This window comes from Mercenaria mercenaria, chromosome 5 (assembly GCF_021730395.1).
Source record: "Mercenaria mercenaria strain notata chromosome 5, MADL_Memer_1, whole genome shotgun sequence".
NCBI lineage: Eukaryota > Metazoa > Mollusca > Bivalvia > Venerida > Veneridae > Mercenaria > Mercenaria mercenaria.
Window position 1 is genome coordinate 51,930,693 of NC_069365.1, and position 121,896 is coordinate 52,052,588.

Consider the following 121,896-nt stretch of genomic DNA (forward strand, 5'->3'; position numbering starts at 1 on the left):
AGTATGTAAATCATCAAAGAAGTACACATCAAAACTTTATTATGCGAAGTAGTAAATACTTTTCGCGGATAGGTACAATTATAAACTTTATAACGGAATATAACTATAAAACATGCATCTTTATGAACGGAAAGTTACAAGCGTGTTCCGTTATTCAGCTGGATTGCGAAAAATCTGATATATCTGCTCCCTAACGTAGCTTTTATAAAGGCGCGAACAAACATAGCTACTTCATCGGTAGCAATAGAGGCAAAGACTGAGTTAATCTATGCTCTTCAGCTGTATGAATAATAAATATAATATATCATAATATATTTCGCCCATAGATTTATGAAAAATAGCAGGGAACGACAGATTTTGGCATGATTTTGGTTTCTGCTCCCCATCATGTCACCATTTTTCACCCGATCGAAATGAGCGGTTACATTTTCTGGTGAAATAAAAAGAGACGACCCTCGTCTGTGTTCCATGTTGTTCCATCACGTAATAAGAAAATAATCTGTAAAAATGTTACCTGAGCTAAAGGGTTCTTGATACAAATTCTGTCCGCTAATAGCATTTGGTCACGTGGTATGGCCATAGTGCTTAAACATGGACTTATTGTACATTTTTGACTGTAGAAATAAACTCTTTCAAGTCTGAAATTCCTTACCATAGTACATGATTATATTGAAAACCTATTTTGTTCATGCAAACATTATGGGCACTTCCTACTGAAAGTACAGACTGCGATAAAACGCTAGCTATATTAGATATTTTCATGAAATTATTTATTTCTCTTTCGTATTACATATACAATAAATATGAATCAAGTCGAAATGAACTATTATCATCATTATACTATGCAGTAAGCATAACAAGTAATGGTCACATATTTCTATACTCTCGAGTAACCAGTTTCCGTTATGATAAGGAAACAGCGTGCAATTTCGTGAATAATAATTGTATAAGCTCAAACTATTTTACTTAGATATAAAGTGAAAATCTTTCCTCGTTTTATCCCTACAGTTTTAAAACGTATTCTATGTTGCTAACTGATGGGCGCTGCCATTTTTAAACATCAACCGGAACTCATTTAGACTGGTAGAACAGTTTTCGTTACCTTTGCGAAATGTTTGAATTAAACGGAATGAAAGGTACTACAATAGCAGAGACCTTATAACATTCGAAATTTATTCGTTTTCTATCACTTTTTATACAAATATACTGTTATAATTGAATTTGCATACACAAATTAACACTCCCTTTGGCCTTGCCAAAGATAGTTGGAGAATACTGCCTGTATTATCGTTTTGCTAGAGGTGGGCTTCAATAAACCTACAGCAATTTTACAAAAAATGTTTACAATGAACAATCTATCATGAATATGACCGTTACCTGTGTATTGACAAAATGCTTTGATTGAAACAAATGAGCATGACCTTCTTATTAACCAACAACAATACTTCAGGATTGTTTACACTGTACAAAAGTCTTTTCGAGTCTCTAGCCATATAAGGTGGTACCTTTTTCTCTCCATTTCGTTAAATTAATTAAAGCTTTTGAACCAGTCTTCCGAGGCCGTGACCTTCTTGTACAAAATGTAAACAATAGGCTGCAACATGCTATTTTAGGGAAACATCGATGTATTATATATAATTTAATGGAAGCAGTAAGGTGCATTATTGCATTAATATGTTTATACTATTTCACGTAAGTACGGGAAGTAAAACTGTTTTCTCCACCTCCAAGTATTACACGGAACATTTTTTGAGTGCAGAAGATGACTTGACGTTTCTGAAGTTGGCTTCCAGGTTATGACGTCAGAAAACAAAACAGTGCGCGAGCTACATGTAAATTTTCCGGTATCACGAAATGAAGGGTATCACAATTTGAGGTTACTCGAGGGTACGAGTTGTCTCTATTCCTCGATACCAGTTCTGGTGATCAAATTAGGATCGAGTTATAATTTCATTGTTTCCACATGAGAAATTTTTATTCAGTAATAGTTTAATCGTATTTTATTGCATATAATTTTCATTTCTACATATACATAACATACAAAATAAATAATCATATATTGAAAAACAAAGAACAGCAAATGGGTTGGACTTAAAGTTATGCCAACATTATAAACAGTCCTCCCCATTTCGTCAGCATTACGTAGATTAAACCCATGACGGAATATATCTTCAAGTGACAGATGGATAAAAAGAAACATAAAGGAAAAACAATTGATTGAGTAATGGATGAAAGGGAAAAAATTGTTATGTGCTGCTCTGTTCTAAACAAAGTTCTACCGACTGACCTCAACCACTCGGCCTCAAATGCGTTTTCTCTTTAATAGGAGGACTTTACAGGGAATAAATGAAATAAATAAATATTAGGTTGGTTTTAATCGACCTGTATTCTTTATGTATGTTTGTACTTCATTAAATATGGTTTGATTTTCTGCGTCGTTCAAGTTAGCTACACCAAAAAGAAGTTTTTCAGAACTTAGTGGATGGAAAGTGTGAGTGTTACGAAACAGCTGAAGCCTATCATTTCTGAATCTGCTGCATTTGAAAAAGAAATTCTATTCCGTTGCCACACTGGCAGTTGGGATCTTCTCTTAAATGATTCGAAAAAAGGTCATTATTCAAATTGCTACACATATTTCTAATTCTGGCATGATGAATTGTGAAAAATCTATCGCCGTGTAAGAAAAATGATGGTACCTCGGGTGGTTTAAACAGTTTTTTTTTTAGATTTGATTTAAATGACGACAGAGTTGGTGAATCGCGAATATTATTCTCAAGTTCATTCCATAGCGCAAGAGATGATGGAATAATAGATCTGGAGTACATTTCTGTGCGTCTAGACAGAGTTACAAAATTGGTGTCGTTTCTTAAGTTATACGGGGTAGTCTCTCCAACTGAACTTGGGAATATATCGTTTAAAAATTCCGGCAATAAGCCGTGCTTATACTTATAAATTAATGTCAATTTTTGTATTTTTCTGCGGTCTGAAAGTGACACCCAGCCGATTTCGTTTAATAACCTTTCAACTGATACGGAACGCGTGAGACCTGTAACTAGTCTAGCTGCTTCATATTGAATTTTATCTAGCGAGTCTTTATCGTATTGTGTACAGCTGTGATAAGAAAATATGGTATCACTGGAATAAATATTACATAAATCTGTATTAATTCGAGTTAGTTGACTTACAGTTTATTTAGTCTGCACTAAATATCATTCTTTCATCCAACAATTGAGCAAGCAGTTTCCCAAAATTATCTCTCATGAATGAAAATGTTGTTAAATGAAATGAAAACGATTAATTAATTTTATATTAATGTAAGAATAGTGACAATACTCGCTACTTCATGCGTAGATATCTGCATAGTCACAGGACCGAGTTAAATCCTCTTCTGGCCCTTAGAGCTCAAGCTTCAGTATACTCCTTGGGCCTCTGCAGATGTCAACGCACGAAACTAGTACACAAACCCTATATTATCACAATTTTATTTATTACCACGTTACCACTAAAACTATCATGACTATTTTCTTTATGAAACTATATATGCAATGCACTAAAGTGAAAGAACTGTCGGTAAAATTAATTTTAATGTACAAACTCTAACAGCCTAATACATGTCTGCCTTTATTATAATATTACTGAAACTACGTGTGTCTCTTTCTTAGTTTAAAAGCATGGTTCGCATAACTTGCTAAATTCCTAAACTTGTATTATCCGAGATAACTTCTGCAAAGGCATTGAGTACATGCGGATTGCTTTTAATATAAATTTACAAGATCATCTTTGTGTTTTACATAACATGCCTTCTGTTGCCATTGCGTGTGTTAAGGATTCATCTCGCGGGGATAACTTTTATTCACAGTGTCCCGTGACTTTGGAACATGGCGGGGGTAAGGGTGAGGTCAGGTGTACCGTAAACTGGTTTTAGCTCCGAAGTGGTGGTTTTGCCGCTGACCATTCCAAGGCGGTGTCCCGCTGTGTTACTTTATGTGTTCGTTTTGTCCTAGTGTGTTTGCCTTGTGTGAGCGTGTTTGTTGGTAGTTGGTCGTGTGCACGTCCGTGTGCCGGGTTAAGGTTTGAGGAGGCAGCTTGTTTGGAACGTGACTTTCTCTGTTGGATACTTATCCTTGTTTTTTTTTTCATTTTAAACATATTTGGTATGGTTCTGTGAAACATGGTCAATATGTGAAAACAAACCCTATTGCGACCCTCTAATTGTGCGCAACCAATTCACACATCGAATGACCGGATGTCACACTCATGAGATTTAGGACAGATACTAATAAAATTACAGCCATGGAATACTTGATAAATGACCACTAAGTTTGTTGTGCGCGAGGACGTAGACTGTTAGTGCATCAAATCACTACTTTAGAATGTTAAACAGAAAAAAATAAAGCGAATATATGTCAATAAGGTAGTGGCAAGGGTTCCAGTAACCTGATATCTAGACAACCGCCTCAATAACTCAGTGTATCCGTTTTGAGTGCGAAATTAGACAGTTAAGTGCCGGTCCATTGCACAACTAGGTCACAGGAGCTAAAAATAGATGTTTTAATTGAACTTTAAAATCTTCTTGTCTGAAACCACAAGGCCTAGGCCTTTGATATTTGGTGTGTAGCATTGCCTAGATGTCCTCTACCAAGTTTTTTTTGGGGTGAAAAGAGGCCCTGCCCGGGGGCCTCAAGTTTTACATAGACTTATATAGGAACAAACTTTAAAAATACTTGGCAATGCTTGGGCCCAGGACTCTCCAACTAATAGGGAGGTTGTACCTGAAGAGTAGATGACCTTAAGTCAAAGGTCAAAGTCACTGTAACCTTTAGTACCATAAAAGCTTATAACTCTGCAATGCTTATGGCTACGAACCTCAAACTTAGTAGAGATGTTGGTCCTGACCAGTAGATGACCACGAGGGCAAAGGTCATGGTCAAGGTCACCATGACCTTTAGTACCAAAATGCTTGATAAATCGGCAATGCTTGGGACTAGGACCTTTAAACTTAATAAAGAGGTTGGTCCTTACCCGTACATGACCCTGCGGGCAAAGGTCAAGGTCACATTAACCTTTAGTACCAAAAACCTTATAACTCCGCATAGCTTGAGTCTAGGACTCTCTAACTTAGTAGGAAGGTTCTTCAAGTGAGTCAGACATTCAATGAACTTTACCATAACCTATTGAACTACTTTCTGTATTTGAAGCTAAGCAATGGAATTTTGACCACTTGTTCTCTTTTTGCATGATAAGAAATTTGCAAAAATCTTCTTGGCCCGACCTGGATTTGAACTCTGGACCTTGAGTTCTCTAAGCGGACACTCTATCACGTCGTAAGGGAGTAGGAGTGCCGTATTATACCTCTACTACACATGGCCCTCTTGCTATCTACAGTATCTTGAAATCACAGCAAAACTTATTTTGCCTTACAGACATATCTTTTGCAGTCATACTTTGTGTCCTGCATATCCTGGGTTTCACTTTTTGTGCCCAAACCACTCGGTATTAAATTTGGTCTTGTCCTTGCGTTCAATCCTGGGGTTCCACACACTGATGACCAATATTTAAAACAGACATTGCAACCACACTTTTACAAGATGATCATTATATATTTATATAGATGTGCCCTAGAAGGAACTTTTGCTATGCTTTAACTTGTTCAGTCTATAAATTGATTAACTGAGCCATCTAACTGCCGAAACTTGTGAGATGCCTCGATGCAGTTCTTATGTATAAGATACGTGTGTTATTAGATTACCTCCTAGACTATGATATATCTTATTACATTTTTATGATTGAATGTAGTGAACTGAGCCAGTCTATTTCCTATGTCCAATATCATAGATAATTTTAACATCATTCCTCTGTGAAAATCTCTAAAATAGACTGGCTTTTATCTCTATGAAATGGGATTAGACAAAAAAGGGGAACAATGTAGAAATATTATTACTATCAGTCTAGTGGCTAGTCTAATCTGTTATTAACTGCATCTCATTTTTTTAAAGAATGCTTTGGGAAAATAGAGGCAATATTCTACTTAAACTTTACTGTATAGCCATAAGTTATACAGATCAATATAATCACACATTTACTAATCCTATACATATCGCACTTTGTTACAAGCTGAAATGTTTTATCTTCTCAAAAAATACTGAGTGATACTTCATTCTTTTTATCAGATTGTTAAAAGTTTTTATTCAATGAATAGACTCGACAGAAACTGAAGCAGCAGGAATAAATCATACGGATACAAATATATCTAAATTGTCTTGCGGTCAAAGCATTGTGCCATTGTTTCTTAAAATCATTTTCGTTTTCCAATCAATGTGAAGTGCAGGAGAACTTGTATGTACTTGCCTCAGGCAAGAGTTGTCCTTCTTTGTGATCACGGATTAGAACTCCAGTTATTGATATAATCGAAACTTTCATAAAATACAAATTTGTTATGTAAATTTGGTTATTTGAAGGATTTTAAAATCAATATCTCGACTTCATTAAATGTGCCGCGCCATGAGAAAACCAACATCGCGCAGTCTGGTCAGGATCCATGCTGTTCGCTTTCAAAGCCTATTGCAATTAGAGAAACCAGTAGCGAACAGCATGGATCCTGACCAGACTGCGCGGATGCGCAGGCTGGTCTGGATCCATGCTGGTCGCAAACCCGCTATGTTGGTTTTCTCATGGCACGGCTCAAATGTGTTTCTGTCTTTGAAAATTTAAATTCTCTCTCTAAACTGAATGTTTTGAAAAGTAAATGTCCTATGACAGTTTTTATCTTTACCTCTTTAAATCTATAAATGACCTTGTCATTGTATACATATCAAACACAAATTTCTGTCGTCTTCGATTACATATTCTGTATTGAATAGAGTATTTGAATTACATTCGCACACATGTACAACGGTTACGACAAAAATCAATTGACTACTACAATCCCATTTCAATACAGTAGTTCTCCTCGTATAAGACAACTTGTCATCCATTCGGCTAGATTCAGTTTTTAGAAATTTTTAAACTTTCGGTTTTGTATATTGGTAATTTATATCATCTGATATTTAACGAATCACAAATAATGGGACTTTAGCATGTAATATTGAAAAAGAGTCCATTTTTTTTAGTTTATCATTGTCATAGCAGAGTAGGCACAGTTCAAATAATTTTAAAACATTATGGAATCGATGATTTATTTAATAAATTCATTTTTAAATCATTTCAAATAAAATGTATACGTAAAAGTCAGTAAGATTACACTTAAGTTCCAATAGCTCTTAGTGTCTTTTAATGCGTCTGTCACATTTTATTTGTTACGCACATAAAACATGTCTCCCTCTTCTTAAATCCTACGACAATTGTTTTCTCATATATTTGCCCAAAAAAAAAAAAAATTGTATTTTGACCGACGTAGTAGAAAATGTATTTGAATCCAGTTTCATAGTTACCTTCCTTTGTAACCCTAACGGTATTAGTTTATTTTTAATATAGAAAGAAGTTATTAAGTAAATATGTGACTATGCATCTTTTTGGATAGGTGTTTTATCACTTTATCTGTTTTAACATAAAATTAAAAGCCTTATGAAATTTTAAATCAGTTTATCGGACTACCTAACAAACTGTTTAGCCTTTAGTCTGCTGGCAATTGATTTTGCCTTTGCGACCAGTGCCGTGCAGGCTGATCATGGTCTGCACTGGTCGTTGTTCAGTCTGTAAATTTTCAGTGAACACCCCTTCAAATGATAAATGGGACTGCCCAATTTGAAAAATAGACAAGCCCATTTTAGAAATTAAGCAGGGTAAAGGTTAATATAATAATATCTACAAGAACAAATGCTATAGAAGCGGACACGAACAACCGTTTACGAACTTTTTCTTGAATTTTCGCAAAATGAGTTAATATGTAGAAACATTAGGGAGTTCTACTGCGTCGAAAGTATTTGTTTTCGGTTTCTTCCGAAGTTTACTGAATATCTAAGAAAAATAATAATTACTAAACTAATAAAAATCTTTCTTTTTTTCGAAACACTTAAGTATCAATCCGACAGTTGCACATCTATATTATCGGTGCCATTATAAATCAGACGATAAAATGACAACATGACAGACTTGCTATTACTACATTCATTTTACTATTCTTGAATTTCAAACCGTTCGTAGATGATAGAATAAACAAATTATTAATTCTTCACTTCTTCACTTATTTGAAAGATTGTGTTACCACCTACTGTGTTCTAAAAAAAATGCGTTATGTCACCACAAGTGTCTGGTATGAAACAAGCAGAAACCAGCGGCTCAATGTTTAATTGAAATAATATCTAACGGATACGTATAAATATTTTCGATATATTAAACACGATCAGATATTGTCCCTGTTTTATAAATATGAAGGTCGCAACAATTTAGATCAGTGTTAAGTCCTTTACAAACGAAACGCTATTTTAAAATGCGTATATAAACATTGAATTTGAAAGCTTTTTACTTGTACACTCTCTACTATTGTTAATCTGTTCAATTATCTGTGTGCGCGTTAAAATTTAAGCTTGTATAATATAAATCATTTTAGAGTGAAAAAAATAAAGTTTAATTTTAACTGAATGGTTTTATGCCACTGATTTCTTTTTTGGCACATTTGGTAAAATATTTCAACGATGGAGCTAGAGGAAAAGGTATGTTTTTAATTTGCTTTTTTACTGCTACTATAACAAGGTACAACGCAGCGGACTCCCCTTGCAGTAACGGGATTTTGATTCATAGTTTTTCATGATCATTTATTATTAGGTTTTGAGATATTGAAATGGTTTTGAGTATTTCTGCGGGATTTGAGATTAACAACTGCTGATGCTGCAGCTGGACTGTAGTATTAAAATATGGTGTATAAATCAAATTCAATTTTGGTGGCAATTGCCTAAACGCGTTTACATGCGTCGATGCTGGGACCACATAATCTGGAACAGTACAGCGTAGGTCGATATGATCGTTATAGAATCGAATACCTGTACTTATATCTGGTAATGGACTGGTACTGGACAAGCAACTGCATGTAATACGCATTAGCAGGCCTTTGAATAACTATTGAACAATATAAATCTTGGTAGTAAAATAAAATCATTATGTATATCTGTTAGAATGCTTGTTAGTTCCTAGATTTATCTGTCTACTACAGTGCCATGTCCGGTCAGCTATGTAATATACATTTATAAATAATTATACAATAAAGTGTTTCTTGTAGACTTCACAGCCGCAAAGAAGTATATTCAGAATAGTACGAAGACGAAAGACTAGGTTGGTTTACTTGGGTTTACTTCTTCTTGTGTTGGCAATGGTTGTTCTGCTGTGTTATCTTACATACATGGTTCAGAAACTGAGGTAAGTATGTTGAAGATCACTTATCTGATAAATGAACGTGCTATATGTATGCCTGTTTTATCTTAGCTACAATCATGGCTAGTATATCGAAGGATATGAACGTGCTATATATGCCTGTTTTATCTTACCTACATGGTTGGTATATCGAAGGTCACTTGTGTGATATATGAACGTGCTCTATATGCTTGTTTTCTTTTACAAACATGGTTCAAACTGACTAAGTATATCAAAGGTCGCTTGTCTGATATATGAATGTGCTATATATGCTCGTCTTATATTACATACATGGTTCAAAACTAAGTATAGCAAAGGTCGCTTGTCTGAACGTGCTATATATATTTGCTCGTTTTATATTAAATATATGGTTCGAAAACTTAGGTTAGTATATCGAAGGTCGCTTGTCTGATATATGAACGTGCTATATATGCTCGTTTTATATTAAATATATGGTTCGAAAACTTAGGTTAGTATATCGAAGGTCGCTTGTCTGATATATAAACGTGCTATATATGCTCGTTTTATATTAAATATATGGTTCGAAAACTTAGGTTAGTATATCAAAGGTCGCTTGTCTGATATATGAACGTGCTATATATGCTCGTTTTATATTAAATATATGGTTCGAAAACTTAGGTTAGTATATCAAAGGTCGCTTGTCTGATATATGAACGTGCTATATATGCTCGTTTTATATTAAATATATATGGTTCGAAAACTTAGGTTAGTATATCGAAGGTCGCTTGTCTGATATATGAACGTGCTATATATGCTCGTTTTCTTTTCCATACATGGTTCAAAACTGACTAAGTATATCAAAGGTCGCTTGTCTTATATACAATGTATGAACGTGCTATATATGCTCGTTTTATATTACATATATGGTTCGAAAACTTAGGTTAGTATATCGAAGGTCGCTTGTCTGATATATGAACGTGCTATATATGCTTGATTTATATTACATATATGGTTCGAAAACTTAGGTTAGTATATCGAAGGTCGCTTGTCTGATATATAAACGTGCTATATATGCTCGTTTTCTTTATATCAAACGTCGCTTGTCTTATATATGAACGTGCTATATTTGCTCGTTTTATATTACATACATGGTTCAAAACTGACTAAGTATATCACAGGTCGCTTGTCTGATATATGAACGTGCTATATATATGCTCGTTTTATATTACATACATGGTTCGAAAACTGAGGTTAGTATATCGAAGGTCGCTTGTCTGATATATGAACGTGCTATATATGCTCGTTTTATATTACATATATGGTTCGAAAACTTAGGTTAGTATATCGAAGGTCGCTTGTCTGATATATGAACGTGCTATATATGCACGTTTTATATTACATATATGGTTCGAAAACTTAGGTTAGTATATCGAAGCTCGCTTGTCTGATATATGAACGTGCTATATATGCTTGTTTTATATTACATATATGGTTCAAAACTGACTAAGTATATCAAAGGTCGCTTGTCTGATATATGAACGTGCTATATATGCTCGTTTTATATTACATATATGGTTCGAAAACTTAGGTCAGTATATCGAATGTCGCTTGTCTGATATATGAACGTGCTATATATGCTTGATTTATATTACATATATGGTTCGAAAACTTAGGTCAGTATATCGAATGTCGCTTGTCTGATATATGAACGTATGTCGCTTGTCTGATATATGAACGTGCTATATATGCTCGTTTTATATTACATATATGGTTCGAAAACTTAGGTCAGTATATCGAATGTCGCTTGTCTGATATATGAACGTGCTATATATGCTCGTTTTATATTGCATATATGGTTCGAAAACTTAGGTCAGTATATCGAATGTCGCTTGTCTGATATATGAACGTGCTATATATGCTCGTTTTATATTACATATATGGTTCGAAAACTTAGGTCAGTATATCGAATGTCGCTTGTCTGATATAGGAACGTGCTATATATGCGCGTTTTATATTACATATATGGTTCGAAAACTTAGGTTAGTATATCGAAGGTCGCTTGTCTAATATATACGTGCTATATATTCTTGTTTTATGTTACATACATGGTTCAGAAACTGAGGTTACTACATCGAAGGTCGCTTGTCTGGTGTAGGAACGTGCTACATATGTTTGTTATAATTTCACTTTGAATTTTAGTGTAATACATGTATAAACTTCGCATTTCTAACTGTGTTAAATATATTGTGGCTCAGACTTTTTTTTTCAATGGCCATATTTTGGATAAAAATGCGTAAATCCATTTCTGGCACACACATACGCACACACGCACGCCCACGGCTTGATGCATGACATGTGTAATACATTGCACCGATAAATCAAAAGGCAGCCGGCCCATTCAATTTATATGTCACCTTAGTAAAATAATAAAATGTTTTATGAAATACAGTATCAATAATCGAAATCAGCAAACAACCCGCCACAGAGAGGACAGGTACGCTTCACGGGCTACAATGCATTTGCTTGCGAAATGTTGAGCAATTTATAGTGGTATTTTATATTTCTGTCAACTCAGCCACGAAGTTTCTATAACTTGTGATTGAAATATAGTAAAATGATATCGTAAAAAAGATGCTCTGTTTTAAATATCTGCTGAGTCCGTTTCATGGGGATGTTTGGTATCTGTGATTTATGAAAAGATCATACCGCGACACATCTCGACAACTAAACACTGATATTTGATGATACCTTTTACAACGAGTGGCATTTTGCAAATATATGAACTCGTGTTTTCATTATATTTCAAGCAAATTTCGAGGTTTTTATGGAATAAATCAGCCTTGGTGTCCATTTGAACCTTTAAACTAGAATCAAATTCTTATTTATGAATTCTTTACCAATAATCAATTTTAGTTAAAGGACACCGTTTAGTCTACTTGCCAGTTTTAATAACTATGTGAAATTAAATTCATTTTTACCACAAATAACTAAACTTTCCGTAGCATAAGACAGAGCATAATTAAATGTTGAAATTTTACATTTAATGCACGAAATACTTTTACAGCTATAGGCCACCTACTGTATATTAATGGTTTCTCCTATTGAAACAGACAACCAAAAACACTATGCATTTTAGTGCTTCTAGTTCGTCATCGACCAGAGATGAGGTTTCCCCATCCGCTGAACAGCTAGTAAGCGACAGTGGCGATCCTGATGAACTTCCGGAACAAATGTCAGAATCACAAAAGTTTTTCCTAAGTATTGGTACGAACCGGTCAATTTCTAATACATACTTGTAATCTGTTGGTAGTAACATAGTCTCCATATTTATAGTTTTTGAAGAATTGCTTTAAAGCTACTGGAGTAATTTTCTTGATAAAAGTATTCAAATAGTATTTTATTTTTAACAGATACTGCCTAACAATATTTGATCACTTCAGTTAAATAAATAAATAAATAAATAAAACATTTTTCCCTTCTAACAGTATTTTAACAATTTAGTGTAATACACTAAGTGTTTTCCTTCTAACAATATCATATTTGAACAATTTAGTGAGATACACTCAACTATTTTTCCTGTTAATAGTGCTTGAATAAAAAGTATCAAAAGATGCTTGCACATCATTTTTGTGCTTTACATATCGATCCTTTTCTACCATGACCTATGTAAAGACTTCACCTACTGACAATAATGTTTATCTTTACTGGTCGGCAACCCGCCCGCTTCACTCAGTGGGTAGAGCGTCGGTCTACGGATCGCGGGGTCGCGAGTTCGATCCTCGGGTGGGGCGTATGTTCTGCGTGACTATTTGATAAACGACATTTTGTCTGAAATCATTAGTACTCCACCTCTGATTCATGTGGGGAAGTTGGTAGTTACTTGCGGAGAACAGGTTTGTACTGGTACAGAATCCAAGAACACTGGAACTGCCCGCTACATGACTGAAATATTGTTGAAAAACGGCGTTAAACCCCAAAAAACAAAAACAAACTGGTCGGCAACTTTGGACATAGATTATAGATTAACAGTGAGGGCTTGTTTATAATGGTAGGTTAAAATACTAAAGTGAGCCGTTCTAAGGCGGTGCCTCGCTGTGTTTCTTCATATGTTTATGCTGTACTTGTTGTCTATACGTTTATCTCAGTCAATGTAATTTGGCCTAGATGCCAGTCATATTAACACTGCTGTAAGCTATCGGTTTGGAGGAGCTGCGTCTTTTGAACATCACTATTGCAATAAGATCCTTTTCCTTGTTCTATTTATTTCAGTTACACATTTTTACATTGCATTATTTTTATTTACAGGAATAAGACAGGAACGTCCAGTACAAGGTTGCTCTGAAACCCAACTTAAACTTTCTTTCCCGAACATCGATTATGCTTTCCTTGGTTATGATATGTACAGAGGTTATCCTCTTGCAGACTCCCATGACCCTGGATTCACCAACCCCATTTTCAGGGCCGATTACTCTGAAAAGCATCAGTCGGCAGACTGTAGATACAGCATTCCCAACGGTTTCGTTGCAATTTCTGATGTATCATGCGTGGCGTCTTTTTCATCAACGGTGATAGAAACAAAAGAAGAACTTGTAAAAACTTTGTCAACGATGGCTGAATTCAGTCTTGGTTCTGCAAAGGCGGAATTTTCAACAAGTTTTGGATATAAGAAAACGACAAGTTCATTAGCACAAGGAAACTCCGTGTTTATAGTATCATCCGCTCATTGTGACTATTACTTTGTGAAGATTCGTAAAGAAACACCACCAACTTTTGATGATGGTTTTCTGATATGGCTAAGCAAATTGGACATTACCGACACAAATACAACTTATCTTGAATTTTTGGATAGGTACGGTACCCACTTCATAACTGAGGCAACATTTGGTGCTAGATTTTCAAATGAATATAAAATGAAATCCGACTACTATCAATCAGTAAAAGACACAAAGTACAGTGCAAGTGTGCGAGCCAGTTACTCTGGCAAGAAAAGTATCGGTGCTGGGTTTAACTTGGAGACGGGACAGCGGGAAGCTGCCAGCGAATTCACTGAAAATGTAGAAACTCGTACGATCACAGTGGGAGCGGCTCCGCCGTCAAACGGAGATGCGCTGACTTGGGCATCTGAAGTGCAGCAAAACCCTGTTCCCTCAAGGTACACTCTCGAGCCGATTGAAAACCTGTTTGTCAAAGAGTTTGTTGGTCCACTTGGAATTGATTATGAAATGATACGCTTTAACTTGATGAAGTACAAGGATGACTACAAGCGGTATCGGGAACAACAAAGTCCCGACTTTACTCTTGGAAACAATCAAAACAACGAAATAGGTAAATACTTATATAACGAAACAGGTAAAGATAAATTAAACAAACTCTTTAAGATTAGCTAGCATTTATCGTAAAATGACGGTGAGCTGAATAAACAAAAAATAATCAATGTAAACTGTACATAAAATTAAAAAATACCTACCAAGATCGATTACAATATACAAATACGAGTAATAAAGATAAATAAATTTTAGTCTCTCACCTTGTGTTCCATATACATGTATGGTACTTTTTCATATCTTATGTCGGCATATTCTCACATCGGTGTCATGGCTCATAAATTAGCTCTAGCTGTGTTATGAACCGATCGGTTCTAGAGAAATGTTAAGTATGTTCGTTGCCGAAGGAATTAACAACAAAACGTGCGTTATCTCCTTATTGTTCTCCATCTACACACCACATTTCATGAAGAAATATCGGGTATTTTTGTTGTCAGTTTTCGGATGGACGAACTGACGAGATGCAAACTACACCAGGCTAAAAATACCCAGTTAGAAATATAAAAATAAATCATACGTTCATAAGTTAATACAAAATTTCATAACTACTATTCATTAACAATTGTTTTACTGCAATTTCCAATGTACATTTTGTTTAAAAACGCAAACGCTTCTTTCAATAAAGTAAGTTATCAATTAATTATCATGACAATATAAATCAAGAAAATGATTGATTGGGCGCTCAAATAGCAGGACATGCACACACATATATAAAAAAGATTTGATTTACCACTATACTGAACAAAAGCGTGTAGGATTACACGAGGGCGGATTTTGGCCTTTAACTCTTTGCCTTTGGCCCTTACCCTCTAAATGCCTATAATGAACTTGCCCATCTTTCAATTTGGACAGTACCATTGACTGCTAAAAGGAGTGCTTACCATAAACATACTGACTGAATGGCGAACAAGTGCAGATCTTGATCAGACCGCACGGACGTGCAGACGATCAAGATCTACACTGGTCGCAAATGCAGAATTAATCGTGTCCAGCATGATAAGGGCTAATAAGCATTTATTTTTTGGTTCTGAAAAAACGTACGCAAGACTACATTATAAAATATGATCACTACATTTGTATAACATAACTTTTGCATAAATAATTCATTTCTAAGATCTCCGAAAATGATTTAGGTGTATAGTTACTTTCGAAATATGTATATTAACTAATTAAAACATCTGATTATTCAGTTACCTTCTATTTTCATATTGTCAATATCTACATGTATATGATTTACAGTTCTGTGGGAGGTGAAACAGACGCTGCATATCAAGGGTGGCGGCATTCAAGGAACATGGGGTGTAGCAGAATTCTGTCCGCAAGGATCCTTTGCAATCGGATATAATCTTAAGGTAAGGTATAGATCTGCCAAGCAGGACACACGAGTTCGCAAATCTCCTTGACTGTAAATGAACCTTAGTGTCTCCACTTACCTAGTTTTACGCATCTACTGTTGTATACACTGGGAAAACGTTATTCAGCTGATATATAACCCAATACTTACTCAGCAGGTAAATTTGACGGCTTCCACCTTTGATCTAATGTTTTATTAGAGAATGATGTATTTATTCTGTCCCTCAAATATTTATGAAATTTTCATTTATTCATTATTGGTGATGTTTTATATATTTTTGACATTATCAGTATCAATCTATAACACTGTTTTTTATTAGAAGGAACTCTTAGAATCGGTAAGACACACTTGGCTGAGCAATTGACCTCGAAAGCTGTTGTCATTACAGGCTGGCCAATCAAACTCCGTGACCTTAGAAATAACCTCTGACGGTAAAATTATTCTTTCCTAATTGAGGAGACTTTCTGGCTGAACGCGCTCTGTGGATTATATACATGACATATTACTAAACTCGAGGATGGAAAAGTGGCTTTGTTGAAACATGCCAATAACCTTATTTGTCACAAATGTTAACATACGTCGTTATCTTCGAATGCATGGTCAATATGTGAAAACAAACCCCACTGCGACCCTCTAATTGTCCGCAATTAATTCATGCATCAAATGGTACACTACATGGACTGACCGGGTCAATGTGTATAGCCAGTTTTGTTTTCTTAATTGCCGTATACAGTGCAACCTCTGTAGAGCAACACCCTTTGGGAGATACAAATATTGACTGTTATGTAGAGGTTGTTGTTCTGGAGAGGTAAATTTGATAGTATATTTCAGCTTAGGGAAATTTTGATGATGTTGTTATAGAGAGGTTTTTGCTGAGGAGAGGGCCGCTCTGGAGAGGTTGTACTGTATACTCAACTGAAAGTGATAACGGATTTTCTTTGTTGTTGGATTTAACAACTTATGTTAGCGTAAATACTTTGGAAAATGCGGACTTGACATTTTAGGCAGTAGAAAACAACATTGGGTTTTTTTTTCAATTTTTTTTTTATTATTTTTGTACAGAAATAAACGCATCATTGGTGCAAATTGTAACGCCGCCGGGGGCGCTTAAACGGAAGGATACGGAATGTCAATAAGGTAGAATGGTATTGTCCTTGTGTCCGATCCTGGAGTTCCACACACTAATGACCAATATTTAAAACAGACATTGCAACCAAAATTTTACAAGATGATCGTTATATATTTATATAGATGTGCCCTAGAAGGAACTTTTGCTATCCTTTAACTTGTCATTATTATTTTGATTCAGTTCTGCTCGTCGGTTCTTAAGACGTGTTCAATGCGCATTCTTTTAAACAGTAAAAATAAACCATGCGATCAAAATATGATGACAAAATTATACATTTGCTTGAATGTTATAGAAATAGTGAGACAGCATCAGCTTTTGTCTTTGTAACGTCAGCGGTATTTATACGGTCATTAGCAACATGAAATACATACTCGAGTTTTGTATTTCGTATCAACGTATAATCTTTTAGTTTTTGAAAGCTAATATATGTCAAATTGCCAACGATGGCCGCCGACTTTGGTTTTAGATGGATAACAGCGAATTAACTGTACATTTTCTTATCTGATTTGATTTTTTTTTCAAATATTTTGATATCAGAAAGCAGTGTACGTAATATTTTGCAATACTGAATATGTAGTAATGTATTATTATAAAATGTTATTAACTGAAAACAAAATGTATTTTTTTTGTGTTCTATTGTTTATATTTTTGCCAGATTGAACCCGACCAAGGAAAAGGTGATGATACGGGCTTGAATGCTATTAAACTTATCTGTGCAGATCAATATGGCTTCATTCGTGGCAATGAAATTACATCGACACAGGCAATTTGGGGAAGTTACAGAAAAGAAAATAAACTTTGTCCAAAAAGTGGAAAAACCGTCTACTTCCTTACACGATATTCTCTGCAAATGGTAATCCGATAATCGTACTTATATAAAACACATTTTACCAAATCCACACGTGTCCTGTCTATTTCCTTAAAAGAGGGAAAGCTTGTTTTAACAATTGTAAAGACATGAATTGCTGATCTCAAAAAGAGACTATAATCATTTCATTTTGCTATATTACTGGACAAAGTTTAGCAAGTGATGGTTCCCTTTTAATCATACATATATACAACGAACGTTTATAAATTCCAAACCAGTCTGGACTATTTAAATCAAAGGAGCATGAAGATAAGTCAGTTATATCTCCGAATAGTTCTGCATGGTGATAATAGAATTATGGGGAGATTTGAAGAAAAAAAACCATTTACAAATCCCTCACAGGTCTATAAACACCATGCAGACCTATTCCTCGAACAATAACTGTTACTTACATGGGAAAAAATAACGTTGATACCACTTGCATTTATAAAGATATTACTTTATTTTAAATTTCTACAGCATGACTGGGATCACATAGCAGCATCTTTTGTAACATTCAAGTGCCAAGATTTAAATAAAACTAAAGAAGAGCTACAGCTGGAGATATTTCCAGGACATGGTGAACCTTGGGGCAGATACTGGGGCACGAGCGATTCGTGCCCTATTGGGACAGCTATATGCGGTATGTAGCATTGTTTTAATACATTCGTTTTACGTATTGCATACTCTGCAAAGACAACATTCTGCTCTTTAGACAGCTTGTAAAAGAACCGTGTCTCCTCCTTATATCTTGGGTACCTATGCTAACTGGACGCAAGGATTACTAAGTTTACCAGTTTTATGACTATATTCAACGGATTTTTTTTCATGTCATTAGAATGTCTGAAGAAGCTCTGAATGATGTAAAAATGGTCTATTAAAGTTTCTAGTGTTAACTTTAGCAATATGTATTGCAAAATATTTTGCCTTTACTGAAGAATTATCTTCGAAATGTGCATGGGTTTGAAGTTGATGCAGGAATTTCTTATGTACATATTTTCACCATTTATTGAAAATGACCTAAATGTCGTGCAGTTTCAGAAAGTCTGTCATAACTTTATCGAAGATGTTTAGAGATGTGTAAGCTAATAATTCCTTTAAAATTTTTTGCAGAATTATAAACATTTCAATGTAAACTAATGGGAGAAAAAACTGTTGAATCATACATAAAAAACATTGAATTATGTTACAGATAAATTTATATGAAGTGAAGATATATTTCAGGTCTCAAAACAAAGGTTGAGAAGCAGCAAGATAAAGGCCACGACTCTGCATTGAATGATGTGAAGTTCTTTTGCTGCGGTCGTGACGTCATCAATTAAGAAAAAGGACCTTAACTCAAAAAATTATATTGTTCTTGAAATAGGGAGGTTTTTGCGTGATGACGAACATTTTTCTAGAAATAGCAATCTTTTTTGCCGAAAAATAATTGAATTTTGAGAAATTCAAAGAATAAAACTATTGAAAGGATCCTATACGTATTACCAGACTTGATGAATAATTCAAATACAAACTGTAACATCTCACATACTATAACATTTACAGAAACAAGGAGGAGTATCCAACAGGAAAAGCCACGTTTTAAAAACGCAGCGTCCCCAAACGCACACACGACCAACACACGCACACCACACACACACACAAAGCAAACATAAACATATAAAGAAACACAGTGGGGCACCGCCTTGGAACGGTCAGTGGCAAAACCACCACTGGGGAGCTTCAACCGGTTTATGGTGCACCTAACCTCACTCTTAAAGAAGAAGTCAAGGAACAGAAATAGAAGTCAAGGAACAATTTCATTCTTTTTTTGTCTTGGTTTTTAGATTATTCCATATTCAGAATAGAGAATTGACATTATACATGTATTGAAAGCATATGTAAAGACATTTATATATTTTTTAAATATAAGTGATTTTTTAGTCAATTTGGAAATACAGCCAAGCCATTTCTTCTAAAATCACCAATCCGAAACAATACACAACTCGCGTGAAATGACAATTTCTTTATAGATTTTTTGTTAATAAATACCGTCTAGTGTAATCGGACGAAAGAAAATGAGGTCTACCATTTAAATTTTGAATGAAATAAGCCGTCAATGGAAATGCATTCCTGTGCTTTATTTGACATGATCTGGGTTATTATTTGTCTTCTATTATCTTCATAGATTTTTTTCTACTTCAATGGATAAAACATAAGAGAAAATGCTAGTTTAACGACTTATCCACTACCACACAAAAGCTAATGACATAAAGGTGTCTGTTAATATTTATATACTTCTAATTGCAATTAAGCACGTGTTTTTTCATTAATGACGGTTTTCTTTTTGTATATTTTTTATATATTTGACGACATCTTTACAGTGCCATATGACTCATTATTGTCGAAGTGACAAGATCGGCTATCTATCTTGTTTTTTTTTTTCAATCATGGTAAGCTTTTAAGGACAATTTGCAAAAATTCTCTCCCTTAATTATTGGCTGTGTTAAAGCAATTCCCTTCAAATTGGATTGTCTCCCTTACATTAGCTAAAGTTGTGTCAATCATAACCCAAGTCAATAATTCTTTGTCATGGATCTAAAATTTTGCTTTAGGTAACACACGGCAATTAAGCTCGCATGTCACTCCATAGAAAGCAACGAAACATGTTGCCAGTTTTTAATATAAATCATGTTTTATAGATTCATATAGAAATATTATTCTTGTAAAGATATAAAACATTTCTGTAAAAAAAATTATGTTAGCTTACGATATAGCGAAATTCGTGTTGTCATGTAACAGAAAATAAAAAACATTTAGATAAATTTCTTTTCTTTTCTTTTGAAACTTTGAATCCCGCTAAACATTGAAATCCGAGAATTATTTCATAAACGAGCTTTCCCACAAAAGCATGTATAGTAGTTTTCCTCGAGAAAAACGAAACTTGTGTATAGATACATGTATTCCCATTTTGTTTGATTGTTCTTGTCCATATAACGGTACTTTTGTTTAACTTTCATGCCTAGAAGTTTACTAATTAAAACATGATAACATAATGTAATAATCTATGCAATCACTGTATTTGACAGGTAATGGCAAAAAAAAAAAAAAAACCCAAGCAATTTAACAAACTTAAAAAACATACATGTTACTCAAACACGCACACACGTTTGATTAACTGGCCTTGATCATACTAGGTTTTCCATAGAAATCAAGGAAAGAAAGAATCTATTTCATTATGAATCAAGTTTCTGAATTTTCTTATCAGCATTGGTGTATATGTATCATTGAGATCCGAACTCACTTTTTTTTTTTAAAAGCTCTCAGTCACCCTGTCTACTTATTTATAGTGTCTAAGTTACTTGTAAAATCAATGGTATACATAAATCAAATATGCCATTCAGATAATGTGTTTGTACATACTATACAATTCAATCATGAAATCAAATTTATCGTGTAAACTAAAGTCTTTACTATCCGACCAGGGATACCTGACAGTGACGTCATATTGTGTTTACTTTCCAATGTTTACCTTATATTGTACTGGATTGTCATTATGTTTCTTTACCAATAGCCTGTATGGATACGTAGCCCAGAGGATAACGGCGCTGTCGTAATAACCGAAAGGTACCGAGTTCGAATCCGTCGGCGGATTTTTTTCCCGCGCAGTATTTTCTTATTCATCTATATAGTTATCTTGATTTTTTGTGTTTCACGAATTATGCATACAGAATAAATTGTGTAGAAAACGTTAGTCATTTCACTCCACATAAAATGGCTAAAATGCCTATGAACACGTTTTTAACTGTAACGAGCCTTTGGAGAATAATGAGAAAGCAACGTGTATTCTAAAACACAATGGACTGACTGACATATGTTGCATTAGCATTTAGTATACTTCATAATGAAATAAATGGTTGATAATTAAAAAAAAACTTACACGAAAAACATATCAAAACAAAATTTCAACAACAAATCAAGGAAAGCAAATGTAACTGGTCTTTCAAACAGTATATTTTTTTGCTACAAAATAAATATTAAGTATACCTCGCCTACCACTGGTTTCGAACTTACATCGCCCGCATGACAAGTAGCCAACACATCCACTGGGCCATACTTTACTTATAGATTCTGATATGATAAGGACATAGTTCTATTTAATATAAGTATACATCCGTTTGGGGATATTCCATGGTTATTTATAATTTGTTGACAAAATGACGTCACTGTCAAAAATTGTCGGTGGATTAGTAGCTGTAAGGGTGGCTATTTTTGCATGCTTTCTACGAACAAAACCGTGACAAAAATGTAGGTCTTATTAAAGAGATAATCCTACCGTGCAAACTCATGGAAAACATGCTATCATAAATGTTGTTTTGTTTTTTTTTGTTTTTTTTGTGTTTTTGTTTTTTGTTTTTTTGTTTCTGTGTTTTGTTTTGTTTTAAAGCTTTGATTTCATTTCTAAAATAGACACGATATTGCGCGTCTGTTAATTTCACCCTTTCTTTGCACAGCGTGGAAACCATGCTATGTCTTGTTTAGATAAATGTACACATTCTCTCCCCATCTCACCAGCTTTCAATGAGCGCCTAACTTTCAAAATTATTGTTTGACTTAGTTCTTTTCCTGTCGTCGAATGTTTCAATATTCAAAAGATATTTAGCTTTCAGTCGGAAATAATGTAATTTATGTTGATTCGTATTGTTCTCATACCACACAGTTGCAATCACTTAAACAGTTGGGTGAAAAATCAAATCTCTGTTCTATTCTGTTCTGTTAATTTTTTTCTCTACATTTGTCTAATGAGACAAATATGAACGTTATTATTTCCAAAATTTATATTGAATCGTAGGTCATTTGCTGGTATATGACTTCCGTAAATTATCACCGTTTAAGTAACATCAGAACTTAAGAAATCCAACAGTTTTTAATTTCTTGAGACACTTTGACGTTAAATGGAAGCAAGAAGCTTTTACCCTATTACAATTATAAATATACCATTGTATTGTTTATAAAGTCAAGAACACCTGCATATGTGTTAATAAGTTGTCATATTTTGGAAAATATAGTTTATTTGCCTCTAATGTAAAAGAAATTGAAAAGTTTAGTGATTTTCACTTTATGTTCAATATAAGCGATGGTGATACTTTTAAAACAAAATTGGAAGCAAGAAGATGTTCAGTTAGAATAAATATTTTCACATGAAATTAAAGAGGAGAAATTGATGTTTACTGCCATATGTGTTAAAATAGTCACAAACTTAAATTTATATTTGAAATTAATCATTGAAAATAAATTTCCTATATAATATATTGCTTAAAGTGACATCACTAAGTAAACCAATATTGATTATCGGATAATTTTCAAGAGGGACAACCTACTAGGATATGCCAGTCAAATATAATAAAAACTGGGGATGGGAAACAGGGGATGGAGAGAAGTTTTCTGCTGGTATTGACAACAATCTGAGATATATCGCACAAGGACTTGCGTTTCAATGGTATCACTACATCTCTAATAATTGAAATCAAGTTAAATATATATATTATTATTCTATCATCCACCGCAATCTTTTAAATATATATCTGTACGTATACTAGAACAAGTCCATGTATGCATGACTTCATTTGAATGGGTTAAAAAATATTCTACATAAAAAAAATGAAAAAGGTGATAGAGAGTTTCATTTGTAAATAAATTTTGATAAAAACATTTTGCCTTTTTCTGATATTCCAAACTTGATATCACTGAATGAATCAAATTTTTTGCTCAACTCACTGAACGACTGTCAAGACGAGAGTTGTCCGTTTTACTTAAACTTTACCCTGCTAAATTTCTAAAATGGGCTGAGCTATCATTGAGTTTGGGCAGTACCACTTGTTATTCAAAGGGATTGTCACTGAACATTTACTAACTGAATAGCGAACAGTGTAGACCATGACCAGAATGTGCAGGCTGATCTTGGTCTACACTGGTCGCAAAGGCAAAACCACTTGCCGCCAGCAGGCTAAAGATTAAGGTAATATAAATATCGAACATTGATGAAGAAAACATATACATATACTTAACTGATTTTTGCTTTTATATAGATAGATATAGCCTTACAGATATTTTATCTACTGAACTAAAACTCAAGGAGTAGACGGTATCAATTTGGTTCAGTTTTGTAACATTCCAAAACAACAGACTCGCTATATGTATATTATCCTCCTAAGATAACCTTCCCAAACAAATTAAAAAATACGCAGTCTATTCTTGTGCAAATTGTTTTTTCAATGAAATGAGTCATCTCCTCCAGAAACACACGAGAACAAAGGAACGAATAAAGGGACACCTAGGTCACCGTCTTGGAACGGTTAGTGTCAAAACCACCACTAGGATGTTTAAACCGGTATATGGTGCGCATATAGCTTCACTCTTACCTTCGCCATGTTCAAAGTCACAGAACAGTGTACAAAAAAGTAGTCCCCGCCAGGTAAATCCATAACATGATATGGCAACAGAATGCATGACATGTAAAACACACAAAACCGTTCTAAATTTATACAAAAAAGTAAATCTAAAGAACCAAAATCGCATGTACTCAATGCTTTTGCAGAAGACAAAGCACCAAGACAAATACACTTAAGGGCAACACAGGCCAGAAGGCAGATATCCAAACAACTCAGTTAAGATTGGATCAAAAACACCTGCCTGTCATCTGAGTTATAAGTACACTCATATACTCAAATGTACTAAATAACTTGTCTCAATCAGTGCAACAAGAGCATTACTTATAAGGACACGACAAGGCAAGTTACAATACCAAAATCCACTTTGATGGAGTGACAGCTACTGACAAACGTTCTTCTCTGTGATCCTTCTCCTTAAAATCCTATAAACAGGGGCGACTAACTATAGATGGGTTAATTGTGCATTAGATATATTTGCTTTGAAATAGAAAAAGTGGAAACAGGTCGCTCAACACGACAAAAACGAAAATGTTGCAGGCTCGGTTTTATTGAGCCTGTTCATGGACGATGTTGAAATGCATGCTACCGTCCACGCCCTCTAGCCCCGGGTTGAGCAGAACTCAACATTTACACATGCTACATTTACACATACTACAAAAACTGCCTCGGTAGCCTAGTGGTAGAGCGTCCGCTCCGAGATCATGGAACCTTCCATGATACACTTGCATGTAATTCAATGAAAGTGGCGTATGGTCCCCAGATAAAGTAATGGGTTTGGCCTAAACGAGAAAAACAATGAGCAGAACTAAACAAACTGGAATTTAGAAAGGGGATCTGAGGCTATGGAGCCTGCATATCACAAGAACTGCCAAAAGACAAAATCAAAAAGCAGGCACCATATCCAAGGGGTGATTATACAATACCCAAAGCTATGAAAGCGGAAGTATTGGAACCACCCAGGCCGAAATGTTCAAGCTGAGAAACTAAACAGTACCAATGGGCCAATTCGTTTCACTTTTGCGGCGTACGCCGTTTCGCCGCGTGCAACCGGCTAGGCGTTCGTTTGGCTTCCCGGCACTGCCCGCGTCTATCCGGCGTACGCCGATGTGTGCCGGTCTTGTGAGATAGGCAAAGCGGCAAATCATATATTTTCGCGATATAAAATCGGGTAAACATTTGGAAATTTGGGTAAGTACCAGTAGATGTAGAAACATACTGCAAGAACTATTTGCTAACTTATTTGGAACATGCCACAAGAGAAAATCATAATAATTTGGAAATTTATTTTTTGTATTTGCAGCTCACGTGGCCGGCGTCCGCCGAAACGTTCGTTTATCAATAAACCGGAGAGATTTTTTTTCTTGCCGCCCACGTGACCGGCGTGCCCCTGGTTGAGTGAAACGAATTGGCTCAATAACACGACATTGAACGATCTGAGAAGATCGAAATATAACAGCCCTGATTTAATGTACGGGGAGACTCTTTACGGCCGGCACACGGCACAAACAACGCTGCTGTGATAATAAAATAGAAAAAGTGGAAACTCCACAGGTCACTCAACACGACAAAAACGAAAATGTTGCAGGCTCGGTTTGAGCCGAATCATGGACGGTAGTGGAAATGTATGCTACCGTCCACGCCCTCTAGCCCCGGGTTGAGCAGAATTCAACATTTACACATGCTACAAGTACAATTTAGAAACATCCGCAGATGTGTTCATACGGCGGGGCACATGGAACCTTCAATGATACACTTGCATGTAATTCCATGAGACACGGCGTATGGTCCCCAGTTAAGATATAGGTCCATGTTTCGGAAAAAAGTCCGAACGTCATCAAATCATAGAAAGAAAGCATTGTTTTACATGAAAATTTAACAGCATATAAAACGTTTATATTCTTCTACAAAACCATTGTCAATTTACTCATATATTTATTGAATTCTGGAAAGGGACTGCACGAAGGGGCCACATTTCTGGACAGTTCAGCGCCTTTAAAAACTCACCATTTTTAAAAACCTGTTACATGTCTTCGTTTCGATGCAGTTGCAACATCGTACGAGTGTTTAAACTTTACATAAGTAGGTAAAACATCGTTTTTGACCATTTTTTACATTTATTCTCTTTACAAAAGGCATTCTTATTTCAAGGGGGACAACTCCTTTAGAATATTTTGAGTATCCAACTCTGTGGGACAAAACAGTAAAACATGTATTGGACAGATAAGTTGTTGGTCAAGATGCTGTTCATTTACTAAAAAAATATGTTGTTTTGTGATATACTGCTAAAATAGAAAAAGTGGAAACTTCACAGGTCACTCAACACGACAAAAACTTAAATGTTGCAGGCTCGGTTTGATTGAGCCTGTTCATGGACGGTAGTGGAAATGCATGCTACCGTCCACGCCCTATATCCCCTTAAACCTTAAAATAATGGGTTTGTCCTAAACGAGAAAGCAATGAGCAGAACTAAATAAACTGGAATTTAGGAAGGGGATCTGAGGCTATGGAGCCTGCATATCACAGGAACTGCCAAAAGACAAAGTTAAAAAGCAGGCACCATATCCAAGGGGTGATTATACTGAAGTCTCGTTTGGTATATTTACCAAAATTTGATTTAAAAAGTATAAGATTTATTTAGTTTTTAAACTACACTCCGATGATATACGGGGTGTGTAAGACTAATATTAAGAAGGTTTTAAGGTTTTTGTTTTATTTCTGTAAAAGTTCAGAAGTTCAAGCACTTAAATATATAGTGCAAAGGTAGATAATATGGACGAAGCACGAGACAGTAGTTTCATGTTTGCCTTGTTTTAAGATTTTGGCGCTTTTACAAATCTTTTATCGAGACACTTTTTAGGTTTACAGACACTAAATAGGAAAATGACATGAAAAAAATGGTAGTCGCATATTGGCAGATTCAAATAGTTCTCAGTTGTTTTGCTCTGTAGATATATTTTCCTTATTGTCTTTGCATTTATTTTGCTGAAATCACATGAAAGATCTACGCTTGACATTTAGGAAGCATTTTCCTAATGAAATGATAGTAAGACAGAATTTGTCATGGAAACTTAGGTCATACACCACCACTACAATTTTGGGTCTCAGTTTTAGCTGATTTGCAGTTTGTATGTTTGACTGAAAATCTTTTTCTTGCATCAAAATGACTCCCAATTTTCTTTTGATTTTTATTCAGTACTGACAATATTCTTCAAGAAAATTTAAGTAACAGACATTTAAAATGGGTCCTGATGTGTGCTGCAGCCATTGGAAATTTGTCAATTTTATATAGAATAAAGAAGGCCAGCTATTTAGTGTGTTCATGCCTTTAAGCTAAGTGCAGACATTTTCTTACTGACCAGGGAAAGAAATAGCATGATAAAGATAGCACAGATTCTTCCCATTCTCGTTTCGAATAATTTTAATCTACACGTCGTTGTGCAAATGGTATTACATGCCAAGGTTAATTTTACTATTATTTTGTATGAGTGTAAGGTTTATACTAGTCCAAATTATCGGACGTTTCGGGACAGCGTGATAACCTTTGTGTGACTGTCGCTGTCTCGCCACGTCGTAACTTCTGTGAAGAAATCCCCATGACCTTTTTGAATGTATATTTTGTGTTTTGTTTCTGCAGTTAAGTGTCGTAGACGGTCTGCTGTTTATTGAAACCAGTGTCGTGGCAGAGTCGGGGTAGATATCCCCTCTCAACTGTTTACAACATCGACGATTTAAAGTCTTATTTAGAATCATGCGTTATATTCAACTCACTTGAACTTTCTGTTTAATTTATTTGAGCAAGTTAGTCTAAAAAGTATTTTATATATTTTTTTATTTATTTATTTTTGAATGTCTCGATTTTCTAACAGTAAAATGCAGATAAGGGTAAGGCTTAGAGGGATGGCAACTATAAAATATCAAATCATAAAATAAGCCATCCCGATACGCCGAACGAGTAAGGGTATGTGTATACTTCTTACGGAGGCAATGAGTTTGTGTGGCTGCTGCCAAAAGCGGATACTCATGTGGGTAGAGCCATCCATTCAGCGAGAAATTGCCAGCTCGCTTTGCTAAAATTATATCAGTAATAATTATAAATTATGAATCGTGGAACCGTACGCCAGTCAAAATTAAATGTTAAATTTCTCAAAAAAATCCTTTTCCTACTGAAAATCTAAAAAGAGATGGCATTGTATCAAATATCGATTGCACCATTTGAGATGTACATGCCAACAATTTTCCGACAATGTTTACCCCTGGGCCGCCTTCGCAATTATGTCCTCATTGAACAAAAGTCCAAATAAACTCTTTTAAGTGTCTTACGTTTTTAAAATAACAAAACGCCTAACCGATATCGTACGATCAGTCAGGGGTTTTGTTGAAACCTATTGGTCTATTACACGAAAATTGGAAATGTGCCTTGTATGCGTCATTTTTCTGAAAACAAAGCAGAATAATTAAATGCAAAATTAAGGTCGGTGGCAATTTTTCGAAAAACATACATAAATTGTCATAAACAAAACAATCAATGCTATTCATAGTTTTATGTTTCATGTATAAAGGAGTAAGCATATGAAACATATTTTCAATCGGTAAAAAGAAAACCATACGTTCGTACAGTATTTTTGTGGAATTTATACAACATTTGCTTTTGTAATATTTCGGGGGAAAAACACGCACCGACTATGAGATTACGACCATCAGAAATATTCTATTCTCAAGATTCTATAAGCAGCGAGTTTGATGATGGTACAACAATAGGTGAAACCGTCGACGATATTAACAATGGCATGTATGTCAACTTGCTTTTTCATGTTTTAAAGACATTTTTCAATTTTGAAATTAAACTCAGATATATTTCATCTATGTATATTAATAAAATCTGCTGCTCAGAGAATGTATTCCGAAATCATTTGAATTGAGTTAGAAATTCTTTTTCCTGGTTTCTTTTTGTATAATGATAAGAACCTAACGCTCGTCTTCATTTTTAAGAACCGACATTTCTGAGATACCAAATATTTCGGTGGCCAATATTGGTGGGAAATGGTTTACAGCCGACAACAGGCGACTTTGGGTGTTTCGTAAACTTGAAGACATCGGAATGTGTGACAGGATACATGTTCGTGTAGTGAACAATATACCGTCGCACAAAATGACTACAGAAAATGGAGGCGTTGATATCGAGGTCCGTGGCTCACCGGGAGGAACATGGAACTGAAATCTCAATATTTGACTATAGAAAATATGTTATTACTATTTACCAATTAATGTGTCTGTGATAAAAAAAAACTATTATGCAATATATCACCTGTATATATATATAATAATATAATATAGTGTTAACTATCAAAGAACCGAAAGTACATAATTCATACTTCACATTGTTTGCCTGTTTATTTTTCAAAAATGTTGATCTATTTGTGTCAACGTTTATCAAATGATATATCGGGAACATTTAAAATGCAATGCCCATGTTTAAAGGTATTCAACACTGTTTATCATGTACAGGAATTTTTACATAGATTTTATCTAAACTTTGTTAATAGTTTTAGTCGTTATATGTGTCAATCATTTCAAGTGTTCTTTTTTTCTGAAATTATTGTTATTATGAGACACATTTAGCCATCAGTATTTTGAGATAAATGGCTATTATGTTGCATTTCAGAAAAAGAAATGCACAAAATAAAGTTGCAAAAATTATATGTTTATTGAACGCGTAAAACTGTGGAGAATCCCTTAATTTCTAATATTAGATTTCTTTTTCTTGATATGCAAATTTGTCACATGATGTTAACTCATAAAAGTATAAGTCAACAGTTTATTACTAAATAAAAACAATATAAGACAAAAATTATGAGTGCATGCTATAATGTATGTACATATGGGGACTGTTAAGAAAAGTTGTTTCATCATTACTACCCTTGAAAATGACATTTTTATCAAGATGTTTTCACCTGCCTGAAACGGTTACAATTTCTGACTTTATAAATTCCTGTTTAAGATTTAATAGCAGATTCCTGTTCATGGTACCTGTAAGTGCAAAAAGATATACATTATGTATGTTAATGCAGGATAAAAATAGATAATATATTATATTTTCCGAAAATACGCAACATGTATAAACTGTTTATAAATAGACATTCTTTGCATACGTTATGACTTATTAGTGAATTAAGTGTAGACAGTAAGAGTTCCCTAAAACTAAAAAAAATCGCGTATGCATTGTAAACGACAAGGGACAGAATCATGAGGAAACAAAAGCAAGAAAAAAATATCATTGAAGGAAGGAATAATTAAGATACGAAAAGTAAAGCGCATAATGTGTGTTATTTTTATCAAGCGGGAAAGCACGCTAACAAAATATACATTTGGGGTATTCCAGCGATAAGGAAACTTAAGTTTCTCGGTCAGTTTTGCTGAAAAGCAGAACATAAATAACTCATCTTAATAACTTGACAAAACAACAATCAAAATGAAGTTACGGCCGTCGAAAATACGTTATTCTCAGGATTCTATTAGTAACACTTTCGATATACGAAGTGATCATCCGTGTATTAGGATCGGAGAAACACTAGACGAACTTTGTGATGGCATGTATGTTATTTCTATATTAACCATCTGGCGTTCCTTCAGTTTGATACATTCATTTAGTGTTGTGATTATAATTCTTAACAACCTTTTTATATTGACTGATAATTTTAAATGATATATTTTAGTCACATTAAAATTTGCTGAGTAAGCTATAAATGTCATTTAAAACTTTCATCAGATGATATGTAATTTTTTTTATTTTTTAGAACGGATATTGATGAGATACCAACAATTTCGGTAGCGGAAATTGGCGGGAAATGGTTCACAGCAGACAACAGGCGACTTTGGGTTTTTCGCAAGCTTGAAGAACTTGGAAAATGTCGAAAAATTCCAGTTGATGAAGTAGATGACATTCCGTCTTCGAAAATGACAACAGAAAATCGAGGTGTTGATATAGAGGTCCGAGGATCGCCGGGAGGACGTTGGATTAGAAAACTTGAAGATTCAGATACAAGTTCCGAAGAGGAAAGCAGCGATGATGACGACTTATACGGTCAGTTCGGATCATGGAAAATATGACAAGTGATGCAATGTGTATTTCTACAAAAATTATGTATTTATTATATCAGTGTGTGTATGTGATAACTAGCTGTGATAAGTTTTTGATTTTGTATTAAGTTTAATTGCTTGGATTTTTAATATTGTAGAAACAGTATATACATTTTCATTGTAATAGTTTTAACCAATTTACTAAATAAAAAGAAGTGTTAAATGTTATAGGTCATTAGTGATATATAAGGAACAATGGAATTTTAGAATTTCCAGTTTTATTACTAGCGTATGTTAATGAGCTTTTATGTATACATTTTAGTTGCTTTAACTTGTTATTTACTTATAGTGAATTATCAAATGTCTTTTTTACAAAATATACTTACTTTCAATAACAATACAGTGATCAACAATGTAAACAATTTAGATGATGATACATTCTCATTTGTTTTACAAACTTTTGAAAACCTTCTGGCAAGCAAAAAGTATCACCCACATCTATGTTATGAACGGTCCACCTAAAGACAAAGTTAACGTGCTTATTTTAAAGCTGATGTTTTCGCCCGATTTGTACTCATTTCAGTCGGGCTAGTCGCGCGTGCTTCAATTCGGTACACATGCGAAACATGCCGAAAAGCCCGATTGATATATCACGGCGCATTTCGGTGTACCGATCACGTGAACAGGATAGCCCGGTTCTGTATGAATCGAACCACCTGCTAATAGTTTCATGATGGCTTCAGACTATTCGCTATAACTAAACAACTCACTTTTTCGAAAATAATAGAATTCAGAGATCAGCTTATACATATGACTTTTTATATTTTTTGCCTAAGTAGAGTTTTATCAGTGGTCCATTTTTTTCTGGAAATTATTGTTTGGATGGGTTCGAGTGCTATGCACTCACTATTCCAAATAATGAAATTTCAAACTTCATGAAGATCGGATAGAACATCTGACATCGGAAGTGTTAACAAATTTTTTATATGATTTCACCTAGTGTGAATCAGGTTTAAGCACATATGACCATGTTTCAAACTTGACTTAGCTTTGATAGAGATAAAAATTAAAAGTTTCATGAAGATCAAAGAAGTAACAAGAGTGCCAGAATGTCACAATATACGCCCGTCACAGCAAATTTCTTTACACTAGCACCTGTATTTGCAAATGGAATTTTAATTTTCTAGTTGTTTACAATGTTTGTTTTTTTAGAAATTATTGAAATTCTTTTATTTTTCTAAGTCCACAAAAAATCCTTACCAGGTAGAGATACCTTAAAATGCACCCAAAATTTGAAAGTAACATCAATGTTGTACCACAGAAAAGTGGTCTTGGTTTTTCCCTACGGTCAATTATAAAAAAGTTACAATGTAAGTTATTTATAGTAACAACTAAGGGAAGTTAATCTTTAAAGAGAAAAAAAAAATCAAAAAAAATAAAAATTACAAGTCCACACAAAAATCCTTACCAGGTAGAGATAGCTCAAAATACACCTCAGAATTGGATGTAACATGCAAGTTGTACTACAGAAAAGTGGTCCCGATTTTTCCCTACGACTTGTAATGAAAAAGTTACAATATAAGCTATTTATAGTAACAGCAAAGGGAAGTAATTCAAAAGAAGGGACCAGTGCATGACACTCAGTCACATGATGGTGTACAATTGTGCCAAGTTACATCAAAATCCCTCCATGCATGAAGTAGAAATGCTCCGGACAAAGTCATTCTTGTATCTGACCTTTGGCCTCTAAGTGTGACCTTGACCTTAGACCTAGGGACCTGGTTCTTGCGCATGACACTCCGTCTCATGCTTGTGAACATTTGTACCAAGTTGTATCAAAATCCCTCAATGCATGAAGAAGAAATGCTCCGGACAAAGTTTTCATTCTTGTATCCTTGACCTCTAAGTGTGACCTTGACCTTACCCCTAGGGACCTGGTTCTTGCGCAAGACACTCCGTCTCATGATGGTGAACAATTGTGTCAAGCTACATCAAAGTCCTTTCATGCATGAAGAAGATTTGCTCCGGACAAAGTTTTCATTCTTGTATCCTTTGACCTCTAAGTGTGACCTTGACCTTAGACCTAGGGACCTGGTTCTTGCGCATGACACTCCCTCTCATTATGGTGAACAACTGTGCCAAGCTACATCAAAATCCTTCCATGCATGAAGAAGATATGCTCCGGACAAAGTCATTCTTGAATTTTTCATTCTTGTATCCTTTGGCCTCTAAGTGTGACCTTGACCTTAGACCTAGGGACCTGGTTTTTTGCGCATGACACTCCGTCTCATAATGATAAACAATTGTGCAAACTTTCATCAAAATCCCTCCATGCATGAAGAAGATATGCTCCGGACAAAGTCATTCTTGAATTTGACCTTTGACCTCTAAGTGTGACCTTGACCTTAGACCTAGGGACCTGGTTCTTGCGCATGACACTCCGTCTCATGCTTGTGAACATTTGTACCAAGTTGTATCAAAATCCCTCAATGCATGAAGAAGAAATGCTCCGGACAAAGTTTTCATTCTTGTATCCTTGACCTCTAAGTGTGACCTTGACCTTACCCCTAGGGACCTGGTTCTTGCGCAAGACACTCCGTCTCATGATGGTGAACAATTGTGTCAAGCTACATCAAAGTCCTTTCATGCATGAAGAAGATTTGCTCCGGACAAAGTTTTCATTCTTGTATCCTTTGACCTCTAAGTGTGACCTTGACCTTAGACCTAGGGACCTGGTTCTTGCGCATGACACTCCCTCTCATTATGGTGAACAACTGTGCCAAGCTACATCAAAATCCTTCCATGCATGAAGAAGATATGCTCCGGACAAAGTCATTCTTGAATTTTTCATTCTTGTATCCTTTGGCCTCTAAGTGTGACCTTGACCTTAGACCTAGGGACCTGGTTTTTGCGCATGACACTCCGTCTCATAATGATAAACAATTGTGCAAACTTTCATCAAAATCCCTCCATGCATGAAGAAGATATGCTCCGGACAAAGTCATTCTTGAATTTGACCTTTGACCTCTAAGTGTGACCTTGACCTTAGACCTAGGGACCTGGTTCTTGCGCATGACACTCCGTCTCATGATGGTGAACAACTGTGCCAAGTTTCATCAAAATCCCTCCATGCATGTAGAAGATATGCTCCGGACAAAGTCTGTGGACGCCGCCCGCCCGCCCATCCGCCCGCCAGGGGCGTTCCCATAATACGTCCCGTTTTTCAAACGGGCGTATAAAAAAGTAGTGTCTAGATAGATAACAAGGTTTATGTTTATCAATTTTAGCTAGTGACCTGATTTTGATCCCAGACGGCTCAGTATCAACTTTCCCAAGATTTTATTGAGGGAAACATTCTGACCAAATTTAATGAAGACTGTACCAAACTTGTGACCTCTAGATTGTTAAAAGTAGATTTGTTGATGATCCAGGTGTATTTCGATAGCTAACTTTAAGCCCTTTAGTGAGTTAAAACAGTTTTATAGATATTTTAGTACAAAATGTATTCCAAACCAATCTATGCAAATATACAGTTGCTTTAACTTATTATTATATAGTAAATGTATTCCAAACCAATCTATGCAAATATACAGTTGCTTTAACTTATTATTATATAGTAAATGTATTCCAGACCAATCTATGCAAATATACAGTTGCTTTAACCTATTATTATATCGTCATAGCATGCCAAAATAAATTACACATCTCGGCAATGTTTGAAGTGACAGTACTCTATACCGAAAAATAATAAATATTAAAACTTAGTGCGTTTGTTTTGTTAGGTTTAACGTCACATCAACAAATTTTAGGTAATATTCGATATTGAATTTACTAGAAACGAGAAATTTCAGTAAAGGCTGCTTCTAAATGTTAAAAGCGGGCCAAGCTTTTCAATATTTTGATTGTTTTTACCTTGAGGAACTATTATTATAGGCTATAACTGAAAAAATCCCAAACTGTTGAATAACTGTCAATAAAAAAGTTGTCCGTTTTGCTGTAGAAATTTTTAAAAGTTCATAAAGACTTTATATTTTTTAATACAAAAGCTTCATTTTATATCTTTGATATAAAAGCCTCATGAGTTTGGTCGATTCGCGCATTTTCTTTGGTAATGTTCTCATGATACTCGATGTCCAGATGTTCGGTCTGTATCTATATTAATAACTGCATACTCTGCTTTTAATGCTTGGGAAAGACTCGTATCAAATTCATTCCCTTATATGCATGTGTCCAAAGGTGATCAATTTACATTGACATTATTTTACGATCATTTTATATCAACGTACATATTGAGATTACGGCTTTGTGTGGCCACTGCCAAACGCGGTTTTATTAGATGGCTTTGACCTGGGGCCCCGTCCCCTAAAAACATATTTTGGATAATCTAAAGTTGCGAAGACCTCAGTTATTATAGAACAAATTTCTGCCGCGCTTTGCTCGCAAAACATTACACCAATAGTATTTAAAGTGCTGAACTGGAGGGATCTTTCAACAGTCAAAATAATCAAAAACCCTATCATATGGTTAAAATTGTTGTTCATATGAAAATTGAACTTATATTGGAATAGCAACGTTTGACTTAATTACAGCAAGAGCACAAAATTAGATACCGTTGAATGAGAAGATACATTAGCCACCTTAAAGATAAGCAGTGAAGATTACATTTTACAGACTAAGATCAAACTTCGCCAACTTCGTGAATTTAATTTTCATGAAAATTCTGTATAACCCATGAGAAACTATTTGTCAACGTCGGATGTGCAGCAGACGGTAATAGTTCCAAACATAAGTGGGTGTAATTCCGTGAAATTCATCACTATTCACCGCTTTCGAAAGTTGTTACTATCTACATTTGTAGGAGATTCATTCAGCTGCAGTCCTTTTGGGATTCATTCAGCACTACTAAAGGTAACGGATGTTCAATTATTGCAACTAGTGAGTAATGCCGCCTAGAAGATTGAGAATTCGTAAAAGTGTTGAATTATTGCCGCATCTAAGAACACTTAAACTTACAGGATGGCTTTGCTATCGCTGTTTTTTCCCCGCGCAATTTGTTCAAAACGCTCTACTTCACGGTTCGATCAATTCTCCCAATTTACGGCCATGTCCCTATAGTATAGGGTATGGCAAGTACAATATGTCAGTTTTAACTATATTTTCTTCCTGGTCTTGTGCCAGTGCGTGATTGGCGGCTGGAAAGGAGGCAACAAGTTCGTAAACCTTCCTTATTGATTCTCCAATAACCTAGTTTTGAACACCTGATGTTGTTTACACAGGAAAAATGAAATCGGGCAAAGTTAAGCTAAAATGTGATTTAATTTTGTACTAAGCAGGTAAATGGTAATTTTTTGTCATGTGAAGGGGCATCCGTGGCTAAGCGATTAAGGTAGCTGACTTCGAATCACGTGACTTCCTCATCGCCATGGGTTCAAACCATCGCTTTGGTTGTAGAGTTCTTCCATGTGAGGAAGGCATCCAGCAGCTAGCTAGGCTCAAAGTCTCTTCCATGTGAGGAAGACATCCAGCAGCTAGCTAGGCTCAAAGTCTCTTCCATGTGAGGAAGACATCCAGCATTATAATTCTTTATAAACTCTACCAATATTCTTATTCAAGCATTGGCCACTCGGTTAACTTCGTTAGAGGAGAAGGTTAGATTAATCGATAATATTCACTTCATAGCATCTTAATATTTACATGTCATGCTGTACAGAATATTTATCGTGTCGATAAACAAAGCGTTCTCTATCAGCTTGTTTTCCAATCCATGTATTTGACATGTAAAAATTTGTTGTACATGTTATGTGTATGTTGCTTAAAAAATAATAAAATATTGTTTAAACTAAAGCGTTCTCTAAATTTTCAAGATTCTGGCAGAAATTTTGTAAATGCACTTTGGTCTTGTCGGCGTTAGTTCGAACACTGTTTTCAAATTTTGCTGCTTTGAATTCCTATTTTCTGTAATTTTGAAAGTTTCACGCGTGTTTATCACAGATCGAAAAAAAAAATACATGGCACATATTCTATCAATAAGTTCCTCCTTTATATCCATCGTGTTTCGATATTTGGCGGGGAGATTTGTGTCACATTCCTTTTGTTACATCGGAACAACCAGAACTAATGTTTGCATTTACGCGAAAGTCTACTTTGTCACGTTCTAAACAGGCCCTCAATACTTTGTATAAATGTTCTCGTCCATTTCATCACATGTTATTTGGGAATATAAAAACACGCAATTGCACTACATGCATTGTGCAGCAAGGAAAATTACATTCTCATCAATCTTATGTATAAGCAAATTTGATAGACTTCAGCGATGCTCAGGTGCTGAATGTTTATCCTTAACTGTCCGACAGTATAAATAATATTTCACAATTCTAACTCAAACACAATACATACATTCAGCTCATATTTATATAATAATACAACATCCATTATCTCTCTCCCTATGAGAATGCGATGTTGTATTCCCAATCAGTCTTTCGTTGCTACTGTAGGATCTATCATATGTTTCATGTCGCTGCTCCGGAGCATACCTAAAAGTATATTTATCATTTTCGTTATACTGGAGGAGATCATCAGTTCTGGTTTTAGAGTTGTTTGCGATTTCGCTTCCGCTTGATGAAGAGGATGACTGGGACATAAATGATCTACTTCTATCAAGAGCTAGTCCTGAATGTGGCCCTGATAACCTGCCTGTATTCGACGTTGGTCTTGACTGCGATCCAGATTTTCTAACTGTGTAAGACGATGGTTCTCCTATCGTGTTTTGTTCGTTCCTCCTTATACCAGTGATTCCTCCGTAGCTATCAAATCCCCCTTGGCTAAAATTTGGTGACTTTCGAATAGTTGATGCAGTTGGAAATATGACATCATGTTTTGTAGACACGCTAGTATTCCTTAATGCAGTTGTGTTATTCGGGTTCAAACCAGTTTTATAAGAACTGGTTCCAGCATTTGTACCGTGATGAAAACCATATCTTCCATACTGTGAGCCAGAAGTTTGGCTGAATTGCTCGCCAAAGTTCGGCGACTCTCGATAACTGGAAGAAACAGTAGGGGAGCTGGCGTCGAGTTTCTTGAAGACGTCTGTTTCTCTATAATTTATATTTCTTGAAATGTTGGCATTGTTTACATTCTTTGGACGTTTTGTCACGCTCGGTTTAAGATGCCAGTAACCACCAGGAGACCCGCGAACGCTCACTGACTCTCCCCCATTAAATGATGTAAGTTTTCCTGATGGAATATAATATCCTTTCTGCACATGAATCTTCTCACATTTTCCTAATCTCTCAAGCTGTCTGAAGACCCACAGACGTCTGTTATCTGCGGTTGTCCATTTTCCATCTCTTTCTACAACAGTAATTGTTGGAATATCATTCACTGAGCATCTAAAATAAATATATATTAAAGTTCACATGAATGAATGGAAATACATTTTTGTACATGACGCATTTCTTTTATTTTTGAGGTATTTATGAATAATGCAATATAGCTATAAATACAGATGAATCTTTGCAATATATGAATTAGGTGCAATGGGGGGGGGCGAGAGAGAGAGAGAGTTGTGTTCTTCATGCGGCGCAGATCAAAAATTTCATAGTAATTTAACTGTCTGCTAAAAAGGCAAATTAAACTGTTGAAAAAATCAGTTCTCGTTTTATTAATGAACAGTGAGTTGTTGTTGTTTCCAATGTCAAATATTGGATCAAACAGGATACATTTATAAATAGAAAAAGTGGAAACTCCACAGGTCGCTCAACACAACAAAAACGAAAATATTGCAGGCTCGGTTTGATTGAGCCTGTTCATGGACGGTAGTGGAAATGCATGCTACCGTCCACGCCCTCTAGCCCCGGGTTGAGCAGAACTCAACATTTACACATGTTAAAAGTACAAAAAACAATTTAGAGACATCCGCAGATGTGTTCATACGGCGGTGCACATGGAACCTTCAATGCTCCACTAGTGTGTAATTCCATGAAAAGCGGCGTATGATCCCCAGTTTAAAAAAAATGGGTTTGCCCTAAACGAGAAAACAATGAGCAGAACTAAACAAACTGGAATTTAGAAAGGGGATCTGAGGTTATGGAGCCTGCATATCACAGGAACTCCCAAAAGACAAAATTAAAAAGCAGGCGCCATATCCAAGGGGTGATTATACAATACCCAAAGCTTTAAAAGCGGGAGTATTGGAACCACCCAGGCCGAAATGCTCATGTTCAGAAACTAAACAGTACCAATAACACGACATAAAAGTCGTGCTGAACGATCTGAGAAGATCGAAATGTAACAGCCCTGACTGAATGTACGGGGAGACTTTTTACGGCCGCCACACGGCACAAACAACGCTTCTGTGATAATAAATAGAAAAAGTGGAAACTCCACAGGTCGCTCAACACAACAAAAACGAAAATGTTGCAGGCTCGGTTTGATTGAGCCTGTTCATGGACGGTAGTGGAAATGCATGCTACCGTCCACGCCCTTTAGCCCCGGGTTGAGCAGAACTCAACATTTACACATGTTAAAAGTACAAAAAACAATTTAGAGACATCCGCAGATGTGTTCATACGGCGGTGCACATGGAACCTTCAATGCTACACTAGTGTGTAATTCCATGAAAAGCGGCGTACGGTCCCCAGTTAAAAAAATCGGTTATAAATCGTCATGGAAAATGAATATAAAGTAAATAAAATCTATAAAACATTCTTATGAAGCATAGAACATAACCAAGCACACTAATAGCAGACTCGGTTTGATTGAGGTCTGGTTAGAGTGTCCGCCTACGGATCACGAGGTCTGGGGTTCAGGCCCCAGTAGGGACCTTGGTATTTTCTCTCCCAGGGTTTACTTTAATTGTGTCAGAAGTGTTTGACGGACTTATGCGGTGGGCATGCAGTGTCATTCTGGAGAGCTAGTAAGCTCTGAAAAGTAAAGGGGGAGAAGTGTAGTGATAGTAGCTTTATATGCCACTTCCAATAGCCTAGCTGTTGGGTTAACCCTTCAGTGACGTGGTTAGAGTGTCCGCCTACGGACCACGAGGTCTGGGGTTCGAGCCCCAGTAGGGACCTTGGTATTTTCTCTCCCAGGGTTTACTTTATCTATTATTATAGGGAAATTGAATGGGCTCCATGATCCCAAAAGGCCTGAAAATATATCGTCATAGAATCAAAGTATTGGAAGACTTTTTACAGTTGCAACACAACATTTTAAGACTGTGTTAGATGAGCTATAGCAGCAATTCTTTACAAAACACCTGTGTAGTGGAAAATGTAACACCCTTGATTAACAATAATATCTTTTTCAGTTCGAACTGATTACTGTATCGTCCAAAATATGCATGTACAGTTATTTAAAAACAGTCTAGATGGGTATTAAAGTCTTACTGATATCAACAGTCCTTATACTAAATTATTAACTCAATGCACTTTTATACATGATATGCTTAAAAGATAATTGGATATATACGATTACCTTCCTTCACATATTACATCCAATGTTTCACCAATCGGTTTGTATCGATGATTACACTGTTTGTCAAAAACATTGTTAATCGAATCTTGCGAATAAAATATCTCCGAAGGTCTCAAATACATATTGTCGTTTAACTCTAATTCATTGCACATTCATATCTGTTCTTTCGAATTAACAGTCCTACCAAAATGTCTGAGAAGGTTACTAAAATCTAGCAGGGGCTGTTCAGCTAGGCAAATAATCTGTAACTGTTAATATCCCATAAATCTCCATGGCCTGCTGTGCTGACCGACATCCTCACATTAATTACCTGCTATTTGACCTTATCTTACATGTATTACCGACCACAAGTTTCATGCCTTTTTACTAATCGGCAGAAATTTATGGAAGTCTTATATTGTCTACAAAGCAAGGAATGTTTTTTTTTCATTTCCAAAGAGCTATAAAATAAATTTAATCATATTTGTTATTTTTTACAGGTGAGTAATTATATATTATTTTGTCTTTATCAGTTATGTTCTTGAAACAAAATTTATCTGGCAAAACAATTGACAGTACAGTACAGTTATTTTCGAGAAAGTTTTTTATTATTATTATTATTATACACAATAAAACTAAGAAAATTAGTATTCGTCCCTACCTGTTTCACCTAGAGGGTTTATAGTTTTACTACTTCCATCATTTTGTCTGTCCATGTTTTAATACGAATCGGTACTTATGCTGCTACAGGAGACAATACATAATATTGAATTCAATTTATTCGCTAATTCTTATTTAGTGATTAAAACTTCTTTTAGGTGGCTTAATTCCGTCTACCAGAATGTCCTTCTAATTGTTTCAATAAGTGTACAAAAGAAAGGATAATGCAATTTTGATGAAACTTTCTATATGTTATAAAAAACATCAGGTGAAAATTCATTTTGTTTTTACCTAGTTATGCAAATGTAAGAAACAACATGTATCCTGAAATGACTTAAAAGTATATGGTAGGTTATTGTAAATTGCTATACTGATAGGAAGCACATCATTTAATTTCTGCAATTTTTGTACCTTGTCATGAGAAAACTTAATAAAACAGCTCTTGCAATAAATTGAAAAGCATTAGAGGTAGATCAATTAAGGGACTTTTGTTTACAGAATGAGTACACACATAAGGCATTTGACCATTCCTGTGGGAAAATTATGAAATGCGATAATTTTAAAAGTATTTTGGTTGTATAAAAATAGGGGATATTGAAAAGATAGTGACATTTATGCTCCCATGTATTTTAGCAGAAGTATTTTGTACTTAAAGAAAACAAATTCAGTTTATTTTTTGCATGCAAGTTAAAATCTCTGTAACTACTAAAGATATTCAATTTAAACTTCACGCATGTCTTCAATGTCATTATGTTAGGTCACTGGCTATGTCCCATAACTCTGAACTACATTTTAGCAGAATTAGGCCCTTTTTGTACTTAGAAAATTCTAGTTAAAATTCTGCATCAAAGTACATATCTCTGTAACTTCTAAAGTACTTATAGTACCGCGATATTTACATACAACATAGTCTAATGCTGTTATTTGTCTATAAATGTTTCTTCTCCACTTACAACATGCTTTTTTGTTGATCACTTCTACAAAATAATTACTGTACTGTAACAAGCGATGTACAGAATGAGGTACATACTATCAAATTAAAAAATGTGTACTTCTGGCACGTGCAAAGAGCGTACCATGGATTTTTTGGAAGAATACGCTTTTTCCTTGTGCCTAGTAAGTGTCAACATTACTTGTATGAACCACATCTTCTTGCACAATAGTACAAATATGGGCAGTTCTGTCTTTATTCCAAAATGTACCTTTAAATTGATAGGGAACAGATCTTGAGCGAAGCGATAAAAATCGGGATCGATCCATTGTCGTTAACATGCGATATACCGAATGATATATTTACTGTCGACTTGAAAATTGTGTCCTACGGTCCGTTCCATAATCAGACAGTTCTTTTTAAATGTTATGTTTGATCGATTCCCAGTTGAGGCAGTGCTTTTTTCATATAATCATGAAATGATTGTTTTCTTTTCTAAAGGTCAAGTAACACTTAGGATTAACTTATAGCATGTTATTGTCCGTAAGGAGTGTATATCAAAATCCCCTTGATCAAAATCCCCTCCACTGAAAAATGACTGGGCGTTACAAAATCCCCTTCATACTTTTGCAGGGGGTATCATAATCCCCTCTGTGATTAACATTATAGATATATAGATATCAGTGCTCCAAATTATATTATGTTTGCTAAAGGCATTGATTTTACGTGCTTTATGCAATAGACGTTTAAATTGTATATAGTTGTATTTGAACTTGATAAAATAAGTAAAAATCACAGAGGGGATTATGATACCCCCTGCAAAAGTATGAAGGGGATTTTGTAACACCCTGTCATTTTTCAGTGTAGGGGATTTTGATCAAGGGGATTTTGATTGTCTCCCGTCCGTAAGTATTGACCTGGCACTCATGAATATTCCGTTTATTTCTGTAAATTAATTCTCGGTGTCCGAACATGAATAACTATAAGATATATATAATTCCTTGATAATGTAATGTCACATGTGCAGGTAGCTGTGCGGACAAAGCGTTTAGCTGCCATGCTCAGGGTTGTTGGTTCGAGTCCTACATCAGACCGAATCTTTTTTTATATGTTTTATCTGCAAACTAACCACTTATTGGATCAAACGTATCGTGATTTTTATGGTCCATTTACTGAAGGTTATCATATTTAACCGTTGTAGAAAAAGTGGAATAAAATGGTTTTAGAAGGATCTTATACAAACATACAAAGTACTTGTCACCAGCGTTTCCCGAAAATAAATACTACAAGAGAAACAATTAAAATTCATTAAAATATGATGCATAAAATAGTGTAACAATAAAACAGGCATCGATAAAATTTTATCAAAAATGATTTATTGTGATTTTCGAATCCGTGGTAACATACTTGGAAGTCAGACACTGCGCCACCGTGTCATCCGATAACTGCATCTGTTACTTTAGTAATATAGATATTTTCAAAATACAAATATTGCGTAAATTAACGAAAACGTCCGAAAATATTGACGAAGATTAATGAGTGCCAGGTCAATACTTACGGACAATACCATATATTTTTCTGTGACATTTTAGTTGTCTCTTCATAGAAAACAGTTAAAGACCTGCTCCGCTGCTATTCAAATTCTTTTGTGTGTATGCAACCCATGATTACAATAGGTAACAGCTGTAACGGCCACGTGCCACACTTTAGCAGGCAAAACCACAGGTATTTAATATAGAATTTTATATAAAATAGACTCTATTTTGACAGGAGTCACTGTTCATAGTCAGGATTTTCATGCTTTTTCAGGTTAAAAGGTAGGACTGTTAAAAGGCTTTAACTGTTACCTATTGTAATCATGGGTTGCATACACACAAAAGACATTTCTCTCTGTTTTGCAATATCATTGAAATAAAAATACTACATGCTATATTTCTGATTTATAATTTAAACTTTTAAAAAGCAACGCTAAATTATGTTCTGAGCAAATAAAGGCCAATTTCGTCAGAAAGTTTATAACTTTCTAGGTAAAATAAATGCTGCTTGTAATTAATACATTCAAAGTATTACTGGGCCTTTAAACTATTACTCCAATATGAACTGCTAATTGTAAAGATTAATTTGTTTAACTTTCATAGGTTCATATGCATTACTTGAATTTCAAGTGTGTTAAATTTCCTTCAACATTTCATTCAAAATACAACAATTGTATCTTTTTCTTGATTCGTCATGCAATAAAACCACCTGACCTAATGTTCATCTCAATGTCATAAGCTGACCATGGAGAAGGGTGCCGGTAATTTGATAGGGCTATTAAAAGCCAATCTAAAGATGCTATCTGTAACTCTCTGGCATTCCATGTTATTATAATTTCACGCCAATCATTAACCCTCCGACCAGAAATTCTGGGAGAAATTGAAATCTTGGACATTTTAGTAGGACTGTTAACGGGATTTACCCAGTTTCATTTTCAGAAAACGTTAATTTATGCATAGAAGTCACATGAGTTTCTATAAACAGAACTAAACATATTTATAACAAACATATTGATTACGCATAACGCATGTATGTTGAAACTAAATCTTCCTATTTAAAGTGTGTATGATCGTTTTATATGCAGTTACAAATTATCAACTGTACAATCCCGAGAGTATGCGTGCGTTTGTATGTGTGAGCTTGGAAGTACAATTGATTAGGTGAATGGACACAATTACTAGTTTAACTTAATATAAAAGGTATGAATCAATTTTATGTTTTTATATACATGTGGTTCTGCATAAACATTTCATTCAGATAATTAAATCTATTATAAGATCCTTTGGGAGCACAGAATTCAACAAAGCAAAAGTCTATCACCGTTCTTATGAAAAGATAAGGTTAATAACATTTAGTTGTTATTCATCTATTGTTTTATTGATATACTTGACCTTATCTAGAGAATTTTAAAAGAAAACAAAACGACAGCGCCGAAAAAAAGGAAAATATACAATATAGTAAACTGCTACAAGAACGCATCAAATTTACATGAAAGTATCTTCATTTATGTTCTTTTAAGTATTTCTACAGCATCTTCCTACATATACCGCATGCTTAAGTCTGTTTATCTAAGAATCAGTCTTCTAGTTTCAACTCCCCAGTGGTGTTTTGCCACTGACCGTTCCAAGGCGGTGCCTCCTGTGTTCCTTCTTCATGTATGCTTTTTTGTGTATGTTTGTTACTTCTTTGTTATTAATGCGCTCGTTTGTGTTACTGTGTACATGTGCTCAGTTACTGTGTGCGTGTATGCAGTTGCACATACACATATTTCCTTATGGAGTGTTGTATGGGCGGCTGCGTTCGAATGTGGTTGCTCCTGTTGGACTTTTGTCCTTGTTTTTTCTAACTTTATATTTCATAAAGAAAGTTCATTTTTATTTAGAGACAGAATATTTGTTGTAAACATTCACCACACAAATTGTAAATGCATCAAACTTTCCCTTGACCACCTATTTTCAAGGTTCTTGTAGGTGGTGTAATGTTTGTTGCAATGAAACTGTCAGCTATAATCAGGTACACGTACGTTTTGCTTTATTCAAGGCTCACTCTTCAGCTACCATTGCTTCCTTCCATACAGCGATTTTTGGTTTGCCTTCCAGCTTGTTTCGATGGCACCTTGTGTTTCTTTCGAGACCTTTTTTAATGTCGCGCCCGTAGCCACCACTGTATGTTAAGAGTTCTTCTCTTATTTTCATTGTCTTGTAACTTCCGAACATGATTGTGACTAAGAGTGAAGTTTGATGCGCACAATTACCCGATTTACATTCCAAGATGGCACCCATTGTGCTCCTTCAGATTTCTGTTACGTTTTACTTTGTCTCTGTATTTTGGTGTATATTTCATTATTCTCATCCATACAGACACTGTTGCAGTGTTCTTTTTGAGGAGGCTGTGATTTGCAACGTGGCTTTTCATACTGGACCTTTGTCATCGTAGTCCTGCAAACGATTATAGTTTAGAAATGCCCTATCGCTGTCCCTTGCGGTGTGATTGATTGTAGAGTTACGTGAAGCAGTCGGGAATCTTTAGGGTCAATAGTTTATGTACCAATGAATACCGAACGAAATCTTCAAAAGATAAAAGGTAAGGGTTGATTTCCCGGAAGCACAGATCACCCCCAAACACAGCCATAGAGTCATGCATCGCAAAGTAGCCCAACAACAAAAAGAAGCTATAGTTATGGTAAGTATTGTTTTGTAGAAAACACACGTATTTAAGAGCATTCAAACAAAACCTTTGTGTCAGTGTGATATGAAGAAGTCCTATAATTTTCGATGAAAGTTTATTGAAAAGTGATGATGATTTGTTCGTTCGTTTTGGGTTTAACGCCGTTTTTCAACTGTAATTCAGTTATGTAACCTCAGTGGTCCTGAATTCTGCAAGTAACTGTTAGCTTCCCCACATGAATCAGAGGTGGAGGACAAAATTTAATGATTTCAGACACAAAGTCTTTTATCAAATCGTCACGGAGAACATACGCCCCGCCCGGGGATCAAACTCATGGCCAAGCGATCTGTATATCTGCGCTCTCCCTACTGAGCTAAGCGGGCGAGCAGTGATGATGATCAAGTAGGTTTTTTTGGTGTACATTTCATTATTCTCATCCATACAGACACTGTTGCTGTGTTCTTTTTGAGGAGGCTGTGATTTGCAACGTGACTTTTCATACTGGACCTTTGTCATCGGAGTCTTGCACACGATTGTAGTTTAGAAATGCCCTGTCGCCTTCCCTTGCAGCGTGATTGATTGTAGAGTTACGTGCAGCAGTCGGGAATCTTTAGGGTCAATAGTTTAATGTATGTTTCCTTTATTTCAGATTATTTTGGTGAGCGCAGTCTCCTCAGTTCCTCAGTTACCAGAAGCAAAATTTTTCTGATGTAAAAATAAGTATTCACTTGCCAGAAATTGACAGCATAGTTTGACATTAATGAAGTCTTGATATACTGACAAATGGACTACCTCTTTTTGGTGTTAGACCTTCCAATAGATCAAAGTTATTTTATTAGTCATGGAATCAAGAAATCACAAAGGCGGGTTTGGTTGACATGACGCTTCAACGACCATTACTTCGTCCGGAAGCTGCTTGACAAGTTGGATTTTGTGAGCAGTTGCATTTCTTTTCAAAGATTGTTTTCAAGAAATAAAAAAAAAGCCAGTTGTTTAAACGACCGGTTTGCACTCGGTGCGCAACTTTTATTAATTACCTCCGCATTTTTATTTTTGTTTTGTTTTTAGCAATGAATACCGAACGAAATCTTCAAAAGATAAAAGGTAAGGGTTGATTTCCCGGAAACACAGAGCACCCCAAACACAGCCATAGTCATGCATCGCAAAGTAGGCCAACAACAACAAAAAAGCTGTAGTTATGGTAAGCAAGTTATGGTAAGCATTGTTTTGTAGAAAACACACGTATTTAAGAGAATGGTATGAAGAAGTCCTATAATTTTCAGTTAATGTGTATTGAAAAGTGATGATGATTTGTTCGTTCGTTTTGGGTTTAACGCCGCTTTTCAGCTGTATTTCAGTTATGTAACCTCAGTGGTCCTGGATTCTGCAAGTAACTGTCAGCTTCCCCACATGAATGAGAGGTGGAGGACGAATGATTTCAGACACAAAGTCTTTTATCAAATCGTCACGGAGAACAAACGCCCCGCCAGGGGATCGAACTCTAGGCGCCCAGCGATATATATATTATGTATATATGCGCTCTCCCTACTGAGCTAAGCGGGCGAGCAGCGATGATGATGATGTAGGTTTATTTACCCTCGCAAACGGCGAAATATATTGGCGAGCAGCTTTTTTATTGAGTAGTTTAAGATACAAGTGGATAAAGTAGATAACTAAGGTAGTTATAAGGTAGTTGACCCGTAATGGCAATCGGCAATTTCCGAGCGTTTACGCAGAATATGTAGGCGATTTTGGTATTATAACAATTGGAGAATACCGAAATCGCCTTTTCATTAAGACTGGATTAATTGTGATCACTACAGTGTTAACGACTCGATAAGTGGCGCAAGACGACGGGCGATAGACCATCCAGATTTAATAAGCTCAGCCTGCCCCTTTGATTCAGATGAGCTAAAAACCATGGGGATGGCCTTACGCTCTTGTAAAGTTGTTCTTAATTGTTGATTGATCACTATATGCTTTGGAACAGTGGAAAATATTCTCTCAATTTTCAACAGATTGACAAATATCACGATTGGAAAATCTGCAGCAAAAATCTATATCTAGCAGAAAAAAACTTTAATTTGATGTCTTTACCAGATGTGTACGTGAGCTCTACACTACACTTACAGTCCGCATAATAATTTCAAACGGTGTCTATTCAATCGCAGAATTTGTCTATGCTTCTTTAAAGCTATTCTACGGCTGTCCTCCTGGATAGCGGAGTGTATTTCGTGGAAACGATGCTATGTGTTTATTTCAAATTCTGATTTCGTAAAGCGAAGCCCGCTAAAATACATGCTGATATACCATACATTGTTCTAATATCAATTTTGTTGATTTTTTGGTGTTGATTACTCCAAAACAAGATGATTTCAATCTTCGAGATAATGAGTATAATATAAACAGACACAAATGCAGCGTACAAACCACAAATATGCGAGCTGCACTTCATATGAAAATACTAGCCTTTATAACATGTCCAGTGTTTCTACCTTTCTGATAGTTATTGTAAGGATGCTTTACCAAGACTAGGTAATCATATTGCTGGACGACATTCAAAGTAAATGTTTGGTGGGTTTCGCACCTGACGCTTCTTCTGAACAGCGTCGTTAATAGAATGGCATCAGTCGTCAGAGTCATTAAATGTAAAGCACCTAGCCATAAAATCAATCCTCTCTGATACCACTTTCTGAAAAATTTACGATATCTCTTGCCTCTGTCTCTAACGTGTGGAGATGAGCCTAGAGAGAAAAATGTTTTTCTGAGAAAACATCAGTGTCAGTATGAAGAAATTAATATTATTACAGATTATTTGATCTCAGCAGACTTTGTAAGTCTACGTCGTTAACTGTGTCATGTATATAAAAAATCTTTGAAATTGTTGATGATGAGTTTCAAATCATAAATGACACGAGGAAGCTTCTAGTGAGTTTTTAAGTTTAGATATATGTATAGTCAAAACTATGGCAACACTCTTAATGATGCATTAAAAGATTTGTTAAGTCATATTCCAAAACCATGAGTACAACTTTTAATTTATTTGTTGAACTACAAATCTGAAATGAGACATTACACAACTGCCATCGAATACAATGTAGAATATGAATTCAAAGAATTACGATAGGTCAAAATACGAGTGAGTCAGTGGCAATGGAGGACTTTTGTACTCATTTTAAGAACATTGCGGCTGATAATAATGGTGTAAATCATGATGTAGAGAATTTCTGATGCATTTTGATGACCAAACGATAGTGTCAGGAGATATTTTGGATAATAACAAAAGACGAAATACAGAAAGCTTGCTCGAAATTAAAAAGGAACAAAAGTTGTGCTGTAAATTCAGTATTAAATGATTATTTGATATTCTGAGTGATTCATTAGAACATTTATTCAATAATATTCTTGATACGGTTAATTTTCCAATGTCGTGGACACAGGGTGTAATTGTTCCTTGACTAAAAAGCCATCGGCAGCAGATACAAATAATTATAGGTGTATAACATTAACAAGCTGTTTTGGAAAGTTATTTACAAAACATACTGAATGAGAGAATTAAACAGTGGTCATTACCTAGTGAACGGCTTATTGATGCCCAGTTTGGATTCAGACCAGGCCATAGTACCACGGACGCTATATTCACATGCCATGAATATACTACCACTTTAGATTCCCTACAGTTTGTTAACACAGCGCCGGGTTATAGTAATGAGTACAGCCAGTCTACCTACCCCTCTGATCCGTGACATTCCGTGCAAAGCATAGTTGTAAATACATGTACACTACTGACTAGTGCACAAATTAAACCCACTAGAGCTAATGCGGCTTTATATATTATGTTATTATTAAGTTATTAAGCATATATCTATTTCGTGAATTTTAACAAAAACATTAGATAATTTTAGGTTTTTATTTATTTATTAATAACTCCCTTACATTTTTAAACGATGTTTCAGCAAATAACTTTTTATTTACACTACAGTAAGTTCTTTGATTTTTATGCCCCCGAAGGTGGGCATATTAAAATCGCACTGTCCGTCCGTCCGACCGTAACTTTGTAAATTCTTGTCCGGGCTGTAACTCTGCCATCCATGAAGGGATTTTAAAATAGCTTGGCATAAATATTTACCTTAATGAGACGACGTTTCATGCGTAAGACCCAGACCCCTAGCTCCAAGGTTAAGGTCACACTTAGAAGTCAAACGTTAATAGGGTCTGTTTCGTGTCCGGTTCGTAACTTTGCCATTCATCAAAGGATTTTGAAATTACTGAGCGTAAATGTTTATCATAATAAGACGACGTGTTGTGTGCACAACCCAGACCCCTAGCTCCAAGGTTAAGGTCACACTTAGAGGTCAAATGTTAACAGGGTCTGTTTTTGTGTCCGGTCCATAACTCTGCCATCCATGAAGGGATTTTGAAATATCTTGGCATGAATGTTAATCATAATCAGAAAATGTGTCATGCGCAAGACCCAGATCCTTACCTCCAAGGTCAAGGTCATACTTAGAAGTCAAAGGTTAATAGGATCTTTTTCGTGTCCGGTATATAACTCTGTCATCAATGAAGGGATTCGAAACAACTTTGCATAAATGTTTACCATAATGGGACAATGTGTCACGCGCAAAACCCAGACCCCTAGCTCCAAGATCAAAGTCACACTTAGAAGTCAAGTCAAAGGTTAATAGGGTCTGTTTTATGTCCGGTTCGCAACTCTGCCATTTATCAAGGGATTTCGAAATTACTTGGCATAAATATTCCCCATAACGAGAAAACGTGTCATGCACAACAACCAGACCCCTAACTCTAAGGTCAAGGTCACAATTAGAGGTTAAAGGTAAATATGTCCGTTCCATAACTCTTCCATCGATGGAGAGATTTTAAAATTACTTGGCATAAACGTTCCCTATATTGAGATGACGTGTCAGACACAAGCCCAAGACCCCTAGCTTCAAGGTCAAGGTCACACTTAGAAGTCAAAGATTAACATTGTATGTTTCTTGTCCGGTCAATAACTCTGCCATCCATCAAGGGATGTTAAAATTACTTGTCACAATTGTTCCCCATAATGAGTTGGTGTGTCATGCTCCAGAACTAGACCCATAGCTCCAAGGTCAAGGTTACCTTTGGAGAACTTTTTATTATCTGGTCACAAAATAATTCATACCTAATCTATTCCGGCATATTTTGCGCAGACAACTGTAGCATTCTTTGACACACTTCGGGGGCGTTTGTCACTAACAGTGACAGCTCTTGTTTGAGGTTAAATTTTAAATACTTAGTATATTTTGAGAGTTATATATACTTGTATTTTTCCCTATAAAATGTCAAGGTCAGTAGTGGCTGTTTGTCAAGTTACCTTAAAGACGCACCACAAAATAACTGTATTCTTTTGTATTTCCATGATGGTAATCATACATTTTTTGCATAAGTAACAAGTATCTAGTTACAAATTGACAGTGACATATGTAAGGCTAAGACAATGTGTTTAATGTCTAAATATATTATTAAATTAATGTAGTAGTATGCACGGTACTTCATGGCACTTTCTACAGTGTAAAATAGTTATTATTCTATGTTTATAAAACTATGCTGAGTAGAGAATGACTGAATAAGTTTGCAGATGAAGTTGTGAAAACAGGGCCTAAATTGTCCACCTGTCATCTTGAAGAAAAGCTGTATTATACCAGAATTATTTGCACCAAGTTCATGTGGGAGGAAAAAGTAGGTCACTAGGTCGTGGTGGGTCTTTAACACTTCAAGTAATTTCTTGAATACCGATGGTTAAAAATAAATACTATAGCCTATTTATTAACGGTTAATGCGAATGCGATAATGTTACACACTGATAGCCACACGAGAACTACATGCAGATATAGACTTGTCATAGTACGCTACTGCGGGAAATATAAAGTGGTAGTATTGGACTGGGAATTCATGGCATGATTTTGCAGTCTTTGGTGAATATGTATAAAAGCAAGAATAAGTCCTTATTTGCGGCTTTTATTGACTACCAGAAAGCATACGACAAAATATACAGAAATGGTCTATGGTATAATCTTATAAAAGAAGGAGTTGACGGAAAAATGTTAAGATTACGGTGACTATGGTTTTACTAAAGCGTGGTCAAATTCTCAGTGGTCTAACCAGAATGACGTCATTTGTCTACCACAGTTCAACCCACGTGAAACGGCTAGTAGCTCTAGTTCCAATATGGTGGAAAAGTGAATTGTAGCGATAGTGTGTTTTATTCAACATAGATAAATTCATTGACCATTATTTATGTTACATATCACATGAATATATAAATCGATAACAACGCACGTTATAATAAATGAAAGTGGCTATAAATATGGTTTTCATATCATTGAATCATTAAAATGTACTGAAAATGATGTCTGAAGATTGAAATGTTTATATAAATTCAAGAAGGAGCCCGCCCGCTTAGCTCAGTAGGTAAGAGCGTTGGTCTACGGATCTCGGGGTCGCGAGTTCGATCCTCGGGCGGGGCGTATGTTCTCCGTGACTATTTGATAAACGACATTGTGTCTGAAATCATTAGTCCTCCACCCCTGATTCATGTGGGGAAGTTGGTAGTTACTTGCGGAGAACAGGTTTGTACGGGTACAGAATCCAGGAATACTGGTTAGGTTAACTGCCCGCCGTTACATGACTGAAATACTGTTGAAAAACGGCGTTAAACCCAAAAACAAACAAACAAAATTCAAGAAGGAAATAGATAAGTAGGATTTTACGTATAAAGTACAACATACAACAATTTCGTTTTCGACATCAACTTCATTTGTAATCGACATATTCGACGTAGTGTCGACACGAATTCGGTATACAACTGAAACAGGAATTGAAAATGTCCTCGAGACAGCTGGAATTTTGAGATAATCGAGTTTCCTTCAACTGTACTTCTTCATGCTAAGGTTCTGGGTGTTTAACCTTACCGTTCTGATAGCATGACTAATATTTCACTAATATTCCACGATTTTATCCAATTTGAAACATTGATAAGCATGTGTTTGCTTTAAGTACATTTTTGTATGATGATATAATAATGATAATAATAATAATAATAATGATACAGCATCTATTACATACAGTATATATAATTATAGATACGAATCCGATTAAGATACTGTCTTCATTGTCAATGCAAGATATAGCATACGTTGAAAGTCAATACCTGGAACTTGTCTTTAATACTACTCATCAGTTTCGTTCTACTGACGAGTTCGGCACTGCAGACGTTGGTTTCGGCTGCGAAACAGACGATATGTCAGTATTAGATGTTACTCTTGATTGCGATTCAGATGATCCACCTATATTTGAAACTGTACCTGACCGCAACACAGATGATCTATCTGTATACGACTCTTGTATTCAGACTTCGACACAGATGGTAAACCTGTATTAGACGTTGGTCTTGACGGCGGCGTAGATGGTCTAACTGTATCGATCGTTTGCTGCGGTACGGATGATCTACCTGTATAAGATAATGACTTTGCCTGTTACACTAATGGGTTACCTGTAATAGTTGTTGGTCCTGACTGTTACACAGATGATCAACCAGTACTAGACATTAACTTCGACACAGATGATCCAACTGTATTAGAAGTTGCTCTTAACTGTGACACGGGATAATCTAACTTCATAGTACACTATTCAGACTGTGTATCAGATGACACATATGATATACCTGTATTAGACGTTGGACTGTACTGCAACACAGATAAGCTAGACGTATTAGAAGTTGCTCTTAACTGCAACACAGATGAATCAACTGTATAAGACGTTTGTTCTGACTGCGACACGGATGATCTAACTTTATTAGACGTTGGTTTTTACTGTGACGCAGATGATCTATCCATATTAGATGTTAGACTTGACTTCGATACATATGATCCACCTGTATTGATCTTTTAACTTGACTTCAACACATATGATATACCTGTATTAAGCGCTGGACATGACTGCGACGCAGATGATCGAATAACATTAGACACTTGTACTGACTGCCAAACTAATGGTTCAACTTTATTGCACGTGATTCTGACCGTGTCACAAATGATATATTTATTTTAGATGTTGGACTTGCTTGTGACACTGACGATCTGACTGTATAAGAAATTGGTCCTGAATGCGACACAGATGATCTACCTGTAATAGAAGATGCTCTTAACTGCGACACAGATGATCCAAATGTATTAGACACTGGTACTGACTGCGACACGGATGATATAACTTTATTACAGGTTGGTTCTGACTGTGTAGCAAATAATCTATCTATATTAGACGTTGGATTTTTGACTTCGACATATGTAATCCACTTGTAATAGGCATCGGACCTGACTGCGACACAGATGAACTACCTGTATGAGAATTTTCTATTGACTGCGACACAGATTATCCAATTGTATTAGGCGTTGGTCTTGACTCTGACACATATGATATATCTGTATTAGGCGTTAGACTTGACTGCAACACAGATGATCCAACTGTATAAGGCGTTGGACTTGACAGCAAACATAGATGATCAAACTATATTAGATATTCGTATTGTATGCGACACAGATGAACTACCTGTTTGATAATTTACACTTGACTGCGATACAGAAGATCTATCTGTATAAGACGTTGGACTTGACTGCGACACATATGATATACCTGTATTAGTATTTGCACTTAATGTGACACAGGTGATCATATTGTATAAGGCGTTGGACTTGGCTGCGACACATACGATATACCTGTATTAGACGTTGGACTTGACTGCGACACAGATGATCTACCTGTATTAGAAGTGATCTACATATATTAGACATTATTCCTGCCTGAGTCTCAGATGATCTATCTTTATTAGATGTTGGTTCATCTAGCAATTTATGTTCATTAATCCATATATAAGTATTTCCATCGTAGTCATCAAATCCCTCTTCGCCACAACTTGAGGCTGTTTCAAACTTATCGGACGCTTCTGGTGACCTCAGAGTAGCTGATGAAGCTATCTGAAACATGGCATCAGTATTATTATAAAAACTAGTACCCTTAAATTTAGATGTGTGCTGGGCATTCGTATTATTTACATCAGAATTCGCTCCACCATTTGCGACGTAATAACCAGATCCGACAAAGTGTGAGCTAGAACCTCTACTAAAGTGGTTGCAGAATTCTGGCGACTCGAAATTACTTGAAAATACATTAGGACAATTAGTGTCTGGTTTCTTGAAGACATTAGTAACTCCATATGCTATATCCACTGAAATATCAGCATTTTTGTCAGTCTTCGAATGCTTTGTCACGCTAGGTTGGAGATGCCAATACCCGCCTGGAGACCCACGAACGCGTACTGACACTCCCCCATTGTATGCTGTACGTTTTCTAGCCAGAATAGTATATCCTCTTTGCACATGGATTTTCTCACATTTCCCAAGTCTCTCCAGATTTTTGAAAACCCAAAGGCGCCTGTTGTCCTCTGTTATCAATTTTCCGTTTATATCTACCACAGAAATCTTTGGAATATTTTCCAAAGGGCACCTGAAATATACACTTAAATTGTTTCTAACGTGACACAGAATCTTTCAAATTGATCTAAGAACACTCTTTAAAAAGCATTTAGCAAACTCCTTTTTTAATGATTTGTCAAAAATCGTATGATGCAATTTTATACTTTTTTTGATATATATTACTCTGTCACTCATGGTTATTCTCTGGTGAGCGAAAATATATTACTTCAACACATTTAAAAAGAAGTAATAATGAAATTTGAATTTGTTAGAAGCAGAATTTAAAAACAAAAACAAAAAGCAAAAGCAAAACATTTGTATGTTAATTCTGAAATATGACCACGTTAAAGCTAAAATATCTTAAAAAACGGTAACTGATCCCGAAGACACTTGTGAAATGCTGAATATGTAGAGTGTGTGTGCATATATAACAAGAATCTATCACAAATCACACTTTTTTTGTTACTGGCGTCACAAAAACTTGTATAATAAAAAGAATGCAACAAAAGCTCATACCCAATTACTTTGATCTATTATCATTTATTTTTGAAAATATTATAGAAAAAGTGTATTGCACACTTTTTGTGATATCAACAGTATATACATTTTTAAGTCATCAAATCTTTCAAAAATTCCTGAGTACTCCTTAATAACAAAACTATTTTTCCGCTCGAAAGGTTCACTATATTGTCCAAACTGAATAGTAATTCATTATCAGGATGTACGGATACTAATCCATTACTGGTATTCATTAAATTATATATCCACTGCACTTTCATAGAGAAGATTTCTTTATTCCAATGTAACCTCGATTTATCCTTTCACCCAGTGAACATAGATACTCAACTTTTTCACGAATCTGGTGTTCACGAGTGAAGGCATACAGACACTAAATAGAAAAATGGCGCCAAAAAAATGGTAGTCGCATAATGGCGGATACAAATAGTCCTCAGTTTTTTTGCTCTGTGGAGCTATTTTGCTTATTTTCTTTGCATTTTTTCGGCTAAAATCACATGACAGATCTATGCTTGACATGTAGGTAACATTTTCATAATGACATAACAACATGACAAAATTTTTCATGAAAACTTAGATCATACACCACCAGTATAATTTGGGGTCTCATTTTTTAGCTGATTTTGCAGTTTGTGTGTTTGACTGAAATTATTTTTCTTGCATCAAACATGACCCCCACTTTTCTTTTGTTTTTTAGTTAGCACTGACAATATTCTTCAAGAAAATGTAAGTTACAGAAATTTAAAATGGGTCCTGATGTGTGCTGCGGTCATTGGAAATAGGTCAATTTTATATAGAATAAAGAACAACAACTATTTAGTGTGTTATAACCTGAAAGACATGATTTGATCTTAACAATTTTTCATTATATTAAACAATTTTCGCTGTTAGATTACCAGATCTTTATTTCACACTATCGTTTCAATAATGCATTGTAAAACATGTAATAAAAGATTACCTTCCGTCACATATTTCATCCAATGTTTCACCAATCGGTTTGTATCGATGATTACACCTTTTGTCAAAAACATTGTTAATCGAATCTTGTGAATAAAATATCTCTGAAGGTCTTAAATACATATTTCATTACATATTATTTGATTTACGTAATTAAGAAAACATTCTGGACTTCCCAAGGATCATTTTCAGAAAATGTGCAGTTAAACGCATGTGATAAGAAGATACGGAAAGGTTTTATTATTGTGACGTCATAAGTCACTCATTTAACTAATAGACGGAAACAATTGACAATTGTATAAGTGTGAACTTATATTAACAAGAAAATTCAGAAACCCAAATTCGAATGTTTATCTGTTTCTGATCTAGGGTCTCAGGTTTTGCTATTCGGGCCATTTATTTCATTTAGACAAAGGTGAAAATGTGAACTCTGAGTTAACAGTGTTAAAGGGTTTCTTTTTTGGACCTTGTAACAGGACATTATGGGCTCTAGAGTTTTTTCTATTAGCCCTTAGCCTGCTAAATTTCTAAAATGGACTGGTTCATCATTCCATTTGGGCAATACCTTTTATTATTAGAAGGGGTGTTTAGTTTATGACTTTACGTACTCAGTTCCAAACGCGTTGGAGACTGACCCTTTTCATCTAATGTTTATAACACTGTGTTACAGTTGTGACCACTACAGAGTTAACGATTTGATAAGTGGCGCAAGACGACAGGCGATGCGCCATTCAGCTATAATAAGCTCAGCCTGCCCCTTTGATTCAGTGAGCAGGATGCCCTCACGCTCTTGTACAGTTGTATTTCAATTATTGATCGTTGATCACTATATACTTTGGAACAGTGGGAAAATCTTTTAATTATCTATAGATGAGCTAGCGGGGAAGTCTGCAGCAAAAAAAATCAAGATCTAGCAGAATACACTTCAAACTGATGGCTTAATCACATTTGTATGTGAGCATTGCACTTGCAATCCCAAAACAATTTCAAAGCAATGTGTTTATTTCCAGTTCAGATTTAGTACAGAAATGCTCGTTAAAATACATGCTTATATACCACTAACTGCTCTAATGTCAGTTTCATTGAATTTTTAAGTGTCGAGTACTCGAGAAGAAGATGATGTCAAATTTCGAGGTAATGATTACAGAACAGACACAAATGCATCGTACAAACCACAAATATGCAAACTGAAAAAAAACTAACCTTTAAAACATGGCACAACTAGTAGATTTAGGATGGTGCACTGTTTTCACATTTCCCATAGTTCTTGTAAGGATGCTTTACCAAGACCCGGTAAATAATTTGTCGGACAACATTCAAAGTACAGGGTATGTTTGGCAGGACTAGCGCCGTTAACTGTCATGTACTTCTAGTTCATCACAAATTTCAATCAGGATTTTTAAAAAAGTATTGTAATGACAGTAAATTTCGAACACGAGGAAGCTTCTGTTGAGTAAACTAAAGTTTAGATATATGTATGGACTAAACTTCATGACAACACTCTAATGATGAGTCAGAAGATTTGTTGCGCCATATTTCAGAAACAGTAGCACAACTTCATTTCTGTTGAATTACATTTTAAATGAAATATGAAACGATTGCCATCGAATATAAAAACTGGCAAAGTCCGTATATTTTCATAACCTAAAATGATTATTTTATTTGACATTATGTTAGACGTATTTGAAAAAAAAGACCTTCTGTTATTTCAAATGATTTTCAGTGTTTTCTATCAAATGGTCAAATAAAATATAGGTCCATGTACTTGAATTTTAGATATTTTTCCCAACCTTAAAGGTATATTAGATCCAAACATGAACAGTTACCTCATTTAGTTTATGTAAACATAAAATTAACATGTTTGTGTGTATTACGTTACTATGCATTAAATTTGAAATAGTATACACTGTATAGATAAACACAGTATAAATATGTACTACAACTTAAAAAAAAAAACTGGCTGTTTTTTTTTATCAACTTATATTGCATGACATTTAGGCCTAATCATGAAAAAAAGAACTAATACAATGATATATTTACAAATGTAGTAAAGTTAATAACATTTGATAAGGATTTAATACATTTAAAGTAAATGAAATATTTTAATGAAAGATATCCATTGGATACCTTTAAAGAAAACCGTTGAGGGGTATCTGTGACATCTGAAAATATTTCATGTGTAATATGTTTGGGACTACTTCGTTTCACATTAACGTTCAATTTCATCATGTTACGCTCTCTTGTAGCGAGAGACTGGTATTTTCATATTTGTGATTTCAGAACAACTGGTGTTAGACTAAGTGTTTCTTATAGCTTAATTAGTGTTCTTATACCACTGTCCTTGTGCGTTTCCATTTCTTAATTAAGTGAATGTTTGCGTACGCTGAATTTGCACAGCATAATTTTCAAAAAGTTATTTTTCTCAACATTATATTTTCTTTTTATGTAACATAATATCTCAATATTTGTTTTGATAACAGGACATGTTGTAATAGACGGCTACAAAAATATGTTTTATCATCACTGAAGATAGACCTTAGTCTTGAATGCGACACAAATGATTAACATGTATGAGACGTTGGTCCTGACTGCAAAACAGATAATCTACCTGTATTAGATGTTGATTTTGACAATGACATCGTTGATCTACCCGTATTAGTCTTTAGTCTTAACTGAGACAGAGACGATCTGTCAGCATTAGTCGTTGTTCCTGACAGCGACCCAGATATATATCTGCATTTGATGTTGGTCTTGAATGCGATGGAGCTGTACTTTCTGAATTGGTTGTTGTTCCTCTCTGCGACCCAGATCAACTCCTCGTTTTAGACGTTGGTCTTGACTGGGACGGGGTTGATCTATCTATAATAACTGTTGTTCCTGATACTGTGACCCAGATGATCTCCATGTTTTGGTTTTAGACGTTGGTCTTAACTGCGACACAGATGGTCTATCTGAATTACACGTTTGTCCTGACTCTGACTTAGATGATTTCCTTGTATTTGACGTTAGGAATGATTGAAAGACAGGTAACCTAACAGTATTAGACGTTGGTCCTGACTATGACAAAGATGACCTTCCTTTATTAGACGCTGGTCTTGGCTGCGATCCAGATGATATATCTAGTGAATGAGGCACATATGATCTTCTTGTATGAGACGTTTGTTCTAACTGTACAAGACGCTGCTTCTGCCTGTGACATGGATGATCTACTTGTATTAGAAATTGATCATAAATGCAACGCAGATAATTTACTTCTATTAGACGTTAGTCTTGACTGTGCTACGCATGATCTACTTGTTTAGTCGTTGGAACAGATGATCTACCTGTATTAGACGCTGCTTCTGCTTGTGACATAAATGATTTATTTGTTAGACGTTGATCTTGAACGCCACGCAGATGACTGACTAATATTAGACGTTGGTCTTGACTGCGCTACACATGATCTACCTGTATTAGAGGTTGCTTCTGTCTGTGACCCGGATGATCAACCTGCATTTGATGTTGTTTCTGTCTGTGACACGGATGATTTATCTATATAAGACATTAGTTTTGAATGCAACGCAGACGACTCATTTGTATCAGTCGTTGGTCTTGGCTGCGCTACACATGATCTACCTGTGTTTGACTGTAACACAGGTGATCTATCTATGTAAGACATTCTTCCTTGCTGCGACCTAGATGTTGTAACTATATAAGAGGCTGGAACTGATTTACACCCGGATGATCTAATTGCATTAGACGTTGGTCTTGGTTGCAACACAGATTTATCTGTACTACACGTTGCTCTTGACTGTGACTCAGTTGATCTAATTGTATTAGATGTTACTTCTAGCTGTGTCGCAGGTGATCTGTATTACACGCTGGTTTTGACTGCGATACAGACGAACTAACTGTATAAGACGTTTGCTCTGACTGCGACACAGATAATCTGTCTTAATTTGACGTTGACTTTGTCTGCAACACAGATGAACTACCTGTATTAGGCATTGGTCTTGATGATCTGTTTAAAGAGTTAATCTTTGCATTATATGATTAACAACAAACATCGTATATATGAAAATAGGTTTACTCAAGCCGCTCGCATACACTAAACTGACTCAACATCGCATGCGCAATATACATGTATTACGTACGACATACAAAGCATCATGGGAAGGTTATCAAATACTGTTACATCTTTTCTCTTTTACGGAAAAGAAGATAAAACTGAACTGAATAGCTTAATTAAATAAGTATTTATGATTAAAGTTAAAGTCATCACTTGTTTCTTTGTTAAACAATTTCTAAATTAACATTGACAAAGTCAGTAACAAATCACACTTGCATACGTGTTAATATTAAGAATTCATCGTTTATCAGTTAAATGATAGTCCTTATACTTCAATGGCATTCGTACATTACGACCAGATCTTGTCTGCGTTACCGGTGTTGCAGGTGTTTCTGAATAAGACGTTGGTCTTGACTGCGACACAGATGATCTACCTGTATAAGACGTTGGTCTTGACTGCGACACAGATGATCTACCTGTATAAGACGTTGGTCTTGACTGCGACACAGATGATCTACCTGTATAAGACGTTGGTCCTGACTGCGACCCAGATGATCTACCTGTATTAGACGTTGGTCTTGACTGCGACCCAGATGATCTACCTGTATTAGACGTTGAATCTGACTGGGATCCAGATGATCTTACTGTATCAAACGATATTTGGTTAAAATTTGAGATTATTCCAAACTGGTTAGAATCATCTGGTGACATTGGAGTAGTAGTTGAATCTTTTGAAAACTTTGCATCAGGACTATAAGAAGTTCTCGTCGTTCCTTTAGACAGGTTATTGACATTCATACTATTTTCATAAGGACTCGCCCCAGTATTTGTGTCGTAATAATCATGTTGGCCACAGTGTGAGCTGGAAGCTCGACTGAACTGGCTGCCAAGTTCGCATGACTCCCTATTACTTGAAAAAATATTAGAAATATTGTTGTCAACTTTCTCGAAAACATGTGTTTCTCTATAATCTGTGTCTTTTGGAATATTGATATTATTCGAATCTTTTATCACGCTCGATTTAAGATGCCAATTACCACCCGGAAACCCTCGCACACGCACTGACACTCCCCCATTGTATGATGTAAGTTTTCTGGCCGGAATATAATATCCTTTCTGCACACGAATCTTCTCGCATTTCCCGAGTCTCTCAAGTTGTTTGGAAACCCAAAGGCGCCTATTATCTGCAGTTACCCATTTCCCGTTTTTTTCTACCACAGACATTGTTGGAACATTTTCCACTGAGCATCTGAAATATGTTTTCAAGTTCACATGAATGAAGAGAAAACAATTTTTCTTTTTAGATGTTTTTATATATAAGTCACTTATTAAATAATGAAATTTGGCTTCCGGAACAAAAGAAATATGCCAATATAGTTATTATGCCCCCCTTCGAAGAAGGAGGGGTATATTGTTTTGCAGATGTCGGTCGGTTGGTCGGAATGTAGACCAATCCGTTTCCGGATGATAACTCAAGAACGCTTAGGCCTAGGATTATGAAAGTTGATAGGGAGGTTGGTCATCACCAGCAAATGACCCCTATTAATTTTGAAGTCTGTATGTCAAAGGTCAAGGTCACAGTGACCCTGAATAGTTAAATGGTTTCCGGATGATAACTCAATAACACTTGGGCTTAGGATCATGAAAGCTGATAGGGAGGTTGGTTATGACCAGTAGATGACCCCTATTGATTTTGAGGTCAGTATGTTAAAGGTCAAGGTCACAATGACCCTGAACAGTTAAACGGTTTCCGGATGATAACTCAAGAACGCTGAGGCCTAGGGTCATGAAAGTTTATAGGGAGGTTTGTCATGACCAGCAGATGACTCCTATTGATTTTGAGGTCAGTATGTCAAATGTTAAGGACACAGTGACCAGGAACAGGAAAATGGTTTCTGGGCAATAACTCAAGAACGCTTGGGCCTAGTGTCAAGAAAATTGATAGTGAGGTTGGTCATGACCAGCAGATGATCCCTATTGATTTTGAGGTCATTAGGTCAAAGGTCAAGGTCACATTAGCCAGGAACAGTTAAACGGTTTCTGATCTTTTTGTCCAAAACCACAGGGCCTAGGGCTTTGATATTTGGTATGTAGCAAAATCTAGTGGTCCTCTACCAAGACTGTTCAGATTATTTCCCTGGGGTCAAATATGGCCCCACCCCGGGGATCACATGGTTTATATAGAATTATATAGGGAAAAACTTGGAAAAACCTCTTGTTCAAAACCACAGGGCCTAGGACTTTGATATTTTGTATATGACATCATCTAGTGGTCCTCTACTAAGATTGTTCAAATTATTCCCCTAGGATCAAATATGGCCCCGCCCTGGGGGTCACATGGTTTATATAGACTTATATAGGGAACAACTTTGAAAATCTTCTTGACCAAAACACAAAGACTAGGGCTTGATATTTGTAATGTAGCATCATCTAGTGGTTCTCTACCAAGTTTGTTCAAATTATCCCTCTAGGGTCAAATATGGCCCCGCCCCGGGGGTCACATGGTTCATAAAGAGTTGTATAGGCAAAAAACTTAGAATCTTCATGTCCATAACCTACATCATTCAAATTTGGACCACACGTATAGTTTTGAGTGGCAAGATGAAGCTTGACATGAGTTGACCTTGATCTTGACCTGGTGACCAACTTTCAAGCTACAGCCTTCAAATTTGAACCACATGCATAGTTTTGCGTACCGAAATGAACTTTGATCTTGAGATTGACCTAGTGACCTACTTTCACATTTCTGAAGGTACAGGCTTCAAATTTGGACCACGCGCACAGTTTTGTGTTTCGAAATAAAATTTGACCTTGATTTTGACCTAGTGACCTACTTTCACATTTCTCAAGCTACAGCCTTGAAATTCGAACCCCATGCATAGTTTTGTATACCGAAATGAACTTTGATCTTGAGATTGACCTAGTGACCTACTTTCACATTTCTCAAGCTACAGCTTCAAATTTTGACCACATGCATATTTTTGTGTTCTGAATTGAAATTTGACATTGAATTTTACCTATTACCTACTTTCACATTTCTCAAGCTACAGCCTCCAAATTTGAAGCACATGCATAGTTCTGTCTACCGAAATGAACTTTGACCTTGAAATTGATCTAGTGACCTACTTTCACATATCTCAAGCCACAGCTTTCAAATTTGGACCACATGCACAGTGTTTTGTACCGATATGAAATTTGACCTTGATTTTGACCTTGAGCTAGTCTTGAAATTTGGAACATTCAAAAATGGCTCAGTGTGGGCGCCAAGATCACTCTGTGATCTCGTTAGGTTAATAGGTTAAAGGTCAAGGTCATATTGAACCAGAACGGTAGAATTTTTGTTTACAGTGAGCATATAACTTCTGTTCCTTGTGCAATTACTGAATGCATCAAGGGGGGGGGGGGGCATTTCGTGTTCGACGAGCTCTTGTTTATCACATGTTTGACGTCGCGGGAGTGTAATAAAGCCATTACATAAAAATGATAATACACTAGTGTAATAAAGCTTTGACGTCGACGTCGTTTATATTATAGGAGACGTTGGTCAAACTGACTTGTTTTTATAGTAAAAGAAAGTAGAATTTTTGATGTTTCGACAGGAAAAGTTAACATGTGATAAAAAGAATATTACATTTGTGCCTTTCCACATTGCATTTATTAAACTCGTTGAATAAAATTGATATGAAAAGACACTCATGTCATATCCTCTATATATGTGACAGAGATGAGTGAATTCGACTTTTAAATGCCATGAATTTTATTTTACAGAACATTCGAATTTCACATACGAGTAATGATTCATTTTGTTTGATAATGAAAACTGTTCGGGTTTTGCTTTATAAATAATAAATAAATTGTAAACATATTCCGAACTTCGAATTTTAAAATATAACACTCAAAATGTTATAACTAATCATATTTTGAAATATCAGGCAAAAAGGTCCACAAATTATGGTGGCTGATTTAGGACATTTCGCCAACGCGCCATAACGAACGTTTTAAAGTTTTGTTTGTCGTTTTGGCGCACGCGCCAAAACAACAAAACGAAACTAACAACGTGACATAACGAAACATAGAATGCGCCAACAAGACAAAACAAAATTTATTGTTAATGGCGCGCACAGAACAAAACATTTTATTTCGTCTTGACATGCACTCCAACGAGCCAACAATTTTGTTGATGGTGCGCGCACCAGCACGAATTAAGATGTTTCGTAATGTCGCGTTGTTAGTTTCGTTTTGTCGCGTTAGTGTGTTGCTCACCTTGAAAAGCCCTACCTGCTCATAGTATTTACAACTTTATTGAACTAATCAATTTCACACACAAAAGAACTGTTCCAAAAAATCATATGTCTGTTTAACAATTAACATTTCAAAACTTTAAACTCGTTTTCCGCAGAATGCCAAAATTGTCTTACGGTAATTATCGTGAAGTTAGGTCGACCTTGTTTTAAGTGGACAATAAAAAAAAATCCTGACCAACAATTACATTCTTTGGTGCTCAGTGAAAGACACTTAATCTTAACAAAATTTCCCTTTAACTATTAATTTTCACAGTAAACGTTACCAGATATATTTCATTCTAATGTTTCATTATGCAATAAAAGATTACCTTCCTTCACATATTTCATCCAATGTTTCACCAATTGGTTTGTATCGATGATTACACTTCTTGTCAAAAACATTGTTAATCGAATCTTGTGAATAAAATATCTCCGAAGGTCTTAAATACATGTTGTCTTTTACTACTGTTTGCAGATCAAATTGCCCTTTCGTCTTTTCTTAAATCGATACTTAGTATTTTCAGAAAATGTGCAGTTATAAATCTGCGGGGTTTTTTTTAAATGTTTTTTTGTAAAACGTATTGATTTCAAATTGACAGATAAACAATAATGTATAATCAACTACTGTCACGGCACGCATACTTCTTTTAATATGACAAATTGTACTGTATTGCTTTGCATGGCATAGTATTAAATGCATATTTCTTCTGATATGACAAATTTTATTCTATTGCCTTGCTTTGCCTTGCTTTGCCTTGCCTTGCCTTGCTTGCCTTGCCTTGACTTGCAGTGCATTGCATTACACTGAATTGAACTGTATTGTATTGTGTTATGTTGTGTTGTGTTGTTGTGTTGTGTTGTGTTGTGTATTGTTCCTATATGTGTCCCAGCTCTGCTATAATGTTGCAGCAGTGCAAGTCTGTAAATAACATTATGTGATTTATAAAAAAACAACATGACGAGCATATATTAAATTCATTATAACAAATTATTCAACAGAAAAAAACATGAAGAGATTTCAATAGATTTATTTACTTAAACCAAGAACGTTAGCTCTAGATCATACATTTCCATGATCATACAATATAACTTGATTTTTTTGTAAAAAAGTTCTGTCAACATTTAGCATACTTTCCGCTTATTACAGAAGGAAAATAATGTATGAAAAACAATATGTTAAAACGTAAATCACATGTTACATATAACCGAATAATCATGTTTTTTTTATGTTTTTTTTTTCACAATGTCTATAAAGGGCAAACATATATCTTCAGTCAGTGGGTATGTATTAGAAACACAAACCGATTCCAGACATAAGAATGTCTATAAATATCATTTCCATCAAATTCAAAGCTTCAAGAAAAGTAGCGTAATATATTTATCACGCACATGTTTCGTCATGTTTAGTAAAGTCCAGTTTTAGATTTGTATTTCATATATATGCATGTAACTTAAAGATTAGAGATGCAACATTATCACATAATTTATGTTAATACAGGATAAAAATAGACAACGCAATGCATTTTCCGAAAACGCGCAACATGTTTTAAATTGTTTATAAATAGAAATTGCTGCATTTATCGGTTATGCACATGATTGTGTTTATATTCAACATGCAAAACGTATGGAACGCTGGCACTGTCTTTTGTAGTCATGAAAATCTATTATTATGTCTCCCCCAGGAGACATATTGTTTTTACCCTGTCCGTCCGTCCGTCCGTCTGTCCGTCCGTCCTTCCGTCCGTCCGTACGTCACACTTCATTTCCGAGCAATAACTGGAGAACCATTTGACCTAGAACCTTCAAACTTTATAGGGTTGTAGGGCTGCTAGAGTAGACGACCCCTATTGTTTTTGGGGTCACTCTGTCAAAGGTCAAGGTCACAGGGGCCTGAACATTGAAAACCATTTCCGATCAATAACTAGAGAACCACTTGACCCAGAATGTTGAAACTTCATAGGATGATTGGTCATGAAGAGTAGATGACCCCTATTGATTTTGGGGTCACTCCGTCAAAGGTCAAGGTCACAGGGGCCTGAACATTGAAAACCATTTCCGATCAGTAACTAGAGAACCACTTGACCCAGAATGTTGAAACTTCATAGGATGATTGGTCATGAAGAGTAGATGAACCCTGTTGATTTTGGGATCACTCCGTCAAAGGTCAAGGTCACAGGGGCCTGAACATTGAAAACCATTTCCGATCAATAACTAGAGAACCACTTGACCCAGAATGTTGAAACTTCATAGGATGATTGATCATGAAGAGTAGATGACCCCTATTGATTTTGGGGTCACTCCATCAAAGGTCAAGGTCACAGGAGCCTGAACATGGATACCATTTCCGATCAATAACTGGAGAACCACATCACCCAGAATGTTGAAACTTCATAGGATGATTGTACATGCAAAGTAGATGACCCCTAACGATTTTGGGGTCACTCCATTAAAGGTCAAGGTCACAGGGGGCTGAACATTGAAAACCATTTCCGGTCAGTAACTTGAGAACCACTTGACCCAGAATGTTGAAACTTAATAGGATGATTGGTCATGCAGAGTAGATGACCCCTAACGATTTTGGGGTCACTCTGTGAAAGGTCAAGGCCACAGGGGCCTGAACATTGAAAACCATTTCCGGTCAGTAACTTGAGAACCACTTGACCCAGAATGATGAAACTTCATAGGATGATTGGTCATGCAGAGTAGATGACCCCTAACGATTTTGGGGTCACTCTGTTAAAGGTCAAGGCCACAGGGGCCTGAACATTGAAAACCATTTTCAATCAATAACTTGAGAACCTCTCGACCCAGAATGTTGAAACTTCATAGGATGATTGTTCATACAGAGTAAATGACCCCTATTGTTTTTGGGGTCACTCCGTTAAAGGTCAAGGTCACAGGGGCCTGAACATTGATAACCAGTTCCGATCAATAACTTGAGAACCACTTGACCCAGAATGTTGAAACTTCATAGGATGATTGAACATGCAGAGTAGATGACCCCTATTGATTTTGGAGTCAGTCAATTAAAGGTCAAGGTCACAGTGGCCTGTTCATGTAAAATCATTTTTTGGAAATAACTTGAGAACCACTTGACCTACAATGTTGAAACTTAATAGGATGATTGGACATGCAGAGTAGATGACCCCTATTTATTTTGAGGTCACTTGATCAAAGGTCAAGGTCACAGGAGCCTGAACAGTGACTTGAGAACCACTAGGCCAAGAGTGTTGAAATTTAGCGGGATGACTGGACATGCCAAGTAGATGATCCCTATTGCAGCCAACCAATAGTGTCTCTTTGACTTTCGCTCCTGATCCCTATTGACTTCTTGCATTTGGGGAGACATGCGCTTTTTTACAAAAGCATTTTCTAGTTATGTTTGTTTTTTATTATATTATGTATCGACATCTTTACATGTTGTGCAAACATATTTATGTTATGTGATTATATTGTTATATGTTGTTTTGTAGTAATATTATGATATTTTTTGGTTATAATATGTAGAAACATCTTTACATCACGTAGACAACTTATTGCATTATGTGCATTCTTTACTATATTATGTCCATACTTTATTACATTGTGTCGGTTCTATATTATTTCATGTCATATATTATTTTCATCATTGTTAAAGTCATTAATCTGTTGAAATTCTGCATTTTACGACATGAAATATCTGGTATAATCTTTGGTCGAATATTGAAAACCAACATACAAAGTAATTTAAAACATTTTTATTGCAACATTTAAATATATTGTAAATCTTTCAAATAGAAAATCAAATATTTCAAACTCTCACAAACTCTTTCAATATTCATATCCATTCGTTGGACATATTAAAAATATATATATATATATAACTATCATTTCTCTTAACAAGATTGCATTTTGAAACGGTTCTCTAAATTTAGCGTTGCAGTTGCAATCGGGTCTTGTCGATGCGAGCTTATTCAATGTCTTCAAATCAAAATCATCTTTTTATCATTTTCTTACTGTGGATTTCTATATTTCTGCCATTTTAAAAATCTAACGCATCTTTTGTGATTCCGAAGCAAGAAGAATTAGTATTACACTGATAAAAAATACACCACTGGAAAGATAAGAAAATTAATTTTATCGTAGGTACAGTGATAAATTTAAATATCAAAGCAGAAATTAAGAATGATCGAAACAAAATTTAATCCTTCTATATTTCAATGTAAATCACAGGTCTGTCTGATATCGGAAAGTCTCTGCGGCGGCTGTTCTCGCACCCCGCTGCGGATGGCTTGATAAGACGTCTATGAAGAAAACAGTTTGGTATGGTTTTTATCTCACAGTTTGATTATTATCCTATTTAAATTTTTAGTTACGTTGCCAAATATTTATTCCCATCATGTTTTAACATACTGGCGTGGATATTTTTCCTTTAAGAACAACTGGAAAAAGTGGTTGCATTTTCGTGGAATACTACATTATACCACCATAGCATGCGTTCATTCAACCCTTCACCTCCATCCCTTACTTTGATTCCGTGTTGTTATAATATGTTCTGATCCTTTTGAAACATGGAGTCAATTCAATGTTTCTGTATAAAATAAGAGTTCCGCTTAATCGTATGATTTACATGTTTGCTCAACACATTTCAAACCTCCCATGCACAGAATTGATAAAACCACGGAGTCTGCTATTATTTTACTTATATTACATCTTCTACTTCGAAAGGACCTTCTTATAGATTTTATTCATAGATTTATCCCCTTTGACTTCACTGCATTGTGTTTAAAGAAGATAATATACATAACACACAGATTGACTTCTATGTTTTTAGAGGTAACAATTACATTTTCATGAACTGTGTGTTCGAAATATTGTCGGTGCGGTACGTATCGAAAGTCAACAGTGATGCTTAATGACCATTAATGTAATGACAGTATAAATGATATTACCCTATTTTATTCCCATTTTTCAGCGTCGATGCATGTATTGATAGCTTTTAGTTCAATCAATTTGTATCTAGATAATAATACAACATCCGTTATCTCTTCCTGTATCCGAATACGATGTTACTTTCTCAATCGGCCTTTCGTTGCCATTGTAGGATCTATCATATGTTTTATGTCGATACACGCGCTGCTCTGGAACATATCTCGAAGTATATCCATCGTTTTCGTTACTAGCACGGGTTTCACGAGCTTGATTATTGTTTCTGGTTTTAGACTGGTTCACGTTTTCCCGCCTGCTGGAAGAAGATGACGACGCCGGTGATGATCTACCTTTAGATGACTGCGATACAGAAGAAAGACCTGTATTAGAGGTGACTCCCCCAAACATGTTACTTTCGTTCAATCTATGACCGGAATTTCTTCCATACCTATCAAGTCCTCCTTGGTTTAAATTTGAGGTTGTCCCACTCTTATAAGCTACCGGTGGCTCTCGAACTGTTGATGAAGTTTTCGGAAACATGCTCGTAGTTGCATTATTAGTGTTCATACTATTTCCATACGATGTATCATAACTGCCATATCCACCATAGTGTGAGCTAGAAGCTCGGCTGAATTGGTTGTTAAATTCCGGCAATATCCGATTACTTGACGTATTCGATGCAGGTTTTATGAAAGCATTTCTTTCACTGTAATCAAAGTCTATTGGCAAATTGGCATTCTTTATGTTCTTCGGATATTTTGTCGCGCTCGGTTGAAGATGCCAATACCCGCCAGTCGACCCTCGCACACGCACTGACTCTCCCCCATTATATGATGTAAGTTTTCCTGCTGGAATGTAATATCCTTTCTGTACATGAATCTTCTCACATTTTCCTAGTCTCTCCAGCTGTCTGTAGACCCAAAGTCGTCTGTTGTCCGCGGTTACCCATTTCCCGTCTGTTTGTACCACAGAAATTGTTGGAATGTTATTCATGGAACATCTGAAATATATATCAAACATGATACACGGGTTGTAGTTAAAATCTGGTCAAAAATCTCATAAATTCACATGCAACAAAACACTTATTGAATGTTTGTTTATCAAAATGATTTATTTCAACATATAATGTATCAATATCACATGGCAAATAATCATGTACATACATTAAACAATATCAATATATCTGTGATCTTCTGTTTAAGATATCTGCATTAGTCATTAAAATCATCTAAACCTGATTAATTCATAAAAATATATGCAAAACAATTACTGTATAATAAAACCATTATCTCGTTTCAAGGGTACTAGTTCCACTTAATTTGGTTTTGTTGGGAATAAGGTCGCATTGACAAACATATAGGCCAAATGGCGACCTTTCAGCATTTGATCGTGGTGGAAGACCTCTCACCCCACCCCTAGGGGCCCCTCGTGGCATATATTTCAATCACGTGCGGGCATCTGGGTAGGGGGCAGGCAGCAAGATTATACTCAGATACTGACCATTATCTTAATAGTCGTGAAATCAAATTATTTTCTTCATGGTATATTTAGATCATACTGAAACAGAAAAAAAAAGATTACCTTCCTTCACATATGGCATCCAGAGTTTCACCAATTGGTTTGTATGCATGTTTACACCTTTTGTCAAATACATTGTTTATCGAATCTTGCGAATAAAATATCTCCGAAGGTCTTAAATACATAATGTCTTTTGAACTGCTACACCTATACTTTAGAATTACTGGTTACCTGGATTCATTTTCAGAAAACGATAATTTATGCAGCCAAGTGACCTGTTTCTTCTGTAAATAGAACTTGACATCTTATGCATAATGAATATGAAATGCAAGATAGTAATATATAGTAATATAGAAGATAACACGGTCGTGTTTGCTTTACTTTATCTTTGTTTCAAGACCACTTGTCATTTGATAATCATAAGTTTTGGTAAAACATCGTATCGAAACCATAATTCCAGTTACATACAAAATCCAGGACCGTAGCTTAAATAGAGAAACTATGATTTACAAAATGCGTCTTTCACTAAAAGCGCAACCCTTGTGATGTTTTTTATTTTTATTTTTTAATTTATTATTTTTTTTTTTCGTAGCTTAAATAGAGAAACTATACTGGTTGCAAAAGAAAATGTGCACTTAGGTTTTTGTCAATTTAAGTATATTATTTCGTCCAAAAGTATTTTATGTTTGATTTCAACATTTAGGGCAGTTTATGACAAATTTGATGTGCATCGGTTGTTTTCAAAATTTTGACATTTAAGTAGATCCTTGGCTTTTCAAAGACAACAGGGGTCAAAAACAAAAGTTGCAAATCTCTGTTTTATCAGATTATCAAAAACTTACTGCCTGTGTTCTGAATTAATTTCATTCTTCAAAGACAATTTTGTTTCAATATCGTGCGTGACCACCTCTAGTATTGATGCAAGCATTGGTGCGACCGCGCAAAAAGTTAACGTAACGTCGAATGTCGTCACGAGGAATGTTATTCCATTTTTGAGTAAGAGCGTTTTGAAGATCATTTAAGTTGTTTTATCACGCTTCTCGACCAAACTCTGCGACTAATCTCGTCCCTATATCTTCAATAAGAATCATATCTGGCAGCAGGGCAGACCAATGCAACATGTTGACGGCGTTTTGGTTGAGGAACTGTTGGGTGATACGCGCTGTATGAGGCCGGGCAATGTCGTGCATGAACATGGAAGGCCCGTGTCGCTGTAAAAATAGGACTACTTCAGGCCACAGAATCTGGTCGATATACTTGAGCATTAAGGTTGCCCTGTACAACAACGAGATTGGTTCTCCTGGTCCCCTTGATTCCACCCCAAACAATTATGCTGCCACCACCAAATCTATCCCTTTCTAATACACAACTGATTGAAAAACGTTTTCATTTTCGTCTGAAAACACGAACCTTTGCCTGCGCTATCATGGTGACTCAGTTTGAACTTTGACTCGTCGGAGAAGAGAACCCTAGCCCATTACCCCGTCCCCAGCGTAAATGGCGTATTGCCAACTGTAAACGAGTGGCGCGGTGACGCAGTGAAAGTATTGGTCCGACGTATGGCCTCCTTGGTCGAATAGGCAAGCGAGCTTGCCTAAGACGGCAGAAAACAGTGTACTTGCTTATACCGTATTGCCTAGCTGACTTGACGCTGTTCGATAACGTTGTCTCAGGTGCGTCAACGTTATGATGCGGTCCGCTCTAGCGGTTCTCACCAGAGGTCTACCTGATCTTTGGCGATCAGCGACACCACCAGTTTGCTGAATCGTTGGCGCAGAGGAATGCTGACGTTCCTGTGGCACCCGAACGTCCTAATGACGTAAGTGACGGTGTCACCCCGAGCAAGCATTGTTAATGTTTCACTTAAACGTGGCATTTTATTACAGCACATATTTGAAATTTAATGAGCTTATCCTTTCACCAAAGTCAAAAAGAAAAAATGACATAACACGTTTTTATAGACATGTACATTTCCCATGGGCAGTACGTGCAAATCGTGCAAAAGTACGCTATCGCTTGTAACAGTTTTTATCGTACAATTTTCGCAAGATCGATAGTACATGCTTCGAGCATAGTATAGACTGGAGATTTTCAAATTTAAAAAGTGCATACTTCCTTTTGCAACAGAGTATATGATTTACCACACATGTCTTTCACTAAAATCGCACCCTTGTGATGTTATTTATTTATTTTGTTTTGTTTTGTTTTAAAGATTGGACTAAAAAAATCTCAAAAGTAAATTAAGTTAAAAAAAAAACTTTTTTAAAAATAAATTGGAGTCAAAAATCTCAATCTCACTGGACATAGCGAGAGATGTTGTGACTCTCGTGTTTAATTCTGTTAAGTAACAATACATGTATTATTAACTACCATGTATAGTTCGTTACAAATAATCTTTAACTGCTATCTAAAAGACAAGAATTATGTTTTAAAATGGTCAGCGCGTTCAGAGCACCAGTTTTGTAAATATGGTACAAAGCTGACATAAAATTGTGTAAAGTGCGGTCTAAGTAAAGACTTAACTCGGGAACTTTGTAATTGTTGTTTCTTGAGGTAACATAATTTCCAAAGATTTAACGATATTTGAATGGTAAATATGATTTGCTTTGATTTCTGACTTTTAATGGCCTCTAAACGGCTGGAACCGAGATAGCACAATAAAATATCCGTTTTTAATGAGAATAATGTGGTTAAAAAGAGTTCCGTTATTTTGTAGTCCTTGCTGAAATGCATTAGTAGACCCACGTACTATCTAAACGCGTTCCTTCTTCAGCACAGGAACTCGTTCAAAAAACGGTTAACCCTTACCCTGCTATATTTCTATAATGGACTGGTCCATCTTTCAATTTGGACAGTACCACTTACTATTCAAAGGGGTTTTCACTGAAAATTTACTGACTGAATAGCGAACAGTGCAGACCATGATCAGACTGCACGGATGTGCAGGCTGATCTTGGTCTGCACTGGTCGCAAAGGCAGAATCATCTGCCGCCAGCAGGCTAAGGGTTAATAAGTGTGCCATCATGGAAAGAAGGCACAACAAAGCTGTATATTATCCTGTAAGTAATATCACTTCTGCAAGCGGTTTGTGTATTATTATTATTATTCCAGATTTATATAGCACCCATTTCATGATAAACACGTTCAAAGGCGCTTTACATATAGCAGACGCAGCCACACAGGGCGCGAAATCATCCTCTACTAGTACAGACACAGAGCGATCTGAGCAGAGGGACAGAGTGAGATAAAGCCCCCAGAACAGACAGAGAGAACGTTTTAGATACAGACGTGCCCGTAATATATTTAGTAATATATCGATTATCATTTTATAAAATGCGCCCCTTCTGCGCCTTTTAATTGACTTAAGAAAAATAGTATAAACAAAACAAGAAACTATTCATGAAAAAATACATGAATATCTCCTTTTTTCAGTCAACATGCATCTCATATTCATTCAATACTAAATACTAGTACGATGTTCACATGTAGAAAGCGGGTCATTCCAACTGACCTTTCCTATGTAAAATGAATTCTTATAGTTACGTGAGCAGTTCAAAAAAAAAAATAGAACAAGAGTGCCAGACTGTCACAAAATACGCCCGTCATTGAACTTGGCCTAATTCAAGGGGCATAATCCAAGAGTGCCTGGGGCGATTTGGTTGGTTGTCGAACTTGGCCGAGATATTATGCCCACAAACATTGTCAGCAAGTTTGGTGAAGATCGGATGAAAGCTGTTCGACTAGAGTGCAGACAATGCTGAATTCGCAGGTTTTTTTTAGTCATTCAAGGGCCATAATCCAAGAGTGCCTGGGGTGATTTGGCTGGTTGTCGAACTTGGCCGAGATGGTGAAGATCCGATGAAAACTGTTTGACTTAGACAGCGTTCATGCTTTGGACGCCGCCCGGCGCCGCCGCCATGGGTGTTCACATAATACGCCCTGCTCTTTCAGAGACGGGCGTATGAGAAAGACTGCAAAAAACCTTCTTCAATATAATAACACCAATAGCTGCAAATGAAAACAAAATCAGTATCTGCAACAGGAAAAGTTCACATTATATGAATTTATTTCATAGCTTTCAATCAAGAAACCTGGAAATTCCACTAAAACTAGGTTTTCAAACTTTGTATCACGCCAACAGGTTCTGTTTAAAAAAGGGTCATGTTCTATTATACATATCTGTCTGCATCAAATTATGTCATTCAGAAGTACAGATATAAGAAAAGTAGGTGTGTCATTGCCATATGTAATTTATGATTCTTTGGTAAAAGCTATCTAAACAAAAAGTTTTCTGACAATAGGTGTACCTAAACTAAGATATTGAGCATAAACCATTTTTCTACTTTTAGTAATATTTAATGACCACAAAATACAATCCAAAGCCAGTTCTTAGTATAAACTTGTAATACATCAAGTTTGGCAACAGTCAGTCAATCAGAACTACAGGTATAATCTGGAAACCAGCTTATGAAGATTAAAGGTTTTTTTTATTTTATTTTATGACCTTGACCCAATGGCATTATAATGACTATTTCATAAAAAAAAATAGATCTCAGTGGGGTTTGAACCGCTGCTCTTCTGTTCCACAGCACAAAAAGTAGCTTTGGTCCAATGCTCTAGACCACTGCACCACTTATTTTACGTTTTTTAAAGACAAGAGGGCCAAGATGGGCCTTGGTCGCTCACCTGAGTAAAACACCATAACAGTGTAAACATGTTTGACCTAGTGACCCAGTTTTGGACACCACATGACCAAGTTTCAAACTCGTCCGAGTTTCCAAGAAGATAAACATTCTAATCGAGTTTCATGAAGATTAGGGCAAAAATGTGGCCTCTAGAATGTAAACAAGATTTTTCTTCGATTTGGCCAAGTGACCTAGTTTTTGTCCCAACCTAAACCAATTTTAACCAGTCTGATATTTCATGGAGAAGAATATTTTGACCAATTTTCATTAAGATAGGACCAAAAATGTGCCCTCTTGAGTGTAAATAAACATTTTCTTTGACTTGACCTAGTTTTTGACTCCACATGACCCAGATTAGAACTTGTCCAAGAAATCATAGAGACAAACATTCTGACAAAGTTACGTGAAGATTGGAGCAAAAAAGTGGCCTCTAGAGTGTAAAAAAGTTTTTCCTCTGATTTTACCTAGTGACCTAGCTTTTTACCCATGTGACCAAGATTCGAAATTATCCAAGACTGTGATAAACATTCTGACCAAGTTTTATGAAGATTGAATCAAAAATGTGGTCCCTAGTGTAAACAAGCTTTTTCTTTGATTTGACCTGGTGGCCTAGTTTTTGACCCACGTGACCAAGATAAGAAACTCATCCAAGATTTCATGGAGACAAACATTCTGACCAAGTTTCAGCACATCAGATGAAAAATGCAACTCCTATTGCACACAAGTTTTTCTTCGATTTGAAAGTGACCTAGTTTTTGACACCCAGATGACCCATATTCAAACTTGACCTAGATTTCATCAAGAGAAATAATCTATTCAAATTCCACGAATATCCAGTAAAAATGCATATTGCATACACAAGGTTTTTCTTTGATTTGACCAGGTGAACTTGTTTTTGACTCCATTCTGACCAAATTTCACAAATATCCAGTGAAAAATGCAGCCCCTATTGCACACGCACACTGTTTTTCTTTTATATAACCGGGTGACCTAGTTTTTGACCCTAGATGACTCATATTCGACTTAGTTTCTATCAAGACAAACATTCTGATTAAATTCCACAAATATTCAGTGAAAAATGCAGCCCCTATTGCATACACAATGTTTTTGTTTGATTCGACCAGGCAGAGTTATAAAAATAAATAGTGTATTTTATACTTCTTTGGACCAGGTGACCTAGTTTTTGACCTCCGATGACCCATATTCGATCTTGACCTAGATTTCATCAAGACAAACATTCTGATAAAATTTCATGAAAATCCAGTGAAAAATGCAGCCCCTATTTTGTCTGATTCGACAAGGTGACCTAGTTCTTGACCCCAGATGACCCATATTCGATCTTGACCTAGATTTCATGAAGACAAACATTTTGAGTCAAATTTCATGAAGATCCAGTGTAAAATGCAGCCCCTATTGCATACACAAGGTTTTTCTTTGATTTTTGATAAGGTGGCCTAGTTTTTGACCCCACATAAAGCATTCTATCTTGACCTAGAGGTCATCAAGACAAACATTCTGACCAATTCTCGTGAGTTTCAAACTAAAAATGTGGTCTCCAGAATGTCAACAAGATTTTCCTTTGATCTGGCCTAGTGACCTAGTTTTTGATCCCACATGATCCAGTTTCGAACTTGGCCTAAAGATCATCAAGATAAACATTCTGACCAAGCTTCATGAAGATAGGGTCATAAATATGGCCTCTAGAGTGTAAACAAGTCTTTCCTTTCATTAGACCGGGGGTGACCTAGTCTTTGAACCCACATGACCCAGATTCGAACCTGACCTAGAGGTCATCAAGACAAACATTCTGACCAGTTCCCCTGAGTTTCAAACTTAAACTGTGAACTCTAAGACTGTTAACAAGATTTTCCTTTGATCTTGCCTACTGACCTAGTTTTTGACCCCACATGACCCAGTTTCAAATTTGACCTAGAGATCATCAAGACAAACTTTCTAACCAAGTCTCATAAGATTGGGTCAAAACTCCGGTCACAGTAGCTCACCTTGAGCACTTCGATCTCAGGTGAGCTAAAAAGATTTATTAAATGGCAAAAATGTCTAACATTTATATTACAGTTTATCCACTTTTAGTTGAAATATATTTATTTCAAAGTCAGAATTTTACAAGTATACAAACATCACACAAGCACCAATTGGATTAGAATGATAAAAAAACCCTGTTATTCAAAATATATTTATTTTGCATAAAATATGTAAAGATATAATTATACAATACTATACTAGATATAATGCAAAAATGTCAAAATATCAATTTTATTTCGAAACATGTAGGTGATACTGACTAGCAAAACATATACAAGTTTAAAGTCATCAGGACTAGAAAGATGGAGATATTTTTATCACAGAAACAAGATTCCCCATTTGGTTTCAACAATTTTCATTACAAAGTCATAAACTGTTTCAAAGAAAGACAGCTGTCTTCTTCCTGATCCAACCTTTCCTGTATATTTTTCAGAAAAAGTTAAATTTCCTCTATAAAACATCCTGTCCATGTTATTTGGTACCAGTCCATGACTGACATCGGGGCTTACAGTTGCATTTATCAAGGGTTTATCATAAAATGAAATATAGCACTGTTCTTTGTTCTGGCACGGGGATTCCTCCAGCTCTATTAATGCGATGTTATTGGTACCCTTCTTCAAAGCGTATTTGGGAACATACAGTCGGACTTGTGGCCCTTTATGTGGCCAGTATCTTCCGAGATTCAAACCATTCACAAATATCTGACCCTGAAATATATAAATAGCCAACCTATGTCAACATCTAGAAAAAACTTTTCAATTAGCGAATTAATTAAATTTGCCACTTGTAGCTGTCTCCTCATTTTTCTGTACCTAAATGTTAACATATGCAAATTGTACAACAGAGTTCAAATGCTAGTGTTAACATATGAAATCAAAGTTGTGTTCAAAACAATGTAAATGTTTGCATATCTAACCTCTCAGAGCTAACATCTTAACTAGACTAAAAAGGCTGCCTCCGAACTCTTTGTTGGGCTTAATTTCAGGCACAGATGGGCACCTAGATAGAACTTAAGACCTTCCACAACCCAACTGGATGACTTCTTCACATGACAACCCTAGCAGGGTTCAGAGGACGAAATTCAAAGTCAGCAACTTTAATCGCTTGATCAAAGAGGCCCCACCTCAAAATTCAACATGTATACTTAATATTTAATATCTCATAAATCTTGTTGCCTGTAATCCAACATACGTAGATCAGAACAATTACAAACCAAAAAGTAAGGCCGTAGTTATCATGCATAGATCCCCGAATAATTTTACAACAATAATCATATGACAAGTCACAAAGTAGTTATCCAAATTGCAACCACATTTGCTAATACAAGAAATTTGTGGCATGGTAGCCAACAAATTCTGCAGTTCACTACACATGCCCGTGGCAATCAATTATGTATACATACTTTTCTAATTTCTAAAGACAATTCAAACTGGTATATATTAAAGATATCTAGCTCACAAATATAAAACCTGTGAATATTTTAATAAGCAAAATTAATCTACTTTGTATGAACCTTTTCAATACTACTCCTGGACAAAAAATACCATTCTCCTATTTTACCTTTGTCCATAAAGACATGTCTAAATATGTGTCCATTGGCTCATCCATTATCTTCAGTTGTCCCGAGTACACTGAAGGTATGCTATATTCTAAAGCTGGCATTCTTGAAGATGATGACTTCACAATCTGTTTATTTATGATGTCACTTTCAACATTCACTGGGTAGTTTAGCCAGTCTGTCAAATTATCCCCATTCAAAGTAACATTTGAAATTAAACCCTGAAAATAGTAGCAAAACTCTATATACGTTTCGATCTTACTCCAATAAAAGAACACAAAAGCAAATTCATTTTATATCAAACCAGTTAAAAACCTCAAATTTCAAGTGCTCAAAATCAAATTTGATTCACTTAATACAAAAGCAAATGTGACCCCTAATCTATGCTGATACAAAAAAATATTTTTTGGAGAAAGGAATCTAAACTACATTGACACATACCACCAGACTAGCATTAACACAAGAGCTGTCCTGATACAAAAAATATTTTTCGAAGAAAGGACTCTAAACTACATAGAAACAATACCACTGACTAGCATTAACACAAGAGCTGTCAGATTTTAGTGGGAATTAAGATACCAGCTTACATACAAAAACTTAACAAAGAAATGCTAAGAAGAAAAATGTGCATAATTTTGTAAAAATGCAAAACAGAGTTATGGAACTTGTGCCCTGCATGTCAGATCATCACAGTGAGCAAGTGTGTGAAGTTTCAATCCATTCCTACAAATGGGTACTGGGATAGACCTTTACAAACAAAAACTTAACCAAAACTGCCAAGTCGAAAAAGGGCAAAATGGCAAAGTAGAGTTATTGAACCTGTGTACGGCATGTCAGATCATCACAGTGAATAAGTGAGTGAAGTTTCAATCCACTCCCTCTAGCAGTTATTGAGAAACCAGCTTACATACAAAAACAGCCTGTAAAAGTCATTTTCAAAAGTAAGCCAGTATGATTATATTGAAAGATTCTGATTTGATAAAACATTTCTTAAATCTTGCAATAGCTCTACCTATTATTCGAACAGTCGAACTAAGATAGGACAATTCTACTACCTGAATCCAACAAAAAGGCAAAAGTAACACCTCAACACATAATCCTTCTTTTACTGCATGAGTACTTCATGTCTATTACTCAAAATAATGACTTTAAGCACATGTAGATGTAAACAACTGCCACACTATATGATAGCTGGTCAATCCAAATGAAATTTGTTTCTGTATTTTTCATTCTATTTCCAGGTATCTATACCAATGCGAAACCCTAAAACATGACAACAGTCTATACCTTTAGATTGTTGTTCATTTGTCCTCCATAATTAATACGACCTTGGTTCTCTACCAGTATAAACAAACTGTCGTCTGCTCTAGCACTGAAGGTCAAGGTTGCATTCCCACTGTCCCTCTCCACGACTCCAACTGAACTCTGTAAGTATTTGATTAGATATTACTAATCATTATATTTTCAAATCAAAATACAAGGTAAGCATGTGTGATAAAAACATTTTGAGCATCCAGTAGATCAGGAGTACATGTGTATCTTCCCTGTAAAAGTCATTTTCAAAAGTAAGCCAGTATGATTATATTGAAAGATTCTGATTTGATTAAACATTTCTTAAATCTTTTAACTCTGTTTATCTACAATAGTAACACAATTTAGGTGACAATGGCAAACATTCTTTAAGTATCTTACCTACAAATGTGAAAACCAATGTTAGGGCTTTGAGAACAGTATAGATCCAGATCAGCTTGCACATCCGTGAAGTTGTTAAATGGCAAGGCAGCATTTTGTCTGCACCGATGTGCAGCTGATCTGGATCCATACTGTTTGTCTATCAGTTGTACAAAAGTGCTGAAACTAATAAACGAACGGTATGGATGTAGGGATAAAAGAATAGTATGGATGTGAATTGATCTGGATTCTTGACGGTCGCAAACCCCTAACATTGGTTTTCACACAGCAGTGCTAAAATGTACCTTTTCACCTTTAAAACAAAATTGCAAAATTAATAGTCATTTTTTTTCTATTTATACATTGTTGGCAAGTTACATTCAAGATATCACTAGACTACTAGATAAGAAAAAATGTTTTCAATGAACATTTCCTTTATGATTTATCAGATATGAGATTTCACATAGTGTCTGATTATGGCTTTTACATCAAACTTTTATTTGTAAAACAATGGCATTCTGTTTTATTTTAGTTAATAAAAAGCCAAAAGAATGGAGTCTTTTACAATGTATAAAAAAATCATTGAATATCTCTGTGTTACTTTTCTTAGGCTTTAAAATCCTCCCCACAACATAAACAAACTGTGCTTAGAATGAATGTAGTACTACCAAGGTATTTCCAGACATGGTCATGACGTAAGCCCTGTCTCTGGCTCCTGACAGATCTATTCTAGCATCAGTTACTGTCTCTTTCAGTTCATGTGCATACAGTACAAAGCCATAATACTGCAAAATATAAATAGACATATAAAAATTTCAATCATGGATTATTCTTTCCCTTCTCAAACATTCTGAAAAATAAGTATGATAAGATGAGCCAGACTGTGCAAGATTCCCTAGAATTCCTGTGTTAATATTTGTAGACCAAGTACTATAAAATCATTTAATTTCGTGGGCATGAAATGTTTGGTTTTGCCCAAACAGCTATTTCCTGGAAACATAAATTTGTCGACTTTGACCTTTGAACATGAAATGGACAAGAGTTATACTGCTTTGTTGGGATCAAATTTCATGGATGGACTCAAAAACAAAATCTATGAAAATTAGTTCCTCATGAAAATTAACCTTTAGCCTGCTGCCGGCAAATGATTTTGCCCTTGCGACCAGTGCAGACCAAGATCAGCCTGCACATCCGTGCCGGCTGATCATGGTCTGCACTGTTCGCTATTCAGTCAGTAAATTTTCAGTTAACACCCCTTTGAATAATGAATGGTAATGCCCAAATTGAATGATAGACCTGTTCATGTTAGAAATTTAGGTAAAGGTTAATGATTTCAAAGCAGGTAAGGTCCCCTAATTTCATTCTACTGCCCATCACCACTGTTAGTTTTAACCTAGCCAGAACTTGTGACAAAGTGGTCTTTCCAGATTTCACAAGGTTGGAACTATAGGGTGGGTCATCTGATGAGGGCAGATGATTACAAATCAATAGGTAAGAAAAATCAATACCTATGTTCTACATTTATAAGCTGAATTTAGAGAACAGAGTCTAAATGGAGCCTTGCCACTGAACAACTTAAAAAATGTGCTTAGAATCAACCAATCAGATGCTGTAGTTTGGGAAACTGGTGTTCAACCTCAGGTTTATAACCTTTAAAACAGGTAAGTTGATTTTATACACTTGACAGGAGATATTCTCCAATACCAAAGGTTCTATATACCATGTACATAATTTAATTATTAATTAGTTTGCTTCTGCACTGTGCAGTTTTTTCATTAGAATGTTATTGTTTGATAATGCAGTAGATTTTTTTTCTGGAATAAGAGATGGAGAATACCTCAAAATATTAGGCAAGTATAACTTTAAAGGAAACAGAAACACACATACGTGATCCATAGATTCCATGTTTACAGGATATTTAGAACTCAATGGTTTGGATGTCCCATCCACATATGAAACCACCGTTTCAACCTACAATCAAAGTTAAAATCAAATTTCAGATGAAATGTACATGCTCAGTTTCAGCACACGTTTTAGTTTCAATATACACTTGAACTCCATTTCAAAACACATTTCAATTTCAACATACTTTTTTGTTGCAATATTGGCATTTTACAAACCTTCACCCCTATGTGCTTTGCTGAACAATGAGTTTATATTATCAACACTCAAAAATCATAAACAAGAGCACCGCAGTGCGGAGCAATATACGCCCGAAGGCATGACCTTTGACCTCTAAATGTGACCCTGACCTTGAAGTAAGCCATCTGAAACATGCACTCGGCACGTTGTCTCGATGTGGTGAACACTTGTGCAAAGTTTGTTATAAATCCTTCAAGCAGTTCAAGAGTTACAGAGCGGACATGAAACAAAGTCATATGACCTTTGACCCCTAAGTGTGACCTTGAAGTGAGCCATCCAAAACATGCACTCTGCACATCATATCGATGTGGTGAACATTTGTGTCAAGTTTCTTCGAAATCCTTCAAGGAGTTCAAGAGTTACAGAGCGGAAACGAAATTGCTAATGGATGGACAGACATTTGGCGTCGTAACATTATACGTCCCTTCAGGCTTAAAAAAATCTAGTACTTTTACCTTTCAAAGAAACAGATGCTCAAAATTCTTGAAGTCTTTAGTTATGATGATTTTTTTCTGACTTAACAAACTCTACAGATATTTTTGATCTGGTATGTTAAGTTCACATCCTTGTACAAATATTGCTGTGGCCAAGCAAAAAATATATACAATGTACTTACAAATATCATCTGAACTTTCCCATAAGCATACTTTGGAGTAGATGGGGGAATCTTCATTCTTGCCCCTGGATTGTACTGGAAAGAAACTCTAGTGAGCACTATGTACATTTCATATTAAGCTGCTATACGTTTACCGTAATGCCCTTAACTCCTATACTCCTTTAAACTAATAGTCTCCTCATTTTGAAATTTTCTCTTTTATTTTCTCATTACACATTTTAAAAGTATTAAACTCAACCTTCAGTTTACATTGCTGGAGAGCTTAAGATTTTGTGATCATATAATAATATTTCAGCTAGCAGTACCCAATTAACATAATATTTCTTATCAGAAAGTGGTATCTAGAAAATTGCTTTTGAGCTGCATACATATCAAAGGAAACAGTATCTCTGTAGCCCTGCTTCTAACATATATAACTATCAGATAGAAGTTTATTAATAATAAGCATTTCATTAACAAACATTCATCAGAAAACTTTATCTTAGTAATTGTATTTCAATGCAAACAAAGATTATTATAGAGAAGTACAAGGACAATAACCTTACAAAGCTGCATGTACTTCTCAGTACAATGTTTCTAAGCGCATATATAAAGCAGTACCTTTGCCATACATGTATGTCGGTAAGCGGTATCTAAACAATTCTGAGGTTCTGAGGTACATACATTAACCTTCAGCCTGCAAGCAGCAAACGATTCTGCCTTTGCGACCAGTGCAGACCAAGATCAGCCAGCATGTCAGTGCAGGCTGATCATGGTCTGCACTGTTCACTATTCAGTCAGTTCATTTTTAGTGAACACCCTTTTGAATAATAAATGGTATCTCCAAAACTGAATGATGGACCAGTCCATTTTAGAAATTTAGCAGGCTAAAGGTTAAGCAGAAAGCAGCACTTTAGCAATACTGTTTCTAGGACACAGATGATAAAAGTTCTATCTTAGCAATTCTGTTTCTGAAGTACATGCATTTCACAAAAGTACAATAACAATTGCTTTTCTAAGCTACATTTTATCTCTGAAAGTAGTACCGCAAGCTAATATTGCTTTTAAAGCTGTATATTTTGATCAGAAAGCATTACCTTAGAAACTTTGTTCAAAGCTGTATGCAAGTATCAGGAAGCAGAACTTTTGCCACTGGGTTTCTGAGCTGTATAATTATTACATGTATATTGATCAGATAGCAGAGTCTAAGCTAATGTGTTTATTAACAGTATAAATTGATCAGAAAGTAGTACCTTTTGTGTTTCTAAGCTGTATATATCTATTAGAAAGAGGTGCTGTAGCAAGAGTGGTTCTAAGCTGCATATACTTAATAGAAAGAAGTACCTTAGCAATTGTGTTTCTAAGCTGTATATATCTATTAGAAAGAGGTACTTTAACAAGTGGTTCTAAGCTACACTATACGTATTGGAGAGTAGTAATTTAGTGGAGTGTTTATCAGAAAGCAGTACCTTGGCAACTGTGTTTCTAAGCTGCATATGTTTATCAGAAAGCAGTACCTTAGCAACTGTGTTTCTAAGCTGCATATGTTTATCAGAAAGCAGTACCTTAGCAACTGTGTTTCTAAGCTGCATATGTTTATCTGAAAGCAGTACTTTAGCAACTGTGTTTCTAAGCTGCATATGTTTATCAGAAAGCAGTACCTTAGCAACTGTGTTTCTAAGCTGCATATGTTTATCAGAAAGCAGTACCTTAGCAACTGTGTTTCTAAGCTGCATATGTTTATCTGAAAGCAGTACTTTAGCAACTGTGTTTCTAAGCTGCATATATTTATCAGAAAGCAGTACCTTAGCAACTGTGTTTCTAAGCTGCATATATTTATCAGAAAGCAGTACCTTAGCAACTGTGTTTCTAAGTTGCTTCTAAGCTGCATATGTTTATCAGAAAGCAGTACTTTAGCAACTGTGTTTCTAAGCTGCATATATTTATTAGAAAGCAGTACCTTAGCAACTGTGTTTCTAAGTTGCTTCTAAGCTGCATATGTTTATCAGAAAGCAGTACCTCAGCAATTGTGTTTCTAAGCTGCATATGTTTATCAGAAAGCAGTACCTCAGCAATTGTGTTTTTAAGCTGCATATGTTTATCAGAAAGCAGTACCTTAGCAATTGTGTTTCTAAGCTGCATATATTTATCAGTGATATCTCCAGCCTCAGTGAGCGGGGCGTCATAGTCATAACTTGTGGGTACTGGATGATATGGGTAGTTGGCTCCTGAGAACAATTATATAATCATGCATCAGGCAAATCAGGATAGCCTCAGTCTAAGTTAACCTTTAGCCTGCTGGCGGCAGATGATTCTGCCTTTGCAACCAGTGCAGCCCAAGATCAGCCTACACATCTGCACAGTCTGATCATGGTCTGCACTGTTCGCTATTCAGTCAGTAAATTTTCAGTAAACACCCCTTTGAATAATAAATGGTATTGCCCATATTGAGTGATGGACCAGTCCATTATAGAAATTTAGCAGGCGAAGGGTTAATGTGTTCATCTATATCCTGCTTGTAGAGATTTATGTCTAAAAATATTACTGAACAATTTCAAAACAAGACAGCCAAAATGGCCCTATTTCGCTCACCAGTGTTCCGCAGCTTAAACTGGCAAACCAAAAAAAACATCTGCCAATTTATTTAGAAAAACTGGTCTACAGATTCAGTTGAGAAGATTTTAAGTTTTCCATAGAGCATACGTAGGAAAACTAGACTTGTCCCGCACATCCATATTTCTGAGAAATTACTTCAAAATATGACCTGTGGTATAGGAATTGATTGCATGTGCTTGGAGAGTTTTGTATTTTCCGCTCTGATGGACAATGCTTTTCAGAAAATCAGAATAACTGAAACAATCTTGGTAAAGGGTCACCCAAGAAAAATTATTCTATAATCATGCAGGCAGGAAAAGTGACCATACCCTATGGTTGCCATGTTTTCTGACCTATCAGAATCATTTTGACAATCTTGATAGAGAGTCACTAAAGAATCATTTGTGTGACACATTTCAAAATCAGGCCAGCAGTTTCTGATGAGAAAAATTTTACCTTTTCATTCTATACATCTAGAGAAAAGTGACCATGCTCCCCTGGTTGGCATATTTTTCTGACCATTTTATGTAAGATTAATTCTGAAGTAAACCAACAGTTAAACAGAGGAGAATTTTCTATTTTTAGCTCTAGTTGGCCCTATGTGCAACAGTTTGAACAAGTTTGGAAGAGGAACATCTCAGGAACATTCCACCTATTTACTTCATTAATTTCCACCAAACAGTCTTTGGGGAGGTTAGAAGAAAAGTGTAGACTACAGTTGGTGAGTGATCACATCAACTCACCCAAGCACTATGTGTTCAGTGAGCTAAAAATAAAATGTTCAGCAATACTTTTCTTTCTGAGTGAGACAAGGAATCGGTAAAACTGAATGATGCTCCCCGATGCATGTGCTTGTCCTAATATGGGGAATAAAGTATTAGTAACAAAACAAAAATGGAGATAATAAAAAGAAGAAAATTGAATAAAGGCGGATAATTAAAGCAAGGGATATATCATTAAGTGTAATTTTTGCGTCTATCATTTTGTGAAGTTTCAATGAAATATCATTAAATACTTTTCAAGTTATGCTCCGGACAAGCCTTATTTTATATAATAATGGGATATAATTCAAAAATTAGGTAAGGTAGAGTTTCAATTCTGTGACATTGCACTTTGTCTCAATGGCCTCTATGATTATGTGAAGTTTCAATCAAATGCCATTAATACTTTTCAAGCTATACTCCAGACAAAAGTGGGATGGATGGACGTACGGACGAACGGAAGGACGGACAAAGCGGCAACTATATGCTTGCCCTTCGGGGAGCATAAAAATCTGCAAAACATATGTGTTAATGCTAGTATGTATATATCTAAACTTTAATATACAGTTTTAATTTCTTAATTAAGATAAAGTTATCAATGATGACCTACTTTGTTTTAGTTCATGCACTTTTAAATAAAGTTCCAAAGTCCATTTTACATTGGCATACACACTAAATATTTTGGTCATTAGATTTAGGAGCTTGTATACATGGAAGACACATCAACTACATCAATCTTCTGACATCAGACAATCTAGACTCCAGTACTAAACAGTACTTGTGGACAAGGTAAACTAACGGGTTTGCATAATACCCCACATAACTTTTCAATTAAAAAAATATGTGATTTTGCACTCATGCATTTCAGATATGCAATTTACCTTGAGAACAATATCTCTGACAGAGTTGTACTTTTCAGTTATGTCCCCTGCTTCAGATAACGGGGCATCGTAATCATAACTTGTAGGGATGGCCTTAAAGGGAGGGAACTCTGCTCCTAACAGTTTACAAAAATCCAGTTAATAATCTTTCTATGAATTTTAGAACCTAAATCCTGAAAACTTTTTCACAAATATTTTCTAAATATCTTATCTTATACAAACTTAAACAGAACCCAAGAAAAATATATCAGTATAAATGAATATATTTTTTGATGAAATAGGTATCAAAACATTCTTATTTCTAAGTGCAATAGACAGCAATTATTTTATTGTAAATCCAAACAACTGTTAATAATTAACTGCAAATCATGTTTATTCACTGAATAATATGACCAGTCATGACTTTACAAGAGCAGCTAGTTTCAATAAAATGCTTTCTACAGAATATAACACTTTCACTAATCACTTCTTTATAGTCACAAGACACACCCCAGAGCTCCACATAAGCTTTTAGTGCAATTGGGTATTTACCCATCATTTTTTATCTGAATTGGGTACTGGAAATCTGAATTGCGTAAAAAACTATGTATTATTACTCGACTTTTCCAGAAGTAATTGGGTATTTGCTAAAACCAATTGGGTATTTCACCAATCTCGTACGAACAATTGAGTATTTTTTTTCTTGTAGTTTAAATTGTACTGGATGAAACATGCTTACAGCATATATCATTAACCAATCATTTAATGTTTTCTGGGATACTTTTGTTCCATCATGTTTTTTTTGCACTTTGAATGCAGTTGAAGATAAATTCATCCACAATATCCCGAATGATGTGTTCACCGCAATATGTGCTCTCCCGTAAGATGTCAGCCAGTATCAGTGACACTATATCATCACAAACAGATAACGGTCTTTGTTGAACAACAAAATATCTTTCTAATTTGTCTGTTTGTGCTGCAAAAATGTTTTTTCTGCGACTGCGTCCTCTTTTAGTACTAGAGTGTGTGTGTGTGTGTGTGTTCGGGTTTAACGTCTTTCTCAACAATTTTTTAGTCATATGAACGACGGTGTCTACTTGTAGCATTGAGCACAATGCCCAACTTTATAGTGCTGCCTCACTGGAATATCACGCCGCTTTTAGTACTAGAAGCGGCGTAATTAATTGTTTACTAAGCGTCCAAATAACACCCATCAGACTGAATGGTCCTGTGATTTTTCTGATAAATAGCAATCTGTTCTGCCATATCATTATAACCAGTCTGTTGTCTAGCGTTAAAGTCTCGTACCCATTCTATAATATGGAAAATGCGATACGCAAGTGATTTTTAACTAACTGGGTATTAGGAATTTCAATTGCGTTTCAGTACAGACACTGTATGAAGTCAATTGGGTTTTCTGCTACTTTAATTGCATAAATATGCAAATACGCAGCTTATCTGGAGCTCTGCACACACCACAAATTTTACAAATAAAGCAACAAGGAAGCTGTATCCAAATATTAAAGTAAAATTAAAGAAAATCTTACCATTCCAGAAACCAAAGTTTGTTCCACCTTCAAACATATACCTGAATATAAGTTAAGAAAACATAGTATAAACAAGGTTGTACTGAAAAAAAAAAAAAAAAAAAAACGTTCAATGAAGAAATCAACATAAAACACTTGATATTTAAATAAGAGATGTGGAAATTGCATGAACACCAAGATTTTCACCACAAACCATTTGAAGGAAATAAAGCTGCATCAAATTGCTCTTTCAGATTACCAAAATTAGTCCATCATAGGTAAATTTAAATTTGAAAATTTGAACAATCAAAAAGGAAACAAAGCCTAACCATTCAGAGAAATTTGCTCTGGTGGAATTTTTAAAATATTGGGTAAGTATATCCCAGTATTTGGTAATGGTGAACTTGACCTCACTGCCCCCCTATGCAATCTCTTCTTTGGTTTTTTCAATGAACTACCTGTAGGTCAAGTTCCTTTCCTACATATCAATCCAAAGTAAAGTTAATGAGCTGAAACTAGTTTTTCCTATTTTTTAGTAACAATTACCTTGACTCTGATCCCATTACTACTGATATAAGTTTACTGTAGGTAAAATTTCATTTGAATTTCATTAAAATAACATTCAAAGAGAAATTATGCAAATGTATATTTTCTATTTTTAGAATCTTATACATATTATAGGCTAAGTTTCATTTAGATATATATCTCAATTCAAAGTTCGAGTTTTTGTGCAGTGAAGTTTATCCCCATCCCCTGCCTCAACCACCCCACAACACCATCACCCGTCTAATAACATTGTTTTAAATTCTGAAAACCCTGGTTAAATACCGCGCTAATGAATGTAGAATGTTACAAGTTTCAATGTAAAAAACCATACTTTAAAGCTTATATTTAAACTTATGTTCTCTTTACATTTTAAAGTGTTATATCTTGTAATGGCAAGACAATGTAAACTTACATATTGACATTAGCACCGAGTGCAAGCATTAGATCAAGACTCTTGGCCACAGCTGCGGTTGGCACTGTGGAGTGATTCTGTCCCCAGTGGTCCAACCATCCTGTATAATATTCAGAATTTACCTGAAACAAACGTAACATGGTCAGGATCTAATGCTTTTTCATAAAATATTTCAGTTAGGTTAGGCATTAACTTATCCTGAACAGTGCTCCTGGTTTCAGTACCAGTAATACTGTAAAATCATTAAATTTCGTGGGCACGAAATTTCGTGGTTTTGGTCAAAACGGCAATTTCGTGGGGATATGAATTCGTGGATTTCAACTTTTGAACATAAAATGAATGAGAATTTTACTTGTTTGTTGGGATTAAATTTCGTGGATTCACTCAACCATGAAATCCACGAAAATTAGTCCCCCACGAATATTAATGATTTCACAGTAGTTTAAAACAAGAAAGCATTTGCCTCAACATTTTTCTGAGAAGAATGCCAAAAAACAAAACAAATGTTGAAGAATCACTATGTCCCTCTTAATCTCCTGTAAAAATTCCCATGTTTTCCTTGGTCTAGCTATGTCACTGAGTTTTATACAAACAACATACAAATGTATGTTACTTCACAATCAAAGAAGAAAAAAAGCAAAGCAGGTGTCAAATCAATCAGAGGGTCGTGCTTCATTTTTCAGTTACATGAAATAAATGCTAAAAAAAGAGTACACAATGATATTAAATAATCACAGACAATCTGTCAGTCTTGCATTACTGTGAAATCATTAATATTCGTGGGGGATTAATTTTCGTGGATTTCGTGGTTGAGTCAATCAACGAATTCTAATCCCAACAAACAAGTAAAATTCCCATTCATTTTATGTTCAAAAGTTGAAATCCACGAACTCATATCACCACGAAACTGCAGTTTTGACCAAAACCATGAAATTTCATGCCCACAAAATTAAAAGATTTTACAGTATGCTAAATAATTCATGGCAGTGTTGTACAGTTAATTTTTCTTACCAATGGGCCTTCTGGTTCTTTATGTCTCTGAATTGCAAAATTTTTCTCTGGATGATCTGTAAAAGAAAAATTTGTGTCGAACTGACCATACAATGCAATCTCCCTACAAAAACTTACGAATAAATCCACAAACATATCATGGAAATCAAACCATGGTTGTGAATATACGGCCCAAAATACCAGGCTATGCCTAGCGCACACTACTTTAGAAATATTTTTGTTCGCTTTCTGTTTAGTGCCATTTTTCTACAGTATTTCAGTCATTTAATGGTGGGCAGTTCATCTAACCAGTTTCCTGGATTCTGTACCAACACTAAACCTGTTCTCCACAAGTAACTGCCAACATCCCAACATGAATCTGAGGTGGAGGACTAAATGACTTTTTACACAACATCTTTTATTAATTCCTCAGGGAGAACATATGCCCTAACCAGGGATAGAACTCACAGCCTAGAGATATGCAGACTTGCAGTCTCCTTACTGAGCTAAATGGGCAGGCCATTAGAAGTGTAAATACCAAGTCAAGTTATATGACAATATAAGTTTTAAGAACTGCTGTTCCTTTCTGTTAATTATAAGAGGCTGGAGACAAAATTTCAGGATTTCTGTTTCGGAATAGATTCTTAATAAATACTTAATCCTTACCATGCTGGACATGATTGCTTCTGCCTTTGCAACCAGTGTAGATCATGATCAGCCTGCACATCTGTGCAGTCTGATCATGATCTGCACTGTTCGCTCTTCAGTCAGAATCTTTTTCGTAAACACCCCTTTTAACAGTTAATGGTACTGTCCAAATTGGAAGATGGACAAGTTCATTATAGAAATTAAGCACGGTAAGGGTTAAACACAAATAATCCAGTATCAAACTGATGCAGTCAAAATATATTACAAGCTGCTAGTACAATACTCACAGGTAATTCCAAAATCTACTGTAGCATAAACTCCATTGATAGTACCACATTTAAGATATCCATCGCCATCCCCATCTGTGGAGAAAAGAACCACATCTGTACCCAGGTACTTCCAAGCAAGGTCACGTAACACTTCCAGATAGGTATAGTCACAAGCTGGGTAGCTCCCATACTCATTCTCTATCTACAAAAGTATTCCTACTGGCTAAAAAAGTTGCATGAAATAAAACCCATTTTAGAAATGGATACTAATGCTTCCATGCAAGCGTCACAATAATCTGTCACAGTGATTTTCTGTTATGCCCTCAAACTCAGCATCTTTATTCAAATTCTAATATTACTATTTGGAATACAGACAAAACCCCCCCTCCCCTAAATCCTTCTAAATTCAATCAAGGTGGACAAAATCTGCCTGTTCATTTTTAAAAATTATATCCACATCTTCATTTCCTTCCATTTAGATATTGACAGCTGTCATCTTGTTTGATTTCTGTTCATCTTTATTTAATATTCAAGTTTTATTCAACAATATCAAAGTGGGGATTATTTCACTCTATCAAATTGAGCAAGGGGTGGATTTTGGTCTACCTTAAATACAAGTATGAAAATGCTTCTTTGGAAAGTACTTCTGTGTTACAGAGGTCTACAAACATAACTGTGTTCCTTATTTGGTTGGTACTAGCAGTAAATAATTAACAACGTTCATATATGAAAGAAAGTTGAAGGATAAATTTGCTATGTAATATCTTTGGCCAAGTAACAATTTTGCCAAGTAGGAGATATTACATACATAATTGACTGGTATCTCTCCTTTCTGGGATATATACAGGACGGCTTTAAAAATGAGAGTATTGGACTTCTTGAAACATGAAAGGTAAGAGCAAAAATGTCCATGGTTGAGAAAAATCAGTCATACCTGTACAGTTATGATTGGGCCTCCATTCTTGTACAACAAAGGGGAGATAACTGAGTATAACTTTTCCATCCACTTCATAACTGCTTTCAAATAAACTGAAATAAAAAGTATGATATGAGCAAATAATATGACTCATCTTGCTTGTAATACACAGCCTATGACATAACTACAGGTGAATTATCAAAAATACAGAAAAATGGAGAAAAGATACTTTAGAGAAAAAAAAAGTAGAATGATAAATTCGTAATAACGTACTAAATATGTGTTTCAGCATATACATGTACTAAGGTCCATCAAAAAAGTGATAATTAATAAATTCATGGTAATTATAACACAACATGAGGTATAAAGGTTCAGAAAAGATAATAAAACATCTGTAAATGATATGCACAAAGTATTTCGAATTACTTGTTTACGAACAAAGTTGAATCAGAACACAGAAAATGTGCTTGAGAGAACGAATGCAGGGTTCATTGCTTGTGAAATGCAAAGTCTTGCCATTTTGTTATTTTTAAGCTAAATATATCATCAACACCATATGGGTGCTCATTGGTGACCACAAGCTTACCTGGGTCTGTGGTCCTAACTTTTATACTTGGATCCTTCAATAGCCATGCAGGAAGTCCTCCCTGTGAAAAATACAAGTAAACTGAATTTTTCACTTATTGCATGAGTGAGTTTTCATAGACCAATACATTAATCTTGTTTGTAGTAAGCTCTCACATTAACAAGTCTGTCATCTTAACAATAAGCAGAATATTCCTAGAAAAGCCAGGAACCAGAATCTTCTATATTAATACAGGAACCAGTGAGAAGACTGAAGGAATCCTCTGGGTTTCAAAATGCACTCCAGATTTATAGTCAAACCTTGTTCGCTCAAACCCAGATAATTCGAACACCTTCCCTTGCTCGAAGTCACTGTCAGGCCCTGGTAGAATCTCTAATCAATGTCTGTTGTTCAATTACTTGAACTACTGGTAACTCGAACAAATTTTGCCCATCCCGTCAAGTGCAAGCAAGCGAAGTTCTACTGCTTGTTATTATTTTGAAATTTAGAAAATGAGCTGCACCATGAGAAAACCAACATAGTGCGTTTGCGACCAGCATGGATCCAGACCAGCCTGCGCGGATGCTGTTCGCTAATGGTTTCTCTAATTGCAATAGGTTTTGAAAGCGAACAGCATGGATCCTGACCAGACTGCGCGGATGCGCAGGCTGGTCTGGATCCATGCTGGTCGCAAACGCACTATGTTGGTTTTCTCATGGTGCGGTTCATTGCAAATACTTTTAATTCAATGGTTACAAATTACATCAGCAAGACATTTTGAAGAAATTCTGTATATTTGAAGAAGTTTTTTGTCTAAATAAATATCTTTTTAGTCAATAAAATAAGTAGGAAACTCTTAAAACCCTTAGTTAAGCTATTGAAACTTATATCATACACATATTAAAATATCTACTGGTTTATCATTTTCAATATCTAATATCTAATATCAATTGCTAGCTGTCTTGAAAAGTTGAATTTTTGATGTTTATCTGAAGGTATGTCCCTTTAATACATTTCAAAAATATTTGATTACCTCCCTTTCATCTAGAGTTTCAACAACAGGACTGACAAAAGTTAGTTTAGATATTAGTTGCGAGGTAAAAATATATTCAGTCAAAAATGAAGTTATTGAAATATTTTACCAAATATTACATCAATATTACGCAGAAATACATTCCAACCAAATGAGTTACAATGTAATATCAATAATAAGAAATACAAGTATAGCGAACAGTAATAAACCAAATGACACAACATCAAGTTTGCATATACATCTACTACTGTTATTTTCTAACTACTACAAATAATTTGTTGTATCGCCTTGGTAGCCTAGTGGTCTAGCAGCCGATCTGAGTGCAAGAGGCTGTGGGTTCGCTTCCTGGCCGTGTCATACAAAACACATGAAAAGCGGTACTAAGTAGCTTGTTTGCTTGACGCTCAGCAGTAAGAGGCTAGTACTAGGACTGGTCAACCCAGTGTTAGTATAATGTGACTGGGTGGGGTATCACGAAACATGTTTATGGCATCGATATTCCAGTGAGGCAGCAGTATAAAGTTGGGCATTGCACTCACTGCTACAAGTAGACACCAGTGTTTATATATCATTGAAAAATTGTTGAAAAAGACACTAACCTTAACACAAACACAATAATTTGTGCATGTTCAAAAGTTGGAGAAACTTGCAAGTTTGGAATAAGTTTTGAATCTGTTTTGACCACGTTTTGGTACGGATTAATACGAATGACTACTCTGAGGTACGGCTCAGGTACAGATCGATACGGATTACTACGTTTCTGTCCGTAGCTATCTGCGCCGTATGTGTGACTGGGGTATAAAACACTTTTCACCAGGTTAGCAGCAACTTACAAATTCCCACTCTGCACATATATAAGGCCCTGGCCTCAATATCACTGCAAGGTTGTACTTCTGTGCTGTCTTGAAAAATGTCACAATATCTTGCTGTCCCTCAAAGTCATATTGACCTTGTACTGTCTCATGTATGTTCCAGGGTATATAGCTGCAAATAAGATAATTAAATATTAAGATTCACTTCATTGAAAATGTAGGAAAATAAAAGAAAATCAAGCACTTTACTAATACATGTATATATTTGGAAATATTTGTGTTGTTTTGATGTAAAGCAATATTTTTAAACAGGGCGACCAGGTATAACCAGAAACAGGCCATTATGACAGAAAATCTGCTCATTTTGGTCATTCATGTCCTCGTATTATTCCACAGTTTATAAGCAAGCATATAATAGTCTGCCCTGTAAAATTTTGTAACTATCTGAGCCGCGCCATGAGAAAATCAACATAGTGGCTTTGCGACCAGCATGGATCCAGACCAGCCTGCGCATCCGTGCAGTCTGGTCAGGATCCATGCTGCTTGCTGACGGTTTCTCTAATTGCAATAGGCTTTGAAAGCGAACAGTATGGATCCTGATCAGACTGCATAGATGTGCAGACTGGTCTGGATCCATGCTGGTCGCAAAGCCACTATGTTGGTTTTCTCATGGCGCAGCTCATCTTTATTTCTGTTGGGTTTAGAGTCACAGCAACACGATTTAGGTCATAAGGCAACTTTTCCAGCTTTTCATGGTAGTGGAAGACTCCAGGTACCGTTCTGGACATTTCCCGCACAGGACAAGCATCTGACAGAGCCATCGTTTATTCTTAAATTTGCTTTAATTGCTTCCTCATGTGCAGAATTTTAGACCCAAAGCAAGGTTTTGAAACCTACAATGACAACGGGCAAGTGATTCAAGGTCATCGACCTTAACCTCTCAGCCATGGCGACCCCCTTGTTTCTATCTATAGTAATACATATACATAATAAAGACTTCTGTTTTTCACAGCATGAAGCTTTTTTAGACTTTGATGAAGAGTTATGTATGGAAATCTCATCAAGCACACTTGGTACTTACGTCTGTATAGCATTTAGCCCAGCAGCAGCCATCTTGTGAAGCCTGTCGTCCCAGTACTGGTATGGAACTCTTGAATAATGGATACTTCCAGATATATAGCGGAAAGGTTTACCATCCATCACAAATGTGTTGTTGTCGTAGTCAATACCAAATGTAGGGGTCTGCAACAGATTAGAAATAGCCCATTTTATTATACACCTACATAAGTTCTGTCAAAAATACGTCTTGTATTTTATAAGTATTACATACAAACAGGCAGAAAAAATATCTGTATTTTACCTTTTGTATATTGCATGTTGCCAGACTACTTTCATTTAATATGTATGTCCTGCAAAGTTCTATAAACAGTGCAAACAACAAGAGCTGTCACAGGAGACAGCGCGCTCGACTATTTTGATGCTGGATAGTGAAACTGGGCACATCTGCGGAAACTAGAGCTGTCACTGGAGTGTTTAATGACTCCAATATATTGTGGATGAAGATATTGCACAATAGCCTGAGTCTATGTCAAAAATATCAACTTAAAGTAATAAGAGAGGTAAAGATAAAATGTATCAAAACACTATATAAGTATATCCTAAGCAAAAAGGGGCATAATTCATTAAATACTGGTGCCAGAGTTATGCAGCTTGTGTCATATAGTGTGGGTGATGATGCTGAACAACTATTTTAAGTTTGAATCAAATCCATTCAGTAATAACAGAGACAGAGTGAAAGTGCATCAAAACTTTAACCTAAAATTCTAAGTAAAAAGGGGGAATAATTAATGAAACATTGGTGCCAGAGTTATGCACCTTGTGTCATATGGTGTGGGTGATGATGTTGAACAACTATTTTAAGTTTGAATCAAATCCATTCAGTAATAACAGAGACAGAGTGAAATTGCATCAAAACTTTAACCTAAAATTCTAAGTAAAAAGGGGAAATAATTCATGAAAAATTGGTCCCAGAGTTATGCACCTTGTGTCATATGATAAGGGTAATGATGTTGAACAATTGTTTAAGTTTGAATCAGATCCATTCAGTAATAACAGAGATAGAGTGAAAGTGCATAAAACTTTAACCTAAAATTCTAAGTAAAAAGGGGAATAATTCATGAAAAATTGTGCCAGAGTTATGCATCTTGTGTCATATGATGTGGGTGATGATGCTGAACAACTATTTTAAGTTTGAATCAAATCCATTCAGTAATAACAGAGGTAGAGTGAAAGTGCATCAAAACTTTAACCTGAAATTCTAAGTAAAAAGGGGGAATAATTAATGCAAATTGGTGCCAGAGTTATGCACCTTGTGTCATATGGTGTGGGTGATGATGTTGAACAACTATTTTAAGTTTGAATCAAATCCATTCAGTAATAACAGAGACAGAGTGAAAGTGCATCAAAACTTTAACCTAAAATTCAAAGTAAAAAGGGGAAAAAATTAATGAAAAATTGGTCCCAAAGTTATGCACCTTGTGTCATATGATAAGGGTAATGATGTTGAACAATTGTTAAAGTTTGAATCAGATCCATTCAGTAATAACGGAGATAGAGTGAAAGTGCATAAAACTTTAACCTGAAATTCTAAGTAAAAAGGGGAATAATTCATGAAAAATTGTGCCAGAGTTATGCATCTTGTGTCATATGATGTGGGTGATGATGCTGAACAACTATTTTAAGTTTGAATCAAATCCATTCAGTAATAACAGAGGTAGAGTGAAAGTGCACCAAAACTTTAACCTGAAATTCTAAGTAAAAAGGGGGCATAATTCATGAAAAAATGGTGCCAGAGTTATGCACCTTGTGTCATATGATGTGGGTGATGATGTTGAACAACTATTTTAAGTTTGAATCAAATCCATTCAGTAATAACAGAGATAGAGTGAAAGTACATCAAAACTTTAACCTGAAAATCTAAGTGAAAAGGGGGGATAATTCATGAAATATTGGTGCCAGAGTTATGGCCCTTATGTCAGATGATGTGGATGAAGATGAGGAATAAGTATTTCAAGTTTGAATCAAATCCATCAAGTAATTACAGAGATAAGTTGAAAAAAGAGAAAGTGCACCAAAACTTTAACCAAGGTGGGGACGCGGAAAGATGCCGACGCCGACGCTGGGGCGAGTAGGATAGCTCTCCTTATACTTCGTATAGTCGAGCTAAAAAGAAGAATCAGTTCTATTAAAATGTCAAAAAACTGTTAAAACGTTGAAGATTTCGTTCCAAAACAAAACAACAAACAAAAGGTGGAGGTATATGATAAAAGTGTCATCATAAAAGTAGCTGGACGTGAGAATTATTGTATTCAGCTCTCATAGATTTTGCCAGGCCAGATCACAGGAGGCGCGCCTATCCCCTTAAGTACATGGCATATCAGACACTCGTCAGACAACAGCTGGAATATAGCTCCGAAGTCTGCTCTCCATACACAAAAACCCAAATATATCAAATAGAAGCGGCCCAACGAAAAGCAGTGAGTTGGGCTATGTACGACTTTGGCAGCACCTCCAGTGTCACTGACAGTCTATACAGTCTGAACTTGTGTAGGCTATAAGATCTCCAGCACATTGACTTTTGACTTTTTCACCTGTATAAAATCTCTAATATGCTGGTTGCAATGCCCATGGTTCCAAGACTATCAATGAAACAAAACTTGTTCAAATGAATGCTAGACATTTCGACCCAAAGACATTTCAACCCCAAGACACTTCGACCCGAAAATTGAATTTCCTTGGACATTTCCACCCCAAAGACATTTCAACCCCTCAGAAATATTTTTATGCTTTGATCCAATATTACTTTGACTTAGTTTCTGAGGACAATTGACTTTAAAAACACAACTTAGGAAATCTTTTTGGTCAGGTCAAAGAAGTATATTTTATAGCTCTTTGATCAGGTATAACGATTATGAGATTTTTTTTGAGGAAATAATGTTACTGAGTTAGACCATTTAGTATTAATACCTGTATGTATATAAAATGATGTAAAATATATTTTTGTGTGAGTAGTTTGTTAGTACTGTACACAATTAAAAATTCGTAACTATGGATTTAATTTAAAATATAGTTTATTCAATTTAACAATCAACAGAAATGTTTACACCTGGTTGATTAGGTGTTTGAAGCATAGCATATAGCACACACAAATTAATAAAACAAACGTTAATCGACCAGTTCAAGCAAAACTGGCATGGTCAAATGCAGCTTTCAAACAAAGGACTTTTTTATAACAGCTTTAAATATAACTTAGAATACGAAAAATACTTTAATATCCTTTCAACAACAGACTACAAAACGTTCTTCAAATTCCGTACTAGTAATCATAGACTACCAGTAGAAACTGGTCGCTACGACGGAACACCTTACCAAGAACGTATCTGCACGCTATGCAATAACGATTGTATCAGTAATGAACAGCATTATTTATTTAAGTGCGATTATTTCAGTAGTAAGAGAAATATTTACTTAAAAAACTGTAATTTCACCAATAATGATCACTCTTTGCGAGCATTTATGCAGACCGTCGATGAATCTAAATTAGCTGACTTTTGTAAATTGGTAAGAGTAATATTAGCTAAGTTTTAAGAAGTACCACCCGATCATACAAAACTCAGAAAGTAGACGCTAGTATTTATAGAAAGAACATTGCCTACCTTAAGAAGTTAATCCAGTTGTTGACATTCTCAGCACTTCTTTTACCTGTTTTAACTCTACAGTCTAAATATAGCAACGTAAAAATCACTTTTTCTGTTTTTTGCGTGCATATGTAAATGTGTCCTCATTCACAGACCTAATTACATTTGTCATTTGTCTACTCCGCGCAAGAAATAGTTACCCATATTATAGTAAAATAACTTTGCTTATTAGTGCATTGTATACATGTGTTTATAATTAAATATGTGTGTTAATGAACCAGAAATGATCAGATATAATCTTGAATAGAAAGATTACAAGTAATTTGCACCTATGTAAATGATCGAGTTATGAGGTACGAGTATACTGCTAATTTAATAGTTCATATTTTATATTCTGTTGACTGCTACCGGAACAAACAATACATTGTTAAAAAAAAACAAAAAAAACAAACATATTGCATATCCTCATGTTGTATATCATATACCTTGGGTGAATAAAGTATCTGTCTGTCTGTCTGTCTGTCTGTCTGTCAGTTAATCCTTTAACACCTCATTAATTGATCAATGACACGTGTTAACCTTTAAATTGTTAATATTGTCTATTGTGTGGTTGTTAAAGACTTGATCTTTGGACATCAAAGTGGTCTCATTAGGACAGTCCGGAAAATGCAGATATGCTAATAACTTTACTATTTCTTGTTTAACTATCTTCATACTAAAGTATATTAATAAAAGAAAAACATTCTTCGAAATATAAATTTAATGGCATTATGACATTATAATTAAAAACTGATCCATTGATATCTATACCAGTTCACGAACTCTACTCTCAACATGTTAAATATATAGTTTCAAGTTTACTGGCATATTCAGCAAAAAACATTTTGCCTTTCATCATTTACAAATAATAAGCTAGAAATATTTCAAAGACAATAATCACAGCAATACATTAATTACACATGGAAAATATACATGAATAGTTCAGTTTAAGAAACGGCCATAACTTCCACAGTATTTTTACGAACTTCAAAAGATATATAATATATTATAATATATAAATGATACATGTTATACATAACAATGTATTGTAAAATATATACATGCATGAATACTGAAAATGGTAATACCTAGTATACTAAACATACCAATAAATTGTGAGGGTGCAATACATCACATGTAACACTTACAATCTATGACAGTATGTCCAGTTATAACTTTTATTCAAAACACAACCTTTTCTAAATACAACAATTTTAATTTTATATATAGATGTTCAAAATAGTTAAACATATACCCGCGTTTTAATATATTGGTTCTTAATATAACAACCTAATCATTATAATGACAATAAATAAATTATCAGTAAAAGGGTCCTAAAAAGGTGCGAATTTAGTGTGACCAAGTACTCTAATTATATTACTGATTAAATTAAATTTCAATGGACCGGAGCTAAAATTTGTATATATGTTTTAACTACAACCAACAATTTCATTGTCATTGCACATGCCACTACAGTAAAGTATCATTTTATCTTTTACAGAAGAAACTTTGTGCTTATGTATTTTTGTCGTTTCAGTATCATAATATAATGCCAAATATATTTCAGATGCATCCACTTTTATTTTTGCTGATCATTTGATGCTTTATAAAAATGAAAAGGGTTACATGAATAAAATGATACATTTACACTTAGCGATTTTGTTGATATTTAATCTTGTTGATACTTAAGTAATTTCTTACTAAGATATTTATGAGAAATATCAAACGTGTACTGTTTTATTGTGAAAGAAATTGCCAAAAATGTTGAGGGGCTTTAGAATTTTTAATTAGTATATAGAAGTAATGCGCATACCTGAGAAACATTTAATATTTTGATGGTACTTATACATGTTATACCATTTCAATTCCTGGGATCTAATCCTACAACATAAATACATAGGCATTAATATTATCTAAAAGTCACACTTGGTAATTAAGCAGAGGCATTAATATTATCTAAATGGCACACTTGGTAAATAAGCAGTTTTAATTTACTCAAGTATCCTAGTATTAAACATGCATGTTAAAATTTTTCCAAACCTATATCACATTTTAAAAAAAGGAAAGATCAACACAATCCCGTTTCCGTCATTCTATTGCATGTTATACAAGTGATAAATAAATACACCACTTTTCAAATAAGTAATTAATAACATCTTTTAACCTACTAGTCTATGCATATAATAGAATGGGGTCGAAATGTCCAAGGATTTGGGGTTGAAATGTCTTGGGGTCGAATTGTCTCTTGGGGCTGAAATGTCTTGGGGTTGAAATGTCTTGGGGTCGAATTGTCTCTTGGGTTTGAAATGACTCTTGGGGTCGAAATATCTTGCTGAGCGTTCAAATTCATCATCGAAAAATATGGTTTAACAAAAACCATTATTTAATTTAGATGTCAACCTTAATCTCTGAATGGAATATTACCCCACAACAGCCTGAAATATTCAAGGATTTGGGGTGGAAATGTCTTGGGGTCCAATTGTCTCTTGGGGTTTAAATGTCTTGGGGTCGAATTGTTGGGGTTGAAATGTCTTGGGGTCGAAATGTCTTGCTAGCGTTCAAATAATTTCATCATCGAAAAATATGGTTTAACAAAAACTATTATTTAATTTAGATGTCAACCTTAATCTCTGCATGGAATATTACCCCACAACAGCCTGACAATCCCACAATCAAGAGTAATACAGCCAAATTCATCGATTTTGAAGTCTGCGTAGCTGCCATTTTACACTGATCATGTGACACAAGTGTATCATGTGATTAGTGGTCGTTGCGATTAAGAATATATTCCGGAATGTAGATTGCCAGTTAATTTGTTGTTGTTACTGATTCTTTTTACAGAAGCCATCTTAAGATCTAAATTTTTGATATAGATTATGACTACATTAAAATAATCAGCTATAGTCTGTAAAAATAGAAATAATTCAAATTTAACCGCGTTATAACTCGATTAATACTTTTATATTCAGATCTTGAATCGAGCACAGCACAGGACAAAATGGCGGTCGGGTAGAGGATTTTTGATGCCCTCTACCTAAATTTCCCGTGACAGCATTAGTGGAAGCGTTTGAGATATGTGGAGATGGTTACATAGCCTGCCGAGGGGTAAAGCAATTTGACTGATCAACACAGTTCGCGAACATATCTTTAAATTTCAACTAAATTGAAAAAATATCGGATTTTGTTTGTAAACAAAAACCAACAAGTTCTAGATTTTGACACCGACACGAAATGTGACATCATTCTTAGAGTGTTGAATGTTACTTTATTGTCCTGTAACTTTGAACAATATGATTTTTAAATTGGTTACTGAATGCTACCATATCACACAATTATGATGCAATATTTTATACTGGTCTCTGTATACAAATAGTTTTACATCTGTATGACCAACTGGTTGGCGACCCAGAAAATCGAACAGTCGCGTAAACACTTATTTTGGCGTATTTTTTTTATCATTTCTTGACAAGTACATAGACGTTTGCATTATGTCCAACATCATCTGCAATAATTGCAAATCAGTAAGTTAAACTTTCAGAAATGGAATATTTACATTTGTTCACGAAATGTTAATTGTGACAGCTCTCACAGGGGGAAGCTGCATGTGCTTTCAGTGCGCATGCGCATACATGTTTTGATGCCCCAACATTATTCAAGGGGAACTCATCTACAATCTGCTAAATGCCGACGAGAAAATTGCGTGTTATAAAACAAGTATCAATGTTTTCCCATTTGACGTCAATGGCAGATAGATAGATAGATATCTATAAATACTCATTATTGGGTTTCCTGTTTTTGTACTTGTGTCAGTATGCTTTCACATAAATAACCGTCAGATAATTTTTCTTTGGTATACTGTGAAATCATTTTTATTCGCGTAGGACGAATTTTCGCGTATTTCGCGCTAGAACCGATGCGCGAATTAAAGACCGCGCTATTATTATTTTTTATTTTATTTTTCATTTCTAAAATTGAAAATGCGCGTATTAAAGCCGGCGCGAAACAGTCTTTTTTCACATTTGCGTGAAATTTCATGCCAGCGAATTTAAATGATTTCACTAATAGGTGTAAGATTGGGCTTAATATCGGATTTTAAGCTTCTATTGGCAGATCGGGCTAAAATTTATTAAAATAACTGTGACATTATGGCCAGAAAGTGAGTGGTACAGATGTAACCTGTGACCATTCCTCATCTTCAGACATCACCTGACCTCAGTTTGACCTTGACCTCGTTTTGGACTTAGGTTGCTTTGTATCGACAAGGATGCCACTGGGGGCATCAAGCGTTTTTTGAACGCAGCTCCTTGTTTATAGTTAGAAGCCCAGGCCTATTGTATTGGTATTTTTGAAAGCAAGTGATCTGCATTTTTAATTTCGCATCTCTGCCTTTCATTCACAAAATACAGTAATTCAACACAAGAAAATGTAAACAAATAATTGGAAATAATGGTAACCAGTTAGTGCTGAATTTTACTACATTTTATCCTTTATTGCCTAAATATATGATACTTTTAAACTGAACTTTAATATGATTTACTCATACATATTAGAATTACTTTTGTATGTTATTTGTAGTTGTACGTCAGCAGTGTAATGGTTCTGGAGCCTCGGCAGGCATTCATGTTGAAGAACTTAATGACAAAAAAGACTTCAAGAAATCTGAAAGGCATTCCTGTCAGTGGAAGAGTCACTGCAGACAGAAGTAAGTAAATTGACTATTAAAAAGTTTTTTGTGTAATGAGGGTAAAATGATTATGTTGAAAACATATAATACAGAAGTGATACAGTTTGTATCTGGAGGTACGTTCCATATTGAAATAATATTCAAAAGTGAATATGGCATGCGAAGATTCTACTTTGAGTACTTTATATGCCAGTCACCGTGGCAAACTACCTTGCAGTTTTGGGTACAAAAGTTTTATCAATACACTGAGTTATGCGTATCTCTGCATGCTGGAACTAAGTTATGGATTTAGTAATAATTCTTCCTTTAAATGAGTGAAATAATTAGTTTACAGCAAAGCTTTGGTATACAAACATAAAGGAAAAAGAAAAAAAAACAACACAGATTACTCAATTTCAAGATTGCGCTCAGTTAGGTGATTAACAAGTATAGCAGCATTTGTTCAGTTAAATGATACTAGTTTGTAACTTTTGTAAATATTACAGGGAAGATGAGCAGGATGGGAAACATGGATCTCGGCCGGATGCCCATGACTTCTGGAGGATGGTCCATGGTCCACACACCCCTATAGATGCTATTGGACTGGTATGCTGTTCTTTTGTTACATTATATACTACATTGTTTCTATATAATTCTTGAATTTGGTACTACATTGTATTGCCTAATTAATTTAGTCCATTCACATTTTTTGTCTCATGACTTGTGAAGTTTACCTTTTGAATACTACCAATTGTGAATTAAAAGCATATGTGCTTTTAGGTAACAGCACTGCTGAATAGTATGGTTAATGAATTATACTGGTGTAAGGAAATACTATTATTATACTTGTCTTGACATATTTTCGGAAACACTTACACTGAAGTTACGTAGTTTTAATACGAAGTTATTCCTCAAGTGTTGTTATAAACTTGAATACATGTAATAAAAAATCATTAATATTAAAAATGAAAAAGTCCTTTTCAACCTTTGTTGCTTGTTTAGTTTCATTTTTTTAGCTTTTTTTTGTTTACTACAAGGCAGATTAGTTGTATTTATTTCAGGTTGTACTGTTGTTTTTTTCAGGGAGGTGTTGTGGCACTAGGTGTGCAGATGGGACACTTCACATGTCTTCATAAAAAACACAAGGACCCAGTTGGAGCTAGGAAGCACTGCTTATTATCAACAATTGTTCTTCATGCCCTACCAACCACCAGTGACAGTAAACATCCAACAACACAAAGACAAATTGTTAACAGACAGGATGCAACTCGCAGTAAACATTCCGTGGGTAGTTACAGGTTACAAACAGTCGAGGAACATGTGGAAACAGACCGTACTCAAGAGGTAATAATTATGGTTTGGTCTTACACATTTTCAGCAAATGATATGATTGTGATAGCAGTTAGATTAACAAGTAGCCCTTTATTTTGAACAAACAAAGTTCTTATTAAGCAGGTTTTCCAAAACAAACCCTGGTTATTAGAATGGGGTGTGCTGTTTTTAGGGCAGCATGTTGGGTAGCATCAAACAGATCTTTTCGGCTGAGTAACTTTACTTTGGATGAACCTGGAATATGGAGGCAAAGGTTTGGATTATCCTCGAGGTACCAGTTTCAGTGCCCCTAAGAATACCACTGGCAGAATTAGATAAATTCTTGGAGAAGAACTAGTCTCATTTATGGATTACTATAGTGTAGCCTTTCCCCAATTCAGATGATGTAAAATAGAGTGGAAAATCTTTCAGCGAAACAATTTGGTACTGTTTATCTGAACTAACCCTGATCTGCCTTACAGATTTTCTGTGGGACCTGTGTCAGTGGCCCCTACCTTATAGCTAAACTAATCAAGGTACATTTGTAACCAGTAATTGGCCTTTTGTCAATGTTAACTTTCACAAACTGAACAACAAACCAAGTAAAAACAATGTTAGGCCTTGTTCATAATAAAGTACATAGCAAAACGGTTATACTGGTTATGCGGCATAAAAATTCTATAAATTGTAAGGGGGTGGGGTTTGAAGACTGGGCATTATATGCACATTTGTTGGTAATATTCAAACATACTGTGTTGTATTATTCAACAAGATACGTTTGATAAAATATGGAAACACTGGCCACCTCATGTCAACAGTATCAGAAGAGAAAGTTGCTATTTTTCAGATTGGCTATAATTTCTGGTAGTTATAATTAAGCCAATCATGGATTTCAAAGCTGCATATTTCCTAAAAGTAATTGTTGGACTGTTCTATCTGCATAAAAATCAGACAGAAAACAAGATGACATTTGCATCAAAACAGAAAATAAATCAAAATGTTCCTTATAACCAAAGAGCTACATCAGAATTTGAGAGCATAAAAAAGTAATAAGAAAAATGTCTCATAATTGGGGTTACCATGGAAATAACAATGCCGCCAAACTTTCATTGTCAGCACAACATTTTCTTTGAGCGTATCGAAAGCTGAAATGTTACTGTTAACAACCCTACTATAATTAGTTGCCTAAAATATTGCACTTAGAAATGGCAGCAGATTTTCAGAAGGTCACTGAAACAGGTCAGTCACTGAAACAGCTCATCCTACAATATATTTTTGGACACTCGGATCAAGGTCAGCGTTACTGAAAATAGGAAAAATGGTTTCCACACAATACTTAAGTTTGGAATAAGATACTATGGTGAAACTGGGTATGTAGATAGCTTTATTGGGTCAAGGTCACTGAAATTAAAACAGAAAAATGGTTTCTGCTAAATGTCTTTTTGCCTAAATAAAGACGTTATTAGTCATTGCAAATAAAAAGTAAATAAAACACATTCATAATGTTTAGTAATTTCAGTATCTGTATTATATGTGTATACCATGTTTATATGTACAATCATGTGGTTATGGCAACACACTGAAGCGCAAAACACCTGGACCCAGTATAATTTTTATGTCTAGTTTTGATTACCTCATGGTGAAAGATTTGATCTCCAGGAATTCAAGATATTGTTTTAAGTATGTTTTTTTAAGATTCTTTAATTTTATTTTTTTTAATAGAAAATTCTAATTTCTTTAAAAAAAAAAAAAAACAGAAGAAGACACAGTCACAGTTTATTTGTAAACTTGAATTGAAAATAGCCACTACAACAAATATTTGTTTAAGGATCTTTGCCATTGATGTATACAGGTTGTCAAGGAAACGCAGCAATTAGAAAGCTTAGAAGAAGCCTTCAAAAACTTTGAAGATGTTTGTCAGAAGTATACTGCTACAGGCAAAGGGATTATGGGAACACAAGAGGCCCAGCAAGGCAACTTGAAATCTGCTGCTGCATTATGGGAAGAAGCTAGCAAACTAGGAAACACCAAGTCCCGCTTTAACCTTGCTGTTTGTTATGAGACTGGTAGAGGAGTGAAGCAAAACCTTGGAGAGGTATTAGGCATCTCTTAGTTATAAGTTATATTTCTAGCTAAACAAAATTTTTTTCAAGCAGTAGAGCTTTTGTTGTTGCATCTGGTTCCCCAAAGCTTTCGCATCTGGTTCCCCAAAGCTTTTGCATCTGGTTCCCCAAAGCTTTGCATCTGGTTCCCCAAAGTTTTCGCATCTGGTTCCCCAAAGCTTTCGCATCTGGTTCCCCAAAGTTTTTGCATCTGGTTCCCCAAAGCTTTACATGTAAGCAGGTATCTCTAAACTATGAGGCAAAATGCTTTAAATCTTCACACATGAAATCAGCATCAGGTTACCACAGAGAACATGTCACATAATTCTAGATTTTATTTAGTCAAAATTATGTCCCTTTTTCAACTTTGATGTCTTGATTAAAGTTTTAAAATGTAAGCAAGTTTCTCAAAAGCTACTAGGCTACATGCTTTTAAAATATAAACATTTCTGTGGCATCATGAGGTGACCTTATGCGGCCAATGATGTAACTTTAGCTTTAATCTTTTTCAAAATTATATCACCTTTTAACATAGACATTTTGTGGAAGTTTTGCATGTAAGCATGTTTCTCTGAAACTATTTGCCTATTCCATCACAAGTCTTAGAGGTCAAGAGATGACCATACATTGCAGGTTTCATAACTTTGAAAAACAAATATTGTGGCAAAATGAATCCTCTTTGTCACTTAGAAATTTTTATGGAAGTTTTTCATGTAAGCAGGTTTCTCTGGAACTATTGCTATGTTCAAACTCTTCATAAGTTGTTGGGGTCATGGAGTGACAATTGTTAGTAAGGCTCTATCTCTCCTACTTATGGTTACAAAATTATGCCCCATGTTCATCTTATAAGGTTTTATGAAGGCTTTTGTATGTCAGCTGGTATTATGTGGAAGGGTCTCAAATAATTGTGTGTACTGTCATTAGACTACTCATGTTAAAGAAAGTAGTTTAAATGTAACATGCCAAAGTGTTGAAAGTCTCAAACCATATGCAGTAATGTAAAACTCAAAGCCAAGATTAAAACTTTAAGTAACATCAAGATATTCAAAGGCAGATAATTATTAATTGGCTGGCCTATCAGACACTGTTGTTGTCAGTGTGAAATCTGGAAAAGAAGTTGTATATTAATGTACAATGTGTATGGATGTATGTTTTCATTTCATATCAGGCTGTGAGGTGGTATAGACTGGCAGCAGAGGATCTTCACCCTCAAGCCATGTACAATCTAGGTCAGATGTATCTTGAGGGATCTTTACACACACCAAGAGATCCACACAGGGGCATTCAGCTTATCTCTGCAGCTGCCGACTTTGGACTGTCTGAGGTGAGATATGTTGCACACATGTATTAGAAATACTGATAATTAACTGATTTATCTGATGAAGTCAAGTTTGATAGCTTTGAAATAACCAGTCATGCATATCAGATGCAGATTGGAGTATCTCATGTTTTCACTGGTTCTTGCAAAACCACTTTTTATGCCCGTCTCTGAAAGAGCGGGGAGTGTTATGCAAACACCCGGGGCGGGCGGTCGGCATCCAAAAGCATGTACACTCTCTAAGTCAAACAGTTTTCATCCGATCTTCACCAGACTTGCTGACAATGTTTGTGGGCAAGTTCGATAACCACCCAAAATGCCCCAGGCACTCTTGGATTATGGCCCTTGAATTTAAGTAACTGAATATTTAGACGGGCGTATTTTGTGGCAGTCTAGCACTCTTGTTTATACCTGAAAAGGATGAGTCTTGAGTTTTTACCATTTCTACAAAAACTAGTTTTGTAGGATGGCACTGTAAATGACGTCATTACAAACTACATTTATGAATTAATGTGTAAATTCATACACTTTAATAAGAAATAAGTGCTTAAAAGGCAGTTATTTGAGCCTGTGTACGACTTAAACAGTTACCTTTGTGTCAAATATTTCAACCAGAGAAGATTCTTGTATTGTCATTCTAATTTGAAGTATTGGAGGCAAGGTGTTAGTAGGGACAAAAAAGCAACAACAAAAAGTTTTTTAAGCAAGACTGGATTTAATAAGGCCTCATAATGACAGATGTATAAGCATGAGGTAATAGATCTATATCAGATATGTGACTGTGATAAAAGGTTTTGTCTTAAAATTGGGAAGAGGGAAGATTATAGTGTTTTCTATTGCTGAATGCCATGGTTGGTAAATTTAGCCTTTTATTACAATTTTTGGACTGTTGAAATCAGAGTATGATTTATATATAACATTGTTTCAAGATTATTTATATTGTTTGTAGGCACAGTGTTACCTAGGAGTACATTACACAGAAGAACATACAGAGAATGTGTCTAAAGCTGTTCATTATCTCAAACTGGCTTCTAATCAACAGGTAGGAAATTATCGTTTTTCTCATATTTCTGACAAAATCAGTGATTCTTTTATTCAGAAATTTCGCTTCTTTTCAAAATCTACATTCAATTTGTAACAGTTATATGCAGCCCTTAATCAATATGATCCTGTTAGTATCACTGCTTTGAGCAATTTACATTCAATTAGAATGGTACTACTATGTCAACATTCAGAATTTTTCCTGTATTTACATGTAGTATAACTTAGTGCAGGAACAGGCTAGAAAAATTACTTTGAAGTGTAAAACACTATATTGCTGCATTTGATGATGGATGTCTTTGTGATAATAGAGTGAAAATTGCAGCTTAAGACCCATCAAACTTTATATCATCAAACCACTGCAGTGGCTCAGTGGTAGAAAATACAGCAGGTTAGAGCTAGATACTTAACAAGGTCACTTCAAAGGCTTTATGAAAATGATGCTAGTTGCTTCCTCATGTTGTTCTCAGCTAGAAGTTTATAGTAATAAGTACTAATCAGCATGATGTCAATATAATGTGACAGATGGGGAATTATGTGCTCTAATACTATACAATTGGGCATGTTACTCATTGCCTTTAACAAGTACACATTATCTTTATGTGATTGAAAAATTGTTAAAAATACACAAACCCTGAACACACACACACACACACACGCACACACACACACACTATATCAGCAATTTCCAAGAAACCTTGAACATCAGAATCACTTCTTTGTTTGATATATCTGAGGTCTAGTACAGAAATCTGTGTTGAGTGCTGTTTGAAAAGTTTTAAGTCCTTTATTTTAGAACCCTGAAGCCCAGTATTTCCTAGGTCTGTGCTACCAGCATGGATATGGTGTAGAAGAGAATTTGTGTAAGGCTTCAGATCTGTTCAGCAAAGCTGCAGGGAGTGGCCACCCAGATGCCACATACAGTCTGGCTGTTTTCCATCAAGAAGGGCTTGGAGGTAATACAGTATTTTTGTTGGTGTTTAAGTCATAACAACACAATAAAGGTTATGAAAGGATTTTCATGCTTAAATGATAGAGGAAGACCCTAGGTGCCCTTTTGGATAAAATTTCAGGCACACACAAGTACAGTCAGCCAAGTCAAATCTGGATAGCTTCCTTGTATGAGGTCCTGAGCAGGGCTCAAACCCAAAGTAGATAGAGTCAAGTGATTCGAAGTTGTCAACCTTAACCACTTAGCCACATAGTAAGGTTTCTTAAGAAAAAAAGAAAATTTTATGTTTTCACTCTTTTTAATGTCGAAGAATTTACTTCATTCAGATACTGAAAAAAAACAACATTTGGAATGTCTTTAAATGAAAGAGTTTAAGACAAAGTTACTCAGGAAGAAAAAATAATCTTAACACCAAACCACACGTTTTTTGACAGGATTACCCCAAGACAAACACTGTGCTGAGAGGTTGATGAAGAAAGCTGCAGACAGTGGGTGCCAAGATGCGATTAAAGAAATCCAAAAGACTAAGAAACCCGTGAACAACTTGTCAACTGTGATACAACAATCCGCAGGTATAGCCCAGCTTTGTTTCAGTTTCTGTGATAATTTTTAGAGCCCTGTTTGTACGGATTTCATTAATTATTGAAGTAGTAGATGGAAGTTGCAAAACAGAGAGGGGTGGCGGGGAGTGTTACGGCCATCTCATGTAGAGCTTTTTTTGCTATAGAAGGAGTAGCAGGGGCTTCAGAACTCTACAGCAGAGATAAATCCCCATCCCCCACTCCAAACACCTCTGCAATGACAGATATTTTCCTTCCCTTTAGATACTGTAAAAGCAAAAAAATTTGCGAGGGTTAAATTTCGCTATATTCGCAAGGCCATACATCTCGCTAAAATTAATCCTCGCGTAAATATTCATTAGTATAATTCAGATTCAAGTAGGATACCATTTTTACAATTTCGCAAATATTAAACCTCGTGAACATACCCAAAATTTTGAATTTGTGAAATTTTGACCCAGCGAAAATATGTGCTTTTACAGTAGAAGTCTTAGTAAATTACCTCTCCAGAGAAAAAACTCTCAACGACAAACATTTTAGTCTTCCTGGTGGTGTTGGACTGTACCGGCTATTACGACATATTTTGAAAAATAATTAGCATTATTTCATGTAGAAAAGTTAAGAGACACACTTCTAAATTTAAATTACTGCATTGTTAATACATCAGTGTACGTTTGATAAACTGGAAGTAATGGTGTAACGTCATTTATCCAGATAATGTACAATAAAGCCTCGGCTCAGCATACATATGGAAATGAAAATAATTTTAGGAATCAGTGGAAACCCATGATTAAATTTATCAAAATGGCGACATTACTATCTTTTTGAAAACAAAATGGACATATACGTTTTATTTCACCATGCCAGTATTATAGACCACATGTGTATTTATGACTGAAAATTGTCATTAAAATCTACATTGTAGAAGATTTTCTGTTTGCAAAAATGTTATCAAAATTGTGATTTTCCAATTGATTTCCATTATAAAATCTTGTGTGAAGTTCATATTTTCAAAACAGTGTAGCAGATAATCAAACTCACAACCCTATTTTTTTTATTTGCTGAAGTTTCTTGGTATATTCTTAAGTTTTAAAAAATCAGGGTTTAAACAAGTTCTACATTGTTGAAAAGTTTTTTACATGAAAGCGCTGAACTACCTTAAGAGGGATTGTTATGTTACATTTGTCAATAAATATAAATTATAATGATTTTTTCCATCCTTTCAGACACATTCTCAAGAAAACTTTACTATGGAGAACAGTCTACGAATGTAACTTATCAGTTTAAATTGAACAGTAGTGTATCGTCCCCTTGCCTTACAGACCTGCTCAGAGAAAACCTGATTCCATTGAAAAAAGACTTGGTTTGTGATCCTGTCTCTGATACAGGGACTCTTTCCAAGCTGTACACACAGCTCATGGTGCCTCGGGGCTTCACCATGTCTCCGTCAGTCACAAAAGTAAAAGAATCGAGGAGCCCCAGTCCTGTAGAAGGTGACTCGGACTCCGGGGTGGTGTTCAAACTTGGTTGGTACACTGAAGATGATGAGGAATGTAGAAGCCGTAGCAGCAGCGAGGTTGATGTTGCCAATCCAGGCACAACATGTTCACTTCTTCATAGAAGGACCTCAACTATGCCAGACCTGAATATAATACCATGTATTTGATTATGGTATATGGGTTAATTATTGCCCATGTATATACACTTCTAAATATGTGTGTGTCATGAAGTTGCCATTGTTTTTTCTGTTGATCTGATTTGATACTCATTGATAAAAAAAAACTTTTAAGAAGATGGTTAATAGGGTGTGTTCTGTCTGTCATATACACTTACAGATATGTAAAGATATAGGGCAAAGTTTGCTATTTTAGTTCATTTAACATTACAGTACACTTGACAAATCATGTAGGGCAGTACTCATTTTGCCAGATTCGTAAAAATTTCCCACAATATATATTTAAAAATGGACAAACTTTCATGAAAATTTGCTGTTAATTTGTGATTCAGAATTGTTAAAAAAATAGTGTCAAGTCATGGAACTATTTATTTTTAAACCTCATCTCATTTCTGAAAAGTCACCAAAAAATAAATGGTCTGTGTCTTTCAACATTATAAGGGGAAAATAAGAGATCTAATGAATTTTTGCAGATAAATGGTAAAATAATGGACAGAAACTAAATTTACCTATTAGATATTGCAGTACAAAGATGTTATTTTGTTTTTTTATGGTTTTTTTTTTTTGTGAAAAAAAATGAAATATGTCTTATTTATAAGTGCAAATTTTATCTATACGTTATATATCATTTATTGACCTTGTAATGAAATTATGTTGTTGGAATGCAACAGTGTGAAAGCCATAACTCAATTCATTAGAATGTCAATAAGTGATCTATAACCTATTTATAATTCAACAGGTAAAATTATAGATAATCATTTACGCAACTGCTATATTTGCTCTCAGAATGATCTGCTAAATGGATTCACTTAATATGTACTGCATAACCAAGCATAGGAAACAGATAAGCGGAGTCAAAAATTGGAAAATCTCTGGATGTTAATTGGATGCTTAGTCCTTATCATGCTGAACACAGTTGGTTCTGCCTTTGCGACCAGTGTAGATCATGATCAGCCTGCACATCTGTGCAGTCTGATCAAGATCTGCACTGTTCAATATTCAGTTAGTATCTTTTTGGTAAACACCCCTTTTAACAGTTAATGGTACTGTCCAAATTGAAAGATGGACAAGTTCATTATAGAAATTTAGCAGTGTAAGGATTAAGCTTGTATAATTATAAGTGTATTTTTGTGACTCTTTAAAAATGAGAAGAGAGTGTAAAAATATAAAACGTACTAATAGTTGTTTGATTTTGTCCAAATGATATTATATTGCTCTACATATTAATCAAACTTGGGATGAACTAAGATATTGGCAAGGTATCAAGTACTGTGTTCTAAATATTTGTGTAGTATATGTTAATCATTTTACTAATGTTAGATATAGATAAGAACAATTGAGCCGCACCATGAGAAAACCAACATAGTGCGTTTGTGACCAGCATGGATCCAGACCAGCCTGCGCATCCACGCAGTCTGGTCAGGATCCATGCTGTTCGCTTTCAAAGCCTATTGCAATTAGAGAAACTGTTAGCGAACAGTATGGATCCGCAGGCTGGTCTGGATCCATGCTGGTCGCAAACACATTATGTTGGTTTTCTCATGGCGCGACTCAATTATTATATTATATATGTATATATAGTTTCAAAATTAAGTTGTTAAAGCATTAGAGATAACAATCATGTGATAAAATGGCATTTTTTGTTGAATTTGGTACAAGAATTGAAAAATACTTTTTTGTCATTGTCATTTAAGTCTTGCATTTATCATTATTTCATGGAAATCTGTCATTTTTTGCACCTCATATACTTATAATATACAGATCCAAGCAACTTCGGCTGATGTTGCAACAGCATAAACATTGTGGGTCTGATTTTGAAATTTTTTGTTATTGCAAGCATTTTAACTTACATTTTGTTAAAAGGTTGTTGTTAACATCTTATTTGTAATATGCTATTAGGAAGAAGAGGGTATCTGGCTGGACAGAGTTTTCTGTAGTCTGGAAAAAAACTCCTCTCACACCTGCGGTGTAGGACGACTCCAAGAGTAATTTCATACAAAGTGCTTAATGTCATTCTTCTCATTTTATTTTGCCCCCCTTAGAAGAAGTATATTGTTTTGCAGATGTCGGTTTGTTGGTCGGTCCATGGACCAATCGGTTTCCGGATGATAACTCAAGAACACTTGTGCCTAGGATCATGCAAATTCATAGAGAGGTTGGTCATGACCAGTAGATGACCCCTATTGATTTTGAGATCAGTAGGTCAAAGGTCTAGGTCACGGTGACTTGGAACAGTTAAACTGTTTCCGGATGATAACTTGAGAACGCTTGGGCCTAGGATCACAAAACTAAATTGGGAGGTTGATCATAACCAGCAGATGACCCCTATTGATTTTGAGATCAGTAGGTCAAAGGTCAAGGTCACAGTGACATGGAACAGTCAAACTGTTTCCAGACGATAACTTGAGAACGCTTGGGCCTAGGATAACGAAACTTAATAGGGAGGTTGATCATAATCAGCAGATGACCCCTATTGATTTTGGGGTCGGTAGGTCAAAGGTCAAGGTGACATTGACCCAGAACAGTAAAATTGTTTTGCCAGATATCTAGAGAATGCTTTGGTCTAAAATCACATTTGATCAGAGGTCACTTATGACCCGTATATGACCCATAATTATTGATTTGAGGTCAGTACATCAAATGTCCAGTGCACAGTGACCTAATAATTTCTGTTCCTTGTGCAGTTACTGAATGCATCAAGGGGGTCATTTTGTGTTCTACGAGCTCTTGTCTCTTTTGTAAAATATGGTATGCATATACACTAATATGTAAAACTATTACAGATACAAAGGTTTGCTGGGTTCCACATCTAATGTATCATAGAAAAAAAGGTTCATACTCGCAGCCTTTAAATGATAACCCTAATTATTCTTTTTTGTGTGATATGTCCCTGACTCACTTTGACCCCCGGGGATGACCCCTTAGGGGTGGAGGATAATATTGAAACTTGGTCGGACGTTAGAGGCCAGTGAGAGGGACCAAAGTTTGTCGCAGATTCCCGGGAGGAGCAACAATTGACAAGACCACGGGGGGTCAAAAATGAGGGACAGGTCACTCTTCAAAATTAGCTCCTCCCGGGAAATTGTGATGCCGATGGGTAGGTCTCGGGGCCGATATTAACTGGCCTTGACCTTGCCCCGAACCCTACACCCAAAAAAAATTTGCCCTGTACCGGACACAAGTTCCGAGTTGGACCTCTGTCCAAGGGTATATATTGCTCACAACAAAAGTTCACTAGATCGGAAGAACCTTTGGTGTGAAATTATTTATAGACCAAATTTGGATATCTTGGTCTCAAAAGTTGCGTACAGACGTACGGCAGAGATCCTGATTTACTCAAGGTCATTCCCTGCCATATAAGGAAATGGTGACAATTTTCCAGACGAAATTTTGTTAGACTTTATGTGTGATATGTCCCTCTTCCTTTTTTGGTCAAAAATTTTAGCCTGGAGTCGTTTAAGATCGGACAACTGTTTGGTTGTGTAGATATCATCAAGACCTTTCGATTGATACCACTTACAAGCCTAGGGACTTAAGGGTTGGGTCAGGGGACCCGAAAAACCTTTAAAAATTTATCTTTTTTAATTTTTTTCCACTTACTTCTGACTTAAATGTAGACTCAATTTGAGCATTTACTTAGCTAAAAAGTACTTGAATCTCGAGTTTTAATCAATACCTAGAGATTAAATGTATTACACAGGTTCCTGGCTCGAACCTTAGGGTCGGTTCGGCTTGTACATAGGCACCCCTCTGACTGGTCAAAATACCGCCTCTTCGTCCGTTTAAGGTCAATATTTCGAATAAATATTGCATTTAAAACAGTGTTTTTGGCACAATTCATAGCTCTGACATTCATCTTACGAAAAAAGTTGGTTTTATTAAGATTCAGAGTGTTTGTCTGTCCGTACGGGTAATCTTGGAACCAAACTTTGGCACTTTTCCGACCTTTTAAATGCAAAAATGTGTTAATTTCTACTGCATCTTGGGAGCTCAAATTTCAATATTAAATTATAATTTTTATATGTACGTGTAGGCAATACATAGATCTTTCCAACAATGTAACATAACTTAATAACGGAGTGTCCGTCCGTCCGTACGAGACCGTTCATCTTTGTGAAAAACACGGAACTTTGCGTAAAGTCGGCAAAAAATGCGAAAAAGGGGTACTTTTAAATGCATGTTTTGAGCTTAATATTTAATATTAAATTATGATTTATATATCTACGTTTAGGCAACAGTTAGGGCTTTCCAACAATGTAACATATATAATTTTAACTGTGTCCGTCTGTCCGTACGAGACCGTTCATCTTTGTGAAAAACACGGAACTTGGCGTAAAGTCGGCAAAAATGCGAAAAAGGGGTAACTTTAAATGCATGTTTTGAGCTTATTATTTAATATTAAATTATGTTTTATATATCTACGTTTAGGCAATAGTTAGGGCTTTCCAACAATGTAACATATATAATTTTAAGTGTGTCCGTCTGTCCGTACGAGACCGTTCATCTTTGTGAAAAACACGGAACTTTGCGTAAAGTCGGCAAAAAATGCGAAAGAGGGGTACTTTTAAATGCATGTTTTGAGCTTAATATTTAATATTAAATTATGATTTATATATCTACGTTTAGGCAATAGATAGGGCTTTCCAACAATGTAAAATATATAATTTTAGGTGTGTCCGTCTGTCTGTACGAGATCACTGATTTTTGTAAAAAACACGGAATCTCGTACGGACAGACGGACACTCCCATATTAATATATTTTACATTGTTGGAAAGCGCTATGTATTGCCTCCACGTAGATATATAAATCATAATTATATATTAATTAATGAGTTCACAACAAACAGTTTAAAGTACCCCATTTTTGCATGTTTCCTTAATTTCATAACATAACTACCTGGACACCTTCTATGGCTTGGCCTGACCCTTAGGGCTACCCCAGGAACCTAGGAATGGTCTTAAAATGTAGCCAGGACCCCCAGCTACACATCCATGTATCATATAGGTATATGCTATGGTCATAGAGGCTCGAACCAGGTTGAAAACCAATGAAAATGGTCAATATTACAAGTTCGAGCTCTACCTCAACACCTTCTATGGCTTGGCCTGACCCCTAGGGCTACCCCAGGAACTTGGGAATGGTCTTAAAATGTAGCCAGGACCCCCAGCTACACATCCATGTATCATATAGGTATATGCTATGGTCATAGAGGCTCGAACCAGGTTGAAAAGCAATAAAAATGGTCAATATTACAAGTTCGAGCTCTACCTCAACACCTTCTATGGCTTGGCCTGACCCCTAGGGCTACCCCAGGAACCTGGGAATGGTCTTAAAATGTAGCCAGGACCCCCAGCTACACATCCATGTATCATATAGGTATATGCTATGGTCATAGAGGCTCGAACCAGGTCGAAAACCAATAAAAATGGTCAATATTACAAGTTCGAGCTCTACCTCAACACCTTCTATGGCTTGGCCTGACCCCTAGGGCTACCCCAGGAACTTGGGGATGGTCTTAAAATGTAGCCAGGACCCCCAGCTACACATCCATGTATCATATAGTTATATGCTATGGTCATAGAGGCTCGAACCAGGTCGAAAACCAATAAAAACGGTCAATATTACAAGTTCGAGCACTACCTGAACACCTTCTATGGCTTGGCCTGACCCCTAGGGCTACCCCAGGAACTTGGGAATGGTCTTAAAATGTAGCCAGGACCCCTAGCTACACATCCATGTATCATATAGGTATATGCTATGGTCATAGAGGCTCGAACCAGGTCGAAAACCAATAAAAACGGTCAATATTACAAGTTCGAGCACTACCTGAACACCTTCTATGGCTTGGCCTGACCCCTAGGGCTACCCCAGGAACTTGGGAATGGTCTTAAAATGTAGCCAGGACCCCTAGCTACACAACCATGTATCATATAGGTATATGCTATGGTCATAGAGGCTCAAACCAGGTCGAAAACCAATAACATGCATGTAAATGGCCAATATTACAAGTTCGAGCACTACCTGAACACCTTCTATGGCTTGGCCTGACCCCTAGGGCTACCCCAGGAACTTGGGAATGGTCTTAAAATGTAGCCATGGTATATTTCTACATGTTTATGTATCATTTATATGTATGCTTGGTAGTTAGGCTTCACATCAGATGACTAACCTGTCAAAAATGGTCGATTTCTAGGAAAATGACCCTACCGGACCTCCATCTTTTGGGTCCTGTGACTTCAATATGTACTCTAGGAACCTGGTTAGGGTCTTATTTTGTAGCTAGAATGTATATCTACATGTTCTATGAATAATAAAAATATATCTAATACTTAGCTCTCAGAATATATTAAAAATCAATCAAATTTGACAAAAAAATACGTTATTTTCGGCACATGTTCATCAGGTCAAGGTCACGTAAGACGGTGTCCAATTTTATTCATCATTATTTTATTT

The 121,896-nt window shown here is 35.6% G+C and overlaps 8 protein-coding genes across 13 annotated transcripts; 3 read left to right on the forward strand and 5 right to left on the reverse strand.

The window, feature by feature from the left end:
• Positions 1 to 8,434: 8,434 nt before the first annotated feature.
• Positions 8,435 to 19,904, forward strand: LOC123557204 (uncharacterized). 2 transcript variants are annotated; one of them, XM_045348533.2, is made up of 8 exons: positions 8,435 to 8,651; positions 9,215 to 9,351; positions 12,443 to 12,570; positions 13,612 to 14,631; positions 15,870 to 15,982; positions 17,769 to 17,966; positions 18,441 to 18,603; positions 19,185 to 19,904. In XM_045348533.2, the coding sequence occupies exons 1-8, from the start codon at positions 8,634 to 8,636 to the stop codon at positions 19,280 to 19,282; spliced, it is 1,875 nt and encodes a 624-aa protein (XP_045204468.2). In that variant the 5' UTR covers positions 8,435 to 8,633; the 3' UTR covers positions 19,283 to 19,904. The 2 variants fall into 2 exon arrangements, with proteins under 2 accessions (XP_045204468.2, XP_053399522.1); XM_053543547.1 differs by lacking the exons at positions 8,435 to 8,651; positions 9,215 to 9,351 and adding an exon at positions 11,410 to 11,428.
• Positions 19,905 to 28,845: 8,941 nt separating this feature from the next.
• LOC123557205 (uncharacterized) lies at positions 28,846 to 31,696 on the forward strand. Its single transcript, XM_045348534.2, has 3 exons — positions 28,846 to 29,180; positions 29,381 to 30,982; positions 31,186 to 31,696. The coding sequence occupies exons 2-3, from the start codon at positions 30,861 to 30,863 to the stop codon at positions 31,496 to 31,498; spliced, it is 435 nt and encodes a 144-aa protein (XP_045204469.1). The 5' UTR covers positions 28,846 to 29,180; positions 29,381 to 30,860; the 3' UTR covers positions 31,499 to 31,696.
• Positions 31,697 to 37,030: 5,334 nt separating this feature from the next.
• LOC123557206 (uncharacterized) lies at positions 37,031 to 41,109 on the reverse strand. The gene is made up of 2 exons (XM_045348536.2): positions 40,940 to 41,109; positions 37,031 to 38,856 (listed from the first exon to the last, which is right to left on the reverse strand). Exons 1-2 carry the CDS (start codon positions 41,089 to 41,091, stop codon positions 37,878 to 37,880), a joined length of 1,131 nt encoding a protein of 376 aa, XP_045204471.2. The 5' UTR covers positions 41,092 to 41,109; the 3' UTR covers positions 37,031 to 37,877.
• Positions 41,110 to 52,710: 11,601 nt separating this feature from the next.
• LOC128557042 (uncharacterized) lies at positions 52,711 to 57,872 on the reverse strand. Its single transcript, XM_053543548.1, has 2 exons — positions 57,702 to 57,872; positions 52,711 to 56,258 (listed from the first exon to the last, which is right to left on the reverse strand). The coding sequence occupies exons 1-2, from the start codon at positions 57,821 to 57,823 to the stop codon at positions 55,394 to 55,396; spliced, it is 987 nt and encodes a 328-aa protein (XP_053399523.1). The 5' UTR covers positions 57,824 to 57,872; the 3' UTR covers positions 52,711 to 55,393.
• A 3,878-nt stretch (positions 57,873 to 61,750) lies between these two features.
• On the reverse strand, positions 61,751 to 66,487 carry LOC123559020 (uncharacterized). The gene is made up of 2 exons (XM_045350843.2): positions 66,361 to 66,487; positions 61,751 to 62,997 (listed from the first exon to the last, which is right to left on the reverse strand). The coding sequence occupies exons 1-2, from the start codon at positions 66,480 to 66,482 to the stop codon at positions 62,046 to 62,048; spliced, it is 1,074 nt and encodes a 357-aa protein (XP_045206778.2). The 5' UTR covers positions 66,483 to 66,487; the 3' UTR covers positions 61,751 to 62,045.
• A 3,265-nt stretch (positions 66,488 to 69,752) lies between these two features.
• On the reverse strand, positions 69,753 to 72,866 carry LOC123557207 (uncharacterized). Its single transcript, XM_045348537.2, has 2 exons — positions 72,521 to 72,866; positions 69,753 to 71,939 (listed from the first exon to the last, which is right to left on the reverse strand). The coding sequence occupies exons 1-2, from the start codon at positions 72,640 to 72,642 to the stop codon at positions 71,030 to 71,032; spliced, it is 1,032 nt and encodes a 343-aa protein (XP_045204472.2). The 5' UTR covers positions 72,643 to 72,866; the 3' UTR covers positions 69,753 to 71,029.
• A 6,456-nt stretch (positions 72,867 to 79,322) lies between these two features.
• LOC123557208 (beta-galactosidase-like) lies at positions 79,323 to 104,605 on the reverse strand. 5 transcript variants are annotated; one of them, XM_053543551.1, is made up of 16 exons: positions 104,467 to 104,605; positions 98,166 to 98,326; positions 97,106 to 97,256; positions 95,261 to 95,321; positions 94,693 to 94,787; positions 93,777 to 93,960; positions 92,863 to 92,918; positions 91,852 to 91,973; positions 90,915 to 90,955; positions 89,389 to 89,504; positions 85,173 to 85,247; positions 84,302 to 84,385; positions 83,083 to 83,199; positions 82,031 to 82,168; positions 80,746 to 80,964; positions 79,323 to 79,892 (listed from the first exon to the last, which is right to left on the reverse strand). In XM_053543551.1, exons 1-16 carry the CDS (start codon positions 104,542 to 104,544, stop codon positions 79,503 to 79,505), a joined length of 2,088 nt encoding a protein of 695 aa, XP_053399526.1. In that variant the 5' UTR covers positions 104,545 to 104,605; the 3' UTR covers positions 79,323 to 79,502. The 5 variants fall into 5 exon arrangements, with proteins under 5 accessions (XP_053399526.1, XP_053399524.1, XP_053399525.1 ...); XM_053543549.1 differs by having other exon boundaries at positions 104,443 to 104,562; XM_053543550.1 differs by lacking the exon at positions 89,389 to 89,504 and adding an exon at positions 87,267 to 87,379 and having other exon boundaries at positions 104,443 to 104,561.
• Positions 104,606 to 104,779: 174 nt separating this feature from the next.
• On the forward strand, positions 104,780 to 115,743 carry LOC123557209 (uncharacterized). The gene is made up of 10 exons (XM_045348541.2): positions 104,780 to 104,925; positions 106,396 to 106,522; positions 106,990 to 107,089; positions 107,567 to 107,827; positions 109,647 to 109,889; positions 111,065 to 111,220; positions 112,164 to 112,256; positions 113,052 to 113,211; positions 113,642 to 113,779; positions 114,994 to 115,743. Exons 1-10 carry the CDS (start codon positions 104,895 to 104,897, stop codon positions 115,431 to 115,433), a joined length of 1,749 nt encoding a protein of 582 aa, XP_045204476.2. The 5' UTR covers positions 104,780 to 104,894; the 3' UTR covers positions 115,434 to 115,743.
• The last annotated feature ends 6,153 nt before the right edge of the window (positions 115,744 to 121,896 follow it).

Coding starts and splice junctions, on each gene's coding strand:
- LOC123557208 (XM_053543549.1), bottom strand. CDS start 104,544: ATGGCAGCTACGCAGACTTCAAAATCGATGAATTTGGCTGTATTACTC. Junction 98,327..104,442: donor TATTCCATGCAGAGATTAAG/GTTGACATCTAA, acceptor AATCTGTTGCAG/ACCCCTACATTTGGTATTGA. Junction 92,919..93,776: donor AGTAGATTTTGGAATTACCT/GTGAGTATTGTA, acceptor TTTCTTTTACAG/ATCATCCAGAGAAAAATTTT.
- LOC123557204 (XM_045348533.2), top strand. Junction 12,571..13,611: donor AAAGTTTTTCCTAAGTATTG/GTACGAACCGGT, acceptor TTTTATTTACAG/GAATAAGACAGGAACGTCCA. Junction 18,604..19,184: donor TATTGGGACAGCTATATGCG/GTATGTAGCATT, acceptor GATATATTTCAG/GTCTCAAAACAAAGGTTGAG.
- LOC123557209 (XM_045348541.2), top strand. CDS start 104,895: ATGTGGAGATGGTTACATAGCCTGCCGAGGG. Junction 113,212..113,641: donor CCATCAAGAAGGGCTTGGAG/GTAATACAGTAT, acceptor GTTTTTTGACAG/GATTACCCCAAGACAAACAC. Junction 113,780..114,993: donor TGTGATACAACAATCCGCAG/GTATAGCCCAGC, acceptor CCATCCTTTCAG/ACACATTCTCAAGAAAACTT.
- LOC123557206 (XM_045348536.2), bottom strand. CDS start 41,091: ATGTGCAATGAATTAGAGTTAAACGACAATATGTATTTGAGACCTTCG. Junction 38,857..40,939: donor GATGTAATATGTGAAGGAAG/GTAATCGTATAT, acceptor TATTTATTTTAG/ATGCTCAGTGAATGATATTC.
- LOC123557205 (XM_045348534.2), top strand. CDS start 30,861: ATGAAGTTACGGCCGTCGAAAATACGTTATTCTCAGGATTCTATTAGT. Junction 30,983..31,185: donor GACGAACTTTGTGATGGCAT/GTATGTTATTTC, acceptor TTTATTTTTTAG/AACGGATATTGATGAGATAC.
- LOC128557042 (XM_053543548.1), bottom strand. CDS start 57,823: ATGTATTTAAGACCTTCAGAGATATTTTATTCACAAGATTCGATTAAC. Junction 56,259..57,701: donor GATGAAATATGTGACGGAAG/GTAATCTTTTAT, acceptor TGTATATTTCAG/GTGCCCTTTGGAAAATATTC.
- LOC123557207 (XM_045348537.2), bottom strand. CDS start 72,642: ATGTATTTAAGACCTTCGGAGATATTTTATTCGCAAGATTCGATAAAC. Junction 71,940..72,520: donor GATGCCATATGTGAAGGAAG/GTAATCTTTTTT, acceptor TATATATTTCAG/ATGTTCCATGAATAACATTC.
- LOC123559020 (XM_045350843.2), bottom strand. CDS start 66,482: ATGTATTTAAGACCTTCGGAGATATTTTATTCACAAGATTCGATTAAC. Junction 62,998..66,360: donor GATGAAATATGTGAAGGAAG/GTAATCTTTTAT, acceptor AACATATTTCAG/ATGCTCAGTGGAAAATGTTC.